The following is a 144,179-nucleotide window of genomic DNA, read 5'->3' as shown; positions in this document are numbered from 1 at the left end:
GACACATGATTTTCCTCATTTGATGAAAAAATGAAAACCAGTGTCTCCAGGAACGTTTCCTGTAACAATGACACCTCCTTCCCTTTAACCGCAGTGGCAGCTACTCACAAAGTACCTTCCCCCAAAATCAAAGTTCAAGAGAGATTGGGCATGTTACAGAGTGTACTGGATTTATCCAAGCAAGAATTGTCCCTATTTAGTACGTTGCGAATCCTTTCAAGACGCGCGATGACTGTCATCTAGTTGATACGACATCAAGACAGTCAATGGCGACGCATTACTTTATAAGAAAAGACCTGGGGTAAACGATGGGTATCAGTGTTTTTGTGCTCCTGAACGCCAAAACAATGACCCCCATAAGAACTGCACACCATCACCGTCATCGTTCTTCTGTCCAATAAGGTAAAGGAAAAAGAAAGGGACAGTCTTGTTGTTGGACCCTGAATCCGAAAAAACGCTTAGCCAAGTATCGACGACTACCCCTGAAAACACCCCATCGTTCAAAGAGAAAGAGGAGTCACCAAATAGGAGGATTGTTTGGCGATATAGGTGGCGCTCTACAGTTACGTATTTTGCATAGTGTTAGGATTTTATAGAAAAATAATTTCTCCGGCTTTCCTCACTGGTTATACTGGCTATTTAAAAAAAAAACTTTCATATCTTAGATATAATTCAAAGAACCTTTAATTCCCTTTATTTTGGTGTATGATTGATGGGTGTACAATGGGTTATAGAGTATACAGCTTGGCCTTACTTCAGATGTGCACCTTTCAAAAAAGTGCTAGCTCTACTTGGTCATTTTCAGTTCCTGAACTACAGAGGTCAATTGTATAAAAAGAGCCGATAACTCTTTTTTTACATTTTATATATTTGGTAATTAATTCATTGCACTTTCAGAAGCTGGTATTGTCTAGTCTGGCAAAATTCATTTTCCCTATTTTAATAGCTGCTATGTATAGTGTACGTTATACTAATTCAGGCTGATTTTTTAACACAAGAGAGCAGTCATTTTAGTTAGCAGTGTGCTTAAATCATGTAAAATTTCCAAAAGTACATTATCCAAAGAAATATCATCCACATTACATTCATGTAGCATAGAGGTATGCCAACATTCTCTCCATTGTGCATGTTTTAAATGCGAATTACTTCACCTTACATACGTCACTCTCTCAAAAGTAAATATTAAATGGTGAGCGCCCCCAAAGCACAAAATGTAGTCACATTTTTGACGAAGCGATAGTTCAAGAGTTTGTAATAAAAGACTGGTTACACTCCCTTCGACCTACTCCAAAAATAAGATAAAAGGACGTGTACAAAGTCTTCGACGTTAGTGTATTTTTTTGTGTGTGCCCCGAACCAAACAAAGGTGTCACCAACAAGAAGCCATCCATCTTCTACCCCTAAAGGAAAGAAAAGAAAAGGCCTGTCTCCACATCTAGCCAAATATTGGGACGTGTTGTCCGTCCTGTCCAAAGCCCATCCACCCATGGGAAAACAAATTATTCATACCGCCTCCAAGGACGTCATCGATAGGTCAAAGATAAAAGGATGAAGAAACTAAAAGGGGCAACTGGGGTCAGAAAGCTCAGACGTGGCCATGGGAAAATGCTGGAATGAAGAAACATTACTTTAGTACCTTACAAAAGATGGCTGGAATTCTATCGTTGACAAGAACAACGGACGCCGCATTTACCTCCCAATTCTCATTTGACCGAGATGTCCCAGTTAAAACACGAATTGAAATCGTTGATAGATCTCAGCGATTTGTCAGAAACGGACAAGTCTTGCAAATACATAAACTCTTTCACCAGAAATTTTAAACGAAACAGCTCCACCGACTCTGAAAGATTTTAAGAGCCTGACAAAAAGTCCACCACCTTCCCCAGACAGACGCAGCGCCATAGATGTCTGAGGAAGAAGAGGCACGAGAAGCCTTTCAAACACCGTCAACAGCTCCCATTCCTAGTGAGATTACAGAGTCCTTGACCCCTTTCTCCACACCCAAAGGAGAAGAACTCGACGCTTGGGTTAAAAAGATGACGTCCACTCCTCCTTCTACAGAAGTGAAAAAAAGAAGGAAAAGCTGAAGTGTAAAAAGAAAACAAGACAAAAGCCATCACATTACCGCCACCACCACTACACACTACCCTCGACTTCTTCTCCAGTGGCATATTGGACACGAAAAGCTGTTTCCAAACCGCCACCTCTCTCCATCCAAAGTAGCATCTGTGAAAAGTGGGTGACTTATTTTATAAAAAGTCCTGATGGAGAAGGTGTTAGCCAGCATTTAATACAACCCAGCCACCCTGCGGGATGCGGAGGAGCTCAGAAATTGTGGCATGCTGCCAAAATGCGACTCAAAAGTGTCCGTTTACCTCAAGTGCATCTAATGCTATAAGAGCAAGCCATGTATATCTTATACAAACCCATTCGAAAATGTTCCAGAAGTCGCACGAGAATGGAGGGCATCGATCATAAATGGCAAGCCGATTTCGCCTATGTCTCTGTTTGGCCATCTACAATCGTGGCGACAAATATTTGTTTTGTGTCATCTATGTCTTTTCCAAATTTGCTTGGGTCGTGCCATTGACTTCCAAATCGAGCAGTGAGTTAGTGCGAGCCATCAAATAGGTGTTGAAACAAAATGGTAGTCATCCTCTTTGAAGACAAACCGACAAAGGCACCAAATTTCTGAACCAAGCTTTCCAGCACGAATTAAAGAAACGAGACATTCATTTCCTCACTAGCGAGAATCCCGAAACGAAAGCCATCATCGTGGAGCGTTTTCGACGCACCTTGAAAGAACACATCTGGAAATATTTTGCGCATCAACACACTCTCAAGTATATCGACGTATTAACGCACTTGGTCCAAGCGTACAACCAGTCTTACCATCGGATGTGTCCCCCCCCCCCCCCCAAAGAAATGACTCCTGACAAGGAAATGACCGTCTTTGAGGGCATGTTTGGTGTTGAAGACGGGAGATTGGGTGAGCATTGGCAAAACTAAACGCACTTTCGAAATGGGTACTTACCCAACTGGACCACAAAATTGTTTCGTGTCACTGGTCGGGAGCGTGGCCGTCATCCTGCCGTCTATTAATTGGAAGACATGAACGGAGAAGTGTTTAAAGGTACGTTTTAGTTGCCCGAGACCAAAAGCGTGACCAAACAAGAAGACGAAAGTGTACGATATCGAAAGTTTTCTCGATCGGAGTACGCGTAAAGTGAGAAAAAGACGTGTCAAAGAAGTCAAAGTACGTTGGAAAGGATATCCTCCCAGTTTTGACTCTTGGATCCACGGTTCGCAAGTCATCGACTATAAAAAGAAGTAACCATCATGTCCTTCAACACAGTCTTAGCCATTACAGCAGTGACCACTCCTTCGCCCACTTCTTCTGTGCAAGATCTACAAAGCATGCCTGCGTATTACGGAAACCTGACGAAAAAGCCGAATTCGGCAAGCTATATGCCATCCATTGTTGACTCGTCAACCTATGAAGATGCATTCTAATTTAGTTAAACTGAACGAAGATAATGTGAATTTACATCGTGTCAGGCAAAACCTGATACCCATGCCTGATGAGATAGAGAATGTCAAGATGTTAAACGTGGCCGAAGACCTAATAGAATAGGTCTTTGGAGATGGAATCAAGAAGGAGCAACACGAATGGACAGAGAAGTATAGACTTCAGAAGCAGAAGGAGCATCAGCAACAGCAGGAACAGCATGATCCAGACATAGGCTTTGTGGACTGTCGTGTGAACACAAGAGTTATTCTTCTGTTTCCGGAGAATCAGAAAATATCCTGTCTGAAAGCCTGCAGCCAGACCGGAACGCAATCTTCGACGATAAGCGGTTGCCATAATCCCTGAACAAAACAGCCCTTTTAAGGGCTACCTCCGAACAATCTAGAAAAGAGATACTAGTCAAATTGCAAAATAACTGTCTTCGTATGTTTATGAAAAGTTTAACAACAACCATGGATAAATCAACTAAAGACAAACTAACCATCTGGCAATGGAATAGTAGATGATTATTCAAAACCCTCCCCGAATTACAACAAAAAAATGAACCAGGCAACCAATAATCTAGATATAGTATGTATCCAGGAAACACACCTTACCAACAAACAAAACAAATTACCCAAAATAATAGGATAGTCACCTGGAATTTTTAAACACCGACACAATGGACAAAAAGGAGGGGGTCTTGCAATCTTTACTATCGACACAATAACATTATGTCGAAACATTACCAACTCCAATTACCACAAACAATATAAACAGCATTGAACATCAAACAATAATTGTTAGCACAGGTAACACCGATATCCAAATTATTAATCTATATGATCCAGGGGGCAATAATCCTACAATTAGCCCAAACATCTACCATCAAATTACCAAATCCAAAACCAACAACTTGATCATCTGTGGGGAATTTAATGTGCATAATGAACTATGGGGAGATAATAAAAATGATATAAGGGGAAAAACCATCGAAGAGTGGATAACCAATCACAATCTAGTCATCCTCAACGACGGATCCAAAACTATACTAAATCCTAAGAATGGTTCCCTCTCGGCCATATATCTTACCATAAGCACCCCCAGATTAGCACAACTCACTGACTGGGGTGTAGATCAAGAAGATTCAATAGGAAGCGATCACTTCCCGATCATTATCACTATTCAAACCAAAACCCAACACATACCCATTGAAACCCCACCCAGATGGAAGTATAGTCAAGCTAACTGGAACCAATTCCAAATCCTGCTAGAGCAAATAGATATTGACAACCTAGAACATCCAAATATTGACAGCCATCATGACAATATAATGACTACCATTTTAAAAGCAGTTAATCAGAGTATCCCAAAAGTAACAAACAACAACCAACAAAAGACAAAAGTACCATGGTGGAATGAACTATGAACAACAGCGCATAAGGCCAAAAAGAAAGCTCTAAATAAGTTCCAAAAAACTAAAACCACATTAGACTATCTTAACTATAAAGAAAAAGAAAAGTTACTAAAGAATACAATCAAAACAGCAAAAAATAACACATGGCAAGCCTTCTGCTATAACTCAACCTAAATACTAACTCAAAGCAAGTCTGGGACAAAAATAAAGCAATCAGAGGGAAAACAACATATACAAACCCCAAACTTAAAGGCTCTAATAGCAATAAAGACAAGGCAAACATGCTAGCAAAACATTTCTCAGATATGAGTAGCAATATCAAGTGTTCCCAAAAATTCCAAGACCATAGGCAAAAGATAGAGCTAACAAATACTCGTATTTTCCAAGACCTAGGAAATCCAGATTCGGACTTAAGCTGTGAGATTACACTGAGTGAATGAAACAATGCACTTGCTTCCAAAAAAGAAACATCCCCAGGCAAGGATCAAATAGGTTATATAATATGCACAAATTTACCCAATAATATTACGAAAGCAATCCTCAAATTGCTAAATAGAATCTGGGACATACGACAACTACCACAAAGTTTGAAGCAAGCCATAGTAATATCTATCTCCAAACCAGGCAAATAGCCCAATGATAAAAACTCACAGACCAATTTCCCTCACAAACAATGTATGCAAACTAATGGAAACCATAATATCAAACAGAATGAAACACCACCTCGATAGCACCTACAAACGCTCCACCATTGACCAATTATTCCGACAAGAAGCGGATATAAAGATAACATTCAACTCAACAAGGAAAACAGATAGAAACCTTATAGCAGTTTTTCTCGACTTTGAAAAAGCTTTTGACATGATCTGGACCAAAGGTCTGATTGCTAAACTTAACAGATTCGAAATAACGTGGCGTCTTTTTAACTGGATAAATAACTACCTAACAGGTCGCAAAATTATAGCAAGAGTAGGAAACACCCTCTCAGACGAATTTGCCCTAGAAAATGGCACCCCTCAAGGGAGTGTACTCAGCCCAATACTCTTCAACTTAATGATAAACGACCTAAACCATAACCTGGCCTCCAACAAAGTCAATCTATCTCAATTTGCCGACGATAGCGGCATCTGGAGAGCCGGAAATCCCGCTAGTAAACAAGTTATAAAAGAATTACAACTTAGCCTAGACAACATAGGAAAATGGGCTGACAATTGGGGGTTCAAAATCTCGCATGTAAAAACAGTAGCAATAATATTCTCCCCAAAACGCTACTATAAACTAGTATACCCAAACTTATATATCCAGGGAAAATTAATTAAATATGTTAAAGTGGCCAAATTCCTAGGCATGTATTTTGATAATCACCTAACATGGAAACAACAAATAGAATACATAATCAAAAACTGTAATAATGATCTAAACTTATTACGAAACCTAAGACGAACGTCGTGGGGAACAAACCATGACACTCTACGCAAGATATTTAAGTCATTAATTAGATCAAAACTGGACTATGGCTGCCAAGTCTATAACTCTGCTAAACTAACATGGTTAAAAAAGCTAGACGCAATATAACGTAAAGCACTACTAGTGTGTACTGGAGCACTCCCGGCAACTTCCCTTGACGAGCTCCAGATCTTAACCGGTCACTTACCATTATACCTGACAAAGCAAGAAATGATACCCAGGTACACCATTATGCTAAATAACCACCCCAACACTCATCCTACCAAAATAGCAATTAATAAATGTAACATCGCATTTAAAAACAAACTAGTACCAAATATCCCAGGCGGAAAACTCGCCCTGGAGCTCAGGGAGAAAATACCTATCCTTGAGAAACAAGAAGAATACGTAAAACCACCCAACCTAACCACCTGGATGCAAACTACCACGAGGGTTAACACCAAGACCACCGAATACGAGAACAAACACGAACAAGAAAACAAACTTAAAACAATAATAGCAAATGACATCCGACAGTCATTCGAAGGATTCACTAAAGTCTATACAGACGGATCCAAAACAGCTGAACCACCAAGAACGGCGGCTGCAATAGTTATCCCAGAATACAACATTCAAATGGGATCCCGACTGCCAGATAATTGCTCAATCTTCACCACTAAATTCTGGGCAATCACTGAAGCTCTCAAATGGATAAAAGATAATAACATACCATAATAAGCAATTCTCTTAATGTAATCACATCAATCAAAACTCGCCACACAAGGACCAGGGAGCATTTCCTTGACAGGGCCTTCTGTATGCCCAAAGAACTATCCACAATAAACCAGATAGTTGACTTCATGTGGACTAAATCTAAGGCTGCCCAGGAGAAGGCAGACCACGCTCCAGCCCCTCAAAAAAAATAAGAAAAAAAAATGTAAAGAGACATTTGCCAAAATTGTCTCTAAGCCTCAACCACCACCACCATAATCATCTCCGCCAGTGAAGAGCAGGACCCGTCCTAGAGCAAGCACTCCAACTGCAGTTTCCAGAATTCAACAGGTGCTACCAGAACAAATTCTAGCTGATATCAGAGAAATCCTGCTATCACCACAGGTCCCATTAGACCCACCACCGGACAAAACCGTCAAAGTCATCGTACAGGAAGCAGAGGTAGCAACAACACAGGATGAAAGCGACCCAAACATAAAGCGACTAAATCCACTGGGACTTCAAATGGCTCCAGCTGACATCAGGCTAGCGCACGATTTTATGAAATCAGCTATATTTATAGCCTGGAGAGTAGTTAATGGGGATCTTATAGGGTCTATGGGATTTATCATTACAGACCCCCTTGGGAACATATAGGGTCTATGTAAATTTAACATGGAGAAAAATCGTGGGAACATATAGGGTCTATGGGAATTAACATGGCCAAAAACCCTGGGACAATATAGGGTCTATGTAAATTTAACATGGAGAAAAATCGTGGGAACATATAGGGTCTATGGGAATTAACATGGCCAAAAACCCTGGGACAATATAGGGTCTATGTAAATTTAACATGGACATAAACCCTTGGGACTGTATAGGGTCTATGTGAAATTGAAACAGGGAGGGTCTCTATTTTTTTTTAAAAAATAAAAAAATAAAATAAAAAAATAAAATAAAAAATAAAATAAAAAAAGGGGTAGGCAATTCAAAGACTATCTCTTTTCGAGAAATATGGCTGGCCCTGAAAAGGGCCTTTGGTTTATGTTAATATGCCCTTAACATAAAGGGCATTTGCGACATCTTCTTGTCCTCAAACTTCGTCTTACAGCAGGGCCATACATCAGAGTCCTCTTGAGGCAACCTTGTCTCTCTATATAGACTCTTCTTATCCACAGGCTGCTGCTGGTCCTGTGGACAACGGTCCACTTGGATCGGACATACATGAGCATGTCCGTCCTGAACATCATTGTTGACACAAGGGTTGAAGATTCAACGTCGGTCCACATGTTGAGGCTCCGAGAATAGGTGAATCAATGCACTGAACTGCGCTTATTTATAGGGACAGGTAGGATTGAAACGGATTGAGTTCATTCACCAATCCGAACACGCGTTACAAAATTCAGCCAGCTGCATCCAATCCGAAGAGAGCAGTCTGTGACGTCACGTAGTCAATATAGATCTGCTAGCGCTTGTGTGCAGTCAATCTATGCGACAGTGATTCAACATGACGGAAACTCAGAAAACGATCCAATGGGGTGCACCAGCAGCGGAGACCGCCCAAGGGAACCCGGACTTACTTTCAGAAGAGGTGAATTGGGATTTTGTGGATTTTCTCTCCTCGCAAGAATTTGTTCCGGAACCTTCGTTACCTTCTTCATTACCGCAAGTGGAGAATTTTAGACAGAGACAGAAAGAAGAATTGGAGAAATTTATGCAACGACAAAAAGAAGCGGAACAGGCTTTTCTCCTGCAGCAACAGCAACAAGAAGAAGAGGTAAGAAAAAAACAACAGCAAGAAGAAGTAGCAGCAAAGAAACAAGAGGGTGAGAATCAAACGGTCACGGTACTGTTGGATATTTTAGCGGAGTTAAGAAGTCTGAAACAAATGTATCAGACTTCTTTATCACGACCGAAGAGAATACGACCTTCCCGAGCTAAACACGTCAACCATGTGACTAAGCCTACCGTACCACCCTTAGTGATTTCAACCCAATCATTATCATCATCATCAACATTACGCAGTCCAGAAGTAGGCCTTGGCCGTGGCAAAGGCATAAGGCAGTTAAAGTTGATTGCTTAAACTCACCCCTACATCGTAAAGAAAAAAGGCCCTTTTCAGGGCCACCCACATATCTCGAAAAGAAATACAATTTCAATTTGCCAATAACTCAAAAAAAAAAAAAAAATAAACCCCACCCATTTTTACCCTTATAGTACGTGCCTGTGTATGAGTGCGTGAGTGTAGCTTCTTATTTTAAAATCAAAACTCAAAGACTCTTACCTTATATCATTCATTTATTCTTTTCTCCATTTTTTACAATCCAATTCACAATTCACAAAACAACACTTTAATAAAAAGTTCATTGATTTCTTCTTTTCTCCTTGTTTAGTCTCTCTGTTTTTTGAATTTCTTCACCGTCACACTCTTTTACTCTTCTTCCTCCTCGCTTTCTTCCCTTCTTTTTTTCGTCTCCTGTTTCTTTTTCTTCACCTGTCTGCTTTCTTCCTCTGAAGAATCCCTCTCTTCTTCTGAAGAATCCTTCTTTTCTTCTGACTCCTCTTGTTTCTTTTTTGGGCAATCTGGAGACCAATGTCCTTTTTCTTTACAATAATAACAGGTATCTTTACTTTTGTCTTTTTTAGCTCCTGTTTTTTGACGGTCTGGACACTCTGAAGACCAATGCCCTTTCTTCTGACAGATATAGCAAGTATCTTGACTTTTATCTCGAAAGGAAGGAGAGTAGTCCGTAGGCTGGTCTGAAGAGAGTTTTCTAATGACCCCTCGCAAAGCTCTGACGAAACGTTCCATCTGGTTAGTCTCTTCCATCGTTGTGCTCGGCTTGAGAGTGAAATGAATAGTGAAAGGACAAGACACACACCCTTTTATATACGCTGGTCTGCTATGACTATAAAGTAGTTCACGGTGTTTGAACTTGAGTCATTTGACTTTTTGCTTTCAAGATGAAACGATCCCATTCATTCGAAAAGAAAGAAGAAGAAAGTAAGAGGCAGAAACGTGATCTATCGCCTCGTACCAGGGCTGAAATATTGACACAAATTCATGCCAGTGATTTTGAAGAGGACATGAGTGAACCAGAATCCGAACCCTCTAAACCAAGTCCACCACCCTTTGTCAACCCTGAAAAGTACTATTCCATTCGAGAGACGGAAAAGCGCTCCTCTAGAAAATTTAGAACCACGGCTTACAAATACACGGTGAAGTTTAAAGATTTCAAGTCCGAAGTACCGTTAGAGAAAGCAGAAGGGTTCATCACCGGAGTGTGGGATTCTCTGCTCACTGCACTCAAGCGACAATGTCAACCCAAAGAAGACGATCGCTTGAGACTTTCCATACAACACGACGGTTTGAAATCCCCTGTTTGGATCGAGTTTAGCACCCCTGCAGAATTGACCGCTTCCAAAGTCATGGACAAGATTCAACACGTGCAACAATCTAATGACCAGTTTGACATCACCGATGGAAAAGCCACATTGGACATGACCCACGTCTCTCCTCCTCAAGGGACCGGACGCAAAAAGATGTTATTGGTGAACGACCTTCGCAGCATTAAGCGTAGCCTTGTCCAAATTCACAATCCTCATGACCAGATGTGTTTAGCCCGTGCCATCGTGGTGGGACGAACCTATGCCAACAAGAACGACACGGTAGAATGGAAAAGAGACTGGGAGAACATTCGACAATCGGACCGAGCCAAACAACGAAGTGAAGCAGAACTCCTGTTACGACAAGCTGGCATGTCCAAAGACACACCCTGTGGCATTCCTGAGATGCAAAAATTGCAAGATGCCCTAGCTCCACGATACACTTTGAAAGTGCACCCTCAAGAAGTGCGCGGGTCTCTGTTGTTTCGAGGGCAAGATTTTAAGGACGGAAAATACATTCATGTTTATCATCACGATGACCATTTCGATACCATTACCAGTATCACCGGATTCCTGGGATACGGTTATTACTGTGAGAAATGTGACCATGGTTATAATAATCGAGAGCAACACAAGCATTGTGGATCGAAATGCTCAGGATGTTTGGCCTCTTCACCCTGTCTGAGCGAAGAACCAGTGCCTTGTTCCACTTGTCTGCGCACGTTTGTCAGCCCTACCTGTTACCAACAACATCTGAAAACGCAAGGTTCACAGCAGAAATGTGCTTGTCAACTCCTGAGATTGTGCCCTACGTGTGGACAAGGCATACGTACCAATAGTACCAAGGCACACGTATGTTCAGGAAAAAAGAAATGTCACATTTGTCACCACATCGTGGACTTGGAACACCAATGTTACGTGCAAAAATACCAGCCCCCACCAGAGAAAGAGGACGGTCACAAGAAGAAAGGCAATTTCATCTTTTTCGATTTCGAATGCATGCAAGAGACTGGCATTCACATTCCTAATTTCTGCGTGGCTCATCGAGCGTGCGAGAAGTGCATTCAAGAACCTATCTTCAGTCATTGCCCTCACTGCAGCAAGATTCCTGGAGGGCGTGAAAAAATCTTTCGGGGGCCAAACACGTTAGCCGATTTTGCCCAATGGGTCTTAGACCCCATCGACAAGACGTGGAGCCAAGAGGACATCGGACTTTACGGAGATTGTCATCGTCATGCCACGGTGATGGCTCACAATTTCTCCGGATACGATGGACAGTTTCTTCTCAGATACTATACGGAACATGGCACCGAACGTCCTAAAGTGACTTTGAACGGAGCCAAAATCATTTTCATGCAAGTGGGACAAGTACAGTTTAAAGATTCGATGAGCTATTTGGCCATGCCTTTGAGTCGAATGCCTAAAACGTTTGGAATGACAGAAATGGCTAAAGGGTACTTTCCACACTTTTTCAATACGGAAGCCAATCAACACGCCGTTCTACCCCATTTACCTGAGGCTCACTATTACGACCCCGACAACATGCGTACCGAACAACGAGAAGCTTTCTACGCTTGGTACCAGGCTCATGCCTCTGACCCCTTCGACTTTCAGGAAGAAATGCTAAAGTATTGTCGTTCCGACGTGGACATTTTACGGCGTTGCTGTGGAAAATTTCGAGAACTGTTCATGGAACACGGAGGGGTCGATCCTTTGAAAGAAGCTTGCACCATTGCCAAAGCGTGTTCCTTAGTGTATCGACAACGATTCATGCCTGAAAACACCGTGGCTGTCATCAGCCCTCAAACGACCCACTATGTCAAGCGTCAATACTCGGTCAAAGCCCTACGTTGGTTACATTACTTGTGCGACAAGGAAGACAAGTGGATTCAGCATGCCCGCAACGGAGGGGGCGAAAAGACCATCGGAACGTATTCGGTCGATGGCTGGGACTTAGAAAACCCCAAGATCGTGTACGAGTTTAACGGTTGCTTATTTCACGGATGTCCCGTTTGTTATCCTGACCGTGGCACTAAAAATCAGTTTTTACAACGAACCATGGAAGACTTGTACCAGGACACTTGTCAGCGGCGCCTAAAGTTGGAACAGGAAGGATACCAAGTGGTGGAAATGTGGGAACACGAGTACGATCACCGTATGAAAACCGATCCCGAGTTTAAACGCCTCGTGGAAAGTTACCAGTTCATGGACCCGCTGACCCCGAGGGATAGTTTGTACGGAGGAAGGACCAATGCCACCTGTTTGCTGTACCAAGCCGACGAAGAGAACGGAGAAGAAATCAAATACTTGGACGTGTGTTCGCTGTATCCCTACGTGTGCAAATATTGTCGCTTTCCCGTAGGGCACCCGCAATTGTTCACGGAACACATCGACCTGGTCAACATTCGACAATACGAAGGCTTGATCAAGTGTAAAGTTTTGCCTCCCACGAACCTATACCATCCCGTCTTACCTCACCATTGTCAAGGCAAACTGATGTTTCCTTTGTGCCGTACTTGTGCCGAAACGTGCAACCAAGACCAGCCTTGTCATCACAGCCAGGAAGAACGGGCCTTGACGGGAACCTGGGTCAGCGTAGAATTGTTCAAAGCTCTGGACATGGGATACCAACTGTTAGAAGTGTACGAAATTTGCCACTTTCCCAAGACACAACAATACCACAAGGGTGACCCTACTCAGAAAAGCATTTTCGCAGACTACGTGGATGCCTTTTTGAAACTGAAGCAAGAAGCCAGCGGCTATCCTTCCTGGTGTCACACTCCCGAAGACCAAATACAATTCAAAGAGAAATACTACGAACAAGAAGGCATCACTTTAGACCACATCGAGAAAAACGAAGGCAGGCGATCGTTTGCCAAAGTGATGTTAAATTGCTTGTGGGGTAAAATGGCACAACGCCCGTGTTTACCCAAGACGGAATATTTGACAGAACCTTCCCGCTACTTTCAGATGATTCACGACAAAACCAAATTCATGAAACACGTGGACGTCGTTCGCGAGGATTTGATCTTAGTCAATTACGAAGAAGATCTGGACTTTGTACAAGACGACCCCTTTGGAAATGTCATCATTGCGGCTTACGTGACAGCCCATGCTCGCTTAAAATTGTACGAAGCTTTAGAACTGTTAGAAGAACGCGTCCTGTACTTTGACACGGACAGTTGCATTTACATCCATCACCCGATTCAACATCACCCTGACATCGAAGGAGACCGTTTAGGAGCCTGGACAGACGAGCATCCCGACGACAAGATTCTAAGTTTCGTCAGTGGCGGTCCCAAAAATTACGGCTACGAATACCGGGACAAACAAGGAGAAGTGCACACGACGTGCAAAGTGAAAGGACTGACTCTGAATCATCGTACCAGTCGTGTGGTCAACTTTGGGGTATTGAAAGAAGCCTTGCAATCGAAAGAGGATGGAAACTTTAAAGTGACCACTTACCAACCGAACAAGATTGTACGTTTACCCACTCACCACATCGTCAGTCGACCTTTGGAAAAAGTTTATCAAATCGTGTACCAGAAGCGAGTTCGACTTCCCAATCATTTCACCTTACCGTACGGTCACGTCGGTATTGGTCTGTATATAAAAAGGAACCCTAGGCAAGATCGATAGTTCATTGTGACTACCAAGACCGAGCAAACAAGATGAATACTTTGAAAGAGACATCGTTCCAGTTTGGGGATTGTAAAAAAGTTGTATCTTCCTCTAGTGTGACTAATATTGGATGGATAAGACCCATGCATTGCGACGGAAAATGTCCGGAAGGAAACTGCGATTGTCCATGTGGTTACCATTGTAATTGCGTCACGGAGTTTGCAGACGAGTGCGATTGTGAGCCTTGCGATGGATACGATGCTGTACGTTGTGACCTGAGCGATGCCGTAAAGCATCATGGGAACTTTAGTGCCCCTACCCCTATCATGGAAAGTGATGCTGTGCGTGTCAAACCTGTCGGATGCGAAAGTGATGCCGCTCGTCCTCTTGGACATTTTACTGGGTTTCGTTTTAAAGGGGAATGTTCACCTTCACGTCTACCCCCCTACGGATGTCATCCAGCCTTGAGCAAACTCCTACCCATGTCACTCAACCCTCATCGAAACGAACCTGTGAAAAACGAATATTCGTTTCCTGTGCGTTTGTCGGAATACTACGACTTTGAAAATCGTCTTCAATCGTTCAAAGGAAAATGGCCAAAGTATCTGGGAGGACCGACCCCCGAAGAATTAGCCAGAGCCGGATTTTTCTACTTGGGCGAAGGAGATAAAGTCAGGTGCTTCAGTTGCGATGTGACACTTCACCACTGGGAACCGCAAGATTCGGCCTACGTAGAACATGCTCGATGGTCACCGAATTGTCATTACTTACCCTTAGTGGGACCGAGACATTGAAGTAACTTCTTACCATAATAATCTGTTCATGGATACTTTACAAGAGAACATTCGTGCTTTGCCTGTGGAGTTGAGAGAACGCATTTACCGAGAGCTGGTCAAAATACAAGTGAAACGTAAAGAACAATTGCATCCGTTACGTCACCGGTGTTTGAACCACTGGTACCTGAAGGCTATACAAGGATTGATTCAATTGAAAGTGTTCCATCGGACAGACATTGATCAACGATCCTCTAGTTTTAAAAAGGATTGGTTTGGTATGGACGATTCTACCTACATCATTGTAAACGTACTGCATCGAATTCCAGAGGAAGAGTTAACGAATTACCAACATCTTGAACACAATGTCAACTTAGTGAAAGAGGAAACTTCTGAACGAATTGTCATGTGTAGATTAGTGACTCAACGATTTAAATTTGACACTGAAGTGAAACCATGTTTGTGCAAAGAGTACATTTCTTGTGTCAGACCAAAGAGGATTTAGTATGACCTATTCATGGATACTTTGCTAGAGAACATTCGTGATTTGCCTGTGGAGTTGAGAGAACGCATTTACCGAGAGCTGGTGAAAATACAAGTCAAACGTAAAGAACAATTGCATCCGTTACGTCACCAGATCTTTAACCACTGGTACATGAATGGTATAAGAGAACTGATTCGTCAGAAATTGTTTCAGTGGTCAGACCTTGTTCAACACTTTGAGTTAGTGAATGATCGAAATGTTCATTATTTTGGTTACTTCGAGATTCACCTACAGCAATACATTGAGGACGACAAGTTAAAGGATTATCAACATATTTTACGTGGAATCTACTTAGAGGAAGAGGAAACTTCTAAACGAACTCTGAAGTTTCGGTTACAGTATGCAAGATTTAGATTCCCTACTGGAGAACGAAGATCTCTGGCTAGAAAGTACGTGTATTGTTTCCGAAACAAAGAGACTATAAAAACAGGCTGCCATGCCACGACTTATGTCACATGTCATCCAACAGATTCCGTGGAAGGAACTCAATGACCATATTCAAACCGTGGATCATTACCATCGATTATTACAAGAACTGTATCCATTCAATTCGGGACGACAAGTGGTGTGTGTCTTAGTGACTTGTTTTCTGGGATTTCGTTTACCAGCCGATTCTTTGTGGACTCTTTACGATCAGTACTTACCACCTCCATGGCCTTAAATGGTCACGAAAAACTCCTTTTGCTCAAAGCCTTGCGGTTTCATCTGGATACTTCTCGACCTCTACGGGAAAAAAAGATTCGTCAACTTTTAGCTACCCAAGACGTGTATGACGATGTGTGTGTAGCTTGTGACTTACATCCCCATTGGACAGATGTCCGTGCCTGGAAAGAATGGGATTTTGAGGCTTGGACCCAAGAAGTGGCCCAGTATGCACGAGAGTTGTTCAAGGAAAAAAGTTACTTTTCAACCCGTGTTAGTGACGGTGCCAGAAGAACCCGTCACCCAGGACAGGACTGTCGTGGACAGACCTGAAAGACCCTTTCGGGAGGACACTTGTGTGACCTTACCCTCTGTTGAACTGGTTAGAACATTACCCAAAAGATGTGATTGTTGTACAGACACTTGTGTTTATTCCACGTTCATCGTTATCATGTGCCTTTTATCCTTGTACTTAAGCCTTTGGCTTTTATGTATTTTTGTCTTTCGTATTCATGTTTGATAAAAAAACATTCAATAAACGTGTTCTGAAAAAGTATATAAACTCTTGTCTTGTTCGTTTTCGTGTCACAAGTGACATTTCTCACACCATGGCTACCTCTGCTGTCTCTGCTCCCTCTTCCTCTACTGTCAAAGTCATCGACGAACACTTAGATCGTGCCAGTTGGGAGGCTTTGTATCTTCGCCATCCCTTTAACATGCTCATTGCTGGACCTAGCGGTTCAGGCAAAACCGAATTCGTCAAACGTTTGATCGAACATAAACATCATTTGATCGATCGGCCACCTCAACGGATCGTGTGGTGTTACAAAGAGTGGCAATCGGCGTACAGCCTCTTGCGAGAAAGTCAAGGCGATTCCATCGTGTTTGTGGAAGGCATTCCTAAAGAAGACGACGGCATCGTCTCTGACTCCCGTCAAACCCATTTGGTCATTTTCGACGACATGTTAGGAGAAGACGAAGAAGAAATTAAATTGTGGTTCACGCGCAAAGGGCATCACCGTAATGCCAGTGTCATTTACATCACCCAAAATTTGTTTCAACAAAGTAAAGCCCATCGCACCATCAGTCTCAATGCGCATTACGTGGTCTTGTTTAAAAGCCCTCGAGATAAATCGCAAGTGCAAGTCTTAGCTAAACAGTTAGGAACGCCTTGGCTGACTCAGGCGTACGACGATGCCACTCAAACGCCACACGCCTATTTACTCGTCGATTTGAAACCTACGACCCCCGAGGATTTGCGATTTCGTACCCACTTGTTTCACCACTGGTGCCAAGACGGAGGGCCTGTCCTGTACACGTCTCCGTCCTCGACTTCATTTCACTCCCCATCAAAAAATCTATAAAAACCTCAGACCCTTTTTCGTCTGTCTCACACAGTGTGAACATGACGTCCCTTCAGTCGCATCTTCCCGTCAAATTGATTCGTGCCTTGTATGGCATCAGTCGAGAAAAAGATCCACAAACACGAGCCCGTGTCTTAGAAGCTAGTCTCAAAGAAGTCTTACGATGGTTCACGGTGACGGCACGTCAATTACTCCAAGGAATCATTCAGATTCCTCATCAAACCAAACGCTTTTTCGATCGAAACAAAGTCGCTTTGGTCCAACTGGCCGATCCCCGCATCGACACTCAAACCAAAAAACAAATCATTTTGAAACCTGGAGGGAGCGGTACTCTAGGAGGGGTCATCATTCGCTCACTCTTAAGATGGGATCCTAATGCCCCCAAAGTTATCCCCAAGACAAAAGTCCAACGAAGCCCCAAGAAGAAAAAGAAAAAGACCAGGTCCCCAAGTAGAATAACTTCTCCAGTGGCAGGAACCTCCTCTTACCAGACACCACCACCCCGGAAAAAGAAAAGAAGCCCCCAGAAAAAGAAACAGAGAAAAAGTCCCCAGAAAAAGAAAAGTCCACAGAAGAAAACTAGTCGCAAGAGAGGCACTTCGGCCAGGACGCAACCTTACACTCGCAAACCACGACCTGCCACGGCAGTGACTGCGTCTCCGGCATCCTCACGTTCATCCACTTCTCCGTTGATGACACCCAGAACTGAAGAGTACTTGGAGACGTTGATCACACCAAGAACATCTCCGTTGATGACCCCCAAAAGAACTTCCCCAGTGGCAGGACCCTCCAATTTAGTGGCAGTGGCTGCTGCTCACAAAGTACCTTCTCCCAAAATCAAAGTCCAAGAAAGATCGGGCATGTTACAAAGTTTACTGGATTTGTCCAAGCAAGAACTGGCTCGATTTAGTCCGTTGCGTACCCCTGCACGACGTGTCATGCCTGTCCTCAAACTGATAAAACGTAAAGACAATCAGTGGCGACGCGTTCCAGTATAAAAAGAGCCTGTGACCAAGTCGGGGTATCAGTGAACTTGTAAAAAAGATGTCACCTCCAAGAAGCCACAAAAGAAAGAGACAAAGGCAGACGCGTCATCTGACAAAGCGCTTAGCCAAGCATCGACATTACCCTAAGAAAAGACACAGTCGTTCCAAGAAAAAGAGGCGTCAACAAATGGGAGGATTCCTTGGTGATTTTGGGAAAAACATTGTCACCTTTATGACAAAGCGATAGTCCCAAAAAAAAGATAAAAGGGCGTGCGTTAAGTCATCGACGTTAGTGTCTGTTCGGTGAATGTCCCGGAACCCACAAGTAAAAAATGTCACCCTCCAGAAAACCCCAAGGAAAGAAAAGGAAAGGACTGCCACCACGTTTAGCTAAACATGGGGACCTGTTATCTGTCCTGTCCAAAGCTTCTTCACCCCTACGAAAAAAACTCATTCAAACGGCCTCCAAAGAGGTCATCGATACCGTGTGCGAATGTTGTTTGAACGTTTTGAAAGGCACGATCCCTTTGTCCAAACACCAGAAACAATGCTTAGGCAAACATCGTCACGTTCTTCGCCAAATGGTTCAAAAGAAAATTCCCATTCGTCAAAAAAAGAAGATGTTGGTCCAACGTGGAGGTATTTTACCTCTCTTGTTAGGCCCCATACTGAAAGGAGTCTTGGGAACCATGTTGGGAGGACTGGTGGGAGCAAGATAAAAAGGCCTCGGAAGTTCCAAGATCTCAGAATCGACCCCTGACAACCCCATGGAAGGACGAAAACTAGCTTTAGTGCCTTACAAACGATGGATGGAATACCATCGGTGGCAAGAACAACGCACCCCGCATTTACCTCCCAATCCCCATTTGAGCGAGATGTCCCAGTTACAACACGAATTGCAATCCTTGATGGATCGCCAAGATTTGTCCGAAACAGAAAAATCGCAAAAGTACGGTCAACTCTTGCAACGACTGCAACTCTTTCACCAGAAAGCTTTAGACGAAACAGCTCTACCCACTTTGAAAGATTTTAAGACCTTGATGAAAAGTCCAGCACCATCACCAGTACCAGTACCAGTACCGGTACCAGTGGTCAAGACAGAAAAAGGAAAAGAAGAAGAAGAAGAAGGGTTTCAAACTCCACCAGAAAAAGTACGCAAGTTAACAACACCACCTACCTCCAGAATTGGATGGATTAAAAAGATGATGGCCACCCCTTCTTCCTCACAAGAGAAAAAGAAAGTGAAGACAGAAGTGAAACAAGAACCGATATCCCCTGCTCAGACATCCTCCTCTTCGACACCTATTGCCGGTCGCACACGCAAAGCCTTGCAATCCAAGAAAATACCCCAAGAGAAAAAGAGTAGCCTCTTCCAAGAGTGGGTGCCTTATTAAGAGACCAATCAACACAAAAAAAATGGAAAAAGTCTTAGCTAGCATTTACTACGATCCCTCGCATCCTGCAGGTTACGCAGGAGTTCAAAAATTGTATCGTGCTGCCAAAACGCGAATGAAAAGTCTCCGTTTACCTCAAGTGCAACGATGGTTACAAGAACAAGCTACCTACACTTTGCACAAACCCATTCGACGCAAGTTTGCCAGAAGTCGCACCCGAGTGGAAGGCATCGATCATCAATGGCAAGCCGATTTAGCCGATGTCTCTCATTTGGCCAGCTACAATCGTGGCTACAAATATCTGTTTTGTGTCATCGACGTCTTTTCCAAATTTGCCTGGGTCGTGCCCTTGACTTCCAAATCCAGCAGCGAGTTAGTGCGAGCCCTGCAACGAGTGTTGAAACAAAGTGGCCGTCACCCTCTTCGATGGCAAACGGACAAAGGCACCGAATTTCTGAACCAAGCTTTCCAAAAAGAATTAAAGAAACGTGACATTCATTTTTTTACCACCGAGAATCCCGAAACCAAAGCCAGCATCGTGGAGCGTTTTCAACGCACTTTGAAAGAACGCATGTGGAAATATTTTACGCATCACCACACTCTGAAGTACATCGACATCTTACCGCACCTGGTGCAAGCGTACAACCAATCTTACCATCGAAGCATCGGACGTGCCCCGCAAGACGTGACTCCCGACAATGAAGTGTTGGTGTTTGAGCGTCTGTTCGGTACGTCCCCGACGAGGGCTGTCCCCAAGAAAAGTGGAGAGTTGACCGTAGGAGATTGGGTGCGCATTGGCAAAACCAAACGCACTTTCGACAAAGGTTACTTACCTAACTGGACAACCGAATTGTTTCGCGTCACTGGACGAGTACATGGCCGTCATCCTGCCGTCTATAAATTGGAAGACATGAACGGAGAAGTACTCAAAGGAACGTTTTATTTGCCCGAGTTACAACGTGTCACCAAAAAAGAAGACGACGTGTACGACATCGAAAGCATTCTCGAACGCAGAACCCGTAAAGTGGGCAAACGACGTGTCAAAGAAGTCAAAGTACGTTGGAAAGGATATCCACCCAGTTTCGATTCTTGGATCGACGCTTCGCAAGTCATCGACTATAAAAAGAAGAAGTGACCATCATGCCCTTTCACACAGCAGCAGACGCAGCTACGTCAACCACTCCTCCTTCCCCTAGTTCTTCTGTGCAAGATTTACAAAAACAACCCTTGTGGGTGTGGTGTGGAGAACGTGTGCCTAAAACGCAAATCGTCTTTTTCTGCCAAATCTTCGTGGTGTATTGTGTCATCGGGGCAGCCATCGCCAATTTGAGTTTGCAACAAGGAGACAAACAATTGTGGACCATTTTATTGAGCAGTTGCATCGGTTACCTGCTTCCTAATCCCTCCCTGAAATTCACCTCGAACGGGAACCCCGGGAACCTTGTGTCCAGTGCCAGTGCCAGTCACCACTTCAATCACAACCAGAACCCCATTTTAGACGGAGACACGCCTCTGACGTCCAGTAACCCCTCGGACAGCCACAGAACTCTGGAATTATGAGTCACCAAAACCAATTTTACTTAACCTTACCCAGTGACAGTTCCATGGAGGTGTTTCCCAAGAACACGTTGTGCTGTTACACGGCCAAATTACCTCAAGCCATCCCCTTAGATCACGAAGCCCATTGGGAAGTGGCTTTAGTAGAAACGATTCACCCGACCCAAGTCCTCAATGTCATTGCCCAGCAAAATTGGTTTAAGGTGGAAGTTCATGACGAGCAATTGCAACAGGAGTTGGATAAGAGAACCATATCTGACATTAAAGACTATGATGACAAAACTAAAACGACCACCTACCACTTGTCCATTCTCCCAGGCTATTATTTCAGTGGTCATCATTTGGTCAGCGCCATAACCTCCAGGTTTAATGGCGTGTTTGGGAAAGCTTTTGAGATTGTCAAGAACAAAAGTGTCACCATAGAGTACCACAAAGTAGCTCGTCGCTTCTTGATGAAATTTGAGCGGCCTAAAATCGTGTCCATTGTATTTTGTCCTGAATTGTTTGACATGTTGGGCGGGGACATGGAGATGAGGAAGAAAGTAGAAAAAGAGAAAGGCGAATTACCCATCATTTCTGACAACGTGACGTTTGGCCAGTATTTTCGTACCCCGGTAAAACTGAACCAAGGACTGAATTTGATCTTTGTGTATTCCGATGTGGTGGAGTACAACGTGGTGGGCCACACCTCCGTGCCGTTACTGCGTGTCATTCCTTTCAAAGTGGATTCTGCCACGAACGCTGACGAGGAAGGTGGAAACACTTACCACGTCCACCGCGAATTTGTCCATCCTCACTATTTGCCGGTCAGCAAGTCGTATTTGGACACGGTCAACATTACTATAAAAGGAGATCTGGGACAAAATATTCCATTCACCAAAGGAAAAGTCACGGTGAAACTCCATTTTCGAAAACGGTTCTCTCACGACTCGTAAGTAAGTCATGTATCCAGTGTACCAAGGGGTGGCTCGACAGCGAGGACACGGTTTAGGAGACATGTTAAAATCGGCCTTTCGTTCGGTGGCCCCAGTGTTGAAACCGATGGTGACACGCGGATTGCACGCCTTGAAAGATGCGGCACTGACGCAAGGCAAAGAATTTCTCCAAAATGTCATCATCGACAAACAAAACCCTAAAGAAGCCTTCATGAGGGCAGGCAAAAATGTCTTGCTGCAAACGGGCAAAGACATTTTAGGCCGACGAGACACACCTATAAATGCCCTGCACGCTACCGAGTCAGGCATTCAGCAAGGACAAGGTAGAAAGAGACGACGAAGAAGAAAACACCCTTTCACCAGACTTCAAGCGAGAAAAGCCAAGAAAAGAAGAACCGTTCGAGACTTAGACGTTTTTCGATTATTGAGAAAGAACAGAACAAAATGATGCACCGAGAGTCTTGCGCTTGTTCCAAGACGGAACTGGATCTGTTTGCCATGCCCCCCACCATGATGACCATGCAAGAATCCCAGTGGGTGGAATTTCACCCCGTCTCCTCACTGACCGATTCCGCTCCCATCGAGTTTGAAATCAAGGGACAGCCCGAAGATTACATCGATCTGAATAGCAGTTACTTGTACTTGAAAGTCAAAGTTCTAGATAAGGATAATGGTGAAGTAACAGACACTGAGAATATAGCTCCCGTCAACAATTTCATGCATTCCTTGTTCAGCTCAGTGGACTTGTACTTGAACAACAAACTGGTCAGCAGCAGCATGGATACTTACCCTTACCGTGCCTACCTGGAAAATCTCTTGACGTACGGAACAGATGCCAAGACAAGTCATCTCAATGCCTGTGTGCTGTGGGTAGATGACGAAGCGGGCAAGTTTGACGCAACTGACAATGACGGCTTTGAGGCAAGACGAAGCAAAATCCTAAAAGAAAAGAGTTTAGAACTGATGGATCGTTTGCATTTGGACATGTGGTTGCAAGAGAAATATTTGCTAAACGGGGTCAATCTTCGCTTGAGACTGAATCGTAGCAGTACCGCTTTCCATTTGTTGGCTGATGCTGATGCTACTAAGACTGGCAATCCTAAAAGCACAATTTTAGAGGCCAAACTCTACGTACGACGCGTGGAAGTGTTACCCAAAGTGGGTAATGACATCAGTCAAACGTTGAGCAGAACGACCGCCAAGTATCCCATACGACGCGTAGAAGTGAAAACCTTCACCATTCCTGCTGGACAGCATTCCATGACCGAAGATCATCTGTTCCAAGGACAGTTACCCAAACGTTTAATCCTTGGTATGGTCTCGAATTCAGCCTTCAACGGAGCCTTCGCTCAAAATCCTTTCAACTTTCATCACTTCAACGTAAAGAAAATCGAAGTCAGTCGTGATGGCAAGACCTTGTGTACCCGACCTTTCGAACCTGACTTTGCCAACAACAATTACTTGAGATCGTACTTGTCCCTGTACGAAGCTACCGGTCAGTTAGGAACCAACACCAGTCACGGCATTGAGTACAACGAATATGCAGGAGGCTATGCTTTGTGGGCTTTCGATTTCACTCCAGACCAAGGCAGCGACGAGGGACATTTCCACCCTATAAAATCTGGCCAGATTCGTGTGGAACTACAGTTTGCAGATAAACTACCAGCAACAGTGAACGTCATCCTGTATGCAGAATTCGATAATACCATAGAAATCAACAGTTTGAGAGAAGTCATTCTAGATTATTAGAAGTCATGGAAGACTGTTATCCCTCTTTACCTAGTGAAGAAACTTGGGACATAAAATGTGAGGAGACTGTGGAAGAAGAAGTGATCATGATGAAATCGAGATGGCCAGAACAAGAAGCCCATTTAGTCTCCTGTTTTGCCAAACACTTGGTCGACAAAATGACGGAATTGATCAAGAAAAATTGCTATGGATGTCAAAACGATCATCCCAGTCAAATTCAACACGATAAATGCCTGATGTTGAGTCAAGAAGAAAAATTGGACGAGTATCTGGACGAAGCTTGGAGTCTCATCTCGAACAAAGACGTGTTGCACCAGTGGTATAAAGACTTGCGTGAACATTCTTGTCCACCATTAACCACTCAAGAGATCCATCGTATCGAAGCTCTCCTGAATCAGAGTGAGGAAACAGAACGAATAACCGTTTATTCGTCAGACATTTTCAAGCAAAAAGTCAGGATCGAATTGACGACTTATTATTACCTGTGAAGAAGAAAACAAACACAAATCAATGGATACCTGGGAACTTTATTACCTTTTGAACCACAGTTCGTATACGTCTTCTTGGAATCCTGTCGTCTGTGCTAAAGATGAACTCCCTCATCGCAAACCTAAAGACCATCAAGCTTACGTGATCAACACGGACGACAGTCATCTCCCAGGAACCCACTGGGTAGCCGTCTACTTTCCTCAAGAAGGATGTGTGGAATATTTCGATTCGTACGGATTGCCCCCTTTGGAAGACGATATCATCGACTTTATGAGAAGAAATGCTCAAACCACCCGATTCAATAACGTGAAATTACAAGGCACAGATTCCTTGGTGTGTGGACAATATTGTGTGTATTTTCTGCATCATCGCAGCCTGGGCTATTCCTTAGAACATTTAGTGACTCATTTTGATCCTCGTTCTTCTTCTAGAAATGATGTGAAAGTAGATCGATGGTTTTGTGACCATTATGCTTATCTTTTGTCTCAAGCTAGGAAACGTAGTGTCCATCAATGGCCTAATGATTTCCAACAGTGGAAATCACAATTTCATTCACAACGTTGTCAGCCTTGTTTAAAGTAGATTGTCCATTGAGAAAAAATGTTAGTGATTTGAAAAAAATGGTCTGATGTTATAGTGTTGGATTATTGTTAAAAAATGTTAGAGTTGTTGTTTAGTGTTAAGTGATTTTTGAATAAAAAATGTTGTGTTTTGAAAAAATGCTTTTGTCTTTTGTTTAGCTATAAGAATGCTGAATTGATGCTCTTTCATTTCTTACTATCCCTCTCATGACAATCACTGAACGTTGCGAATCGAAAACCGTGTGGGGGATGTTTTCCTTCACGTCCGCGCTTTCACTATAATAACCGGGGTTGTTTCCAGTCTAGCCATCCATTGTCGACTCATCCTCCTAAGAAGATGTGCTCCAAACTAGCTAAGCTCAACGAAGCCTACGTGAATTTGCATAGGGTCAGACACAGTCTGATACCGAAGCCAGAAGAAATAGAGAATGTGAGAATGTTAAAAATCACTGAAGACCTGATAGAAGAGCTCTTCAGAGAAGAAGTGAACAGGGAGAAAGAAGAATGGACGGAGAAGTACAGACTTCAGAGACAGCAGCAACAGCAGCAACAACAGCAACATCAGCAACAACCTGAACCTGACAGAGGCTTTGTCGATTGTCGTATCGACACCAAAGAGTTCTTCTTCTCTTTCCGAAGAAGCAGACCTATCGCCAGAAAGTCTATCCTCAGAGGACATCGCATTCTTAGAAACTAAAAATGAATGCCATAGCAAACAAAAAAAAACAGCCCTTTTCAGGGCTACCCCAATACTCTAGAAAAGAAGTAACGATCGATTTGCCAATGTGTGTAGGTAGAGTAGTGTGAAAATAAACACTAACTCTTTTTAAAAATGTGAGGGTATGTGTTGGTGTGTTTGTGTTTGTAAGAGCTCAAGTAAGTTTCTTAGTGTTTGAGATGTATATTTGGAGTTAAATTGAATTGCTTTGTGTATGTGGATAGTCTATTGAAGTGATTTATAAAAAAAAATTAAAATAGTGATGGGTAGCATAAAAGAGTAAGTGAGTGTTTCTTTTAGGTCCGCGTTGTTGTTTTTTTTGGTCATGATCTAGGTAAGATGAATTTTATGTTATTAGGGGGATGTTTTCCTTCACGTCCGCGCTTTCAGTATAAATTGAAACTCGTTCGGCAGTCCAGCTACCCTTGTTGATTGATCAACACCAAAAAATGAACACGAGACTTGAGAAACTGTTGGAGCTTCATGTGCATCTGGAATATGCCAGGCGCATATTAAATGAACTGGCCGCGGAAGCCATTGTCGAGGAGGGAAGGATAAGAGAGGAGGAAAGAAGAAACAAAGAAGAGGAGGAGAGAAGATATAAAGAAGAAGAAGAAAGAAGATATAAAGAGGAAAGAAGAAACAAAGAAGAGGAGGAGGAAAAGGAGAGAAGAAAAAATTTCAAAATCCCAGAGAGCGAAAATTGGGATTCTGAAGCGACATATCCTACCTCTGCTCTCTCCCCCCAAAAGGTAAAAAGTAACTGGGAGATAAGATGCGTATGTGGCGCCAGGCCTGGAAGGTGCCACCATTAACCAGGTGCCCATGAAGTTCCAAACAAAACAGCCCTTTTCAGGGCTACCCAATACTCTAGAAAAGAAATAACTATCGATTTGCCAATGTGTGTAGGTAGAGTAGTGTGAATATAAACACTAACTCTTTCTTTAAAAAATGTGAGGGTCAGTGTTTGTGTGATTGTGAGTTTGTGTTTGTAAGTGATAAAGTAGATTATGGGTTTCTTTATTGTTTCTTAGCAAATGGGGAGAGTATAGTTTGGGTTATATTATATGAAATGAAATGAAAAAGTAGGGGATGTTTTCCTTCACGTCCGCGCGTTGTTGGGTCATGATCTAGGTAAGATCAATTTTATGTTTTTTAGGGGGATGTTTTCCATCACGTCCGCACTTTCAGTATAAAACTAACAGTGTTGGCCATTGGAGCTCATTCTACGGAATAAGCAAACAAGAAGATGCCAGCAGCTTCAGCTTTATACAACGATCTTATGGGAAGTTGGTATTGGATGGTAGATGGATTGAGTGTAGCAGAAAGGGTTGAACAGGAATGGAGGTATGAAGTGACAAAAGACTTCGTCACATGACAAGTAAAGAGCCTGCACTTAGCCGTAAACATCGTGAAAGAAATGATAGAGGATGAGGAGAAGAGAATCAGAGGTTTAATTAACCCACCGTATGTCAAAGTGGGTAAGTTAAAAGAAGCAATAGATCATGTGACAAGTGCAAGGTGCTTTTTAGAAGACGTTGTAGAATGGACAGATTGGTGTTTCGCAAAGTGGGGGTTAGAAAAACTTAAGAAAGCTGAAGAACTAATGAGGAATGTGCTGACCAAAGAGGTCAAGAAGATCAAAGAAAAGTGGTCCAATGAAAGAAAAGACGAAGAAAATAGAAGAAAAAAGGATGAATTCGAAAAACTGAACACAAACTGGATGAAAATCCAAGAGAAGTTCCGGGCCATGGGTCACCCGGACTGGCTGCCGGAAACAGAAAAGAAGAAGAAGAAAGGAATGATGGACAAATTAAGAAGATGTTGGAAAAAGTTAAGAAGATAAAAGAAGAAGAAGAAAAACCCAAAGGTCCTTTTCAGGGCCAGCCATATATCTCGAAAAGAGATAGCCTTTCCATTGCCTACCCCTTTTTTTATTTTATTTTTTTTATAAAAAAATAGAGACCCTCCCTGTTTCAATTTTACATAGACCCTATACAGTCCCAAGGGTTTATGTCCATGTTAAATTTACATAGACCCTATATTGTCCCAGGGTTTTTGGCCATGTTAATTCCCATAGACCCTATATGTTCCCACGATTTTTCTCCATGTTAAATTTACATAGACCCTATATTGTCCCAGGGTTTTTGGCCATGTTAATTCCCATAGACCCTATATGTTCCCACGATTTTTCTCCATGTTAAATTTACATAGACCCTATATGTTCCCAAGGGGGTCTGTAATGATAAATCCCATAGACCCTATAAGATCCCCATTAACTACTCTGGAGGTCAATTAAGGACAGAAAACCAACGTCGCAGTAGTGGCACACAGGACGTCACATCCTCAAGAAAAGGTTCAACGTTACCTACACTCAACATCCCGTGAATACACTGATAAAAGGCAGCCGAAGCTTTAAGCGGGTTCAATGGATTCGATGGTTTTCCAGCCAGAAAGCGAAGGGAAACACGGACAGAGGTAGCAATATGCGAGGAAGAAGTTAGCCGAGGCACCTTCCTGCCTTGGGAGAAATAACAGCTCTTCTTAGGGCTACAAATTGCCATTTATCTAAGGGGACCAGTTTGGCTTGTTTCCCAATTCGATAAAACCACACAAAACTGACTTGATCGTTTCGGTTACCTGCATCAAAATTTAAACCCAGTTACATAATGGGGGCCCCGAGTGGCCGAGTGGTCTAAAGCGCTCACCGTTACAGATCACTGCCATATCACCTCTGTCTGCGTGGGTTCGAGTCTCGGATTCGGCCAATGTGGTTATGTGAGAAAGCTTGCCAGTAGCTTCTCGATGGTCGGTGGTTCTTTCCGGGGATTTCCCGGGTTCTTCCTCCACCATTAATACTGGCCGCCATGTATAGCCTATCGTGTGCTGAAAAATGGCATTAAACCCTACAACAACAACAACCAATTACATAACAGTCACTAAACTTTTATTTGTCGCTTAGACAATTAGAAAAGCAAAATTGTTAAGGCATCTCACTATGTACACTATGTACTAGCACTATTTCAATTGTTAGGAGTTAGGAAAATTATCAGACTCATTTGAATTTGACTCAATTGCACAGGTGGCTCACACAATATTGGTTGTTAGGGTCCATCTACAAACAACTGGACATATTTTGGCTAAGTACGGGCGGGTTGTCTGATGCCGGAACTCCCCTCCACATCCCACGTCCGGACATTCGTACAAAGGGCGGAGATGTGGAACGATTTCCACCCGCATAAAATTGTTGTCCTAATGTGACGTCATTGTCACCAACCAGTCGCGACTGGCGTTACAACTGCATTGGTCGCCACCACAGTGATTGGTAACCAGAACATTTATTTTAGTATCTTGAGTGAGTGGGTCCATTCCCGCTCATGAAACAGCCCCCCAATCAGACCGCAATGGGAATCAAAAGGACCCACGGCTGAAGGATATAATTACCAATGTACCGTCCACACACAAATGCCTGGGGGATAAGGCTCTTTTTCCTTCCCCCAGGATCAATTATCAGGTCGCTGTGCGACCATTAACAGTGGTACATGCACAACGTGCGCACACCACTATAATCCAACTAATCGATCAATCCATTAAAAAATAGAAGTGTGTCTATAAACACTTTGTTTCCCTGACTTGTACGATAGTATGTGTGTGTTTGTATGCGTGTGTTTTGTATGTATGTATCAGTGATTATACAGTGTGCTTGTAAGTATAAAAAGAGTGGATGTGAGTGTTTATTTTAGGTCCGCGCGTTCGACTTTTTGGGTTATGATATGGGTATTACGAGTTTTTGTGTAAGGGGATATTTTCCTTCACGTCCGTGCTTCAGAAATATAAATCGGAGCGTTCGTCAGTCTTGCTACACGTCTCCGATTCGTCATCATCAAAGAAAAATGAGTAGAATAAGCAAACTTCTTGAACTTCAGATGAACCTGGAGTATGTCAGACGCCTTCTAGATGAGCTGTTTATGGAGGCCATAACAGAAGCAGCTAGGACTGAAGAAGAGGAGGAAAAAAAAGAGAAGGAAAGGATCCTGCCTCACCTCATACTTATACCTCTGTGTGAGGTCAAGCCTGAGGTGACGACGCCTACACAGCCACTACCAGCACTACCAGCACCACGTCAGCTGCAGCTACAACCACAACCACTAACACCAGTACTAATACATGTGGTTCCCCAGACAGACAATGGGAGTTTGAGTTGCGTCCGCAGGAGATAAGGAGGCCACATCATCCATGGGTGTGGCATAAAAGACAGAGGGAACAATTCTTCAGAATACCAGAAACTGAAGATTGGCGTTCTGAAGCCACTCAAGAGGGCTCTGCGCTCCCAGGAGCAAGACTGAATTGCGAGCAGGACTGGAGCCACCGTTGTGTCTGTGGTGCCCGGCCTGGAAGATGACATCATTGAAAAGTGCAACTGAAGTTTAACAAAAAAAACCCAAAAAAACAGCCCTTTTCAGGGCTAACCAGATCTCTAGAAAAGAGACTGATCAAGTTTGCGATTTGTGTGAATGTGGAGTAGTGTGACTATAAACACCGACTCTTTTACTGATATGTGTTTGTGTCTGCGCGTACGTTTGTGTGTTTGTGTGCGAACGTTTGTGTTTTTTACCTTAACGAAACACTTGTCTCTAACACAAAACGTTTGGTATTATTATCTTGGTTTGTATAAAAAAATATATTTTAGGTTAGCACTCGTATCACTGTGAATTGTTTGGTAGGTGATAATGTATAGTAGTTTGTGAGGTAGGATGTTTTCTTTCACATCCGTGATTGAGACATATAACGTGCACCTTTCGTCATTCGCGCCGTTCAACTCTGGATATAAAAAATGGCGAGTAATATTGTTGACAAAATCAGGACATTGCAAGAGGCAGTAGATGATCTGGGGATTTGGGGATGGTGGATGAATTTTTAATGAGAATGGAGTAAGGTACCTATAGCCTTCACAGGCTCAAGATGGAAATCAACAATGCGCTGAAGGCAAAGAAAAGACTGAAAGACCTGACCAAACAGGAAAAAGAAGATACAGAGAACAAAGAACAAATGAGAAAATGGAACGAAAATATTGAAAAAGAAGAGGAAAACGTAATGAGGAATAAAGAGGAGATAGAGCTAAATGTAGAAGAAGAGAAGAAAGATGAGAAGAAAAAGAATATAGTGAAGGAAAAAACAGATTGGTGGAGAAGATGAGAAAACAAAAATTAGAAGAAAAAGAAAAAGAAACCCAAAGGCCCATTTCATTGCCTCGAAAATATTTACTCTCTTGCCATATTTGTGTATTTGTTTTGTGTTATGTTTGTGTCTTTATTTTTTTGTATATATCTATAAAGTTATGTGTCCCGCCCTGCGAGGCATGTTTGTGATTTTCTTGTATGAACAGTCAGTACCGCATGGAAGTTCGTTCGTGCCCCACCAAGCGTTATAGCTTTTTTTCCCCGCTGTCACTGTTTGGCCCGATTGAGATCAGCCACTTGCAACATTGTTGCCAATGTCCAGTACCGAGACGTCGCCCAACCTGTTCCATTCCTATTGTCCCTATACAAACCCAACCTATGTTAAAGTCACATTGTCCCTATAGTGGATAGAAAACTCCCATGTTAAATTCCCATTGTCCCTATAGGGAATTACCCATTTTTAACATTAAGTCCCCATTGAACCTATAGGGATATACCCCTTTTTAACATTAAGTCCCCATTGTCCCTATAGGGATATACCCCTTTTAACATTAAGTCCCCATTGTCCATATAAGGATATACCCCTTTTTAACATTAAGTCCCCATTGTCCCTATAGGGATATACCCCTTTTTAACATTAAGTCCCCATTGTCCATATAGTGTCCCACATAAATACTTTCAGATTACTTTCATCTATTTGGAATTCATATTACTTCCTTTCGTATTTTAGGAATTGATTAACCACTGAAAGTTATTTTTTAATTCTTTCAATTTCTTTTCAGAGAAATAAATTTATATTTTAAACTATATAAAACTTGTTGGTTGTCCCTCTTTCTTGTTATGTAATTAAATTCCCTGCGTTGTAGCACAAATCCATCATAGGAAAAGTAGATGGTATATAACTGGAAGAATGGATGGATAAGATAACATGTTCTGCTTTATGGCAAGCCATTGTCATGGAAACGAGGACCAAACAAGTTGTCAACATCTCTCTTAGAGCAATCCCAATCTTCTTTTGTTCTATGTATGAGTGAAAGGTAGGGGTAGGTGTATTAGACAGTCAGATGTACATGGATTTAGAGATATACAGAATGTAAATAACAAGGTAGGTGTATTTTTAACTGATACAAGCAGTGTGAAAGAAAATATACAGAGTGTTAAAAATTGTCAATTTTTTATTGCAATCTGGATTACACTGAAACCAAATTTATATTTGGCTGCAATCAAGGATAATAGCCAAAACATTAGTTGTATCAATGTCGTTACAGCAAGAAACTATCACACACTTATCAGCATTTTAATGACAATACGTATCACTTCCCTCGGTTTTTTCCAGTATGCTCAACTTAATTTATTTTAAAAAATCATCGCTCAAAAATCAAAGAAATATATCTATGGCAACAACATTAAAGTATAAAGTTAATTTAAACTGCTGCAGTCATACATTCAACCCGTACCGTACATCAATCAGCAATGTAAACATTCATAAATTTACAATAAATTTTTTTTATTAAGAAAATCATTTTAATTATTCCTGCACAAAGCATTTTCAAATCTTTCCACAAAACACCTGCAGCAGTAAAATATAAACTTACAATATATATATTAAGAAAATGGAGCATAAGTAAAAACAAAAACTCGAACAGGGTTCTAAAATGTAACCAATTCTTAGGTACTGTAATTCCCTGTGTATGGGTTTAGTGCAAACTCTCTGCAAATACATGGATTTTTACATTGATGCTTTGTTCGTTACACCTTTGTGTTTCAAGGCATCATGACATGTTATTATATTACATTTATACAAATTATGTTACAGATTTAGTAACCCACCCATCTGACAAGTAGTCTGTGATAAAATCAGGCAATAATTGATGTAGATTATTACCTGTTGGCACTTCATGAGATAGCAAATCAATCTCAGTAACAAAAAATGTTAATACAGTACTCCATCAATATAATGTTAATTAAGTACTCCCTCAATATAATGCATTGAATGGGGGCCATAAAGTAGATCACCTTATAATGAAGCATATGATGCATACAATTATACACCTACATAAAGGATTGGGATCTATGACCATATTAACCTTATAACAAGGCCAGTGTTATAATGATGGGGCTTATAACAGGAACTGTGTTATAGTGAAAAGCTTTATAACAGTAACTGTGCTATAGTGAAAGGCCTTTTAACAGGAATTGTGTTATTGTGAAAGGCCTTATAACAAGAACAGTGTTATAATTAAAAGGCCTTATAACAAGAACAGTGTTATAATGAAGGGCTTTATGGTGAAGGAGTACTACAGCAGAAAATGATTATCATGCAAATTAGAGCAAGTGTGAACTCATTTTACCTTACATAGTAACAATCAGCCTCAATGTGAAATGATTTTGCAAACAATAAAGCTTTGCAAGCATAAAATGAATTATATTACATCCTGATATTAAACAATTCCATAATAGCTCATATAAAACAAATATAACTAATTAGCAACAGTTAACAGCAGATTAACCTAACAAACAACAAATATAAGATGAATGATCGACAAAATTGGAAAAAGAACAACCACTTTGAAGGTAGTAACAACCATTTAGAGGAGTAATTAAAAACAAAACAAAACATGCATTTTTCCTAGTGGATATATCCTATTTTTTTTGTACATAATGGCTGCATCAGATTTCTGTGCCAGTGCTGACAGATCAGGGTCTATGTTGTTCTACTGACTACTTGTCAGAATCTGTATAGACTCGGACCTGCTGGCACATAATGCACTGGCTGATCTTGGTCTATGCAGCTGCAGTTGGACTGGACTGACAGGCAAGTATATGTGGTACAAGCGACTCCCATTTTTCGGAGTCATTCTTTTGTTTAGCCAGAGTGACTCTTAGTATATGGAATTGACGGATAGATGGCTGTTTTGCACTCAACTGAGAGTGACTGCTATGGATAGCATGAACACAGACACCAAAGCAATGTCTGTGGATCAAGGATGAACACAGACACCAATGTGATCACTATGGAAAAACATGCACATGGACAACAAAGTTATCACAATGGATAAAAAAGCACATGGACACCGAAGCAATGGCTATGGATAAACATACACATGGACACCAAAGAGATCATTATGGATAAACATGCGCATGGACACCAAAGTGATCAGTATGGATAAATACCCACACTGACACCAAAGTGATCACTATGGTCAAACATCCACATTGACACCAAAGTGATCATTATGGATAACATCCACATGGACACCAAAGTGATCAGTATGGCTAAATACCCACATTGACACCAAAGTGATCACTATGGCTAAACATCCACATTGACATCAAAGTGATCATTATGGATAAAGATCCACATGGACACCAAAGTGATCATTATGGATAACATCCACATTGACACCAAAGTGATCAGTATGGATAACATCACTATGATGAGCTTCTGCCAAAGCTAGTTCAACAAAAGTAAACAAAATAGACAGATTTAGGTATAAAATACTTGCAGCTGGGAACATATCTAACAAGACTTTTTCCTGCAGTGTACATACTGGACATGATTACATTTCACATATAGTGTACATATCCTATGATCACATGTCAACAGTTTCCATAAATAAATTTAAATGCTATAAAGCTATAAACACATTTTATGCCAATTTCCACACATATATAACAAAAAATTATAATATTCCAAATAAGCTGAAATAATTTTTCTAACCAAACTTTATACCTCTTGAATACTGCAAACAAGTACTCTAACATTATTATTATTACTTATGGAATCGACAGCACAAACCGCAACATTGGTACATCTTACACATTACTGTTTAGTAATCCAAGAAAAATAAGTTGCCAATATGTAAAACTGACTCATTACTTTACATGCCTGGGTCTATTCTTGGACATAATTCTGTGACTTCACATTTGGGTCTATTCTTGGGACATAATTGCGTGATTCACCCTATTTTTCACAAGAACTGTGTTGAAATCTCAACTAAATGTGCAAAACTTCACAACACATTTTTATGCCAAGCTATTATTTATTTGTTAAATTCATCCAATATTAAGACAATTCACCTCTTAGTTTCAGATGGAAGGGATGATTTTCCTATTAAATTTTCAGTTCTAGATACAAGTCAGATCCAACTGATAAATTAACCAGATCCAGATATGGTACCACATAACATGCTGGTAGATCTTTCTCTATGCAATTTGTTTCAAAATTAATAAGTATAAACAAAGAAAATAAACCCTTATCATGATTTATGTGATGGCAGATCAGGGTCCAAGCTGTTTGCAGTTAGTCAAGATATGTACACAACTATAAACTGTAGTCAAAACTTGAATGACAACATTTTCCAAAGAATTAGCATCTACACTGTTTTTGTTGACAAGGAACTCTATTTCTTCAATCAAATTACAGAATAATTTAATCAGATGTGTATTATGGATTTTACTGAATAGCTGTATCAATTGTGTTGTGTATTAAAAGCTTTTAGCAAATAGTATCATTAGCAATACCAGTTGTCTTGTGTATTAAAGCTTATATTACATGACATCATTAGCAATATCAGTTGTCTTGAGTACTAATTTGCTTATCACATGCATTAGCAACATCAGTTGTCTTGAGTACTAATGTGCTTATCACATGCGTTAGCAACATCAGTTGTCTTGAGTACTAATGCATTTATCACATGCATTAGCAATATCAGTTGTCTTGAGTACTAATGCATTTATCAAATGACATCATTAGCAATATCAGTTGTCTCAAGTAATAATGCTTTTATCAAACAGCATTAGCAATGTCAGTTGTCTTGTGTACTAAAGCTTTTATCAAATGGCATCATTAGCAATATCAGTTATCTTGTGTATGAGGTTATCATTAGCAATATCAGTTGTCTTGTGTATGAAGGCATCATTAGCAGTATCAGTTATCTTGTGTATGAGGTTATCATTAGCAATATCAGTTGTCTTGTGTATGAAGGCATCATTAGCAATATCAGTTGTCTTGTGTATGAAGGCATCATTAGCAATATCAGTTGTCTTGTGTATGAAGGCATCATTAGCAATATCAGTTATCTTGTGTATGAGGTTATCATTAGCAATATCAGTTGTCTTGTGTATGAAGGCATCATTAGCAATATCAGTTGTCTTGTGTATGAAGGCATCATTAGCAATATCAGTTGTCTTGTGTATGAAGGCATCATTAGCAATATCAGTTGTCTTGTGTATGAAGGCATCATTAGCAATATCAGTTGTCTTGTGTATGAAGGCATCATCAGCAATATCACTTGTCTTGTGTATGAAGGCATCATCAGCAATATCAGTTGTCTTGTGTATGAAGGCATCATTAGCAATATCAGTTGTCTTGTGTATGAAGGCATCATTAGCAATATCAGTTGTCTTGTGTATGAAGGCATCATTAGCAATATCAGTTGTCTTGTGTATGAAGGCATCATTAGCAATATCAGTTGTCTTGTGTATGAAGGCATCATTAGCAATATCAGTTGTCTTGTGTATGAAGGCATCATTAGCAATATCAGTTATCTTGTGTATGAAGGCATCATTAGCAATATCAGTTGTCTTGTGTATGAAGGCATCATTAGCAATATCAGTTGTCTTGTGTTTTAATCAAATTGCATCATTGTCAATATCAATTGTCTTGTGTACTAAAGCTTTTATCACATATCATCGTTAGCAACATCAAATGTCATGTGTACTAACGTTTTTATCGCATGACATAATTAGCAGTATAAGCTGAGGCATGAAAAACATATTCGTTCAAACAAACTGAAAAAGGACACATTAGTGGGTACCTTTTTTATAGGCATCAATGATTTCTCATACCTTTCTATGTTTGCAAGAACAATAAGCCTTCAATTAACCTCTAAAAGGTCAAGGCATTTGTATGCAAATTTTTGGGCAATGGGTAACCATGCTACCAATGTCTGCATTGCTATTTTAAAAAACCATAATGTTATAAATAACAAATAAAACTGACTAAAAGAGAACCATTAATAAATTTTAAAAAATGTTTTACATGAATTACTGAAACGTTACGTGGGAAGTTGGCCATAATGTTGGATCCTACACACCCTGCTGGAAGAAAACATTTAATAATTTGGTGGCAGACTGAGCAGACCACATTCTTTGAACTCTTCAAGGTGAACAGAATTAATACTTTTCAAGCTAACAACAGAAAAAAATGGTGTGAAGTCATTAAAACTCAAACATTTCCTGGCTGTCTGCAATATTTGATCTTGAAATGCCAACATCAACTATTATGTGATGCCAGTTAAAAACAATGTTATCATCAAAAACATATCCAGAATGTAAAACACACAATATGCAAAAAGCACATTAAAAGCATTTTGCAACATTTTAAAAAAGCAGAAACGACCAAATTTTTAAACAAAACTGAATGAAGTATGAATAAACTTGGTTTAAGAGATGGTCAGTTTCTTGCCATCAGTGAACAAACCTAGTAATAATGCCCACCCTCGTTGCACAGGTCCAACATGCACCTAGCTGTGACCAGTGCACGCCAAGATCTTTATTGTACCAAACTGTCAGCAGATCTGAGCTTATAGTGTTCAACTTGTAGTCTCTCCCTATTTGATCCCTCAACACAGCACAATTGCTCATATAACACAATTAGATTCTTGGATGGACTTTTGGATAAATATAATTTTTAACCCACCTGTTGTACATTGTGTCCGCAGTTCCATATCAAAAGTATACAATGTATATAATATGCTTCAGTACATGGTTTCTCACAGAAGACGATTTTGTTTATGGATCCCATCTTTTGGATAAATAAAGTTTTCATAGTGAATCCACCTTAGTTATTCAGTTTCGGCTACCAACAAAAGTGTTAAAGTGAGGGACAACTGTAGATCCTCATTTGTCATTACATATTATGCTGCTAAACCCACCTCAGATTAAATTACCTCCTTTATAAGGCCATACAATTTCATGGCTACTGTCAAAAGTGTTAAAGTGAGGGACAACTGTAGATCCTCATTTGTCATTGCATATTATGCTGCTAAACCCACCTCAGATTAAATCACCTCCTTTATAAGGCCATGCAATTTCATGGCTACTGTCAAAAGTGTTACAGTGAGGGACCACTGTACACCCTCATTAGTCATTGCATACTATGCAACTAAACCCACCTCATATATACGATGACCTAATTTATGATGCTGTAGAATTTCACTGCTACCAAAAACAGTGTTATAGTGGGATACCACTGTAGACACTCATCCTATATTGCACACTATCCCAGAGGACCAGTCAACACTGTTTGTTACATGTGATTATTAAACTGACATCCTAGAGTCTGATCTGCAGGCACATTTATGTGTTGGCAGATCTAGGTCAATGCTACCTGCATTTTGCACCATCTGCTATGTTCCCCATTTTTAAAAATGGAGCAAGACATGTGAATGAGATGAATTTAGTTTTATATTTTATAAAATAAAATTAATTTAGGTACTTAATTCTGTTATAAGATCAATTTACTGTGAACAAGCAAAAACTGATATGACAACCATGGCAAGTGGCTGAGAGTCATTCCCATAGCTAATAAATACTATGCCATGAATTAAATACCATTTCTATGACTTACTGTTACCATAACCACATCTTACAAATAGCATTTCCATGAATTATAAATACCATTTCCATACCTAACAAATACTATAGTATATGCATACCTGTAATTGACTCATGATATATACAAGACTTTAATTGACATTCTACATACTCCGAACTGTTTAAATAAAAGTACCTCTGTACAAATCAAATCTTGTTTTATTAAAACACATTTATAATGACTGTTTGCAATAAATCACTATTTTTAGTAAAACAGCATGAAATCAGAATGAGTTACAGATTTGATATAAAATGTGCAAAGATGAATAATAAAACACAATAACAGGAATAAAAACACTACAAAATGAGGAACATGCTAAGCCTGTTTAAAAATCTTAAGAAATGATGAGAACATTGATTCTTAAGTCTCTGACAGTATTCAAATTAAAATTTCAAAATGGGTCTGAAAGTTTAAAAAGAAACATTTCCTCAAAAACGGAGGAACTGTACATAATAATAGCTAATATCTATTTCTACAGGAATAAATTTAGCCATAAAGAACTTATTCCAATAAATGACATATCAGTACAAGATGAAATGCTGCTTCTCCTACTCATAGACCCTTTTATTACACCCTTTTATTACACCCTTCAAAAAGATGACAAAATTGAAAAAACAGAGAATCCGTGAACCTGACAAATTTAAAGAATGCAATAACAGTCTAAAAGCAGATTATGAATATGCATTCTCAGATAAATACAGCAAAATTTCTATATGAAGTATTCAAAATAGATTTAAAGTACTACACATTCCCAGATAAATACAATAAAGACTTATTATAACAATGAATTTTCAATGTCCTTGAGTGAAAAAATTAAACTCCTGCACAGAAACAAATGAATTTATACACATTCTTGCCATCTTACGAAGCAAGACACACATTTACTTCAACATGATAAAAAAAACGTTACGCATTCTTCAAATCCTAATATAAGGGAAATCATACATTTGTTTCAACACGATACAATTTTTTAAAAACATTCATGGCATCCTAGTAAGTAAGCCACTCATCTGTTTAAATGGTTAAACTGACACACACAAGATATTTCATATATATAATGTACTTCCCTTTGAACTGTTATATATTTTAAGTCACCTTTTAATCTACACCATACAGCCAGTGTTGTGTTGAAGTAGCATTCAGCCCTATTCATATATATCCTCTTTGTATCGTGCTCAGAGCTAGGGGTGATTAGCATACAATGTACATTAAATATTTTACCCTCATTAGATAAAGTCAATATTATTATAATTATTATTATTATTATTTTAATGTAAGCTCCCCAGTTTTTAATAGAGTAATCTGATGACCCTGTAAATGTACAAACATCTACTATTAAATCAGGACTTTCCAACGTACTAATATAGTGTACATGTATTTACATTGGCATTAGAATCAATCATCTGTAAACAATTTGACAATTTCTTTCTTTCACATGATAGATAATTTTATCCAAGTCCATTCTGTTTACAGGTATAATGCATGCCATGCATTGAAATATACAGCATAATAAAACAAGTACTTTTTTTAAAAAACTCATCTTGCCAACCACATGCATCAAGACATGCATTAACTGAGGTATTCTGAACAAGGTTACAGTGATCAACAATGTGGTATACATATTACAACCTTTGAAAAGCTCAGATAATGATTCGTAAATGGGACAAGATTTAGATGATTAACAAAAAGAAAACATCAAAAGATACACAAGTCATACAAATACAAAACAAGTCAAAGCGATCTACTTTCAAAACAGATGAATTAACGTTTTATGAAATGCTTCCACATGCTAGCTGAAACAAGCGTAGAGATGGCATGATCAAAGAAATGAACACATAACAAATAAATAAACCAACAATCCACTCAAAAAAACAACAACAAATGAACAAAATGCTATATCCCCTCATACACCTTTGCTGGCAATGGGAAAACCAATCACCCTGAACTCCCAAGGTCCCATGCCAGAAGAAAATTTAATGAAAAGTGTCATCGTACCAAATTTCATTTCCTAACTCATGCTTTATGCTTAGAAGTGCTAACCAGATTTATGTGAAAAATTTCAGGTACTGAAAGTTCCAAAATGTATTAAATGTTTAAAATGGCCTGAAAATTTTGAAGTTGATAAACAAATGAATACAAATATGCCTACTAAATTCCATTACAACAATAACTGGTTCTTGTACAGTTCATTCCATACAGAAGCGCAACTGATATCCGCATCTGTTTATCAATCAATTTTCACGTTAGTACCTTGAAATGTAGCTAAAATTACTAAAACCATTTCATACATGAATGATTTAAATATAAATCATACAGATATACAGTGCAACAACATTTATTTATACATGTTGAAAAAGACTGGTCACTACACTTGTAATCCGCCATGTTCATACAGAGTTCTGGAAGTGTCCATATCCGATGCTACAATGAAATCAAAGGGAGGTAACTATATTAAGGCCGAACATAATCAGATAAGAAAGATATCACGCCATAACAAACAAGTCAACTCTTCCACATGTCATGGCACACAGAAATATTTTAATGTCAACAGACCACACTGTTTTGTATTTAATGAAATGTGTTAAGCTCCATGTTAATTCAAACGGTGCTGAAATACTTCATGCACCAAATGAATTAGTTACCTTTAGCTACATTTGATGACACTAACCTGAAAATTCATTTAGCTAGAGGCACTGATATCATTCATATTGCTGTGCGGAACAAACTAAAGCAAGCCTCTCAGGATGACATACATACAGACATATCGATGAAAGTAACAATGGTCGGACATGACCAGATCCTGATGCCAACTCTCTCACACACTCCCCTCCACACTAGCAAGTGTGGGCATAATAAAAATCTTAAACCAGCATGTACCATATTTTCCTGCATGTACCATGAACCCAATGGTAAACCAGATCAAAATGCAACCCTCACACAATATGAACTGTTAATGAAACATTCAACATGTACAATATTTTCCTGTGTGTACCGTGAACTCAATGGCAGTCCAGATCTATGTGCCACCCCCACTCCAACCCGTAGCAGCGTGGACACAATAATACCCGTTAACAAAATGTCCAAGAGGTGCCATATTTGCCAATGTGTAATGTGAACTCGATCATAAACTAAATAACACATAATCTCACAGGCTCCATCCCATTACGATCTTAAGCAGCATAGACCCTTATATGTCCACAAATAATTCTTTGATAGATCAGACTGTTCCAGATCACGGTTCATTGTTAGATACAAATATGCAGAAAAATATAGTAAATCTGTCCTAACAGACTATTATAAAAGACTACTGTTTGATGTTTTGTTTTTTAAAAACACCAAATTGTTAAAAATATTAGCAATGTATTAAAATAATAATATACAAAAATTAAATTATCACACAATACATAAAATCAGCTGGACGGAAAAGGTCACAACTCTGATAAACGTCTTCCCAGCCAATTAGAGTGTAGAGGTGTACACGACACAATGTTCAATTTGTAATGAAAACTATTCATGTGGAACAATGGTTTTGGCGAATAAGCAAGTTGGCCTGCCAAAGCAATAAGCTAACACGAATATTTGTCAGTAAAGATTCATTATAAACTTTGAACTAAATAAAGACCAAACTTTCTTTTGTACAGTATTCAATGAAATCTAAACTGAAACTTATGACATAAAAAACTCAGGCAAATGAATTAAAAGGGTCCCATTCTAGTTCATTTCAAATGAATGACTCCCAGTCACGCTTACTTCTTTATGACATCACATAACAGCAGTGATGTAATTGTAAAGTTTATGTTGCATTTTTGGTGACATTTCCATGGCAGTGAAAACACCAAAGTTCTCCTTTTAATTGTGCTGATGAAGTGTCTACATTTTTACAAATAATTGTGCATTAGCATTATTTTAAACATATTCTTTCATTTTCAAGTAGTGGATCTCTGGTCTTGAATAAAAAATAAAAATATCTGAGATAAAAATATGCACCAGTATCGTCTATATGAAACTTTTAGTCAATTTTGCAATTTTCTTTTTATGTGAAATTAAAATGGATGTAGAAACTTTCTATTAAGCATGGACCTATCTACTGTTCACATTGGCCTTGATACTGCATACAATAATGACGTTATGGTGAACATTTCTTCTTAAATCTAAAGTATCAACATTCTTGTTATCAGTAAACATAATTTCCATGTAAACCTGCTTACTAGTTAAGTCAAACTGCAAACAACACAGACTCTGATCTTTCATTGCCTAATGCACAAGTAGATCAGGGTCAATGTTGCTTGCAATACTATTACTCCTAACTCAATGCACCCAGATCTGCTGGCACATTATGCAATTGCACAATTAGGTCTGTGTAGTTCTCATCTGGACTCATGTAAGCAAATCTACATGGTACTTAATAAACACTCTTTGAATTTCAAGGGCTGTCAGTGCAAGAATGGTCTGAGTTATTTGCTCATTCTAAAGCAGTGATTATACAATGAAAGAATTATGACACACTCTCACATGGGTACAATTTTAACTGCAGACATTATATGAACAATATAAAAAACCTGTTTAAAAATGATATAGCTTGCTGGTATTATATGCAAGTGTTTTGTTCTGTAAAATCCAAGTCAAAATGCAAATGTCATAGACCTATATCAAGGCATATATCACCATCTGACACCACCATAAAGTAACATGCTGCCAGATCAAGACAAGCCGCATAAAGTCTGATGCCACCATACAGTAACATGCTGCCAGATCAAGGCAAGTATCATACACCCAGTCTGCCAAAACCATACATTAATGTGCTGCCAGATCAAGGTAAGAATCATAGACCCAGTCTGACAAAGCCATACATTAATATGCTGCCAGATCAAGGTAAGAATCATAGACCTAGTCTGACACCACCATACATGTGATGCCAGATCAAGACAATTATCATTGACCCAGCCTGACAAAACCATACATTAATGTGCTGCCAGATCAATGCAAGTATCATAGACCCAGTCTGAAAATCCCATATGTTAATGTGCTGCTAGATCAAGGTAAGAATCATAGACCCAGTCTGAAAAACCCATCCATTAATGTGCTGCCAGATCAAGGCAAGTATCATAGACCCAGTCTGAAAAAACTATACATTAATGTGCTGCCAGATCAAGGTATACATAATATAGTGCTGCCATCATCATCCTAAAGTTGCATCAGGATATTTTTACAATTTTTACAATACTACTGCAACAATAGCACGCTAATCCATTAGCAATTAGTGTTTCTTTGTATAGCATACTGATAGACATGTGGCTTGCCAAGAGCCAAGGTCAAGGTTACAGCCCACTCAAACATCATTTGTCTTTTCCACTGACTATTGCCTATCTCATTGTTTGTATTTCTGCCAAATATGAATTGATCAATATGCAATAATGGTGAGGAAAAAAAGTGTATTGACTAAAATGCATCAATTCTGAGGACAAATGTGTATGGGTTGAACTGTCCAGGTCACATATATTGACTGAATTTGCTAATGCTGAGGACAAATGTGTAATGACTGAAATTGCTAATGCTGAGGACAAATGTGTAATGACTGAAATTGCTAATGCTGAGGACAAATGTGTAATGACTGAAATTGCTAATTCTGAGGACAAATGTGTACTGACTGAAATTGCTAATGCTGAGGACAAATGTGTAATGACTGAATTTGCTAATGCTGAGGACAAATGTGTAATGACTGAAATTGCTAATGCTGAGGACAAATGTATGACTGAAATTGCTAATTCTGAGGACAAATGTGTACTGACTGAAATTGCTAATGCTGAGGACAAATGTGTAATGACTGAAACTGCTAATGCTGACGACAAATGTGTAATGACTGAAATTGCTAATGCTGAGGACAAATGTGTAATGACTGAAATTGCTAATGCTGAGGACAAATGTGTATTGAGTGAAATTGCTAATGCAGAGGATACAGCTATGTTGAAGCCACTTCAGCTGTAACTGAATTAATTCATCCAGTCCTGGAATTTCTTTATTCAGCAAAGTTTAACATTTGTATGTACACAGTTAGAAGAATGAAAATTTCTTATCCAGTTTTGAGCATAGTCTGATGTCATGTCTCCTGCTCCACAAATATGATACTAGATACAACAGTGTATGCCATTATTCAAGTCAGTAACTTCTCTGTCATCACTTTCTGAGCAAACAGTGCTACCAGGTGTGTCACCCCCAAAACCATTGTAAAATATAAGAAAAAGGATCATTCTCACAATTGAAATTACCCAAAATACCACTCAAGTCATGATCTTTACCCTGAAACATAATGTTCTAATAATACACTCCCTGAATGAATGTCTGGAGGCATTTCTAAATGGTAAGCAATCTAAAGTTTTTTTTATGAATTCTGAAGAAAATAGCATTTTGATAATTTAATAAATAATTAACTTTGGGGAAAAATATACCTTATACATCTAAGAATGAGATTTTAAATAGCTATAATAACAAGAAAATGAACATATTCCCCAAATTAAAAAATAATAAATTATTTTTATTATTAGTAATATTAATGATAAGTAGTTCTTTCTATCTCAAGGAAATTTTGTTTTTTCATGATTGTAATTAATATCATAAATGCTACTTAAAATTAGGTTAATTATTCAATAAATCTGATGCAAGGTTAGCTTTCATTTTCAATGACATCTCAAAACAGTCTCAAGCTGTATTCAACACAACCAAGATGGCTAGTTACAACTTTATGACCCGCTTCAAGATTTATAAAGTCATCTAACACAGTGGCATGTTTGACTCAACAATCCTGACTACAGGTGTCTGAATGGCTATCAAATATATGTCCATGTACACAAGATTAATCACAGAGTGTGTGTGTGATTTGGATTTATAACATAGATAAAACAATTTTTCAGTCATATTACTATGATGTCTGCAGTGTGACAGTTTATAGTCATGTCTGGCACTGGGGCATCATGCAGCAGAACATGTAGCATCATGCCTCACCCAGTCACATTATCCTGACACCAGGCAAACCAGTCCTAACAATAATAACCTCTTAATACTGAGCACCTAGCGAGGCAGCAGTTAGTACCATTTTTATAAATCTTCGGTATGACTCAATTGGGGTTCAAACCCATGATCTCCCACATCCGAGTCAGACGCACTAACCACTAGGGCACCAGAGTGGTTTGATCACTGATAAACATGACACTCTGTATTAGTGTTCTGTACTGCAATGAACTGCAAATAGTTTTACATCAGATAGAGGAGGGGAGGTAAATCATACGACAGCGAAACTATATATCAATGTTTTTGTCAATATAATTGATCACTAAATTTAAAAACCCATACTATATTGAAATGGTGATAAAGGACAAAATCACAAAAAATGCTTGCTTCACTTATGAAGTGAAAATTACTGGCCTTGATGTGCCACCATATTACACAATTGCAGATCTAGGTCTATGTCATTTGCATATTAATGCCATATAGCAAAATATATTTTCTTGATCACAAGACATAAAATCATAGCACAAACAAAAAGAGTAACAAAACGAGCCCTTCTGCACTGTGTGACAACATATTAATCATTTGTTTTGTATTTAATCTTCAGAACAGGGTCAAGATGCCATGGTAAGGTTTAAACAAACAAATGATAACCTACAATATATTTTTCCGCAAGATACAACAGTTCTCTTAGATACCTATTAACAGCACTTCTTCACTTGCATCAAAACTAGAAAGTATACTCAAGATAAATTAAACAGAATTAATTGGTATACACACTTTCATGCAAGTCCAGTCTGGCTGCAAACAATATAGACCCTGACCTGCTCTTGCATAATGTATTAGAAGATCAGGGTCTATCTTCTTTGTACAACTGTAATTACTCCTAACAAATGTAATTACTCCTAAGAAATGCAATTATAATAACTCCTAACTGCATACATCAAGATTTGGGTCAATGCAATTTGCAACTGGATCTGACTTTGAAGCAACTACAGATGGAAAGATCACCTCTATGATACTTATTTTTATCACAAGGTAAATTTAGCACTTTTATTGGTGGAATTTTTTAAGTTCTCAGACTTTTGAAAATCTATTTCAGCGTAGGACACCTTCTCCTTTGGCTCAGAATCCTCAAGACAAGATGAGTGCCGATTCTTTCGCTGTCCATTTTCATCCACATTTTCTGAGGACCCCAAGTCCAAAGAGGCATAGTTCAATGTAACTTGTTTTGGTTCCGATCCCTGCAGCTGCTGCTGTGAGCCAAATGGTTTCCTTTCTGCTGAAAAATTCATCTCCTCGTAGCTACTTAGGTCAGACAAACTGTGACGACTGCGTGCCGAATCAATAGCTTGTAATTCAGATGCAACCTGAAATTCTGATTCAGCCTGTATTGTCATGCAGGGCATGCTATTCTGTTTGCCTATAGAAGCCCCCAGTTGATGTGATTCTGACACATTCTGTGATGGATTGGAGAATAGTGGTCCACCAACTATTTTATTCTGCTCTCCATTTGAAGCATTTCCTATAGATCGATAACTTGCTGGACCACTTGTATTTCTCAGCCGCGGTGATTCTGGGTTACTTTTCTGTAGTGCGGACAATTTTGTAGGCATAGGTGTCTGCTTTGTCACTGATGTAGAGGTTAATCCCACCACTGGAGAATCTTGAGGCTGTGCCTGTCTTACCATCATAACCTTCTGAACTGATTCTTTTGAAGAATTTCCTTGTAGTCTATCCACACCACCTGAATTCAAAGTAAGTAATCGTTTAGTGGGGGAGGATTTGTCAGTTGGGGATCTTTCAGTGCGACCTGTGGCATCATTTTCATCGAGTATGTAACATTTTGGATTCTGTATCAGGTCCACACATTCACCTGCCTCGTCTCCTATACTAGATGGTGCAACATGTTCTGTCAATCTGTTATCATTAGAAGACCCCACTCGAATACTGAAGTCAAGATCTATATAACCATCATCTTGTATATCTAGCTTCAAACTCTGTCCCTGATTTTTCACTTCGTCTTCCGGCGATTTGTTTACATGTTTATCACTCTCTCCACCTTTGTTAACTTGTCCTGGCACAGGCTTCTTTGCATTTCTTACATCCTGGACTGGTGAACAATTTCCACTTCCTTTCTTACAGTCTGTCTGACTCGCTGACTTACCTATTTTTGTACTCGCTGACTTGCCTACATTCATACTACTTTCATTTGTTCCAGAAATTCCTTGGGATGTATTTGTTGACAAATCTGTGTTACTTCTGTCCTCTGAAAGTTCTGAAATGAACGATGACACTCTGGATGGTGTTTTAATTTCCCAAGTTTTGGAATCACTAGTTGCCTCCTCCTTGGGGCAATAATCAACATATGAAAATATTTCAGCATCCGCACCAGCATGCTTTTTCTTACTTGAATGTGAATTTTTGGACTCTTTCAATTGTGTCACTTCTGAAGAGCCTGTTTTATCAATTGAAGCTGATGGTACTTTCTGTTCTGGCTTTGAACTTCTGGCCATAGTCCCTTGCTGTTCAGGGGTCCTGTATTTTGATTCGCTAGCAAAGATGTGAAACCCTAAAGGGTCATAAATTTCATACTCACTTGGAGGAGCTGCTGAATGCTGAACAACTGGAGATATGGTTGACATGGATTTAGATTTTTTGTTCTCTTCTCTTGTCTCGCGTGAAAGAGCATTCTTACCATCAGACAAAACACTCTTGCTATCAGCATATGTTTTTGCTGGCATTTCATGCCACGCTGATGGATGGCTCTCAACTTCCCAATGTTGAGTTTTGCCAGATTTTCCACTGGAATATTCGAGCCTACTTACTGGAGAAGGAAACTGGAATAAATTCTGTTGCATCAGGGCTTTACTAATGTCAGGCTCATATCCTATATATACACTGTCATCCTTGGACTTTGGCAAGGGTGGAGTCTTTTTCCCTGACGACACATCAGTTTTTGAATTTTGCTTCTCTCTAGAATGTTTTTCACTGGAACCATATTTACTTTCTTCAGAATGCTGCATTTTGCTAAACTTAGAACTATGGCTTTCCTGGCTTGACCTTTGCTGAGGATGACCATCTACACCCTTTGGCTTGACACTGGATTCATTATCAAATTTTGAAGATTTATCTAAACTATGTGAACGACTTTGTTCAACTGACTGCACAAGTCCCCTCGAAATATCTACTTTTCTAGAGGAGGGACTGCGATCACCATGAGAGAAAGAACGGTCATGACTTCCAACACCAGAATCTGATCTGTCGGATCTTTTACCAGATGAAGAACTCCTATCTCGATGCGACTGAGACTCCAGATATTCTCCCTGTGGCGTGGGCAAGGATCCACATTTAATACCAGGCTGATATGGCACGTAACTCTCATCCTCAGATTCACGTCCTGAGCTGGAGGGACTCTTTTTGGATTGTGCTCCGATCACCTGGAGTTGATTTTTCTGCACATATCCTGAGTCAGTTGGAGGTGTACCAATAAATCCTGGACATTGCTTCACCTGCCCTGATGCTTTAATTATCACAGCTTCAGATAAAACAGTTTCCCTCTTTGTGCGCCCCAACGATGCTGGAGAGGATCCTAAACTTTGTGAGGATGAACTTCGGGAAACACTTGGTGGTCCAGATCTAGAGCCAACAGTCATATCAACATATCCATCTTTTGCTGTCATTTGGGTGACCAGGGAAGATGTTTTCCCCTTATTGCATGCCATATCTACATAGTCCGATTGAACAGAACTGCCTTGTGATTCTTCTGACAGTTTTCTCATTGATTCGTTTGATGATGCTAATGACGACACTGACAACTGTCCAAGTGAATCATGGGAAATTTTCTTCAGTATGAGCTCTTGAGATGTGGTTCTCACTGACTCATAAGATCCAAGCTTTCCTCTTGATGCCTGGCCATAACTTGATGACCGTGGTCTATGACCTTGCACAAAAGCCTTCCCAAAACTTGGCGACCTGCCTCTACAACCATAACTATCACTTGCCGTTCGAGGTCGGTAAAAGTCCATTTCCATAAAGCCTTCAACATCATCTGACTTGACTGACTGACTTAGTGGACTGGAACTGCCAACTGAAGAGGTTACATATGGGCTGCGTGAATCACCATGGACAGTCCGTGGTCGCTGACCAATTAAATGTGGGGCACTTGAGGATCTATTATTATCCGACACTGCCTGCTTGCGCATCATTTCGTAATTCTGATACTGTCGATGTACACCATGGTTTTGGGGTGGGCGGCTTCCAACCGAGTATGCTCGCTTTGGAAACTCTCCCGACATTGAGTCATCGCTAAGGTAACTCATGACCTTGGCTGGTTTTGGAAAATCATTTAACACTGGACTCTGACTGGTAGGTGTCATTGGCAGGTATGCTTCTCCACCTGAAACAGCAATCAGAAAGAAATCTGTGAGGGAAAATCATGCTTATACCATTTGTAATGGATTGAATACTATGAACCAATGAGACAAGAATTTTATAAACTTTTCACACACAGGAATAGTTTAAAGAGATACAGAAAAAGTTCAGAAAACCTTAATGTATACCTCTGAAATTTAGTGTAATTTAGCCAAGTTCACTTTACTTGTGTTTGTGGTATGCCTATTTGTTATGGTTGTTCAGCAGAGCTTGTGCATGATGAATCAGCACCCTAGACACTGATCATTTTAAAACAAATGTACTGAATTAACAAGGGATAAAATGTCTACTCACTTCCTCCCTCTTTTACTGTAGGCAGGTGCTGACAAGGGGGACCCATGTCAAGGTAACCTTGCTCCTTAGAGGGCCACATGGGAATAGTGGATATTGTGCGTCCTGAGTTCGATCCTGACGGTGTAACTGATCCCATCAACAGATACCCACTATCACTATTTGGGACTGAAAGACAAGTTATTGATTTTTATAAAATTTAAATTCCTGAAAAAATAAAACATGCTGATATATGACTGGCAGATCATGGCAAGAAAAACAGACTTTTTTTGGCTCCCAAAGCCAGTAATGTTAAAAACCAAAGCCAGTAATGTTAAAACCCAAAGCCAGTAATGTTAAAACACAAAGCCTGTAATGTTGTTAAAAACCAAAGCCAGTAATGGTTTTTAATCCAGTAATGTTAAAAACCAAAGCCAGTAATGGTTTTTAATCCAGTAATGTTAAAAGCAAAGCCAGTAATGTTAAAAACCAAAGCCAGTAATGTTAAAAGCTAAAGCCAGTAATGGTTTTTAATCCAGTAATGTTAAAAACCAAAGCCAGTAATGTTAAAAACCAAAGCAAGAGAGAAAGAAAGACATTTTTTTATATCAGAATATCTATCCATAACATTGTAGTCTGTGTAAACAGCCATGGTTCACATACATTTCTGAGAATACTATCACCCATCAACAGTTAAATGTAATCACTATAATGACAAGTTATGGACCCTTCGTATTTATGTACCCAGGTCCTTAGGTCAAAAGTAAGGCTAATCTAGGCACATACAATAGCAATGCATTATCGATGGTTACCCCATGCTAATCTGTCAATATCTCAAAATTTCCTACACTCAAAAAGATGTCTTCATTTGGTGTTTGTTCCTATGAGTATGTACATGTCCCATTAAACAAAAAATCAGTTGGGCCCTGGTTTTCTTCACAAGTATTTGTAAAACTTCTGTTCCAAATATAGATTATATCCTTTACAATGCTTGCTACTGGGCAAACTGTAACAATTGGATATAGTTCTACTAAGGGGGCAGGGTACAGTTTTTATGCACAAATTTAATGTTGCATACACTTGCCTTATATAAAATTCAAAATAAAATACATGAGATTGAAAAGTCCATATTTTTGGATAGGTATAATAAAGCAGCACATAGGAATATCATTCACTTGATCTGACAAGACAATGGAAATTCATAGAATAAAAAGATAATGCAGCCCCCTCCCAAATTATACAATGCATTTTTAATGTTCAAAGGCAATTTTTGAGATTTGAATCCTGGCAGAGTCATACCAAAGACTTATAAAAAAAACAGTACTAATAGCTGCCTTGCTTGGACTATGCATTATGAGGTTATTGTTAGGACTGGTTAGCCTGGTATCAGGATAATGTGACTGGGCGGGACATCATGCTACATGTCTGGGCATGATGCCCCAGTGCTAGACATTGCTATAAAAGCCACACCATACCCTTAAGAAATTTGCTAGGGGCCAATATACAAAACTGTCCCCTGTGACTAACAATAATACGGGTATGAGTGACCATTGCTGATATTTTGACTACCACTTAGCAGTATACACTTTATTTTATCCATGATTCAAGCTGATCGAGAAATCAGAAATTTGATTTTTTTCATGTGGCATGAATCCATAAATCGCTATTGAGAGTCATTAAATTCACGCCACATTTGTGAGGGATGGCAGGTCTGCTAGTGCTAAGAGCATCTGCCTCAGATGTGAGAGGTTGCGGTTTTGAACCCCAGCCGAGTCATACCAAGAATGTTACAAAATGTTACTTAACAGATGCCTCACTAGGCACTCAGCATTAAGGGGTTAGTGTTAGGACTGGTTGGCCTGGTGTCAGGATAATGTGACTGGGCGAGACATCATGTTACATGTCTGGGCATGATGCCCCATTGCTAGACATCGCTTCAAACTGCCACCCTGCATACATCATAGTGATACGACAGAAAAATTGTTAAAGCTATGCTAAAAATCCAGAACACATATAAACTCATTGAATCTTTGGCTTTGAGGTGGGAAACTAGGATTTTCTTTCCACAAAGACTTTTCTTTCTATTATGTCAGGATAATATGTTACCCAGTTAATATGACGGACAGAATTCTAGTTATATTTTATATAAATCAGAATATCAATAAAAAAAATTTCAAGTTATTTGAAAGCCAGAAATTTGTTTGAAAAAAATCTCTTGCAAGTCCTTTGCAGAAAACTAAACAGTTAATGCTGAAGATAGTTTACTGTTCCTTGTTGTGGGAGTGTAAATTAGGAACAATACATCAACTGTTTCTGCAAAACAACATTAGTTCTACTAAACAGACCTGGACAAAACTTTGAGACTGATCTGCACATGGGCCAAGGAAAATAACCAAGGATCTAGATCACAGACCTGGAAAGTCTGGTCAAGAAAATTACTCTAGAAAATGTTATTCAGCAAAAGCCATTTGTTTTATCCACAAATATGTTGAACTTTGACCTCAGTGTCAATAGGCCTTTTGCATACAATAAGAACAAGGTCTCCGCACATTTTGATTAAGGTACATGGTCTTGAACTAAAGTCATTATACCGAAAAAAAGAAACAATGACCTTAACCTTTAACCTTTTGATCCCAAAATCAACAACAGCAATTTCAACACTGGAATGAATGTTTTTCTAGTTTCATGATAGTCCTCCCAGTAGTTTCTGAGGAGAAATTGTAACAAACTTGTGAAAATGGCTGCCAGATGTCAGAGAAAGGAATATCATTAAAAGTTTCAGGCCCATGACCAACAGAGCTAATAAACGAAGATGCTGTAAAGTTCGTACCGATTACAAGCACAGCAATTAAACAAAAGAACAGTGGGGAAGAACTGTGTCAAATACCACTAAATTTATCAAAAACAGCCACTAACCAAATATTTTTCATGCTTTTGCATAGATAATTATGTTTACAAGAATATGGCCACCTTCCTCACCATGTCATATTAAACTGCATTCAGTAAGTGTCTCTTCCAATTAGAGTATGCTTACTTTTACTTCACTTGGCCGCCTTGCTATCTTTGACTACATTTGTGAAAGAGTTGACTAATTTAAGGTAGTTTAATTATATTACATTTTAATTATATTACATAATAATAATTAAAACAGTATTCAACTGAAATGAGTTGACACACAACGACTGCTAGCTCTCACACCAATGAGGCAGGATTTGCATTGCCTTTAACTTTCCTTAATTCCACCCCTTAACTGACTTGATACAAAAGACATAATGAAAATAATAAAACAAAGTAGGTCTGCTTTTAAATGAATGTAACAATATAACAAAATATTTCCATCAGTCAGAGTTCGAAACAAAGTTGACACTTTGGGTTCTCACAAAAACGCTCATGGACGTAGCTATGAGGGTAGGATGATATTTTTCACTCTTAAATAATAAAGGGTACATTGCCTTTATGACGATTACATATTCAAGGAGCTGACACATAATAAAATCCATATTTTACATAGTTTTAACTTTTAATGATAAAGTCATGTATTCAAATTTGAAGAAAAAAATTCCATGGAATGCTATGTTTTGCATGCTCCACTGAAGCACATTAAAAAATTCCTGCAAAACTGGCAGTGCATGAAAAGTTGACTACTTTAGCCCTACAAAATAAGCAGAAAGCTATCATGATTGTACAATGCAAAGAAACATCAATGGATCATTAAACAAGGTTCCTGTGACCTACTTTTGCCTGTGGTAAGCAGTACACACAACAATGAATACACCCATCAAGTTTCCCCGAGTATACTTACAACAAAACCAGACAAAGTTGATGTCTATGACAATAAAAATGACAGCAAGTAAAAAGTGATACCAATGGTTCACATGTAAGACAAAAAATGAACCCAATACACCAAAATTTTCAAATATACTTATGATTCTAATAAAAACTACCAAATTTCACAAATACGTAAAGAACTCAGTTAAAGATGCCAACAGGTATCTGGGTACCTGTCCATTAATAATAACCCAGGTAACAAAATGAACAACCGGGTACACATAAAAAATAGTATTCCAAGTTCAGGCTCACGTGAGAATTTATTCATCATCACAGGGGCTTGTATGGCTGCTTACAATTTACTTGTCACCCATGTACTATTTACTAATACAAGGCAGGACATGTCTCTCCTTTTATCTGCGACCTATTTAAGAGTCAATGCTGATGTTTAACGCTAGACAGTCCTAACTTCAAGCCTGTCTATGCACCATTTTTCTTGCGACTTAAACGCACTTGTCTTGAGATCCTCATAACATTAACTGGGTCAATACCTTTCCTCAATACCGACAGTAAGTAACGATCAAGAAATATTCAACAAAATAAAATGTAAATAAGTACTACAATTCAAATAAAAGAAACTACAATATAAATGTCCAGTTCAACTAATGCCATTTTTGCCTCAAGTTTACAGCCCTTGAGCGAGTATAATCTGTTCAAGCCTGGGCACTGTTCTCACGTTTGTTCACTGGACTCTTTTTGGTGGGAAACCCAAGACAGATATTTTTGTCACAGCATTATTTATATTAAAATGTTTTCAATTTGTGTTTCAAATTCCTATTATTTATATTAAATGTTTCAAATTCCTATTACCTATAGTAAAATGTTTCAAATTTGTGCTTGAAAATCCTATTATTTATATTGTTGAAGCTATGTTGAAAATCCAAATCACACACACACACACACCTATTATTTATGTTAAAATATTTCAAGTTTGTGTTTGAAATTCCTATTATTTATATTAAAATGTTTCAAATTTGAGTTCCATTACTACTGAGACCCTTTGTGATTATGAGACCAGTGATCTAAATAATCCAGGTGCTCTTAAAAATTATTGTCTCGACAAGCAAGTTGTCAAGTCTTTTCCTTTATGTAACACTGGTACCTTTTGGTAACATCTTTACCTTTAAGTTTTAAAGACATGTTGGCAAAGCCTGTACCTTTAAGTGACCCTGATGACATTTACCTTTAAGTGACTCCAATGGCATGTTGGTAAAGTTTTTACCAATAAGCGATAATGAGGACATGTTGGCAAAGCCTGTACCTTTAAGTGACCCTGATGACATTTACCTTTAAGTGACTTCGATGGCATGTTGGTAAAGTTTTTACCAATAAGTGACACTGAGGACATGTTGGCAAAGTCTGTACCTTTAAGTGACCCTGATGACATTTACCTTTAAGTGACTCCAATGGCATGTTGGTAAAGTTTTTACCAATAAGCGATACTGAGGACATGTTGGCAAAGCCTGTACCTTTAAGTGACCCTGATGACATTTACCTTTAAGTAACTCCAACGACATGTTGGTAAAGTTTTTACCAGTAAGCGATACTGAGGACATGTTGGCAAAGCCTGTACCTTTAAGTGACCCTCATGACATTTACCTTTAAGTGACCCCAATGACATGTTGGCAAAGTCTTTACCTTTAAGTGACCCTGGTGACATGTTGGTGTAGCTGCTGTCATTACTACAGCTACTTAATGGGTTGACTGGCTTCATGTCCACATATCCCTCATTCAACCTTGTCCCGATCTCTCCTTGACTCTCCCCTGAACCTGAGGACCCTAAAGGGGTACAATGATGATTAACATACACCATGCTTTAAATTTTGTTAAACAACAAGGCACATATTGTTAAACCACTGCGCAACATACGATTTGTCTGTATGACACAGGTCAGTATTCTAGTCTGGCGCCATATACAGGTAAAACCCATTATAACGTGATTCTGCTTATAACACAATAGCAGCATGGCTCCCATTTAAGGTGACCTATTTTTTAACATCCTAAATATATGCTCTCGGAAAAGCTGATTATTCTTATCCCTAGCAGATTTTTAATCCCAGTGCTGTATTTAATGTTGCCTTAACTTCACTGTGCACCATTTACCACCATACTGGCATGTAAACAATTCAAAACTGAAGTATATTTGATGTCTGATGAAACCCGGTGAACAAAACAAATGATACATGATCAAGAGGTTAGTTAAAACTTATAACATTGAAATTTCAATCCACATTTTCTATAGGAAAGATTTTCCAAAAGTGCGTTAACACGATCCCGCTTGTATCATGATGTTATTCTTTGGACACAGAGCATCGCATTATAACAGGTTGAACATTTACCTGGGGTCCAGGGATGAGGCCCTATTAGAATATGTGGGGACTGAAGCCTGGCCAAAAATTAATTTAAACAATTATATAGCTAAAACTCCAGCTTTTCCAGGCTTTCATTAAAATATAATGTTAGTCACTATACTTGAACTGAGCATCCCTACTGCTTATTAGTCAAGTCCAACTGCAAACAACATATCCTGATCTTCAATCACATTTATCAACAGATCAGGATCTATGTGGTTTGTTCCACAGATTAATCCTTACAAACTGCACAGACCCGGATATGTCCTTGCATATGCAAAGGCAGCTATGGATCTGTGCAGTTTGCAGTTGGTCTCAACTTGCAAGCAAGTAAATACAGTACCATACTGGACTTACAAGACAGCATATATAGCACCAGACTGGATTTAAAAGTAAGCATACAGAATACCAAAGATTAATGTGTCTTTGTTTTCCTTCATGTATTCAATGGCAAGAAATTATGGAAATAAAACTGGAAGGATTGAAATTTATACCGCCTTCCCCCTCCCTCCCCCTCCATAATATCCAGTGATACTGCAACAAATTGCACAAACATTCCACAAATTATCCACTTTTGAATGTGTTCACTTAGATGGCACAATAACATCATAAAGTTTTTCCTGGTAATATCAACTCTTCACTCTAACCAGATCATTCCATATTTTATATCCTTCCTTTCTTCCTCTACAGCTCAAGTTTTTGTGTGGAAATTAGATGTGGAACAGAATGCAGGGACACGTAACAGACTGGCAGATTAACAGACAGACAGATCAACAAAGAGATGGCAGGCAGATTAATGGACAGATGGATAGATGAAGAGATAGATTAATAGACAAATGGACGAACACTTAGATTAATGGACAAAGTGATGGACACTGAAACAGGCAAATTAGAGGACAGAAAGACAGATGGACATAGGGACAGATTAATTTACAAATGGATGGACATTGACAGGCAGATTAATGGATATACAGGCAGATTAATACACAAATGGATGGACACTGAGACTGGCAAATTAACAGACAGACAGAACATGGATGGACATGGCAACAGACACCCACATTAATACACAAATGGATGGACATTAAGATAGACAGATTAATGTACAGACAGACAAATAGACATGAAGACAGACTTGCATATTAATGGACAATCAGACAGATGGACATGTAGACAGGACATAAAGAGACAAATGGATGGACATTGAGACAGGTATGCAGACTAATGGACAAATGGACAGTCACTGAGACAAATACAATTATGGACAGGCAAAACATGGATGGACATGGAAACAGAAAGGCACATTAACAGGCAAATGGATAGACATTAAGACAGGCAGATTAATGGACCGAGATGGACATTAAAACATTAAATAATAAAACATAATCTTGCCCAATTCAAATGAAAGCACAAATGATGGAAATGTTGACAGGACTATATAGAGTAAAAAATATTCCTCAAGATTTCTAAAGTGGTATCCAATAAAATTATTGACAATGAACTATCAATGACAATTCTTGTCAACAAAGTTTCCTACGCTGCCTTCAAAGTATTTTTTTATGCATCTGACTCCTGGCAAGGTGTATATGGAGCCCTCCCTAACAGCTGTGTATATCTGTACACACTCTGATATGTGTAAATAGGTGTATATGGAGCCCTCCCTAACAGCTGTGTATATCTGTACACACTCTGATATGTGTGAATAGGTGTATATGGAGCCCTCCCTAACAGCTGTGTATATCTGTACACAATCTGATATGTGTAAATAGGTGTATATGGAGCCCTCCCTAACAGCTGTGTATATCTGTACACACTCTGATATGTGTAAATAGGTGTATATGGAGCCCTCCCTAACAGCTGTGTATATCTGTACACACTCTGATATGTGTAAATAGGTGTATATGGAGCCCTCCCTAACAGCTGTGTATATCTGTACACACTCTGATATGTGTAAATAGGTGTATATGGAGCCCTCCCTAACAGCTGTGTATATCTGTATACACTCTGATATGTGTAAATAGGTGTATATGGAGCCCTCCCTAACAGCTGTGTATATCTGTACACAATCTGATATGTGTAAATAGGTGTAGACACATGCACTTGAGCACAGTACATGTACTGTAAATATTCAGGTCCAATCAAAATACCTATTTACATTAAGGACTGCTTTTCATCAGTAAGGTTTATTTTTCTCTATGTATGCAACATAAGTATTCTGTGGCACCTGAGGACTCACCTGCATAATTGTATTTATGCATCCCACCACCCCCTATCTGACTTGCACACACAAGAATACAGAACTTTAATATTATTGTTGACGCTACTGCTGCTATCAATGCCTGAAACAAGATACCCATGCTAACACAGGCAAGACAAAAATGAAATCTCAAGATATCTAAAAAAAAAACCTATATTACCATTAAAATTCCATTATATATATTTTAGAAGCCTGGTATTGATGTTTTTTAAAATCTGCAGAAATATAACCAGTTTCTGTATATGTTAAACAACAGCTGATGAAAACAGTCTCACCTGGTAATGTTCTGTGATATGACCTCCCATCTAAGACTTTTCACAACCTTAACATAAAATTTGTATCTGTGCATGATTTGGATTTTTAACATAGCTTTAACAATTTTTCAAACAATTTTTCAGTCATATCATACAATGTCTGCAGTGTGTCATTTTATAGTGATGTTTAGCACTAGGGCATCATGCCACAAAAATGAAGCATGATGTCCCACCCAGTCACATTATCCTGACACCAGGCCAACCAGTCCTAACACTAACCTCTTAATGCTGAGTGCCTAACGAGGCAGCTGTAAGTACCATTTATTTTAATAAGTTTTTGGTATGACTTGGCCCGGTGTTGGAACCTGCGACCTCCCGCATCCGAGGCAGATGCTCTAACCACTAGGCCACTGGAGCAGTTTAAAAATTGGTCACTATGACCTAATCCAGTCTGTGATGATGGTACCATCCACGATGAATATAACCTCAAAATTTCATATCAAAGCATCCAAAGACACTATGCTAAATATGCAATAAGATCAACTCAAAAATAATTTATACCTGTCCATCCAGTACAGCACTATTTGGGCATGACTGTATATGGGGATCACTGACCAATTAGTCACACTGATCTTGACTTGTTTCAACTAAACTTAAACTCAACTTATTGTTCAAAAACCATTTTTTTAAATATCAGATTGCCATAGCCTTGATCTTCAACCTTTTGACTTATATTTTATAGGTTTCCTATGACCCAAATTCTATAGGTTTCCTTAGACCCAAATTCTATAGGTTTCCTTAGACCCAAATTCTATAGGTTTCCTAAGATCAAAATTCTATAGGTTTCTTTTGACGCAAATTATTTAGGTTTCCTACAACCCAAATTATGTAGGTTTCCTAAAGCCAAATTCTATAGGTCTGATAAGATGCAAATTATATAGGTTTCCTAAGCCCAAAATTCTACAGGTTTCCTAAAAACCAAATTCTGTAGGTTTCCTAAGACCCAAATTCTATAGGCCTCCTTAGACACAAATTCTATAGGTCTCCTAAGATGCAAATTCTATAGGTTTCCTAAAACCCAAATTCTATAGGTTTTCTAAGACCCAAATTCTATAGGTTTCCTTAGACCCAAATTCTATAGGTTTCCTAAACCCAAATTATATAGGTTTCCTTAGACCCAAACTATATAGGTTTCCTTATCTATGAGCAATTCATTCACAAAGTTAACTCTGTGTATAGATATGCAAAACCTTTTTATTTTCTATCAGTCACAGTGACCCTTATCTTTATCCTTTTGAACCCAACATTAATAGACCCTTGATCACACCAAAAGTGTAAGACATGCATAACAATTTTTGAAGGTAAAAGGTTAAGAACTAAATGTTTTATGCAGATTTTTTTTCATTCATCTGCTACAATGACAGCTTCTCCTTTTATTAATGCAGCTATAAATATATCCATCCCACCCATCATCACAATGGAAGCATCCTTTAAGGCATTGCTCAAAATATAAATTGGATCAAACATGTAGAATGGTAGTCACATAGCTGGCAGATAGAGTTGTTTCCCTTTGCCTATATATATATAATATAGAGACAAAAAGGCATTTTCACATCTTTCAGGGAAGGCTGGATTCAGAGTTAGTAGAGAATGTGTGTGATTTGGATTTTTATTGCTATGGTGTCTGCAGTGTGGCAGTTTATAGTAATGTCTAGCACTGGGGCTTCATGCTGCAGACAAGTAACATCATGTCCCACCCAGTCTCATTGTCATTACGCCAGGCCAACCAGTCCTAACACTAACCTCTTAATGCTGAGTGGCTACCGAGGCAGCTGTAAGTACCATTTTGTAAAGTTTTGGTATGACTCAGCTGGGGTTCAAACCTGCAGCCTCCCACATCCAAGGCGAACACACTAAGCTCTAGGCCATAGGAGTGGTCATGGTAGTAGATAAAGTTATCCTAATAAACCAGGCAAGTATTACTGGAGATAAATAATGTATCTAAAAATTTGCTTTCTCTGTAAACGCACTACCTGTTCACAATACACATTAAAACAACAGGTAAGAGTAGAACCATCCTGACTCTACCCAGCAGAAGTACGATTATCTCTACCAAAACGATAAACTTCTCATGATGTTAGTTTCACAAAAGAATAGACTATTTGTTTATACAAGTACCAGGGAGTTCCCTGTGGAATGAATGGAAAGTGGCAGATTCATGTCTGGGTCTAAGGTTGTGCTTTCATGAATGGAAAGCGTCAGATTAATGTCTGGGTTTAAGGCTGTGCTTGCATGAATGGAAACTGCTAAACCAACAAAATTTAGTTTTCTCCCAAGTGAGGTTGTGTCACATAAATGGAAGCTAGAGAAGGCAGACTGGGCATTACTCAGCTATGTCCCAAAATGAGACATTATGTTAAATGACAGGCTGATGCAGAGCTGAAATCTTCATTAGTGTGCCTAATCCCAAACAAGTCTGACTAAATAACACCCTCAAGCCAAGCAGGGTCCTGAAACTTTGTTTCTCTCATCAGATCAATCAGAGGGGACAAATAGTTATTGCTGCTGACTAGTGATAGCAGCCTGTTGACCAATGACATCTGACTAGTGACAGCAGCCTGTTGACTAATGACATTCGACTAGTGGCAGCAGCCTGTTCTTAGGAAGAAACCAGGCTGCATCATTAGACTGAACTGGCAGATTGAAATGCATGTACTTCAGATATACAGATATCATATGTGAGATAGTTTTATCATAATATGTGAGTCATGTATGATATTTGCTTCTGTGGTGGGGGGGGGAGATTCTCACTCAAATTTGTACGAGTTTGGCTATGTCAAAACCCAGAAAAGATTCCATTTAGGAATAATGTGACTGTGCTCTACATATGACAGAATTGGACTACAAGCTGAAAATTACCTTGTTGCAGCCCAAATCATTTCCTCCATGTAGTCTATATATGTCTCAGATCATGGAATAGTATCTCTTGATTGTGATAGAGATTCTCGTCTTTAGAGTGAAAGAGAAAGAAGATTGCCATCGGGGAATGGGTGCTCAGAGTGGAGCAACTTCACTCATGTGACATCACTCGGTGACTACATGCATTTCCCCTTGTATGTCCTCAAAGTGGAGGATCTTCAGCTGATCTCCACAACTGAAGCTCCAGACTCCTTTTCAATCAGGACATCCCTTAAAGTAATTTCTTTTTATTACTGGCAATCTTAACTGCTAGTAAAAGTCCAAATTACTGATCTGGGTACATCTGTCACTCAATCGAGCAGATTGTTGATCTAACATGTTTCATCTTCATGGGATAATCAGAGCAAGTGCAATCTGTGCCCCTCAATTTTTAACTGTTTTCTTAATCAAGGCTGATTCAGTGATGGTGCATGCCCACAGTACCTACCAGCTAATAAAAAAAGCATGCACAGCCCATGCTTGTGGAGTCATGGAAAAAACAGAAAATGAAATGCCAAAAGGGCACTGATTACTGAAGGGACAACTCTGTATGCAACAGCCATCCTCCCTTTATAATGCACTGGACAGAACATTGTGCCAGTCAGTGACGTGTTAGGCTTCAATATTACCTGATTTTGGGTGTACACATAAAGGTATTACCTTACACTGAGGCAAATTTCTGGTCATGATTCCATCCTTGCAGATGTACGTCCTAACAAGCAAACTGTCTGACATTGTCAAGACCCTGTTTCCATGGATATGGCTCATATGAACCAGTATATGGAAGCATGCAAGACTGATACCATACTCATTTCATCTCTATCGATGGTCTCAAATACCACTGGACTTCGCAACCATAAATGTTCAGTGTAGAAACTCTTTGCAGTTTCCATTACTACACTGCCCTTTACAAGCTGAAAAACTAGATATTCTTGTGTAAAAACATCCCATTTCATGGGATTGCTTGCGATTTCCTTCAAGAAGGTAGGATGATGAATGAGGAAGTATTAAGATGTGTGCATTTTTTCCATTGTGGCAGTTTATAGTGATATCTAGCATTCGGGCATCATGCCAGAGATATGCAGCATCTTGTCCCACCCAGTCACATTATCCTGACACCAGACTGACCAGTCCTAACAGTAACTTCTTAATTTTGAGTGCCAATCAAGGCAGCTTGTAGTACCATTTTTTGAAGTGTTTAGCATGACTTGGCCGAGGATCAAACCCACGACCTCCTGCAACTGAAGCAGATGCTCTAACCACTAACTCTAACAGCTAAGATAATAACAATATCTGACGACCCTCTGACATGGTTTGGATCACCCATCATTTTGTGAGAACGGTTGGTCCTAACCTGATAAAAATGGAATAGTCTGGCACATTACACAAGAATGCCAGTGGGCATGGGTGACAGTGTATCACCAATGGTAGGCCTTCAGATGAAGGAATTGAATTGCTCTCTACCCTCCCACCTGTATGTGAAAATAGGGGATAGAATTTGCTTGGCCAGGACAAAAGAAAAACAAACTTGTTAATGCAAGGAACTGCAAATGCAAAGTGCGACAATCGCCCCTTTTCTTTTATGTTCACTAGCAAGCTCATGACAAGATAGTAGACTGTGCTGACAGTTAAAAAGCAACTTGTCTTTTGCTCTTTCAGCACCTCAATTTGGATGCCCTAAAAGAAGTAGAGATCCAGAAGGGATGAAGCGCATAGGAAAATAGCAGTAATCATTAGTGGCTTTTCAGTTAGAAAAAAATCATCAGATGCAAAAAGTAGGGAGGAAGTCAACACAACATTCCTGACTAACTCTGACATAGTGTTAAAGATCTGTTTGTACTTTATTAACTTCTAGACTAGGTAAATGCAAAATATATATCTCTGTATGTAACCTTTCACCAGTGGGGTGAAAATGTTACAACTAACTCACCACAAAACGATGCTGCATTACCGAGTTTAGTCATTTTTGGAATCTTTAATAATTGTGGCAATGATTTTGAATGTAAAACTGTCATCATCACCATTACATCTACCAAGGCCTCGAGTCAGTAGGCAGAATTGACTTAAGGTCAACAAGGGCATTGCTAATGAGACAAAATCCCATTTAATTCCTCTATCACTGCTGTAAACTAAATTCTGTCAACTCCATTGTCAGACCAGCATTGTTCTAGTTTGGCTCTGTCTGATGGCCTTATAAGTTATGACAGTTCATGATAAATTTATCGGAGTGATTGTTCCAGTCAATCGGTTGGCCAGCTCACTAGTCATAGTTATCCTAAAATGTATAAAGCTTTTTCATACAACTAGACCTGTTGGTTGGCAGTCACAGAGGCATATCAATGTGTACCAGCAGCTGGTTCAGAATGGTTGGTATTGCTGATGTCTGTCTTGCCCAACAGTCTAAGATGGTAGACTCCTGACTGCTGTAAGTGTGTATAACTCATTTGTACAGTTAAATCAGTTTGTCAGCAGTCAGAATGGTGTACCAAAGAGAATATATGCTTTGTGGTATGATGCAGTAAGGTTGGTATGGACTATCCATTTAAACTATATCAGGAGAGGATCCCCCATGACAGCAGTCAACGATTTTGATGTGATGTTTACATACATGCCAAGTCTCCCTAACTGTCTGGGAGTCTTTTGATTTTCAACTCCATTTTTTGATATACCGATTTGCCGACAAGATCTCCCAGAAAAAAAAAAATTCAAGCATTGGTACTTCTAGCTAAAACAACATTCAATACACTGTTCACAACTACCATAATCCATCAATCAAGTTATTACATTCGGAATGTTCTCTGCCTTTTCCGTCAATTCGAGAAATAAACCTCGGATGTAATTTGTCCCCATTGAGAATTATATTTTAACTACATTTATTCACATGGAGCAATATGGCAGTGGAAGGAGACATATCCAAAATGGAATATCACTGGCCTTTGCTGTTGTACAGTATGCAGTGGAAGGAGACATATCCAAAATGGAATATCACTGGCCTTTGCTGTTGTACAGTATGCAGTGGAAGGAGACACATCCAAAATGGAATATCACTGGCCTTTGCTGTTGTACAGTATGTAGTGGAAGGAGACACATCCAAAATGGAATATCACTGGCCTTTGCTGTTGTACAGTATGTAGTGGAAGGAGACATATCCAAAATGGAATATCACTGGCCTTTGCTGTTGTACAGTATGCAGTGGAAGGAGACATATCCAAAATGGAATATCACTGGCCTTTGCTGTTGTACAGTATGTAGTGCGCTCCACCGGAAGTGAATCACCAAACACATAAAAATTTATGTATATTCCTACAACTACTTCCAGGGTTATTTAAAAAATTCTGGTGCCATGTCAAAATGTCCGCTAACGGATTGGATGGATAATATGCCTTCGAAAAAAAAGAAATATGTTTGCAAGTTCAACAGTGCTTGGATAGGCGAATTTAAATGTGTGAAGCCTAGCGAAAGGGGAGAAAGCTTTGCATACTGCACAGCTTGAAACACATTTGAACATTTCTAGTTGGGAAAAAAATGATCTTACGAGGCACTTGAAAAGTATGTAGCACATTGCAAACCGTCAAATGATTTGTGTATCGCAGCAAAAGAAGTTTCTCTACAAGACTGAAAGGCAACCAACACATGTTGAAAAAAAACTAAGTTTGTTTGAGTGTCTGAGGTTCCAGTGTCATCATTTTTTTAATCACAGTTATTCTTGTGAAGATTCTTAAATTATATTTTGTGAGATTAAGAAAATAACATATAACAAAAATAATAAAGTTCAGTAACTATGATCCATTATAGTTATTTTACTTAGATGTGGTACGATCTGCACTTTTGCACTTAAACTTATGAGAAAAATAGTCATTACGCTAATCTCCTTGATTTGGACACAAATCTCCCTGATTTGGTTCCAGAAAACTTGGCATGTATGGGTTTATGTCGAAAGTCTTCCTATGATTTTTCAGAGCATGCTCATTTTTGCAGCCCAAGAGCTGTTTCCCAAAATGTAGGACCAATTATTTTGTACCAAAGTGCAAACACAATAAATGTGTGTGCTAAAAAGCAATTATTTGTGTAAACATGTCTTGTGTTCACACACATACACACAAACATATATATATATATATACACACACACCACATTAATGAAGCATTAATAGTTGATGAATAAAGTGACCAAAAATAAATGAAACAACTGAAATCACATAACAATAATGAACAGTAAAATAATTCCAAAACTATGAATACATTCACCATAATTCACAATGCTGTATGCACCATTTAAAGTAACATCCTAACTTTCTGAAAATAAAGGATGGACATTTGAAATTTAAGTACAAGATTAAATCATAAATTGATTCTACAAAAAATGTCTTTATAGCATCACCAGCAAAAGTAAAAACACTTAAATGGAGTTGAATGTTAGCCACCTTGCAGGTACAAGGAGGATTGAATCTGTAAGAGTAGCTTCCCTTTTTCTATACAAAATATATATATATATATATATATATATATATATATATATAGACAATAACGCATTTTTCATTGTTTTTGGAGGACTGGACTAGTACAGAGCAGAGTGTGTTTTCTTAATATAATGTGTGATATGGTAAATGGTAGAATCCATTTCTTTTCATCACTATGACAACAATCATCTGCATAGTCAACAAGGACAGGTATGAAATTCCAATGTTAAACATGAAAGCATATATAATATTTATATAGTTATTACATTTTTATTTAGCCAGGTGTAGAGAATTTTATGACTATCCTTCACTTTCAGATTTGTTTGAGGTTGAAGATTAATCAATCAAAACATTCTACATTCTATATTCCCAGTAAATTAAAATGCAAAAATCAACATGCAACAAATGTGTCTGAGTGTGTGTGTGTGTGTGAGAGAGAGAGATTTTGATTTTTAACGTAGTTTTAACAATTCTGTGGTCATACTGCTACAATGTCTGCAGTGTGGCAGTTTATAGTGATGTCCAGCACTGAGGTATCATGCCACAGACATGTAGCATGATGTCCCACCCAGTCATTTTATCCTGATACCAGCCCAACCAGTCCTGACACTAACCTCTTAATGCTGAGTGCCTATCGAGGCAGCTGTTAGTACCATTTTTATAAGTCTTTGGTACAACTTTGCCGGGGTTCAAACCCACGACCTCCTGCATCAGAGGCAGATGCTCTAACCACTTGGACATAAGAGTGGTTGTAACTAATAGCTACAATGCAAAAATACAGCTGTAACATATTTCTCAGCAAAGTGTACTTATTTCATTGAACTCAAATAAAGATTGTACACATACAACCACTGATGATGATATCATCACATTAATGGCAGTTATATTTTTTGTCTACCTTGATGTAAGTGATGCAATGGCTTGCATGCAGTGAAAACTCCATGAAGAACCTGGTCTTGGATTACAATGCAAAAGAAATTTTAACTGTCGAAATTTAGCAACAACTTCAATTAATCAATTTTAAAATCCATTCAAGAAATGCATTCAGCTTTTCTTCCATTTCTGATAATCAATCATCACTGTGTATTTTTAAATTTTTCTATTTTCTTCAAAATGCATTCATCGCTTCAGTGGCACTCTATCTGCATTTTGTTTCTGTTTGTGTTCATTCTGTATTTCATTTTGGCTTCATTGATAAAATCAGCAATTTCTGGGTCTGTGCTACCCATAAAGATACATCAAAAATCAACATTTCGTCAATGTTGCTTTCAAAAAAGTCTGACTAATCTGGAAGTAATAGAGTTAAAGATGAAGGATGAAAATACAAACCACACACATGCATGAAACAGAGGTTACAGTGACCTTATTTAAGCATAGTTGAGTAGCTGAGTTCAATATAGTCTGACTGCATAACAAATATATATATATATATCTATATATATATATATATATATATATACACACACACAAACAAAAGACAAAATTAGCAAATGTGATAATACAGTCTATACCCAAATATGTAACAAACAAACAAGATTGACCCTGATTGATTTTACATCAAATCTGGGTCTACACGGACCACTGTTGGCTATGCATTACACTAAGTAAATACAGTACCTGGCCGCTCCAGTCGATCAGGTGTGGGAGACGGTGTTGTGGAATGGTGATTAGGTGTCATATTCAAATAGTCAGAATTTTCTGGATTTTCCTCGCTGATAGCAATGGATGTGTCCGGCGTTGTAGACCTGTTTGACCTACAGCAAATATAAACAGACGGTACATTACACAAGTAAAAGTAAAACAAAAATGTTATATCTTGCAGGCTCTGGTGACACAAGTCCTATTTCTGGTACAATCACCAGAGCAAAATAATTCATTCAGTGTGACCAGAACAGGTCATTGAGGTATTTAGTATTCCTTTTATAAATAAACCAATAAATATTGTTCAAACTCAATGCAGAATATCATGTTAACTGCTACGGGGAAGGTAAGTCACTGCAACTTCCTTTAATCCATTATGTGTAGTGCACTCCAAGATGCATACATCCATTTAACTTTCATGACTGTATACACTTATAGTGCGGTCAATGTTTCTGGACCCCGATGCGTGCGAGTTATCGAGGGAGTGGTGTACAATGGTGTCAGATGACTGTAACTACAATGGTTTCAGAAAGTGTGTGTGATTAGGATTTTTAACATAGCTTTAACCATTTTTCAGTCATATTGCTACAATGTCTGCAGTGTGGCAGTTTATAGTGATGTCTAGCACTGGGGCATCAAGCCACAGACATGTAGCATGATTTCCCACCCAGTCACGTTATCGTGACACCAGGCCAACCAGTCCTAACACTAACCACTTAATGCTGAGCGCTTAGCGAGGCAGCTGTTAGTACCATTTCTGTAAGTCTTTGGTATGACTCGGACATGGTTCGAACCCACAACCTCCTGCTTCCGAGGGGTTGCAGAAAGTTAACCTGATGCAAAACTTAAATAAATGAAGCATGAAAAGAAGGTCACTGTGAGCTACTTTTAGCCAAGGTGAATGTAACCTCCAAAACTGTATCCATGGTTCAAGGCAAACAGCAAAGACAAATTCAGTAATCATAGCCCCATAGCAGCATAATATCAGTCCAACTGTCTACTGCTTTTACACCAAACAGCAATAAACATACAAATGCATTGAAATGCATCCTATTTTCTTCATTATGTTGCATATTTCTTAGGTCCAAAAACTATAAAATAAACACATCAGTACATCACACTGACATGATTTGCTGTATCATGTCACCACACTGACATGAACTGCTGTTACAGCATCACGTCTCATTTACAACATCACAGTCTGGATCAAAGCCAACTCTTCAGGTCTCCTTGGAGTCCTTGACCTCTGTCAATATTGCAATCCATATAATATAATATAATCCAAGCAATATTGACAATATAAATGCATAACAGTCAAAAGTCAATAGACTGCCAACATTTGTCAGCAAACAAAACTGGCATTGTAAGATAGGCAATAGAAGGGAGTACACACCTTGTTATGTCTTAACTTGCTAGTTGAATACCCAGCATTATTTAAGCTATTCAGATGATACAAGTTAAATTTATTCTTGTTTAATTTTTTTACATCCATTTCCTGAATGTAGAATATTCAAGTATCTGCCCTTAACATTAGTAGCTTAGCAGTCCGAAATCCTTTAAAATCATGATGCATTTTACAGAATGAAAACCGTCATGAGTGGCATATTTGATTGTGACATTTGTTGGTCCAAATTATCAGTACTGATTAATCAAACACTGGGTTAAGTTTATTGTTTGCCACTAATCCAATAACTGACTCATAAAATGTAAAATTAACTGAAAAGTACTTCTTTAATTTCTGTAGAATATACATATATATGAAGTACCGGTTTCATCTTCTGAGGTTAAAATTTTCACCACGCAAAGCCAAGAAGAGCTAAAATCAAAGCAGTATGTAGGATTGTCATTGTTGCTGCTTTAGGGTTTAATGCCATTTTTCGGCACAAGATAGGTTAAACATGGTGGCCAGTACAAATGGTGGAGGAAGAACCCCGAAAAACCCTGGAAAGAACCACCAACCCACAAGAAGCTATTAGCAAACTTTCTCACGTACCCACATTGGCCGAGCCCGAGACTTGAACCCACACAAACAGATATGGCATTACATAGGAAAAACAATGTATTCAACTTGATGCTCGTTTTGATCTCCATGACCTTTGAAACCCGGTATTATCTTAAGTTCTCTTCTGGTCCACCAGAATAAAGACAATTCATTCACTAGTTTTAATCACTGATAAAGAGATGTCAAGGTAAATGCGCATAAAATCTCATCTTGTTTCAACTTTAGTTATAAAATATCATTTTTTGTGATTGTATCGCTCATTATAAAGGGAACAAATCACAGTTCTAATGCAGTGAATCATCGTATATATAAACACCAACATTTATCTTTCTCTCTGTCTTTCTATGTGTCCCGGATGCAAAACAAGAGGTCACAAATTTGAAACTCGCAGTGGAATCCCCTAATTTTTTTTTAAAAAGCCTTTTTTCCTCTTTCCATGTTCAAAATTACCTTTAAGATCACTCATCCAAATTTTTAACTTTTTTTCCCCATCCAAGGATGGGCAAACAACCTAGTTTTCATATACAAAAGAAAAAAAAACAAAAAATATTTTGATGTGGATCCTCTAACAATGGAATACAAAGGTTTGCAAGGTATTTGCAATATAAAGGTTTGCAAGGTATTTGCAATATAAAGGTTTGCAAGGTATTTGCAATATTAAGTTTTGCAAGGTATTTGCAATGATATTTATTTTTCAAACATCTTTCAGCTTTCTAGATAGTTAAGTTTACAATTGAGACAACTACTGTTTGAGTTGTTGTTGTAGGGTTTAACGCCATTTTTCAGCACAAGATAGGCTATACATGGCAGCCAGTATAATTAGTGGAGGAAGAACCCTGGAAAACCCCGGGAAGAACCACCGACCCACGACAACTACTGTTTGAAAGAATTATCAAACAACTGGATGAAGCTATTAATGCCTGACAGGAACAAAACATATTATTTTGAAGAAACCTGTGCAAACAATGGAATTTTTGTTTAAATTTTATGTTGGCAGATAAATGACGATGGCAGTACAACAAAGGAATCAAACAGCCTGGCAATTCTCTCTCTCTCTCTCTCTCAAATACAAACTGGCAATTTACTTCTACTCCCTCTTTCTCTGTCTCTCTCCCTCTCTCTCTCTACACCTCCCGCCCCCGAAATAGTACCCCTACCAAATCTGCATTTTGTTTGCAATCATTCTGCATTTCATTTGCATTCTTTTCATGCTATATTTACTAGCCATGGTGTGCAGGTTTGAATTCTACCATCCCACTGGTCTGAATTGGCTTCCAACGTGTCTCCATAGGCAAAATACCTTAATCCATTAGCCTAAATAACATGAAACAGCAAATCAACCATCATCTTCATTTATGGTCCCTGAAATGTATTCTGACTTTGCGTTTATCTTTTCCAATTACTGTTTTCATTATTGGTCATCTGGACCTCACTTAGCAAAGAGATTTTCATTTTAAACGGAAAGAACACGGCGTGAAATGATTAATCAATATATATAGGTATCAGTAATTTTTCCATATCTAGAGGTGAAGAATTGATAGAAAACAATACTCACTAATACAATTTAATGTTTTTATTATGAATTATTATTCGTTTAACATTCTTGAAACTGAGACTTCATCTGAGACAGCTGCAGTAGGTACATGCATTTATTTATGTCAGCAACAAAAACACTATTTTTGACAATATCGCTTGCTACAAATTAGTCGACACAAGGGTACATAACTCGTGTGGCTTGAAAGCTGCCACGCTCCTCACGAACTCCATGTTGATTACTTTAACATGTCTTGCTATAAAACCAATTCCTCGTCTTTCAAAAATATACCGAGCAGAAATATATTAGTGATGATCGGGGAATACAGACGGATAGGCTGAGTGATACAATATGCCCCCTTCTTGATCATTACTGGACCATAACAAATCTTCTATAATGAAGGGAATATTTTGTTTTAAAATTTACTTACATTACACCATGGTTTGTGAGATCAGATTGTTCTACTGCACTATGACTGCCTCCAGAGCTGTGAGACCCTGCACTGTCAGATCTCCTACGATGGTCTGCATAAACCACATCAGGTGGAAAAAGACTGAGGAAGAAAATTCATAACATAAATTGCACATCATAATAATAATAATAATAAAAATAATTTACATTATTCTCAATGAACAATTCAAGTGAAAACATGGTCGACAGATATTAAAGCACAGTGTTTCCATTATGTACAACAATATATATGAACTAATATACATGAATTAGTAAATTTGACAAGTTCATAAAAAGGAATAAATCACTTTTTTGGGTGAAAAGATTATTTTGAATATGTGTTTAAAAATAGCAAGGGTTGTGGGTAATTTTCTTTTCTTTTCCATGTAATATTTCCTACAGTTAATTGAATGCCGGTAGTCAATTTTATTATATAATATAAAGCATTTCAATGATTCTGACAAACATTCACTGAGTGCTAATAATTGCTCTATCAATGCATAAAATGTTTCAGTGATTAGCAAAGTCCATGCCACTGAAAAAGTGGCCTCTCCAAAATAGTAGCATTATTCCAATTTGCACAAGGGAATCAAAAGTTAGTTGAAGTGTTCAAACTGAAATGAATGAAAAACAGTTGGTGCTTTTGTGTTGGGGGTTTAATTACGTTTTTTTCAGCACGTTAGGCTATACATGGCAGCCAGTATAAATAGTGGAGGAAGAACCTGAGAACTGGTAAAAACCACTGACCCATGGGAAGTTACTGGCAAGCTTTCTCATATATGCAAACAGGTCAAGCCCGAGATTCGAACTCACATGGACAGGGGTGAGATGGCAGTGATCAGTAAAATTGAGTGCTTTAGAGTACTCTGCCACCCAGGGCCCTGAATGAAAAACAGAATATATCAATTTGACACAGACTATACATTGATTTACAATGTACATGAATTGCTTGAAGAGAGACAAGACAAACATCTCAGCATGACCAACACTGTACAACCTGATAATTCAAGTAAACACTTTGATACAGACATTTTTCACCCAACTGATTAGAAACAACAAGTGATGTGCATGTGTTTAATAAATTTTTATTAAGCTTCCATGTGCAAAATGTACTTTGACACTTTCATTTTAAATTTGTATTACATTTCTATATTAATGGACACCGAACACTTTTAATCACTGCTGAAACATTTAGTCATACTCGTTCGATTTCCAGTCATTAAGTTGTCTTAGACGAATCAGTATTCAGTTAAATAGACGTATATTTGCTAACAAACTGCTAATAATTGGTTAAAGCACTTGTGTAGTCAGCTCATTTTAACAACAGTGAAATCAAAGTATTTAATAATGCACATGGAACCGTATTTGCTCAACTCATTTTAACAACAACAAATTCCAAGTATTTAATAATGCAAATAGAAATATCATACATACTCGAGTACAATTCAAAGCCAGCTGAAAATGACAAGAACCAGAAAACCCATCACATATTGTGCCGGCAGATCTGGATTGATGTAGATTGCTACTAGTAATCAAAAGATAATATAAACACACTGACCTTTGGCACATTATTCAATGGCACATCAGAGTCTACATTATCTGCAGTTGGACAACAACTTATATACGAGTACACAGGGTAGATTCAACCTTGTAATCTATTTTGATATATTTCATAACTCATCATGATTATTGCTAAAGTATTTATGTATTGAGCTATGCTACTTGTTATCTGCACGTAATTTGTAATGTCAGACACTGAAAAAGATATAGTGCTGATGCTGAAATGCAAAAGTACCGTTGTATTTTCTCAAAATATCACAGTGCACCTGGAATACAACAAGTGTTCATTTGTATTTAGTCACATCCTTTAATGACATTAAAATCAAGTCAATCATTGACAATTCAGGTTAATCAAGGTCGAAGTTTTTTTTCAGCAATTGATGCTGTAAAAAAGACTGCAGCCTAGATGAACACAAACACAACAGAAAAAAAATATACCTCACCTTAACACTGACAAGTAAAACAACCTACCTAACACCCAGCCCACCCAAGTGTAAACCAGTCCAAACCGCATGTCTATATATCACCTCTGTAGCTTTAAGACGATTCTCATAGTTACCATGACAACCATACTGGATGTCTGAGCAAAACCATTGTCCATTTAGGGCAAACTAAACACCTTAAAAAGTCTTCTAGTGAAAAGCCCACATCAATATAACGATCAATTCAGATTTTAAGTGAAAACCCCACATCGATATAACTATCAATTCAGATTTTAAGTGAAAATCCCACATCAATGTGACTATCAATTCACATTTTAAGTGAAAACCTCACATCAATATGACTATCAATTCAGATTTTAAGTGAAAACCTCACATCATATGACTACCAATTCAGATTTTATGTGAAAACCCCACATCAATATAACTATCAACTCAGATTTTATGTGAAAATGCCACATCAATATGACTATCAATTCAGATTTTATGTGAAAACCCCACATCAATATAACGATCAACTCCGATTTTATGTGAAAATGCCACATCAATATGACTATCAATTCAGATTTTATGTGAAAACCCCACATCAATATAACTATCAACTCAGATTTTATGTGAAAACCCCACATCAATATAACTATCAACTCAGATTTTAAGCGAAAACCCCACATCAATATAACTTTCAATTCAGATTTTATGTGAAAACCCCACATCAATATAACTATCAACTCAGATTTTAAGTGAAAACCCCACATCGATATAACTATCAATTCAGATTTGAAGTGAAAATCCCACATCAATATAACTACCAATTCAGATTTTAAGTGAAAACCCCACATCAATATAACTATCAATTCAGATTTTAAGTGAAAACCCCACATCAATATAACTATCAACTCAGATTTTAAGTGAAAATCCCACATCAATATAACTATCAATTCAGATTTGAAGTGAAAATCCCACATCAATATAACTATCAATTCAGATTTTGAAGTGAAAATCCCACATCAATATAACTATCAACTCAGATTTTAAGTGAAAACCCCACATCGATATAACTATCAATTCAGATTTGAAGTGAAAATCCCACATCAATATAACTATCAATTCAGATTTTAAGTGAAAACCCCACATCAATATAACTATCAATTCAGATTTGAAGTGAAAATCCCACATCAATATAACTATCAATTCAGATTTTGAAGTGAAAATCCCACATCAATATAACTATCAACTCAGATTTTATGTGAAAACCCCACATCGATATAATTATCAAATCAGATTTTAAGTGAAAACCCCACATCAATATAACTATCAACTCAGATTTTAAGTGAAAATCCCACATCAATATAACTATCAATTCAGATTTTAAGTGAAAACCCCACATCAATATAACTATCAATTCAGATTTTAAGTGAAAACCCAACATCAATATAACTATCAACTCAGATTTTAAGTGAAAATCCCACATCAATATAACTATCAATTCAGATTTGAAGTGAAAATCCCACATCAATATAACTATCAATTCAGATTTTGAAGTGAAAATCCCACATCAATATAACTATCAACTCAGATTTTAAGTGAAAACCCCACATCGATATAACTATCAACTCAGATTTTAAGTGAAAACCCCACATCAATATAACTATCAATTCAGATTTGAAGTGAAAACCCCACATCAATATAACTATCAATTCAGATTTGAAGTGAAAATCCCACATCAATATAACTATCAATTCAGATTTTGAAGTGAAAATCCCACATCAATATAACTATCAACTCAGATTTTAAGTGAAAACCCCACATCGATATAATTATCAAATCAGATTTTCAGTGAAAACCCCACATCAATATAACTATCAACTCAGATTTGAAGTGAAAATCCCACATCAATATAACTATCAATTCAGATTTTAAGTGAAAACCCCACATCAATATAACTATCAATTCAGATTTTAAGTGAAAATCCCACATCAATATAACTATCAATTCAGATTTTAAGTGAAAATCCCACATCAATATAACTATCAATTCAGATTTTAAGTGAAAACCCCACATCAATATAACTATCAACTCAGATTTTAAGTGAAAATCCCACATCAATATAACTATCAACTCAGATTTTAAGTGAAAACCCCACATCGATATAATTATCAAATCAGATTTTAAGTGAAAACCCCACATCAATATAACTATCAACTCAGATTTTAAGTGAAAATCCCACATCAATATAACTATCAATTCAGATTTTAAGTGAAAACCCCACATCAATATAACTATCAATTCAGATTTTAAGTGAAAATCCCACATCAATATAACTATCAATTCAGATTTTAAGTGAAAACCCCACATCAATATAACTATCAATTCAGATTTTAAGTGAAAACCCCACATCAATATAACTATCAACTCAGATTTTAAGTGAAAATCCCACATCAATATAACTATCAATTCAGATTTTAAGTGAAAACCCCACATCAATATAACTATCAATTCAGATTTTAAGTGAAAACCCCACATCAATATAACTGTCAACTCAGATTTTAAGTGCACATCAATATAACTATCAACTCAGATTTTAAGTGCACATCAATATAACTATCAATTCAGATTTTAAGTGAAAACCTCACATCAGTATAACTATCAACTCAGATTTTAAGTGCACATCAATATAACTATCAATTCAGATTTGAAGTGAAAATCCCACATCAATATAACTATCAATTCAGATTTGAAGTGAAAACCCCACATCGATATAACTATCAATTCAGATTTGAAGTGAAAATCCCACATCAATATAACTATCAATTCAGATTTTAAGTGAAAACCCCACATCAATATAACTATCCATTCAGATTTTAAGTGAAAACCCCTCATCAACATAACTATCAATTCAGATTTTATGTGAAAATGCCACATCAATATGATTATCAATTCAGATTTTAAGTGAAAACCCCACATCAATATAACTATCAATTCAGGTTTTAAGTGAAAACCCCACATCAATATAACTATCAATTCAGATTTTAAGTGAAAACCCCACATCAATATAACTATCAATTCAGATTTTAAGTGAAAACCCCACATCAATATAACTATCAATTCAGATTTTAAGTGAAAACCCCACATCAATATAACTATCAACTCAGATTTTAAGTGAAAATCACATTTTTAAAAAAGTAGCAGCAATACCATGATTGTCAAGATTTTAGTGACAATATTTTGATTTTAGGTACCATTTTCATTTAGGACAATCAAAGCATCATTCAAAACCTTTCCATGAAAATCCCTTGCTGATATGTAAAAGAGAAAGATTGGTAACAAGTTTTTCAATATGTTCACCATGGTAGCCATACCAAAGGGCACTATTTTTCAATATGTTCACCATGGTAGCCATACCAAAGGGCACTATTTTTCAAGGAAGAATAACAAGACATAGGGACAAATGTGTGTGCAAGGTTCATAGCAAAATATTGACAGTATAATAGAATGTATATACACAGCATTTCTGGCACATCAATTTGAAAAGTCAGTCAGAATTTAGCTAAGCACATTCTGTCATTAATTCCACTTACAAATCTTGATATTCAGTGTTCATTGTCATTCAGAAGTTATGACAGTCAGACAGAAATTTTCAATTTAATAGGACAGAGAAATTTGCTAATGCATGCTTGCCTGGTGCAAATGCACCAGATGTATAGTCAGGTAAAATACATACTTTTGACTGCCACTCAATAAATGGACAGTTTCTGCACAAAGCATCAAGTTTTCTTGATTCCTTTCCAAACTGTCAAGCCATGTCCTTCCTTTGGAAGGAAAAGCATAATACACGAACAACAAAGGAAATGTTTTTTGTGCTGTGTTTACCTTTGTGGACTGCCTATAGGAAAAGCAGGTTCTGTGGGACTTAGACTGGTTTTACTCTGTGTAAATATTTGTGATTGTGGACGCTGGTCCGATGGTACCTGGGAAGGGACTTGCCACCAACTAAAATGTGAATAAAATCATCTATTTGAGACAAATCTAACAGAAGAATGTATATAATTAAACATACTGTAAAAAGGGGCAAATTAACCTACCTTTACTATATAAGTATTAATACAAACAATTCATTTCCTCTTAATCTTAAATTATGCTTTTCTGAGAATATGTTAACTTCCACTGCTTATCCTGAATCTTTCCCATCTATATATAACATAGGATATACACAATATATATATATATATATATATATATATATATATATATATATATATATATATATATATATATCTGAGATACCATTGCAATTACCTCCCTTGTCATAACCTGGTGGGGTGGCTCCAAGTGTCAGGTTCGGCCAATGTGGGTATGTGAGATAGCTTGCCAGTAGCTTCTCGTGGGTCAGTGGTTCTTTCCGGGTTTTCCTGGGTTCATCCTCCACCATGTATAGCCTATCTTGTGCTGAAAAATGGCATTAAACCCTACAAAAACAACAACAGTGCCATGTACCTGACTGTATACTGATTGTTTAGCAGTTCAAGCTTGAGTAAGAAAGAAATTAGGATGCTTACTTTGCATGGAGGTGTGGAAGGACTTATGAAATTAAGACGGGTTAAAAAGGATTCTTGCTTTTGTATAGAGATGTGAGAGGGCTTATGCAAAACAAGACTGGGGTAATGAGGATCCTTGCCTTTGCCTGGAGGTGTGGAGGGCTTATGCAAGATGAGACAGGATAGTAATGATGCATGCTTCTGTATAGAGTGGGGAAGGGCTTATGTAAAACAAGATGGGTAGTGAGGATTTTTGTCTATGCATGAAGTGAGTGGGTTTATGGCAAATGAGACTGGAGTAAGTATTCTCTGAGAAATACAATTTTCTAACATAATTTATCTTTTTTGGTTGAATACAGTACTTGATAACCCATACATCAGAAAAGCAGGTAAGAAGAGGAAATGCATACACATCCAAGCCCTACCTTCATAACCAATCACATGACATAATGATAGCGGTCCTCAAGCGATGGCTACAGCCATTTTCTTAGAGACAGCGTAAAAAAAAAGAAAATTAATTGTAACCCACATTAAGCTTTACCAGAAAATAAGGAGAAACTTGACTTCTTTTCGTGCTAAAAAAAAATAAATTCAGGTGAATTCAGTAAAAATACTTGAGGAAAGAAAGAACCAAAGTTCGAAGCTGCTCCTGCTGTAGGAAGATCCATTTTAACACATTGTACTTTGAATTGCTTCTCCGAGGACTGCAATTAACTGGATAAAATCTGACTCCTATGACCTTTACAGAATAATCCTTTTTAACTTGAACCTATAACATTAACAGGATTTCAGAGAGGGGAGGGAGGACAGTGTGTGTGTGTAATTTGGATTTTTAACATGGCTTTAACCATTTTCAGTCAAATCACTAGGAGGTCTGCATGTGGCAGTTTATAGTGATGTCTAGCACTGAGGCATCATGCCACAGACATGTAGCATGATGTCCCACGTAGTCACAATATCCTGACACCAGGTCGACCAGTGATAACAATAACCTCTTAATGCTGAGCGCCCAGCAAGGCAGCGAACGCCAAATGAGATCAGAAAGATGAGGATCCAACCCAATGGTGGGTCCACTACAAAATTTCAGCATGTTAAACATGGTTGCCATATAGTCCATAATGACAGACACTGAACATCTCTCTCCTTGAAAAAAGGAAGAGAAGAAAATGTAATACTGCACTCAAAGGGGGACAGTTAAGATCAATGTATTTTCTACAGTACCAACCACATAAAATTCTTCTCTTTAAATCACAGACAATGGAAGTTGACCCCCTCCCAGATTGGATGATGCAGTTGCCCAACTTGTTCAAAAACTGGCCCTGGCAGATTGATCACTTGAGAAAAGCCAGGAGTGAAGATGAAGAATTGAGGCTGCTTTGGAGAAGAGGCCCTCTGTGCTGCAACAGCAGGTGCCACCTCTGTGGTTAACCTTCTGGGTGCCTGAAAATAGGCTGAGGACCTGAAAATGGGCTAAGGACCTGAAAATGATGCATGTAAAGCTTCATTCCTGTTAATTTAATACCCAGAGGTCTCGCTAGGATTTTAAAACTAGGGGTCCAGTACTCCCATTTTGGTAAAAATAGGAGTCCCACCATCAAAAGTTGCAGTCCCTTCCTTCCTACAGAATCAACACAGATGTGAGTGCATCTATTTTTAGATAGAGAGGTTTTCGTAATGTAATCTCTCAATTTAATATGGCTTCATTACAACAGTCCATTGACAGGATTGCAAATTTATGGTTTATTTATTTGTCTATGTCCTTGTAGTAATTTTAGGCAATGGTTAAATTATATCTGATTTGCTCCTTTTTATCCCATATTTTTGCAAATACGGGTTAAGTCTGAAAACAGCTTAGACCTTAAAGTATAGTTACGATGTCATAGCCTCAACCTGTTCACGTGGTAGAGTAGTAATATTAGTACTTCTTAAAGCACATCTCGCGAATTCCACAACATAGCATTGTATCATATGTTTCTGACCTACATAATTTGCTTTTTTTCAAAAGTTAATTCTTTAATAAAATAATACCTTGTATATTTTTCTGAAAATATTTACAAAAACAGACAATTTAATAAACTGATACATCCCAGGCGTAGCGAAGTCCACCATTATTTCCCATTAGGCCTACTGGTTCACTTACAGTTTCAAACTAATTTTATGACAAAATGGTGTACAAGAGGCAGTTAATATATATCCAGTTCACCAATTCTGATCTTAAAACACGTTTGTATGTTTTATCATCAAAGGATATCATGCAAGAAATTGATAGTTGCTACCTTACTCGGAAAAGGGTTAATGGTCAAACAGCTATCATAACATGCTTGTGAATGGGCAAGAGTTTCTTTGTCAACATAATTGATATCAAAAATAGGCCAAGCTACTGATGTCTTGATGAATACATTTTGCTACTACACTAGAACTAACCGGGCTAAGGCAAGGGGCATTTTAAAAAAGTATGGTCAGTCATTGTACCTCTTAAATAGCTATTGTTCGTCCATCAGAGTGATGCTGAATTTTGTCAATCCAAGTAAGGACTTATTCCAAACACTCAGCTAGGCATCATACACTTTCTTACACGTAGCTACTGTCCTATTTGAACTATCAATTCTAGCAGCTTTAGCACTCTTCTGATTCTCGTTACAATCTTCGCAAGTTTGCCATTTAACCCAAAATACTTTTCCAAACTTATGAATGGCATTTTGTCTAAGTCTCAACATGTTTTGATTCTGAGGTCATGTGCACTACTTATTCCGATACATTCAGAAATGAACACAATAACGAAAGCTAAAGTAATTTATTTGATATACCTTTATATATGACCACACGTACATCTCTGGGTCTTTCTGACTCTGAATTCAATCACTGTAAATAAAAGTGAATTTTCCATCTGGCTGCCAGCCAAAGCCTTTGAACTTGCCGCCCAGCTATTGCATCATGTTCTTTCTTAGGTACTCTTATAATGGAAACATGTATGTACATCAAGGGGTCTTTCAGTCACTGAATTCTGTCATTGTAAATATCAGCATAGCTAACTGATCAACACCTTTTCCCACAAAGCAGGTGGCTGAAGCAGGACTGGCAAGTCTTTGAATTTTGCCACACACCTACTACATGCATACGGAGGACTCCCACCTCGGTGATTTTCTGCGTCCCAGATAAAAAATGGCGTTTAAATACACATAATTAAGCGCTTCCAAGATCTCTAAGCCAAACATTTGCTTTACCTTGATGAATGACTCTCGCTGACTGCTCGTGCCCGAACTGCTGATGCAGAGGTGTCCACAGGTGGTCTTGCCGTTGTTGTCTGACTACGTGCTCGCATCCGAGAATTAGAATTTTCCTGTGAGCGAGCGGTTGTCATAGCTCTGCAAGATAATTTGTAATATGAATGACTCTGTTTACATGTGTAATATGAATGACTGTATTTACATGTGTAATATGAATGACTGTATTTACATGTGTAATATTGACTGACTGTATTTACATGTGTAATACGAATGACTGTATTTACATGTGTAATACTGAATGACTGTATTTACATGTGTAATATGAATGACTGTATTTACATGTGTAATACTGAATAACTGTGTTTACATGTGTAATATGAATGACTGTATTTACATGTGTAATACTGAATGACTGTATTTACATGTGTAATATGAATGACTGTATTTACATGTGTAATACTGAATGACTGTATTTACATGTGTAATATTGAATGACTGTATTTACATGTGTAATATGAATGACTGTATTTACATGTGTAATATGAATGACTGTATTTACATGTGTAATATGAAAGACTGTATTTACATGTGTAATATGAATGACATAATTTATATGTGTAGTATGACTGACTGTATTTACATGTATAATATGAATGACTATAAAAATTTACATGTGTAACTGTTTAAAACGGTTTGAATAAAAGTGTGTGTGTGCATAATTTTGATTTTTAAGATAACTTTAACAATATTTAAGTCGCTATGATGTCCACAGTATGGCAGTTGATAGTGTTGTCTACCAGGGATGAAACGATTCACCGATATATCAATGCTTCATTACTTCTGCTGTAAGAATACACACAGATAAAAGATGAATCGATACAAAATGATACTTACCATTAGGTAACTTATTTTTAGTCTTCTGCAGTCATGAATATTATTTGTTGGCCTTGTTATTCTTTAAATTTAGAACTAATCAGAAACAGCATTTACAGTCACAGTCGATTTGAAAGCTACACTACCAGTGTGTCACACAGTGAAATATGTTACAATGAACTCTCACTGGTGGTTACTGCTTCTTCCAATCGAGGATAAACAATATCCGTCAATCAGAAATTAATCTAGCTTATCTGAGGCATCAAAAACAGAAGTATTGACAAAACAACAGAGAGTCTTCATGCAAAATTCATTGACTTATAAGTAAAGTACTTTATACAGAGATGCTGTAAGGGTGAATCATGCAAACATTTAGGAATTTGCGTCCTTGGAGAACTGTGATCCATGAGAACCCCTGCAATACATTCCACCATAATTTCCTGTGTGCTTGGCAATATTTACAAGTTTTATTTAACCATTCTTGTCATGACATCTGTTTTTCAGGTAGGCACCTGTTTCCACATCCGAGTTCTTTAAGTATGAAATGAATGGTTGTTAACTAAATATGATCAGCACACTGTGCCCTGGAACAAGCATTATGGCACAGTCTGATCCTTCCATCAGGGAAGTTTTACAAATGCATGTTTAAAATATGGGATACTTTTTTAAAATTAAAAATCTTGGATTTCAGGCATTCATAAAGATATGTTTCCCAACATATTTAAGCTGACAACACTAGCTATGTATACGACCCTTGAGAAGGAAACACAAAATAATATTCATACACAGATAAAAAAACAGAGTAAGCAAAGAAATAATTAACAGATTAACGCTTATAACACTAGAGGTGACGCAGTTCATAGAAAGTGAAATACATTATACTGAAAGAGTACTGTAATACAACAAAGTTTCATCTGAATACTGCAACTGATAAAAGAAATTATGCCAATAACAAAGTTTAACACAGTACCGTAACCAGCGGACCTTCACAGCAGTACAATCTACGAGCTAACTGGTTATATTTGCAAAATAAAATGGACTCTCAGTGAGTGAAAATTGTCAACTGGTAAGCAACCAGAGACCTCAAGTATCATATTAGAATAACTAGAAAATGGCATCAGCACTTGATAATTACATGTACAAGCATATACACATTTTGCATTCAAACAGCACAAAGCAATTTAATTCCCAGCATAATCCCTCTTCAATTCTGATTTGGCTGGTTCAAGCATTCAACCTCCACCTTTTTGACAAGTCTGGCTGCTTCATACATTCAACCTCCACTATTCTGACAAGTCTGGCTTGTTCATACATTCAACCTCCATCTTTTTTGACAAGACCAGCTGGCTTTTAAATTCAAGTGCCATCTTTATTTTCAAGTCTAGCTGGCTTTGACAATCAATTGCCTTCTTTTTGACAAGTCTAACTGGCTTTTACATTTAATTGCCATCTTTTATGTCAAGTCTGGCTGGCTTTGACATTCAACTGCCATAGTTTTTGACAAGTCTGGCTCAAAGCCTAAGAGTGACTAGTCTAATACCTGGAAAATCAACCTTCAATGATAACATGCATCCAGAAAACGTAGGCATGTAAACAAATACTCAGAATTAGTTGATAGTAAATTTATTGTCAGTTAAACAACCATGAATACAGATATAACTAAAGTTATGTTAACAAAATGGGTTACTTTTTCTTAAACTCAACAGTTTGTATTCACTTTGGCAACAAATTTTTCCAGTCTTCTGTACAATAAAACACAATTTTTATAGTAGGTACATTCTAGGTCTTGCTTCTTTGTAAAACTCTTTTCAGCTTAAGGCTATCACAATAAATGCACAAATTCCCCAAAAATTCACCATAAATTTATCTGGAAATATTACACTGCGCTATTAACTTGGACACTGCACTGTTTAGCATCAATAAAACATACTGACGATTATAAAAATTCTGGATTTCATCAGTGGGTTTAAGAAGATTTTTATTTTCGTCCTTGTATTGATTCATTTCTATCTTTTTACAATTCGAGACCAGAGACAACACCTTAAGTTGTTAATCAATACTGCAGCTTAGTTTCACTTATATGTGAAATACCAGTTACATTAAAGCTAACACAAGTTTTCATTTCACCATGGATATCGCATGGAGAAGATTAGGGAAAATCCCCTCCACATTGACAACTGAAAAGACCAGTACACTTACAATGCACTGCCACCTTGCAAATCATTACACATGATCTAAAAAAGGTTACTGTCTACCGCAGAGTCAGCAGACTGAGCCATCAATGAAAACTACAACAAAGGACACTAAATTACAGAGTTCACTACTATAAATTAATCATGATGGGAGATTAAATGTAAACTTAAACTGTGAGAAAAGAAACAAAAAATTAAGAACAAAACTGCAACCTGAGAATAATCAATGATTACATAGCTCACCTATATGTAGCTGTAAGTAATGCACAATAAACGTCTTTTATAATTCAAGGTTCTCCGTGCAATATTTTTCTCTTTACATTTCAATTTATAATATTTTTCAAATCTGAACTTTTAATCACCACTATAAGTCAGTATTTACAAACCTAATAAGCATAAAGACAAAACAAGAGGCCCATGTGGGCCCAAGTCCTCTCACCTAAGAAATGTGGGTCAGTAGTGTGCTTTTGGTTTAAGTTTCTTACTAGCTGATAACTTTCCATGTTAGCTGACAACAAATAATTTCTGAATATGACTAGAGTTCATGTCTGTCTGCTTTCTATCAAGGTTGGTCAAATGTTATGCAGTGATTCTGAAGAAGTCGTTGTTTATAAATTTTAATCTTTGCTTTAGTGATGGCAGCCATACTTGATGGTAGCATGACATCTTTTGTGCAGACTTGAAAAGTCTTCATGCATAGATGTTTCTGTCAAGTTTGGTCAAATTTTATTCCAAAGTATTGGACATCAAGTGATTTCAATGTTTTTCTATTTTTAGTAACACCAGCCATGCTTGATGACATATCATTTGTAAAGGTCTGAAAGCCCCATTTGGCAGGATGCTGTCTTTTTTAAAATCTGTCATTCTGTACAATACAACAAGAGATATTTCTGTTTATGTTGTTATTGATGTTGTTGTGAGGTTTAACGCCATTTTTCAGCACACGATAGGCTATGCATGGCAGCCAGTATTAATGGTGCAGGAAGAATCCAGGAAGAACCACCGACCCATGAGAAGCTACTGGCAAGCTTTCTCACATACCAACATTAGCCGAATCCGAGACTCGAACCCACACAGACAGAGGTGAGATGGCAGTGATCCATAACGGCGAGTGCTTTAGACCACTTGGCCACTCGGGGCCCCTATTTCTATTTATAATAAATGCATTAATATCTGACAGAAAATTGGAATCTTTGATGTAAATCTGAAAGCCCATTGTTCCAGGACTCATAACATGTTTGGTCAAATTATATTTAATAGCTTTGGTGAAGATATTGCTTCAGACATTCTTTATTTTTAGTAATGGCAACCATATTGGGTGGCAAAATTGGACTAATTTATAAACATGTAAGGAGTTTTGACTGACTATGCTTACTATCAAAACTGATCAAACTCTATTCAGTGATTTTTAAGACCATGTTTACAGTTTATTCTATTCATTGCAATAATTGCTATATTTGATTGCAGATCAACATCAGTTGTACAAATTGTTAAGTTTTCTATCCCACAAATGCTTTGTCAAATTTTGGCAAACTGGCTTTGGAGAAGTCCTTTAAATCTTTTTCGTTTCCATTTTCAGTTATGTCAGCCATATTCAATGGCAGATTGGTAACATCTGTACTTCTCACTGGCTGCTCTATGCTCCCTCCACCTCCTATTGCGGTATCTCAAGTGGCAGAGTGGTCTCAAGTGTTCACTGTTATGGATCATTGCCATCTCACCTCTAACTGTGTCGGTTCGAGTCTTGGATTCGGCCAATGTGGGTATGTGAGAAAGCTTGCCAGTAGCTTCTCGTGGGTCAGTGGTTCTTTCCGGGGTTTTCCCAGGTCCTTCTTCCATCATTTAAACTGGCTGCCATGTAAAGCCCTGAAAAATGGCGTTAAACCCTACAATAACAACAACAACAACCATCTGTTGCCTTCAATACAAAGAAATGCTGACTTCTGTGACAATTTTCCATTTAAAGAAGAACTGGAAAGTTAGAAAAATGTAAATGCTCTGTTGTCAATTTTGATTCTACATGTAATTAGATATATAATCATAAATGCAGGATATTACATTGTTATCAATGTCATTCCTTCCGAACATTTGCCCATTATTCTTGGAAAGAAAATAAAAGATTACATTTGTGCGGTAAATTACATACAACTCAATGAATTTGTTTAGGTACAGTACTAGTAAATTTAACATTTTGTCCAATATTTCATCCTACAAACTTACAAAATGAAAACGTCTATTCTGGAAACTTGCAAATTTGCAAGTGAAACCTTTTTTTCAACTGCCAATTTACTATACAACAAGAGTGAAGTAAATTAAAAAAGTGATTATTTTTATAGAATTGTAACAGTGTATTTTTATGGAATTGTAACAGTGTATTTTTTATAGAATATTAACAGTGTATTTTTATTGAATTGTAACTGTATTTTTATAGAATTGCAACTGTATTTTTTTTAGAATTGTAACTGTATTTTTTATAGAATTGTAACTGTATTTTGATAGAATTTTAACAGTGTATTTTTATAGAATTGTAACTGTATTTTTATAGAATTGAAACTATTTTTATAGAATTTTAGGTGTATTTTTATAGAATTTTAACAGTGTATTTTTAAAGTGTATTTTTAAAGAATTTTAAGTATTTTTACAGAATTTTAAGTATTTTTATAGAATTTTAAGTGTATTTTTTATAGAATTTTAACTATTTTTATAGAATTGTAACTATTTTTATAGAATTTTAAGTATTTTTATAGAACTGTAACTGTATTTTCATAGAATTTTAACAGTGTATTTTTAAAGTGTATTTTTAAAGAATTTTAAGTATTTTTTCAGAATTTTAAGTATTTTTATAGAATTTTAAGTGTATTTTTTATAGAATTTTAACTATTTTTATAGAATTGTAACTATTTTTATAGAATTTTAAGTATTTTTATAGAACTGTAACTGTATTTTCATAGAATTTTAACAGTGTATTTTTATAGAATTTAAGTGTATTTTTTTATAGAATTTTAAGTGTATTTTCATAGAATTTTAACTGTGTATTTTTATAGAATTTTAAGTGCATATTTTTATAGAATTTTAACAGTGTTTCAATAGGATCTGAATCATCAGACATGAAAATCCACAGAAACAGCAGTTTAATGTGACATATTGAACCCATAAATTTTGAACTCTCAAAACTCACATCTCCCAACTTTTACCAATTCAGCCATAGTCGGCCAGATGGAGAAGTCACATGACCTAAATAATAAGGTCCAGCATAGACCCTCATTAATCAGTGACCCTAATTTTGCTTACGTTGATACTTACCAAACAAATTTTTTAAACAAAATTCATTTGCTTACCTTGGTATTATTCAATGGAATAAACTCCCCAAAAACAATTAGATCACAAACTTTAATGTGTTCAAAACATAATCATATTAATCCTATCTCAAAAAGGCACTATGCACTGTAATTTATTCTGCTAATGCATTTCATATCCCCTCTGCACTTTTATACCTAATGTATTTTTGAGTGGTTTGCTATTATTTGTTTTTAAATATTTTTTTTCTTCTTCTGTTTACAACAGTTTCTTCACCCTGAAGTCCACAGGGAAGATTAGATTATAACCAAGTGGGTGACCCTCGTACAATACAGTATATACCATTATCATTACAAGTAAAACCATGTCCGACACCAGTCTGGAATTGATAAAAAATACTTCTACCAGGGATAATTGTTTAATTTCATTAAAAATATGAGGTAAAGACAGCAATATTGCAATTAGAGATACAGTTTACAGTCTCAGCAAACACGTGGCTTAACAATGTCGGACCATGGATAATGAATTATCGATAAATATGAACTGTTCAGCTTATGCAGAAAACTTTACACATGTAAAAACATTAAGAAGAAATTCTGCTCAAATGAAGCTAAAAAAAAACTGATTATTTGTAGAGTAAATATAATCGTATCTACTGCATATACAGTACAACTCACGAGATATTTCAAAACCATAAGCATCACGGCGGGGGACTTTCACTCAGTGTTAATGACCTACAGTATAGGGATAAATACTTATAAATCACCACCATGCTTCTGCGAGCATGAAGATGGCAACTCAACCATAGTGGTGCTTGTCAACATTACTGATATATTTTTTTGACGACCAATGAATGAAGACAGCTCAAGAAAAGACCAAGACATCAAGAGTGATTTGCAACCACATAAAATTTGAAGAAACAGTCATCTTTATTTCAATTATACATTTGGATGATGAGAAATTGTTTTTCAAAAGTCTTGTATATTCAATACATGCCTATTTAGAAAAGGTTGATTGACTTATTTTGCAATAATTTTATGATTTTACTTTATTCAAAGAAATCTGAAAAAACTCGCACACTGACTGACAAGAGGCGCACCTTATGCTTTTCTTGAACACCATAAATTTTAACCTGCTGTTACAATGGAAAAGTAATATTCATTTGGCCCCAATTCCACCTGTAGGCATGATGAGGCTGTACCCTATTTCCGAGCTCTGCAGCATCAAGGTCATTTAAGATACACCAAAGTGGATGGTATTACAAAAAAAGCAGACAGATATAGCTCTACAATGATACAAAATAATCTGAAAGTTCTAGTATCTGTACTACAAAATACAGAGGGAAAAACCTCATTTTTTGGACTTATGTTTCACCCAAAATTCACTTGTGGTCGGATTATGATTTTGTGTCCAGATTTTAGGCCTTTTGGCCTCAGACTTAAGGCAGACCAGTCTCAACTGCACACAGACAGGTGTACCTTTGTAAAAACTAGGATAAGGTGGGCATTTGGAATAAAGAGTGGTCCCAATACATAAATGATGGAACCATTAAGCAAAAAAAAAAAAAAACAAACAAAAAAAATAACTTTTACCATTCTGCTTATGTGCAAGCAAAATAACCAGTGGAAAACAATGTTTCTAATACAGCTAGGCATTAGTCTCATGAAAAATCTGCTGAAAGCCAATGTATTCAGAAACAGTCCCCAAAATGTCTTTCCTACTTGCATTTCAGGCAAAAACGACAAAAATGACCAGGGACGAATGAGTTAATGTGAGAATTTTGGTGACATCACCAAATCTGAATATTACTTATTTATTTCATCATTTGTGCATCAGTATTGCACATAAGTTACAAAAATAGCCATTCTCTGAAAATTTCTAAGAAATTTCCATAAACTTGATTAAGCAGTTATGGCAGTCACTAGGCTAAATAATACAGAATTTTGAACTAGTTCAATTCTGACTGGATGTGTACTGTAATGGACTGACCATTTAATGTCTGAGACTAGAATGTTCTTTCTAACAGTCTAACAGGGTCTTTTGTTTCCTTTCATCACAAAATAAATTTGTGAAAGTAAAGAATGGAACATGATCGTTTATGCTACAAATGAAAACGAGGCAACTGTTTTAAAGCATTAAAGATCTCTCTCGAACAAAGACTTTATTTCAGTTGATGTTTACAAAAATCAAGGCAATGACCACTGTCAGCACCGTTATAAAATACTGACAAGGATTAGCATAAAAAGATGATAGCAATTTCCCCTCAGGAATGGTATGTTTTTATTGTACGAACTTGCCATCTGACTTGGTGTGCTTTAACAACCCCAATTATGGTCCTGCCATTAACAACGGATGTTTGATAATTGTTCGATATTAATCTAAAGTGTAATTATTTCTGAAATAAATAACAACATGGAAAATTATAATGTATATGACTTGGAAATATCACACACCCCATATGACATTGGAGCATCATGTTTTGAGTTCATACCCACTGGCAGGAAATTTCTTCCTTTATTTTACTCCATGACACTAGTGAGTCTAATGCAATATACTTTTTTTACCACTTACAAACTTTTCAAGATTAAAATTTCTGTGCATGTAGTTTTAGGTATTCTTCAATAATTTTTTTATATCTGAAATCATAAAATTGCCTAAAAATGCAGACGTGTCAAGCACAACAGAAGATGAATTTGGTCAATGTTAATAGGCATAGTCGTGTTATTTTTTTTAAAAAATCGCATTCGGGAAAATTTTGAAACATAAACAGAATAAGTGCAACTGATGACAATAACATTCACAGAAATTAGCTATTCTTACTGGTAAATGGAATGGAAGACAATAAACAAGTTATTCTCACTGGTAAATGGAATGGAAGACAATAAACAAGCTATTCTGACTGGTAAATGGAATGGAAGACAATAATCAAGTTATTCTGACTGGTAAATGGAATGGAAGACAATAAACAAGCTATTCTGACTGGTAAATGGAATGGAAGGCAATAAACAAAGCTATTCTGACTGGTAAATGGAATGGAAGACAGGTAAATGGAATGGAAGACATTAAACAAGCTATTCTGACTGGTGAATGGAATGAAAGACAATAAACAAGCTATTCTGACTGGTAAATGGAATGGAAGACAATAAATAAGCTATTCTGACTGGTGAATGGAATGGAAGACAATAAACAAGCTAATCTGACTGGTGAATGGAATCGAAGACAATAAACAAGCTATTCTGACTGGTGAATGGAATGGAAGACAATAAACAAGCTAATCTGACTGGTGAATGGAATGGAAGACAATAAACAAGCTATTCTGACTGGTGAATGGAATGGAAGACAATAAACAAGCTATTCTGACTGGTGAAGGGAATGGAAGAAGCTATTCTGACTGGTGAAGAGAATGGAAGAAGCTATTCTGACTGGTGAAGGGAATGGAAGACAATGAACAAGCTATTCTGACTGGTGAATGGAATGGAAGACAATAAACAAGCTATTCTGACTGGTGAATGGAATGGAAGACAATAAACAAGCTATTCTGACTGGTGAATGGAATGGAAGACAATAAACAAGCTATTCTGACTGGTAAATAGAATGGAAGACATTAAACAAGCTATTCTGACTGGTGAATGGAATGGAAGACAATAAACAAGCTATTCTGACTGGTGAATGGAATGAAAGACAATAAACAAGCTATTCTGACTGGTAAATGGAATGAAGACAATAAACAAGCTATTCTGACTGGTGAATGGAATGGAAGACAATAAACAAGCTATTCTGACTGGTAAATGGAATGAAGACAATAAACAAGCTATTCTGACTGGTAAATGGAATGGAAGACAATAAACAAGCTATTCTGACTGGTAAATGGAATGAAGACAATAAACAAGCTATTCTGACTGGTGAATGGAATGGAAGACAATAAACAAGCTATTCTAACTGGTAAATGGAATGGAAGACAATAAACAAGCTATTCTGACTGGTAAATGGAATGGAAGACAATAAACAAGCTATTCTGACTGGTGAATGGAATGAAGACAATAAACAAGCTATTCTGACTGGTAAATGGAATGGAAGACAATAAACAAGCTAATCTGACTGGTGAATGGAATGGAAGACAATAAACAAGCTATTCTGACTGGTGAACGGAATGGAAGACAATAAACAAGCTAATCTGACTGGTGAATGGAATGGAAGACAATAAACAAGCTATTCTGACTGGTGAAGGGAATGGAAGACAATAAACAAGCTATTCTGACTGGTGAACAGAATGGAAGACAATAAACAAGCTATTCTGACTGGTAAATGGAATGGAAGACAATAAACAAGCTATTCTGACTGGTAAATGGAATGAAGACAATAAACAAGTTATTCTGACTGGTGAACGGAATGGAAGACAATAAACAAGCTATTCTGACTGGTGAATGAGATGGAAGACAATAAACAAGTTATTCTGACTGGTGAATGGAATGGAAGACAATAAACAGTAAATAATAAGTTTTTCTTTCTATCCTTGACTTTTAATATATATATATATATATATATATATATATATATATATATATATATATATATATATATATATATATATAAATATATATGAAAATCAGACATGGCTATAAAGTATGATTCACTTATCCCCAAGTACATTATTTATTGCCAACATAATGGCAAACAAACCTGTGCAAGAGCTTCTATTAAGCTTTAGGATAGGTTATCAATTTGCACTTGAAATTAATGTCATGAGCAATAAAAGCAAACCCTGCTGATGGCTACTGTTGCTAGGTTACTAGTTTGCACCTAAACATTTATCTTCAAAAAGAGTGCATATCAACCTGTGTGTAGTTAGGGTGATATTTTGCAACCATTCATGATGTAACAAAAAAGGCAAGTTTGATAACTGATAAAAATAGTAAAATCAGATTAAAATAAAAATAATATTAAATGCTTTTTAAGCAATTAATATTACTTTTGCATGTTTCTGTCGCAACTGCCAGAAATATGCCTTCTAAAGATTTAATTTCCCCTGTATAGTGCTATGATTGGATGTCAGACAAAATCCTACATTATGCCATATCTGTGAACCCCTTGAGATGAAAACCTGTATGCCAGATCAAAAAAAGACTCACAAAGACAAAAAAAACTGACACGAAAATATGTATTCACATATTATATAAGATCCACAGATTTAAAACAACAAATGCCACACACAAACTAATTTTACATTCATTTACATTATTATTCAAATCTTTGAAACTGTACTTTATTTTATTCTTTTGATTTTGATAGTGTTGTAACACACACACACACACATTATATAAGCGCTTCATGACCTAGGTGTGGAGCAACTCAAAAACAAAAGTGTAGTGACTAGTAAAAAGAAACAAAGCTATGTGCAAGGTATTTTGAAAGGTGTAACATTAAAAGGTTTAACATTAACTTCTTTGGATATTTATCATGGTCTCATTACTACATATTTATATTTTTCCCCCAGCATAAACAATAATTATATTACGCAAGGAGCTGTCAAGAAATTGAAATCTAAAAATAAAAAAATTGCCGAAGTAGCAGTCAATAAGTTTACACGTTGCAGGTTATGAATTTGCAATATGGTGTGCTGATTTTGGTCAAAAAGCTGAATATAAATTTTAAGCTATGAGAATTACGTCAGTATCTGTACTACTCCTGTAATGCTGGCAATGCATCATCCTGCTTGGATTACACATCTGACCCACTTAATTAGAAACTTAATTTCAGGCAACGTGCATCAGCTAAAATTTTCCAAACTATTTTAAAAAATGGTTAAATCATTGCTCTTTCTAAAAATGTAGAAGTAGAGTGCATATTCTGCAGAATAAAAGGATAAAATTCAATTTAAACTTGACATAAAAACCAATAATTCGGTGCAAGCCATTATCACTTTTACACATGGTATGGTGAAAATAAACCACCTGTTTTGATCTACGGGCCTAATGACAATTTTCCAAAGCATATTAAAGTTATCCCCACCTTGAATGCGTATAGCAAAAAAAGATTCTAGATCGTGCTTGATTGAAAACGAAAATTACATCCAGACTCCTGGTATTTACAAATTTTTTAAAATTGTATACCATATAAAATGGTTGAATGGCCATACACTGATGAAAATGGAATAAAACATACAAATTACAGGTAACCTGTAGAAGTTGATGGGTATGTTGTGGTAATGATAACTCATGCATGGAGTAACAATCTGAGCTTGTATGATTTTTTTTTCTCACTTCCGCCAAGTATGAATGCGATTTATTTACAAAATCTGTTCAATGTTCATTGTTCTTTTCATGGCGTTGGTCAACACGGACTTACATATCTTTTATATGATGATTACAAAAGTATATTGCATGAACTTAGCAGGAATAAAAACATTAATGTGTAGATTCTAATAAATCAGTATTGAAAAATAATTAATTTTATAATAATGAAGTATTGAAAAATAATTAATCTTATTCACTGTGCAATGCAGTTTTAGAGGCACTATTATCTAAAATTTGATTTGGCATTATGGATCATACATAATGTTTAATAAAACTAGGAAGATGCTTTTAATTAACTGAATGATAAAAAAATTCTGCATAAAAAAGAAACCAAACTGCTCTAAAATGAGACAATAATGTAGATAAATCAGTTTCCCTCTCTCTCTCTCTCTCAACCTCTTTATAACATGCATCCAGGGTTAATAAACAGTAAGCCAAACCCACATTATCAAAACCATGTATACTTCGCCGTGGTCATCAGATATGACTTTGTAATAAAGGATATGTGCGGAGCTATTCTTCATGTGACACGGTCGCAACTCTATTATGACACATGGACAGAGGATGGACATGTTTTTCATAGTCCTCTTCACTCTTCACCCCAAGCGCAAAGGTGGAGTTAATAAAAATCATGTGAGCTGTACGGTACTCATTTTGCAACTATATTTGCATAATGGGTATTTTCAATTAATTTCATAAAATGGCGATATGATGATGTATAGGAGAAATTAACTGCTACTACAACATGGAAAAACTTCATTTTCCCATGAACACTTACAAACTGCCCCATCTTTTTTTTTGTCCTGTGTACATAATAATAATAATAATAATGACCTTATTTAAAGAGGGTAACAAGCTAAAAAGTGATCTACCATGAGGCCCTCATACAAAGGAATTTATTTATTTTAGCTGCATCTCTGAACCCATTGGATATATTGAGTTTGGAAGAAGGAAACAGAGGGGGCATTTCTAATCTCAACTGGAATACTACTCCAGAGCAGAGTTCCAGAGTATTGGAAACTTTTTTTAAATAACTCCTTATTTGGTTTGGGAATTTTATACTGTTTGGTAGACATGGATCACAGGTGGGGAGTATTACCAGACAGCCTATACTGGAATAGTGATTGTAAATATTCAGGAGCACTATTATGAGATATCCTGTATATTAATTTGGCTTTTCTCAAACAGATTCGGTCTTTAATAGGTAATATTTTTAACCTACCTGCTAAATTTTCCTTGCTTTCTTTCTGGATTGATATTAGCCCAAATGCTCTTTTTTGAAGATGTGCCAGCTTTGCTATGTTTTTATCATTTGAGTTACCCCATACTGTACTACAGTAGTCCAAATAGGGTTGTATGTAACTGTTATAAAATAGTTTTCTGTGCCTTTCAGGGAGAAAATGTCTTATCCTACTGAGAAGCCATAAACCTGAATTGACTTTTTTACTGATATGTTCAGTCCATGATAGGTTATTCCCTACCAGAACACCAAGTAGTCTATCATGACAGACCATTTGCAATTTTGTATCCTTCCATGTCATAGTTCATCACTATCTAGATTTGTCCTTCTTTGCCATGTTGAGAAAAGCAATATTTTAGTTTTACCAGTATTTACCACCATGCCACTGCATGTGCACCAGTTTTCCAGTTTGTTTAGGGCATTCTGTAAAGAAATTTCAAGTTCATGCTTTGTGTTTTGGATATCTGACAATGTTGTGTCATCTGCATAGAGATCTGTAGATGATATTGAGTCTCTTAGTAAAAGTGGTTGGTCATTAATAAATAAAATGAATAGTAATGGACCTAGAACTGAGCCTTTGTGTACTCCATATCTAATTGTTTCAGGTTCAGACAGAACATTATTTATGTAAACATGTTGTGTTCTCTCACTTAAGAAAGAAGTAAACCATCTAATTGTTCTTTCATCACACTGGTAGATTTTCAATTTCTTCAAAAAGATTTCATGATCCACCATGTCAAAAGCTTTCCTGAAATCTACAAATACAGATCCTATTATTCTACCTTGGTCAAGTGCTTGAAGCCATTTTTCAGTTAGGGAGATCAAGGCAGTCTCACAGGAATGTTTCTAAAGCCTGATTGATTAGGGTGTAACAGCAAGTGTTTGGTTAAATATGATACGAATGAGTCATGGACATGTTTTTCAATCAATTTTGACAAGTTTGGTAGTATTGAGATTGGTCGGTAGTTATCAGCAATGTATATCTTAAGGCAATGAACTGTGGATTATTACGGATTTTAGTTCATCTTCAGACCCCATGGCTTGTTAATATGACTTCAATTTAATTTGGGTACCCAAAGATTCAATTCTTCTTTCGAGGTTATGTACATAGTTGCAGTAAATTCTATTAGCTCAGTTGCTAAACCCTGTCTGAATACACATTTTGTAAGTGTTAATTACTGAGAGAATGTCAAAATCTAACAAGTTAGTAACTAAAATGATTAGAAAAATATATTCACTAGTATTTGTTATCTAGACATGATAAGGAAATACAACATTTTTCATGTTCTTTTAATAACTGAATAAATAGTCCATGTTACATGTTACATGTTTCAATTTCTTCTCATATGAACCCACTACTACTTACAATGTCTCTTGTTTGTCTAAAAGCAGAATCTCTCATGATTATTAAAATCACAGCATCATTAAACTTTGATATTTTGTTAAGCATCTAAATATTCTCACAAGTTTCGTTGCTCGGAAATTAATCGCAATACACATATATAAATATGTTCAAGTAGGCAAGTCATTGAATATTAAACTGAGGACAATTTAATATGTACTGTCTAAAATAGCATAGTAATTGTCCACTATTACATAATTGGGGCAATAAAATTTAATCAATTAGGGCAATCAAATTTAGTCAATTGGGGCAATCAAATTTAATCAATTGGGGCTATCTTATTACATAACTGGGGCAATCAAATTTAATCCGTCCAATAAGAGCCATAACATGGACATCCATGAAGACCATTATATCTACCGTATTTCATGTATTTTTTCATACCCATTAATTTTTCATACATAATCCAGTTATCTAATAAATAATTATTTAAATGCATATTTTTTCATACATATCACTTTGTATTTTTCGAAAAATCCATTAATTTATCGAACACAACATTTCTACTAAGAAGATTTACGTCTGCAAAAAAGATCAAAGATACTGTATAATATAGACATGATTTTTGTCTTCCATAAAAAAGCTAACAAATTTTAAGGGGTGTTGGGGGGTCTGCTCCCAATGGGGTCTCAAGGTAGAGCGCCCCTGATCCGGGGAGCCAAAAAACACATTTTACACTCATAAAAAGCTGCTTCTGGTGCAACTTATGATCATAAAATAAACCAAAATAATAATTTAAAAAACTAATAAACTTAACAAAAATGTTCAACTTGACTTCAATAATTTCACAATATTTATAGTCACATGGTTTTGTTCTCCAATACTACTGATGCTGAAGTTATTTCATGTGCATGTCAGTGTTCACATCATAATTAAGTCACAATAATTTCTTAATTTTTTGCAGCAAATATATTACACTTCTCTCTCCAAGTACATCAACTATATAAAAATAATCCCATACATTCACCTCTCTTTTTCTCCAATGGACACAGCCTGTTGATATGCCAGTTTAGCTCTTTTTGCGACTTTGACAAAGATTTCTTTAGCCTTCCTTTTTGTCACCACTGACTTTTTTGGCTCAATGTGCAATCATTTCTTTCTTTCTCAATGAGCCTTTTCCTTTTAAGCTGGTGCTTGTATTGGTGACATGCAGTATGCATTTTCTGATAGAGGGCTACATCTGTTCTCTCATTCAAGAAATCTTTCTTATAATAATTAATTACACGTTTTCCATATGCCTTCTGAACTAAAATTTTTCTGTATGCAGCTTCTTTTGTCGGTGCTGTTCCAAACTCTTCCAACCACGATTACCATAATTCAGATCTTTCTTGCAGAGGTCACAAAATGCCTTTCCTCTAGCAATCAGTTCTCTTATAAACTGACCAACCACATTTCCGTCAACTTTTCACTCTAACCATTCTAATACATTTTTTAAGCCTTTATCTAAACTTTTTGTGTCATGGTCTCTATCGACAACTCAGGATGCCATCAGTTTCCATTACACAAAGATTCAATGGATGAATTTAAACCTTTGACCAATCAGAATACTCTTTATGAGAGTCATGTGCTAACTAAGAACATAATTCTTAATTAGCACTAATTTGTTCTTAACAAGTCTGTCACTATAGCAAAACACCATGTGCATTTTAAAATGAGTTCGGAAGCCCTGTGATGTTTTCTTATCCAGCAAAATTATATCTGAGTACATGCTAAAGTGAACACCACAGACCAATGATGAACTATTCTGATTGTTTCATTAGAGTCATACACAAATATATTAAAACCTCATCAGTTTCTATTGTCATTTTGAAAGTCACGGACTCCGTTAAATCGATTTGTACATATACACTGTACAATCTTTTAAGTGCTTGTACTGTTTTGACATGGATATAACTAACATATAATAATAAGATATACCCCTCTATTGCCATCTTTGGCGAGTTCGAATAACAAGTAATATGTATGATCGCTGGTCTTTACAACATCTGCTGTATGAACAATGGCCTCGATAGCACATTGACAGATTTTCATTTCCCTAAAGAGAGCCTCATTTCCTACTTGCAGCCTCTCTGATTTGACCAAAACATGTATGGGGATTTCAAATTTTGGTTTCAACTGGAATAACCATAACACAGCATAGGCGCAGGGTTATTGTAACAATGTATATCGTAATTAATCATAATTAAAATAAAATGAATTGTTGATTTAGAGGTTTTTATTGATATTGGAATAGAGTTGTGTCCTAATACATGAGGATTAGCACAGTTGTCAGGTAACCGGAAATCGTCTTTTTTTGTCTTTGCAGAGCTACAATTAAAAACTGCCCTGAATAAATACAGTCTTGTACATTGACACAATTTCTCTCTCTCTCTCACACACACACAGCATGCATTAACACACAGCATGCACACACACACAGCATGCATTAACACACAGCATGCACTCACACACAGCATGCATTAACACAGCATGCACTCACACACAGCATGCATTAACACACAGCATGCATTAACACACAACATGCACTCACACACAGCATGCATTAACACACAGCATGCATTAACACACAGCATGCACTCACACACAGCATGCATTAACACATAGCATGCACTCACACACAGCATGCATTAACTAAAATGTGTTTCTGAGTTCTTTATGTTTTTTTATTGTGATTTGAAAATCAGGTTGTTGCTGTAAGAATACGAGTTGCACTTAGTTTCTTGACAACGTGGACTCAGATCATTGCGTAGACCTACAAGTGAGTCTACGTTTTTATTTTCTGACAGCGGACAGTACAATTTACCAATAAATACCCATATATGTTCAGGCCATCTAACATAATCATTTTGCCAACATTACACAACATAACACTACAAAGAAGTAAGCTCTAAATGCAGATGAACTTGCACATTGAGACATTACCCCCTCTCTCTCTCTCTCTCTCTAAAAACAAAACAAAAATCTTTGTGAGTACTTTCATTTTTATAGTAATTGGACTCTTGAGTTGAGAGAAGAATGAGACAGAAAATATATGCTTATTTTGAATGTTTGTACTGTTGGGTTGTTATGTAGCGTGTGTTCTATACAACTTGTTCTGCTATGATCCTACTATTTTTCACACATGGTCAGCACCACAAAATGATATTTATTTTACAGATAATTTTTCGTACACTGATCCTCCATTTTTCGATGATGCATGTACAGTGTATACTTTTATCTACACAGATGCCCAAACAGATGCTGGCATTAGTACAATACATGCAGCCCTCCCCCGCTTCATACAGGTGCACTAAAAGTTAAGGATATATTTAGGGTTAACATAAAGCCACAATATAAGACTGTGATAATAACTATTAAAGACAAACAAATCCATCTTCATACTTTTACAATACAGTCAGACCTGTCCAAAAAGTCACTGTTAATCAACGGTCACCAATTCACAATGGCCGTTCTAATTTCTCCCCTAGAAAATTTCCTAAGTATGTGTCCTTTATGTAATGGTCACCTGCCTTTGACAGCCAGGTGTTTCCTAACCAAAGTATTTGTTCCTGCCTTCAGCTATCACTGGCACATATCTACAGGACCGCTCGGTTTTTTGTTTCACGAGGAATGCATTGCTTAGATAAAGAAGCATCATGTGTATCTCACATGTACTGCAGCCACTGCATATCTCACATGTACTCAACATACTGTCGTCATGACGACTGTTTATCTCAATGGTGTCAACATGTCAAGTTTGAGAGCAAGGCAGTTTTTGTCATTAGGGTAGTGGATCAAAGCAATTCGTTTACTGGATATTAGAAGAAGTAGTATCACAGCAGAAATGGTGGTTGACATCTGTGTCACTGTGACATACATAGTTCAATACATTAATCTGTCTATAAATTAAAACAATCTATAAAGAGAAGAGATACTACCTGCATTTCTTTTCATTAGTTTCAATATTTAAAACATGTCTGTAAAGACAGGTAAGTTTCACTACATGGGTCACAAAAAATAGCTCTGTACTGTATCGTTTAATTCCCTTTTCATGACAGACCTCATATATGACAAGTCAGTAAACTGAGTAATGCTATATTGTTTAAAGTGTGAACAAAATAACATCTATGATTATTTTAAGTTCATTTTGATTCCATTTCTTGGATGGTAGACAGTAAGCAGGATATGTAAGTTACATAAATCTTTTAGACGACAAGACATATACATAATTTACAATTTTGTTGTATATTGCACATAAAACAATTGTAATAATAATACCAACACCATTATCATAGCTGCCAACCATCCAGGCTCGCAATTAGTGAAAATAGGGATAAAAATTAGTTAATTTTGACATGAATTCGTGAAGCGATCTTCGAGTCCGAGAATATTTGTTGAAACGAATGTTTAGCATGGTCTCCAGCTGATAAAGGTAGATTGTGTGGTAGCTTCAGGTCTTCCGTTGATGGCTTAAAATATTCCAGAGCTGAAATCTGCTGCAAGTTCTTAATTTTCTCAACCTCTATGCTTTTTGCAACCAATGTGCTTCCTCAGATCATCTCTGCTACCATGACCGTTGCTAAAATTTGTGGCACACTGTATGCAAAAAGCATGATGTATATCGGGGTTTGATGGCTGAATGTAAGGCCAATTTTTGGTATATTCCAAACTAAACTTCACTTTCGTGCAATACATTCCTTTTTCCTTGTTGGTGAAGACATTTTCAAGATGCGGTGCCAAATGGTGATTCAAATCAGTGTTTGCAGCGCATGTGCAGAGCAAAATTCCGGTTAGGCCCCAGTCTCTCTCAAAAGCATTTGTAAAACAACTCTTATACATATAGACTAAAATATGCTAAAATGCTTGCTACCGGACCAACTGTACCAATCAGCTATAGTTCTACTAATATCGCGACCAGCAGTACCAGACCGTTTCAGCAACTGCCGGTATCACCATTAGCGCTTAACAGGAAATAGGTTCTTTTATTAAAGATTTAAAATAATTGAGAACTGGGGAATTCATGATTTTTTGCAGGCGGCGTGAATCCGTGAATCGCTAAAAAAGTTGTGAAATTCACGCTAAAATCGTGAGGGTTGGCAGCTATGCATTATTAATAATAAAAGTAATAATAATCAGTGCATAGTATTTGTTCAAGAACCATTCTGAAAAGTTTGACAAGTTGATAATTGATTTCCATACCGCCATCCCTGGCACTGCTGTTGTGTATAAGGGAAAGTGAGAGATATCTACTACTGCAGGTGAGAAAATATCCTTACGTTAAAATAGCCTCGTGTATTTTCTGTGCAACATTAGAGTCCTCCACCTGTATCCAAATTTCCCCCTCTCCTGTACTTGCTTGCCGTCCAACCTCCATGAAGAAATAGTTTTCTGAATTACCACACTTCCGAATACTGGCAAACTGAAAGGCACCAAAACACATTCAAACGAATGAAGTGTATATCACTACTAGTAAAAAAAAAGACATGCATTTTCAGTTGGCCAACCACCCGTTTCACAATGCAAACCCCAATGGTTAAAACAAACAAAAAAATTCCTGAAATTAATTGGTGTATCTATCTGAGCCAGTTTTGCCCCATACTTTGAATATTATATATACTAATATAAAAAAACATACCTACCTTAATTTTAAAACCAGTACAACAGGAAATACACATTTTTGTTGTTGGCCTTACATAAACACGGCCAGTCAGATAAGTGAATGAACTGCTTCCAATAGCAACTACAGATCTAAATGCTACCACTTCAATACATGTTGTACTATTTACAACACAGCAGCAAGTTTGTGCTATCACAAGGGGGGGCAACTCCGTCACACATAGGTATCCACAGACCTAAAGACAGCGCACATCCACCTACCCAAGTGGCAGCTGAAGCAGTGCTGGCTAAAGCTGTCACACTAATAAAATTATCATTACAAGAGGCATAAAGTGGGTCCATTATTACTATTTAGAAAACAATTAAGTTAAATGGGAGCAAGATCCGAAATGGAAAATTCCAGAGTGTAGATCTTTTCAGGAGGATGAGATATTCTAACAAGTTTATTACAATTAAAAAAAAGAAGTGTCCAAAGAAAAGATGAAAGTATCGTGGAAATGACAAAGTTAAATTAGCAAAATTGTCAAAGTAAATATGATTATCTTTAACACTGCCAGGTGCTGTATAACTTTTACTCCCATTGCCTAGGCAATGTTTAGACTTTATTCCCATTGTCTGGGTACCATATAGCCTTGACTTCCATTGCCCAGCCAATGTACAGCCTTAACTACCATTTTCCTGAAGCACTGTATAGTGTTTGCTTCCAATGCCTGTGCACTGTATAACCTTAAGTCCCATTGCATGTGCACTGTATAACCTTTAGTCCCATTGCATGTGCACTGTATAACCTTTAGTCCCATTGCCTGTGCACTGTATAACCTTTAGTCCCATTGCCTGGGTACTGTATAACCTTTAGTCCCACTGCCTGGACACTGTCTAACTTTTAGTCCCATTGCCTGGACACTGTCTAACCTTTAGTCCCATTGCCTGGACACTATAACCTTTAGTCCTACTGCATGGGTGCTGAATAGCCTTTTTGTGTTTAAAGCAAGTGTGTATTAGGGTTAACAGAATACCAGCAAAATAATGGCCATATGATAGTGATAAATCATGTTCCGAAGTACAGGTAAACACTCAAACAAAACTATTATTAAATGACACTTACCTGGAAAGTGTACTCAATCTTGTCCCAATTTACCCTTGCCAGAGAGACTTCTTTACTGGACAAGCAGAGTCGATAATGTCCACTAAGGCTGAGGCATTTGTTAGATTTCTGCTTAATTATACCCTGCCAAACATTCTCTGAAACACAAGAGAGGATGAGAAAAAAATATTGTTATACAAAGCAGAAAAAGCGTGAATGTAAACTTCAATAAAAGTCCCTTGATTGTTGTTGTTGTTGTATGGTTTAACGCCATCTTTCAGCACATGATAGGCTATACATGGTGGCCAGTATTAATGGTGGAGGAAGAACCTGGGAAAACCCTGGAAAGAAACATACCCACATTAGCCGAATCAAAAGTGCCTTGAAGTAACTGTGAAAAATAAATTCCAGGAATTCAAGATAAAATTTCTTTTTTTTATATATGGAGTGTTGAAACCATAAGTGATAGTAAACAATACAATTTTCAAATTAGCCACGTGGTGGCCATTTTGGATGCATGATCAACGCCATATTACATTTAGGAGCAACTAAGACTATCAGAAGACTTTTGGTGAAAAATGTAATATTTCCACTGAACGAGAATTTGTGACAAGATTTTCAAAATGTTCATTGTGGCAGACATATATGAAAATAGGAAAATTTTCATTCAGGACCAACTTGACATCATAATTAGTCTTCTGGTGAAAACTATTTCAATTTAACCATCCATTCAGGAGAAGTTTAAAATGGTTACATGTGGTGGCCAAACAGAATGTTCCAACTGCACCATTTTTATTTAAGACCAACCAGACCATGGGTTCATGGTGATTCATTGTTTAAAATTGGCAAATTGACAGATGGATGACTTATAAAAAAAAACTATCCCATTTACTTACGATATGGCACAGTTTCAGTACACACACACACACACAGTTTTCATTTGTTTCCACCAATAACAAGATATCAAAGCTATGGGCTCATGACTGTCCAAAAGAACTGACTCTCGAGATTTCAGTTTTAACTCTCGAGATGTTCATTTTGACTCCTGAGATTTTGCGGTCAAAGGTCAAATGACTCTTCAGTTTTGAAATCTATTGAGAGCCCTGGCACACATATATATAAAGTGGGCACAGAGTAACAAATAGGGCAATAACTATAATCAAAATAAATCACATGAGAAAAGAGATTTGTCAACATGCAAATCTTCAGATGATACCAATATCTGGAATGTTTCACAGCATACCATCAATCTAGGAGAATGAGATGTAGAAATGTGAGTGTATGCATTGTTGGGCATGTGCATAAAACAATTGATCTGACCTATTACATTTCTAATTTTAAAAATACAACCCTCACCATCAGCCCCTTTGATATAGCACATTCCTTGTTAAAAGGGAGGTAACAACTCCTACTGGTAATAATCATTTCCTCTGAGGATATGAATTTTGGAGTTTCAAGGACAAAAAGTCAAAGAGCTAAATATAGAAAGTGCATTATTATTTGACACATAAACTATTCTTAGTAACAAAGAGGACATGTCGTGCCATAGGTTATAAGGGATGAAATTCCTCAAGAAGCCAACAAATGGAGTAGTCCCAAACATATTTTTACAAATTTTGAAGGGTCTGAGATATCTGTGGAAATCAAATTGATATCAATGATTTTCAGGGAGATAATTTTGAAAAATATCTAGTAAGTTATACCAAAATGAGGTCGAGGTTGTTCCTTTGTCATAAGGAGGTATTCATTCTGGTACTCAAGCAGAAGGTTGAGCCAGGTCTCCTGCTCAACCTCATTTTCAGTGATAAACGAAAATGATTCCTCCTTGGTGAAGAGCACAATGGCATATTTATGTCTCGTATCAGTCTTCTTGTTGATATTAAAGCACTGGTGCAGTGGGATTGACCGCTTTGGCAGCAGATTGGCGGTGAATTTTTTCTCTGAGTCAAAATACTCAAATCTTGCTGGGCCACTGCTGCTTGTTGATCGTAGGACAAAGAATTTCTTCTTCATTGTCTGAAATAAATTAAGAGATATTCAATCAAACATACCACAGCAATCAACAACTCAGCGTCCAAGCTGGATTCAAATTTGTCAATCAAGGTTACAACACAAGAAAAATGCAACATGATGGGAAAATAGGGAGAAGTGAAGAGAGGACAACATTTAGAATGTTCCAAACGGTCACTTAAAACAGTTACTCTTCCATGCACAGGAGAAAGAAAATAATTTAACAATAATAAAAACTTTTTATACTTAAATATTTACAAATTTCGAAAGATTCATCATGAAAAAATGTTTAACTTTATTTTTGCCAAAAAAAGGTAACCTTAAACATAACTACCTAAAACATGTGACAAATATCAAGGTGTTAAGTCCTCTTTGTTTTTACAGCATGGAATATGAAAAGAACTTGTTTCGCTTCTGCATACAGCAAAAAAAATACAAATAAATTTTCAAATGACCATGCAACAAATGCTTGGAGTTTCAACCACATCAAGCGTGTGATAATTTTCTGCAGGAATTTTATCAATTAAAATGTACAGTATCTGCATACAGAATCATTATTTTGATGCAAACATGATCATAAAGCAGGACAACACACAGTTTATAAGGTTTTTAAATTGCTCTTTGAAATGACAAATGATGTGCTGATACTTTTATCACAACACATGAGAGGTGTGTGTGTGTGTGTGTGTGTGTGTCCATCTTGTATGAGTGTCTAAATAATCCCATCCCAGCTTATTTACGACACCTTAAAATCCTGTCACAGCATATTTTTTAAAGGTTGGGACTTGAACGCAGCAATAAGACTAATTCTGCTTCAAGATGGTTTGGCAAGAATGAGTACCATAATCACTCAAGTAAACAAAATTACATAAAATGCTAAAACGAAAATGGAACCAGTCAAAAATTAATTTCTAGACCATTCAAAGCTGTTAACAAGATAAAGTATATTACTAAAATTATAACAAAAAACATGTCAAACATCAGGGAATACTAATGTTCAATACTGAGATTGAGATAAACCTATTCACCTCCTAATATATAAGCTATACTCCTTTACCTCCTAATATATAAGCTATACTCATTTACCTCCTAATATATAAGCTATACTCCTTTACCTCCTAATATATAAGCTATACTCCTTTACCTCCTAATATATAAGCTATACTCCTTTACCTCCTAATATATAAGCTATACTCATTTACCTCCTAATATATAAGCTATACTCCTTTACCTCCTAATATATATGCTATACTCATTTACCTCCTAATATATAAGCTATACTCCTTTACCTCCTAATATATAAGCTATACTCCTTTACCTCCTAATATATAAGCTATACTCCTTTACCTCCTAATATATAAGCTATACTCCTTTACCTCCTAATATATAAGCTATACTCATTTACCTCCTAATATATGTTACACTCAAAAAGAAATATTAGCTATGTATTGTGTTGTTTACAAAATTAATGTACCTAGTGAATTTGAGTCTTGATTAAGGTCAGGTACAAAACAGAATTATACATAACATATAATCATGGAGAAAAATAGCCACCAAACAATACAAACTAATAACAGTATTGATTTATGTTTATTCTCTGTATCATTCACATAGTTATGATTGTGTTCTCTTGTCATCCTGCAGTCCTTAAAATTGCACTGTTTCCAACTGTCCATACAAAGAACATTCAACATTTATCAACAGTAATAAATATTACAGTACTGTAAATGTCAAGCATGTCCTAATGCATAAGTGCAAACCCAAGAGTACAAAATTACTGACTGCTTATGATAAAAATAATGATTTTCAGGAACAAATACTGATTTTTCAAATCTGTATGCATACGCAACTATTTACATCAACACACATCAGTAAAGCCAGAAATTAATTTGATTAATTGTTGTTGTTGTTGTAGGATTTAACGCCATTTTTTAGCACACGATAGGCTATACATGGTGGCCAGCATTAATGGTGGAGGAAGAACACGGGAGATCCACGGAACGAACCACTGACCCACGAGAAGCTACTGGCAAGCTTTCTCACATACCCACATTGGCCGAATCGGAGACTCAAACCCACGCAGACAGAGGTGAGATGGCAATGATCAGTAACGGAGAATGCTTTAGATCACTCAGCCACTCGGGGTCCCCCAACTTGATTAATAACTTAATGTCAAAGATGTATATGCTGCACTCTTGCACCTTCCGAGGAAATCTGATACAGGCTGTTTTATAGCAGCCTTTTCCAGACATTGTCAAATCACCTATCACTGATTCCAATGTACCATCTTTAACTGAGCATCTGGATTATGTGCGATAGTTTTTTTACTGAATTAAAAATCCTCTCACAATCAGCAATGGAATGTGGTAAAGAAACGAGTCATAGCATAAAACAACTCAGATTATAATTTCTCCCGACTTTTTCCTGATTTCCCGATAGCGTGGGAACCCTGTTACTAGCAAGTGAAAAAGAAAGGTTCCTTTCTAAAACAAATTTTGTAACACAAACTTCTGATTGAATTACATCAAGGTTCTCTCTGGTATTTATAAAGATTGCAAATTCGGGCTGAGTTGTTGATGAAGAAGCAGCAAACTCATCTCTATTAGCTGTTTCATGTCACTGGCGCCTCCATACCCAATAGCGAAATCACAATTACACAGATTGCAAAACACAAGGTTTTCTTCTTTACAAGATGGTTCCACAAATCTTCAAAGGATAGCAAAGTTGTCCTTCCAGTTCTGTTTTCTTGTCTTTGCTAGAGTAAATTCTGAATCATCTGCTTTCTTTTTAGACTTAATTAGACATTGACTACTATGAAGATGAGATACAGCAATATCAGCAACTGTTTGCGCATCCAAAATGGTCGTTAACACATTAACATTAACCCCTAGCAACGACTTTATGGGGCAGGAGGTAGTAGCCTACTGCCAAGCTCTGTAGCGTCATGGTCATGCAAGATACACTAAAGTGGGTGGTACTATAGAAACGTAGACAGATGTAGCTCTACAATGATACCAAATAATCTGGAATATCTAGTTGCACTACAAAATACTGATAGAAAAACCTCATTTTTTGGACCCGATTTTTTTTAAACCCAAAATTCGCCCGTGGTCAGAATCTGATTTTGTGTCTGGATTTTAGACTTTTTTGTCTCAGATCTAAGGCAAACCGGTATGAATTGCAAACAGACAGATAAGCCTTTGCAAAAAGTAGGATAGGATGGGCATTTGGAATAAAGAATGGTCTCCATTCAAAAATAATGGCTCCGTTTAGCAAAAAGAAAAAATCCAACTTTTACCCTTCTGCTCATGCGCGAGTCAAATAGTCAATGAAAAACGATGTTTCTAACACAACTAGGCAGTATGTTATTTAAAGATCACCGGGGATTTGGTCTTTTCGGATCTATTTAGAAATAGTTTTCAAAATATGTTTCCTACTCTATTTTCAGGCAAAAATGACAAAAAGCTCCAGGGGTTAATGTGTTAAAGATTAAAGACTGGCATGGTAGCCTCGATTTTGAATGATTCAATCATATTTTAAAACTCAATATCTATAAATACATGCAATACATTTACTCTAAGAATGGAACCTGGTTCCCATTCTAAACATAATTGCAAGGATTTATTTTTCAAAAGTGGATTTCTAACATGACAAATGTACACCTGCATTGAGGTCCAAATACTAAACAAATGCAGGAATAATGGGACACTTGGCAGCTATGATTATGGTCACCTGTGTTCAGCAGTCACCTGATCACAATGGCCATTCTTAACCCTGCAAACACATGATCGCTGACAATGCAAGCCAGGTGACTGCTGATTACATTACATTTATATAGGAAATTTGCCCTTGGGAATTAGAATGGTCATTGTGACCAAGTGACAACTGAGCTGAGGTGACCATTAGGTCAGATTTAACTGTAGTCCAGAGCTGGTTTTCACTTATTTCTGCATTTTGGAACACTCTTTATGAAACCAAGAAAATGCACTAAGGAAATTAATCACAGGTTGCATTAGGGTTATTCTGGCACTTGTCCACCAAAGATCTTTCAAGAAACGCAAATAAGTCCACCTCGTATAGTAATAACTTCTGACTTAAGTGATACCGTATGTGCTTGACTTAGGGGACTTATAGGTCACTTACAAGTTACTGTGTGTGTAATTTGGATTTTTAATGTAGCTTTAACAATTTTTCAGTCATATAAACACGATGTCTGTAATGTGGCAGTTTATAGTGATGTCTAGCACTGGGGCATCATGCCGCAGAAACGTGTGTGTGTGTGTGATTTGGATTTTTAACATAGCTTTTACAATTTTTCAGTCATATCTCTATGATGTCTAGCATTGGGGCATCATACCGCAGACATGTAGCATGGTGTCCCACCCAGTCACATTATCCTGACACCAGGTCGACCAGTCCTATTACTAACCTCTTAATGTTGAGCGCCTAGCAAAACAGCTGTTATTACCATTTTTATCAATCTTAGGCATGACTTGACAGGGGTTCGAACCCATGACCTCCTGCATCCAAGGCGAATGCTGTAACAACTAGGCCACTGTAACGGTCTTACAAGTTACTTATACTTTGGATGCAAATGTTATTCTAAATACAGTACAAGTGAAAACAATATTGGTCTTTCTTTGCTTCAACTACTCTTCACTTATAAGTACAGTAAAACCTTTCTTGAAAGACCACTGTTATATGAGATCACCTGTCTTGAGAAACTGTATTTTCAATGTACAGATTTATTGATTATATAGTCCTATGACCTGTAATGAGGGACCACCTCTCCTGAGAGACCACTGTTTTTTGTCAGAAGAGATGGCCTTTCAAGACAGGTTCTACTGTAACATTTAACTCATTTATTATAAAATCTCTAAGCCTTTATCAGTTCAGAATGAGTCAACTATGCATGGACATTATCATTTTCTGACCAAAAGTGTACTGCAAATACAGCCCCAAGTATAATGTTTGCCTCAAAATATAATACATGACCAACAAAAGGTGTTATTAATTATGTATCAATAACATTCTGGCTGACCACACAATGCAGAAAATACTCAGGCAAAACAATAAAAAAAAGCACAGGGCTTTTTAATTTATGGGAGACATGTTCTATGGTTTAACGCCATTTTTCAGTACACGATAGGCTATACATGGTGGCCAGTATTAATGGTGGAGGAAAACCCCCAGAAAGAACCACGGACCCACGAGAAGCTACTGGCAACCTTTCTCACATACCCACATTAGCCAAATCCAAGACTCGAACCCATGCAGACAGAGGTGAGATGGCAGTTATCCGTAACGGAGAGTGCTTTAGACCACAAGGCCACTAAGAGCCCTTTATGGGAGACTAAAATTCTTAGAACTTTCTAAGTGTGCAGGCAGATATTTCAAACACACTGGATTCCTGTTAATTGGGACACATCCGGACTTGAACACTTTAGCCCAATTAAGCGACTGCCCATATTATGCTGTGGAGTTAAAAAGGTATACATGCATTTTGTTCTTTAAGATTTGACTCAAATAAACGACTGCCCCAATCAACCGGAATCTAATGCAGATGGAAACAGATTGTATATTTTATGCTGTTAATCATTGCAATGCATAACACTCACGATTATTTTCACTGGATATTTAATGTTCACCCTCTTCTAAATCCATTTGCAAAATTTAAGAAGTGTTTGAAAGAACTGTGTGCATTCAACAAGGAAACATTTAAACAAATTTCAATGCTGATTACAAGTACATGCACGAAAGTCCACATCAGAAAACCAGAAATGTATGTTCAATGGCATCCTTTTTACCACACACTGTTTCAATTTTCAACATTATTATTTTTTCCACCGCTAAATCCCAACTACGAAATAATCATAATAAAGATCGCCCTCTAATACTGATATTTTTTATGAAGCTAAAGACTGATAATGGGATCATGTAAACTCTATAACTTTCATTTCTCAGATGTAGACTTTTAAATCAATGTTGAAAATATTCCAACTGTTAACCAGATCAGATGCGCATAATTTTCCCTAACAACTTAGTATGAAAGCTCAAAGGTGTTCTTACAATAGCAACCAAAAAAAAATTGAGAAAAAGTAAACTCTGGGAAGAAATCCATAGAGAGAATGCTTTTAGGTATGGAAGTCTTGTTGTATCCTTCTGGATACTGTCAAGAAAAAAAATGATTTTAGCATGGTTCACATCATTTACTTTGTTTCATTCTGTATCAAGTTTGTGTTGTGATATCTGATCGGCAGTTAAAATGCCAACAGGTACAATAACCGGGGTAATAACATGGACAACCGGGTCCAGATAATATAAAACAGGTAACATGGACAACTGGGTCCAGTAAGTATAAAAACAGGTAACATGGACAACTGGGTCCAGTAAGTATATAAAATAAATATAAGTTTTTCCTACAGTTTTCTGTAGTTATAGCATGTAACATACAGACTGCACTCTTTATGTTTTTTTGCAACTTATATTAGTAAAAATTATTCTTATACCACACTTTGGGTTGGCATGTGTGAAGCTACAACAAAGCAGTATAGGTTCACATTTATTACAATTTCCCTTTAATCGGGTACCCAGGTAACCGATGGTTAGGATTAACGGGTACCCAGTTGAAGTTTCCTATCACCAGAGTTAATGTGTAATACCGTGATAAATCAATGCGTCGTTAATATCAAACCAGCCTAAATACATTATTAGATTACAATAAACCATGATTTCAGTTTTTGTTTGGCCGCTAATGACTGCTTCTCAACAGGAGCTTTTGATTGCAGTAATTCTCCAACTGCACATTGTTCAAAACATTGCTTCATTTTTAACATTGGTGTATGTGTGTGGATTTTTAACGTAGCGTTAACAATTTTTCAGTCATATCGCTATGATGTCTGCAATGTAGCAGTTTAGAGAGATGTCTAGCACTGGGCATCATGCCACAGATATATAGCACAATGTCCCACCCAGTCACATTATTCTGACACCAGGCCGACCAGTCCTAACTCTAGCCTCTTAATGGTGAGCGCCAAGCGAGGGAGCTGTTAGTACTTTTTTTTTTTAATCTTTGGTATGACTAGCCGGAGTTCTAACCCTCGACTTCCAGCTACCAAGGCGGATGCTCTAACCACTAGGCCACCAGAGTGGTCCTTTCAACATTGGAGTACAGGACTTGATGCAATGAATTCTTTGTTAGTTTATATTCTGATCATTGTATTTCTTTGCTGCCTCATTCCCCTGACTACAAAAAAATATCAATCAGCTCTGGTCAGCTATATAATACCACTATTAATCCTTTATTAGTTTATATGTGATCATTGCATTTCTTTGATGTCTGTTTCCTCAACTCTAAAATGTTGAAAGGTTTGAAAATAGGTTCTCATCTATACATGGAAACCTCAATGAGGCTATGATAAAATTTCCATCAAATCCTTCTTATAAAAGCTGTACCCCATATTATTCTCCAACAAATCATTCGGTGACAGATTTAACAAAAGTAACGCAGTAAATAATAAAAACCATAAAAGAGTTCTATTATTCAGAATATGAAATGCCTAATAGCACAGGTGCTGTGTACAAACTTTCTGAAAGACAATCTGCATGGTTGCGGTGTGTTCATGATGGAGAAGACCATCCGCATAATGACCGGTCAGTACATTAATCCAAAATATTTCAAATGATGAAACTTCAGCTAAAACATGTTCTAACAATAACATTACCGGTTTGGGAGCAGATTTATCGGAGTACAAAGCACCTTAAAATGGAAATTGTGTTGTAATGACTACTTCATATTACAGCCGTGTTCTAAATTTTACAAAGAATATTCATGCTGCTGACATTCACTAACGATATTTATACTGCAGACAATAGTAATGATTGGTGTGCAAAACATAAAGCAAGTAGGTGAATCTGCGGTTTTTTCAGGAGACAAAGTTTTGTTTTTGATAGCCAAATCATAAGCAAACAAAAACCTTCCAATGCATGCATCACTGCAGTCAAATGGAAATATGTTATCATGCAAAAAGATCCATGCTCCCACTCTACACCTAAACAAAATATCTTTTTAGTGTATCCATTTGTCGATGTATCACTTATAGCTGAAAAGACTGAGAATCAAATATTCACTTGTGTCAGACGTGGGGGTCAGAGTAAAATTAAAAATGGTGTAAAAACAGGATCCAATAAAAATGTGGGGGATTCTAGGTGTAAAAGGAAACACTTTTTTATCTATCTTGAATTACACAGATAAAGATGCAAATGTGCATAAAACACCGCATAGCAAAGAGCATGACATGATATAAAACTGACATTGCCTAAGAAATCAGCTACTTTCAAACTCTAAATATAACTTAGCTAACCCATTCGTATCAGCAGAAAATAAGAAAACATTTTCCTTGTTCTAAGTGAATAACAGAAAAGTTCACTGATTGGGTTACAAAACAATTTTGTTTTTCACCCAAAAGATTCATTCAATATTTACTCTAAAAGTTTATATTTGTACCAGAAGTGAAGGAGTACGAAAGCTTTCACAAGAATGATTTACAAACATGGAATTAAAGGTAATCATTTCGCAGATCAGGTATGCAACAGCGCCAAGAGTAGCTTAATGTAAATTTAAACAGAGCAGCCATACCAACAGTTTTTCCAGACGAGGTAAACAGATGAGTGAATAACGTCAGCCTTTGGCTGTTACTAGAAACACAGAAATATGTACAAAAAAGTAAATACACCGAGATACACAAGTATTTACATGTTTTTTGTGAATATATTGGTGTATACTCCATTATTATGATTTATCATTTTAATAATAATAAAAAACAAAATAAAATTAAGCAATTTTTATACAAATTAATTACATTTTACCAATTTGTGTGTGTGTGTGTGTGTGTGTGTGATTTGGATTTTTAATGTAGCTTTAAAACGAAATCAGTCATGTCTCTACAATGTCTGCAGTTTGGCAGTTTACAGTGATGTCTAGCACTGGTACATCATGTTGCAGACATGTAGTAGCATGAACCAATCATTTTTTTATTTGAAAGATAACTCAATCAAAATTTGCACACATGTAATGCTATTTGAAAGAAGCATATAAAAGTTTATTTTATGAAAATATGTCAGAAATTTTATTTTTTATGCATTTTTTCAAACAATGTTGACTTAACTCTGTTTAACAATGAATTATTTTTGTGCCAAAAAGTGGTACCATACCAGCGTTTTTTTATTTGTAGAGATATCAAAACCAAATTTGGCCCATTCATAAAGATTATTTAGCTGTTTATAAAATGCTGTTTTGTTTTTTAAGTTTGGACCACAAATAGAACTTCTAGCTTTTTTAATATATTATAATTATAGCAATTTTTAATGGCATCTTTGGTTAGTTTGGGGCAAAGGAGCTAGAGATACAAAGTTTTAATATGAAGAGATAACCACATAAATGTTGCTTCACACATCGGATTTTTGTGAAGGAACGTTTTAATTCACAGGGCCTTATTATGACAAAAATATCTGAACTTCCATTTTTCAAAATTCACAATTTTAGTACTTAAAAATACATGGGGAAAAGCAAGCAAATTGTGTTTGAGACCTGCTTTCTTCTTTTTTTTCTTGACCCAATTTGTTCAGTGAGATTTTTAATTCATCATAAAAGAATATTTACAATTTTACGTTGTAATCTACACTCGACACTAAACCACAACAGAAATAAAAATCAGCAAATAAGTGAGTAATTATCAACAGAACCTACTGAAAAGAATTTAGATTGTTTAACCTTTCCTTCTCCCTGGAATATTCAAGCAGTCAAATGTTAATCGATGCTGAAACATCAAGTCAGTGTCCAAAACACCAAATGTCTCAGGCGGCCGCCATCTCTGAAGTATCAGCTTCCAGCTTGCACACACACGACCCTCAATTGAAACCAAAGTAAGTTCAAACACTTTACGGTAAATGCACATAAAATCCTTGAAGGTATTGTTCCTTGATTGCGCTTCAAAGCTATGATAAAATTAAAGCAGTACAGACACGAGTACTATGGAAATCAAGTTTCTGAAATGTTCAAAACACTTGGAATCCATGATTCCAACAAGTTTTTGGAATGTACTGTGACTACACTACAAGTTTAATGTATCAAGAGCTTATACTAGATGTTAATTTTAAACAGCCAACTGAAATAAACGTAAGAAACTGCGTAATAGAACACCCGAGAGGACAGTCAATGTGGACATGAAAGTGAGGCTGATTTTTTGTGCAGTAGTAGTTGCATCCCTTGTTGGTTCATGCTATATGTAGCATCATGTCCCAACCAGTCACATTATCCTCACACCTAGGCTGACCAGTCCTAACACTAAGCCCTTAATTATGAATACAAAGCGAGGCAGCTGTTAGTACTATTGTTATACGTCGTTGGTATGACTCAACCAGGGTTTGAACCTGCAACCTCCTGCATCCAAGACTGGTGCTCAAACCACAAGGCCACCAGTGCAGTCCTACCAATTTCTATCACAATTCATGTAATGATGTCACTCAGTCTTAGTTGATTTTACTATATTGGACAGGTTTGATACAATGGCAAATTAGTCAAAACTGAAATAATAGAAATCAGAATATGAATGTGAGAAGCACGATTGTCTACTTAAAAAGATCATATACATGTACTTATGTGTTTTAATGTAAAAAAATATGAAGCTGACACAAAACAGAAATGCCACTTAAAAACATCCGGCAGAAGGCAAATTTTATCAGCATAATTTTCTTGACAAAAAAGTCAAGTAAATGTTAAATTCAGTGTAGTACAGAATGCATTCCATGTGGCAAATCAAATTTCTTCTTGATCTTGACAAATGTCTCCTTCAATTCTCAATAATGAAAAAACCCTTGAAAAGAGGTCATATTAAAGGTTTTAAATTTTTTTTTAAAAAACTGTGGTGCATGGAACACATCTATTTTTATATTCTCTTTATCATTCTTTTATTTTGTTGGGGATACGAGCATCACTTATTTTAATACAAAAAATGGGATGTTTTTAATTTCCTGATCCATGCATAGTAATTTGTATACTAAGCTAAAAAATGTCCACATACCAAGGAGGTGGGTCACATGGAGAGGGTCTGCTAGTATTTGTTCGTTTGTCAAATCGATATTATTGTAACTAAATATATAATGTCGGAGTTTGGTACTTTCATAGTTTACACTTTCAATGGCTGTGACCGCTCCGGTGGCCTAGTGGTTAGAGCATCCGCCTCAGAAGCAGGCAGTCATGGGTTTTCGAACCTGGGCCGAAACATTATCAGAGACTTACAAAAATGGTACTAACAGCTGCCTCACTAGGTGCTCAGCATTAAAAGGTTAGTGTTAGGATAGCTGGTCTGGTGTCAGGATAATGTGACTGGGTGGGACATGATACATGTCTGCAGCATGATGCCCCAGTGCTAGACATAACTATAAACTGCCACATTGCACACACTGTAGCGATATGACTGAAAAATTGTTAAGGCTACGTTAAAAATCATAATCACAGACACATTCACCGTATGTAAATTATACTATTCAGCTTGTAGCCATCCTTGCTATCCAATGAAGTACAAGAATAAGTCGTTACATGATGCAACAATTGAAGAAAGAAAAGAAAAAAATTCGTATATAGATCACTTCAATCTAATCTACTCCGCTTTTTAATCATTATTCAATCACATTTAAATTATAAATACATTCGTCTTCACGAGTATTACGGTATGAATAAGAGCATTTTGGTTCTTCGGTGTATTTTGTTTTTTGTAACCTGGCCTTTTGCAACATTTTATGCTTTACCTTCAGTTTCTTCAAAAATCCCGTCTTCTGTATGTCAGATCCCGGTAATTCAAATCTCAACGGGTAACCGTACGTGGAAAATCTGTTACGGTCAGCCGCCATATTATTACACCACGTGTGAACTGTCAAATCTCAAGAGGCAAGGGGTCAATTCACCCTGGCACAGGCACAAACATCCAAACGCGTTAGTAAATTAGCCAAACACATTTTATCTATGGTATTACCAAGGCCATTTCAGAATAATTTCACTAGATGTATAAACAATCGTAGATCTGAATTTGTTTACAACAGTAAGAAAGAAACGGTTAAAATCTGACCAAGGTTTTAATCTGACCCGGTCTACTGACATGCATCACAGACTAGATAGTGTCTGCTTGTTGAGAGCGGTGACGTCGAGAGATCCAAATTCATTCACTCGTTGGGCATGATCCATGTATTTGATAAAAAATTCTAAACTAATCACAAGTTTCAAGTTATAGGCCCAAACGCACTGATTAAATCCGACAGAATAAACATATTTTTTCTGATTTACACATGTCCTCTGGCCATGGATCATTCATTCAGTGGCCATATTAAAGGTTCAATTTGGTTGTAAACAACCTTCACGCATGCGCATACGTGGAATTTTGAGGCACCCAAATGGGTTTGTAGATCAAGATTTCATCATGAGAGTAATGTCATAATATTACTTCCAGTGGGATCATAAAATTAAAATACGTTAATGTTTTGCGATTGATCCTTAATATATGTATATTTAATTTTAAAAGATTGCAAAAGTCACAAAGACGAATAAAAACAAGAGTTTTCTAAACGGGCACCTGCAAACCCTTTATAGCAAAGTGCAGTCATTCTCAAAACTATTGACCACAAAAACGCTTACAGCTTGTCATCGTGATAAACTGAATGGTCATGAGCTGTCTATTAGTAAGTTTAATTTCGACATCTGCTGGTGGTGGAATTCTTGTTAAGGATGAGAGATAGTTTCCTGGTGGAATTGTTTCATAAACGAGCACAAATAAAGACTACTCATTTCCATTTTGTCGCCGATATAATGAGTTACTCGCAAAACTGTTGTCTTCGCATGCACAGTCCAATTTTAATCATGCCTCAAGAAGTCCGTCTCGCCACAGTATCTAAAATAAAATGTGTGTGTGTGTGTGTGTGTGTGTGTGTGTGTGTGTGTGTGAGAGAGAGAGAGAGAGAGAGAGAGAGAGGGTCAGAAAATGGGATGTGTGGTCTCCACTTCTTATGATGCTTTTGTTATCGTTATCTATGAAATAGTTGATTGGCCACAGTGTTACTGCCCGGATCGAGTAAACAATACAATAAAATGTGAAATTAATGGATGGAATAGCAGAAATATGAGAGTATATATATATATATATATATATATATATATATATATATATATATATATAATATAATATAATATAACAATTTAATCAATTAGGTAAACAAAATGAAATGGAACGTGATATTTGAATGATTCCCTTTCTCTTAGAAACAGAGTTACAAAATGTATGCGAAATTTAATTAGCAGTTCTGTTACACCGATGAAAGCGTCCACCTCGGATGCGGGAGTTCGTGTGTTCGATCCCCGGCCGAGTCATACCAAAAACAATTATAAAAATGGTACTACCAGCTGGTCGGATTGGTATCAGGATCATATGACTGGGTGGGACATCATGCTCCATGTCTGCGGCATGATGTTAGACATCACTATAAACTGGTTGTTGTTGTTGTTGTTGTAGGGTTTAACGCCATTTTTCAGCACAAGATAGGCTATACATGGCGACCAGTATAATTGGTGGAAGAAGAACTCTGGCAAACCCCGGGAAGAACCACCGATCCACGAAAAGCTACTGGCAGGCTTTCTCACGTACTAACGTGAGCCGAGCCTGAGACTCGAACTCACGCAGACAGAGGTGAGATGGCAGTGATCCGTAACGGTGAGCGCTTTAGACCACTCGGCCACTCGGGGCCCCGACTATAAACTGGTGTCAGGATAACGTGACTGGGTGGGAAATCATGCTAGATGTCTGCGGCATGATTCCCCAGTGCTAGACATCACTATAAACTGCCACACTGCAGACATTGTAGTGATATGACTGAAAAATTGTTAAAGCTACGTTAAAAATCCAAATCACACACACACACACACACCGATGAAACAAATTTCATCATTTAATTGACTCTGCATAACCTGGTTGCTTTCTGTCTTATTCCAATCGCCGTTGGTGATAGGTCAGTGTTGCCGTATTTCATCTCTCTCTCTCTCTCTCTCTCTCTCTCTCTCGCCTCATCGAGTGACCGTCTTGGTTGTAGACTGTGCTCTTTTCCACCGTGCAGTACATGTATTGATCTATTGTTTCATTCAAATAATATATAATGCCCAAGCTAAATATGTTAGGTTTTGTTTTCTTCTGGGATCAAATACTATTCCCACTCTTTTCTACGCCAGATGCTGTCTTATCGTAATTCAACAGAACGAAGCTATGGTCAGTTCGCAACCTGCTATGATATACAAACAGCATTTTAACATGAATTCGTGTGTTTTCAAACTGCTACTCGCATTCCTGTTGGAACCATTACATAATTATGCCTCCTAGATAGCCATTACAGCCCGCTGTGGGCTGTTAATTACTAGTTGACTATGTTAGCCAACATATAGCATTCAGAACAAATAAAGTTACTCACACAATGAAAATAAGAATAATGCATGAAATTCCTACACTACAGGATTTATATCACATTCAAGATAGATGAATGTTCGATTATTTTCTGAGCCCAAGGAAAATTGAAGCATGAATTTAAAATGAATAATCCAGCAAATAATTACAAACTTACATCAATGGATCTCTCTCTCTCTCTCTCTCTCTCTCTCTCAAATTCTAACAGACCCACGTTCCATTGACTATTTATTTAAGGAATGAAATCATTCATTTATTTTCCTCGGAACCATCTTCTGGCTTCACAAAGAAACGTCGACTGGCGAATTTCGCGGGGGAGATTACTTAACTCTTGATTTTCGTCTGGGAACACCACCACCACCCCAACCAATCCCGTTTATCTTAGCAAATCGTGATTATTTTCTTTATCAAAGCTTTTAACAATCTCATCAAAGTCAGAATAATTATCTCTTGACCGCCTTTATTAATAACTATTCCGGAAAATATCACTTTATTATAAATGCTTAAAATGGCATAAGATTACCCAAATTTCGGGTTCTAGTTTGTCTAATCTTTCTCATTTCCCTCTAAATGACCTTACGTTACCACATCTGTCCACAGTTATCGAACGGTCTCTAATTAAAACTAATGTGTGCCCCCTCCCCCAAAAAAAACCCAAACAAGATAGCTTAACCATCCCGAGCTGCCAAATTTATTGCGAGACATGCCCATACGACAGTTTTAACGGTTATATGTCACGCTGACCACGACATAATGTACCGCGAGGTTATCTGCAACAGTGTGTGTGTGTGTGTGTATGTGTGTGATCATGTAAAATGCAGTCTAATTCTTATTCTCTTGGAATGTAATATTTCGTTCAATCAAACACAAACTGGGGCATACATAATCAGGTTGCTTTTGTCCCAATGTTGAGAGATTAGCATCCGTTACCCTAGTCCAATATATCAGCCCCGAAGCATGTGCTGATATAGTCAGATAAATCAGTCCCCAAGCATGCATCGGTATAATCCAATAAATCATCCAGCCCCCAATCATGCATTGGTATAATCCAATAAATCATCCAGCCCCCAATCATGCATTGGTATAATCCAATAAATCATCCAGCCACCAAGCATGCACTGGTATAATCCAATAAATCATCCAGCCCCCAACCATGCATTGGTAAAATCCAATAAATCATCCAGCCACCAAGCATGCATTGGTATAATCCAATAAATCATCCAGCCCCCAAACATGCATTGGTATAATCCAATAAATCATCCAGCCCCCAAGCATGCATTGGTATAATCCAATAAATCATCCAGCCACCAAGCATGCACTTGTACTGATGAGCCATCATTTATCGAACAGCCGCTACCCATGATGATATAGTAAATACAAATTTCATGAAAAACAAAATTTTAAGTAAATTTTTTTTTAAATTATTTGGAAACTTTATCAACATGCTGTTGTGTGGTCTGTTTACGACGATGCTTTGATTTGAAAATAACGTCAGGTTTATACAATCTAATCAAAAGAAAAGACATTAGACGGCAATTAAAGTAACTATTTGTCAAAAGAACTTAATTAAATACAATTTTTCAATTTTATGATGGAGATATATACCAAATAAATCAATTAATATATACCCATTAAACCAATTAATATATGCCCATTAAACCAATTAATATATACCCATTAAACCAATTAATATATGCCCATTAAACCAATTAATTATGCCAATTAAACCAATTAATATATACCCATTAAACCAATTAATATATGCCCATTAAACCAATTAATATATGCCCATTAAACCAATTCATATATACCCATTAAACCAATTAATATATACTCATTAAACCAATTAATATATACCCATTAAACCAATTAATATATGCCCACTAAACATATATATATATATATATATATATATATATATATATATATATATATATATATATATATACATACATACCCATTAAACCAATTAACATATGCCCATTAAATCAATTAATATATACCCATTAAACCAATTAAAGCCAGGGGCCACGTCGATACCAACGCTCATAATGTGCGGCCACTGGATCAGACTTGTCTTCTGCAGTATTATTGTAGTTTTTATCTGTTGATATGAATCAAACATTGAAAACACACATATTAACAAGCGATTCGTGCGTTTCAGATGATTTCTTATGTGACTGATGCAGCCGAACAATCGCTTTTTGAATGTGTATGGTGGCGGGCGTTAAAATAATGTCTCTATTATTCCATTCTCATGTAGGATTTTTTTTTCCTAATTAAGGTTATGATGTGAGTAAAAGTTGGGACTAAAGTTACAATATTCCCTTTTAACCGTACCAGCAGTGTGTCCTAAGAAGTTTTAGATGCCTGTGTTAAGTGAATTACATCAGAAGGCATAGGCAATAATCAATGTTATACTCAGGAGTGAAGGTCAATGTTTTGGTGACATTAGTAATGTGGACGTTTTGGGGTAAGAAGCAAATTTACTGAACGACAGTTACATTCATGATCCATTTGTGCCGTTCTGTGTGAATAACAGATGGTTTCATAACCAGGCTGTATTAGATAGAAGTATTGACTGATCTGTACGACCATTTTTCTAGGTGGCGTGTGCAAAAGATAAAAGTTCAAAGTTGCAAGTGGAGTTTGATAACGTTTTGCTAAGGCGAGAACGATACTTTGCAGTCTGGACAGTAAACGTACGCATTTAGATTTTCTGTTCATGACACATTATGTTTCTTTTCTGAAAACTTAAACAATAAAACAATCCAATAGGTTTGGTCTAACAGGTAAATGGATTTGAGAAATAAAGACTTTGAAATCCGATTATATCCAACTCAGTGAAAAGAAACTCCACAGTTGGTACAATTAACAAGAGTGCGTTTTCTTATTGCAGCTGATGTGTGTGTGTGTGTGTGTGTGTGTGTGATTTGGATTTTTAACATAGCTTTAACAATTTTACAGTCATATCGCTACGATGTCAGTAGTGTGGCAGTGATGTCTAGCACTGGGGCATCATGCCGCAGACACGTAGCATGATTTCCCACCCAGTCACATTATCCTGACACCAGGCCGACCAGTCCTAACACTAACCTCTTAATGCTGAGCGCCTAGCGAGGCAGCTGTTATTTTATAAGTCTTTGGTATAACTCGGTCGGGGATCGAACCCACGACCTCCCGCATCATAGGCGGACACTCTAACCACTAATTTGCTGCTGATTTGCAATGTTGCCTAAGGCCTTCGTTTGCAAAATCACCGAGCAGTATAAAGCTACACTAAACAATATGATTGAAAAGCCCGTCCCTTAGTTATAGGTCTTAAATATAATTGATATAACAGGTCCATTCAGTGGCTTCACTAGGGGATGCGGGATAGATAGATAGATAGATAGATAGATAGATAGATAGATAGATAGATAGACAGACAGACAGACAGACAGACAGACAGATAGATAGATAGATAGATAGATAGATAGATAGATAGATAGATAGATAGAATCAAGTGGATATAATTAACTGTCAAGTCAAAGGCATTCTATATTATGAGTACATATATATATAATCATCTGTCGTTGAAGTACATCGGGAATAGGACGGTGAAATAATACGGTTGTACAAACGTCAATTGGACTCTCTTCCCATCAATATGTACTCCATGTATAAAATTATTATAAACACTCTATTTCGCCTCTCTTCCTGTCAATATTTACTCATTGTATAAAACTAGTATACACAAGTGAGTTCGTATCTCTTCCTGTCAGTATTTGCTACATGTATAAAACCTAAATAATTCGTGTTGATCAGTAGACTTACTTATAAAGAAGTGAACGAGGCAATACAATCGCAAGTGTACCACACCAGAAACAACAATAACAATGTCGCCAAATAAGTTATAAATAAAAACAGGATTTCCTGTCAATATTTGTTCTGAACTGATGTTACGTCTGAATTGTGATCTTTTTGTTTTCCACAAACCATCCCGATCGGTCTTCCTGTGCGGTCGCTGTTGTTTAAAAAAAATATAAAAAATAAAGGAATTTGTGTGTGCAAACAACTAGAATGTATTAGTCTAAATTACCTGGTAAATTATCCAAGGGAAGTCAGTCTATTTATGGCAGATGAAAGATTTATGAAGATCACTTGAACATTTTGTTTACGTGTTATTCCCATGTATTATATGTTTGCCTGGAACATCTGTAGGCACGATAGAAAGAAGTGCATTCACATTGGATGGAGATAAAACGCGATTTGCTCAGAGTTTTAGAAATTTTCATGTATTCATAAGTATTGTTAAAAGTCGACTGTCTTGGGAGATTTTTTTGTACAATTTTCTGTCATCTATATTTAGTTCATCTCGTTTGTAAGTCCACTGAGCTCATGTTATGTGTCTACTTCAAGAGTGCGCTGTGGGTCGTCCGTTGTCTATTTTCTTTCATCAGTAGTCCGTTAGCCTCAGGGCGGACACGTTTGCTTATGTCAGCTTCTTTTAACCGCATGACCGATTTGCTCCAGATTTTATCGTAGGCACTTTAGCAGCAAGCTTCTTTAAGAGTTTTCCAAGACGCGGTTTCGCAAAAAAATTAAACATGGTAGTTATTTATTTATTTTAAACCAGAAAAACATGTATGCCACGACTTATTTAAAACCATTTAACAGATTTGGTATAAAGCATTCTAACACTGAGACCTTTATGTTTTATTGAAATATTAATATCCGCCATGAAGTTCGATTGTTATTGCAAACAATAGAGGACAAATATAATACATTTGAACAAGCGGCTTTAAAAACAGTTCGATAGTATTACTTGCGACTGTTCTTTTTATTCTGTATATTTTATTTCTTTGTCCTAAGTCGCTAAAATAGAATATATTTTAAATGATTCCATGTCAAGAGCTGTTCACAAGATTTTGTCAGACGTTGGCTGAAATCATTCAATCACTATAATCGTCCCTATTTTTAGAAATAATTGTATTCTCCCAAAAAACATGGCCGCTTTACTGAAAAAAAGAAAAACAAACAAATAAACATACTTTGAAGGGTCATTCTTAAAATATAAAAGTCGTCCACTGAAATTTATTTTACTGTATTTGACAAGGAATATTCCCATATAAAAATGAATCCGATCCACTATCAAATATGGACTCTGCTCCTAAATATAGAGGATAGTTTTAACGACTTCATCTTTTCACAAAGAAAATGTATCATAATGCTGCAGAAAGCGCGTCGGTGACACCTGCTTGAAGACCCCTCAGCTTTCTTGAAACGGTACCAGTTCACCATAAAATATGGCTGAAGTTACTGAGAATATTTTAAGAAAAAAAACATTTGAATCAAGACTTTCGTAATTCTAATGAACATTATTTGACCAACTTTAGAAATAAAAAGTATTGTAACGTCAAGGCCCTAGCGTCCCGTTTATCTAAACTACACCGTCGTTACTAATACTACAAAAAAGATTTGAAACGAAGGTCTTTAATTAGACAAAAAAATTCTCGTAATAGTTACCGTAACATTTTTCTAAAAGGCATATATTTGGTTGTGTATAAATAAGCACGTTCGCTCTGTACTTCGCTGACGATTTCGCGACATTTATGGTGCTCGTGTGCCTGCAGGTAACTAACATCCTCACCCTTATTGAAAGGACAGAATCGCCGTACTTCTTTCCAATAATGCACCACGCCAATGTAGAGCTAGCAGGCAATTTTCACTGCACTTTAATTACCAAACTATCTGTTATGGGAATAACGTCAATGGTTTTGCGAATGACGTCACCAACTAACTAATCGAGAGATTCAGCTTTTGCTAGATCCCGACGTGTGACGTTTGCCTGCCAGATAAGGCCAGGTACAAGCAAAGCTGTACTAGTGAGATACAGTACCGACAATAGTGAACCTAGCGGTCGTGATTGTAAAGCGCCCTAGCTCTTCAATAACGGTTGTGGTCGATATTACATGACAAATGAGCACCATTTGCACATTCATGGCAATAATAGTTTAGAAATCTACGCCTTCATCACCGAAAAGATAATTATGTCGAAGATGAAACGGAAAACAGATAATCGAATATAGAGGAGTGTACACAAACGTGCAAGATCGCAAGCGAGAATGGGGGGGGGGGGAGCGAACGTGGCGTGCTGTCAAATAATTGGCTAAAATGGTATCATGATTGGTATTCTTAATATGCTTTAGTGTTTCAGATAGATCAATTTCTCCTACTGATAATGGTTCGCATCTGCACATTGAAATCTGCAATGTTATTGTTTTTAACTATGATGGCCTTTGGAAAATTATTATATGTGGTTATTGTTTCGATGAAATAAACAGAATAATGTATAAAATACGATTAATATCACTTCCATCGGAATAAAGTACGTTCATGAAACTCAGCATTCAGTTTTTAGTGTCTGGTTTACAGATTTACTCCTTTCAACAGACTACACTTATAGGTTGTAATATTTGAGTATCCTGTCTAAGTTGATCCCTGGTGCTCAGAAAGTTTGTTATTATTAGGTCAAACACGTCAAAATTAAACGTCTGACCAGGCCCGAACCTAGAGCAGGGCGAACGAGGAGACCGCCTTGTGCCCCGCGCTTTCAGGAAATCAACTCCGCAATGCAATTTTTTTGCTTGAGGACCCGTCCATCGCTTTTGCTGCCTTGGGCCCCGTATGCTGCATTGGGCCCCACACAGCGTACAACTTTACTAATATATTTGAGATCTAACCCATATTTTGAGTTATGTCTAGGTGTTTGAGATCTGGTGACAGGGATTCATTCGCACAGTGATTGGTTAATGCTCAATGCATCCAACTTTAGAGTTCACTGCAATACAAAATTCGACACTTCACAATTTTGTTTGTCATTAATTCCAGGAATTTCAACATTGATATTTTGCCGTCGTGTATCTGCTGGTCGATAACATAATGGTACCGGTAGATTTGAATTTTTTTTTCTTTATGCAACAAAAATAATTGTTCTTGAAGTGTATCACGAACTATCTTCTGACTTGCAACTGTCAAATCATTTGATCTCCACAAATTCCGAAAAAATCGCTCATCACGGTCTCTGTAATTACCTCTGTAATTATTTCACATTGAATTTTGTTTGGCTACAGTCTGATTAATTTTTTAAACTCTTTTAACGAATCACCAAGCGCTCGATAATCATTAGTTATTTCCTCATAATAATCCACAGATCATGCGAAGATGATGCAACAAAAGGTGGCGGTTGACCATGATTGCTACACAAAATAATAGCTGTATTTCTCGTCAACAACCAGTCAAGAAACGTCTTTAATACATCTAAAGACATTTTGAGAAATGTATTTTTCGCCCATTTGTTCAGGAGTCCATGCATCTCCTTTCCATCTAAAGAAGCTGTGATAAGTATAAGATCGCACCCCACGCTCGCTCATCTCACTGGCGAGTCTATGTGTAGGCGTCAAAGCAACCATATCAAAATTCTGAAATAATTCAATCGCACGCGTTGTTTTACCAAAACCACTACACCCGTTAAGATAAACAGTTTTATGTCTAGCTACAGATTCATGCACTGACGGTGCTGATGATAATGATATTTGATTATTCTTTTGGTATACATCCTTAGATTCAACGTCGGCTGATTCAGAATACCTAAGTATCTTTTCTCGCTTTATTCTCCATTCGCCCCATGGTGCATCGGCACCAATCTTTAACAAATCCGCATGTTTTTTATTCACACACAGTGAGTCTGTGACAACTCTAACTGCGGTACCTGGAAATCTGTCTATCACCGATAATAAATTTATCGAAACATACACTAACCTCAAAGATCTTAAATGAGTAAATTGTGGTGAGTCACCATCAATATAGCTAACAATTGTACCTAATTTAGTTCCATCTGATAAGTAAGCATTATTCCGGCTTATAAATGTGCCTTTTTCTGTTGCATCATCAATCATAAAAATCGAGTTCAGCATCGTCGAGGATTAATCTTGTGCAATGTCGTTTATGATCCCTACCCAAGGCAAATTTACTGATCATTGTTCTGCCGAAATCCTTAGCAATTTTATTTTCATATTCAATTTCATCAGAATTACGCTCAAAGATATATCAAGAGTAGTTTTCTCAGCGTCGTCCTTGACATCGTCAGGGGGTTTGAGCGTCAGTGATTTTACAATTTCAGCATCAGGCATATATCGTAACAGCATTATTGAAGCCCAACATTTTTCTGAAAAATGACGACCAAACCAAACATAAACAATCGCATGGAGATTTTCCGTAAACGAAAATGATCCAATTCATGCAAATCTAGTTAAATCAAAATCTGGTAAATGTCCATTTAGCGCAACTCTGCTCATTTCGTCTGTTGGATGTCCAAATCTCATAAAACATCAAAAACACTCTCCCAGTCCAACAAAACGTCCAGAATGACATGCAGCCATATCAACGGAGATAACACCCTATAATCGTATTTAGTATTCCACAATCCCCCATTTTTGGTTGACAGAATCACGAACGGGGAGATATTTTTTAATTGCATCTAGTCACTGTCGAGCTAGGTTAGTTGTGCGAGATTCCATGTTTAGCGTTATTATTTATATAATAATGATTTAATTAAGCTATATAACCACTCGTTTTTTACACACACACACACACACGGTGACAACCCAGCTAAATATATTTGACACACAAAAAAAATTAACCGGCTAGAAATCTCGGTGACGCTTGTTCATCCTCTGTAGGAAGCTTTATTCCGGTCTGAAATGTTACTATGTTCACCCTCTCTGTAAAGATCTCGGTTTGGCGTTATTGACGCTTGTATTTTCATTTTTGTAGGAAGCTTTATTTTTAAAAATGGGCTGCTCTATAAAATGGTCTGTTCATATTCTCTGCTGCTTTGCGGCACTAAATTGTGTGCGTTTCTTTGTTTCTCATTTTATTTTATATCTCTGAGGTTGGAGTAATTATTTTTATTAATTTGCGCATAAAACGATGATATAAAATTGTCATAAAAGGAAAACTGCGTGTACTTTTCTTCTTCTAATCAGTATTGTTGAACAATCGATATGGAAAATGTAACTAATCTGAATCACGGGCCAAAAGAAATTGTTGTGATGTAAATTCCAAAATAAATACGGAAATGATTTGACATGCCATGTTTGCATGTATCTTAATTCAAGAGAGTTACACTTACACTGTACGGTTATTTAAATTGCTGATTTTCACAAAGTTCATACAGCCCTGCATTATTAATAAATCATTACTAATATGTATTTTTTAGTAATAGATTAAGCATTAAACGGATATAAAAAATGTATTAGACACTATTAATAGTAAATGTAATTTTTATTCAAGAATATCGCAAATTTCACAATTTCCAGCTATGGTATATAAGATATTGCCTTCCGGTGTTTTCACTGCGTTCCTGCGTTTCGGTGCGTTCGGGTGTTTCTATGCACCGTACTAACCCAACGTCGTAATGAAACTACTGTATCAATTACTTCTCATACACACATCAATAAATTGCGTCACATCAGCACATATTCGTAATTCTATCATGATAAACAATGTCACAACAATCAGACGCATGTCTTTACGTTACAACTCATACAAAGTACACAAATATTCAAATATCCATGCATCCATATTAACAGATCTTACACACTTCAACCATTTTCCAAATTCACAATTCAAACATGTGTAAATTCTAACATATCACATAAATAAGTGCATTTGATTACTACGAAGCAGCCTATTAGCGAATGACAAATTTATTCTGGCCACAAGCTAACAATCTACATACTTTTCTATATAATACTCAAACTCTCTTCTCAAATACGCATGTAAATTAAACACTACTAAGGTAATTCTACATACTAAACGATCCGAGTGATTTAAGTATATATGCTACACATAATTACAATTACAGTTCAGTAATATTCTGCAAAAATCTAGCAAATGACTTACTGATCTTTACGAAGCTTTGCCTTTCTTTAGAATCTCCAATCTAAGTTTTACGCCAAATTACGAGTGGCTCTCTCTCTGAGTTACCCTATGTTGCTCAGCAATCTTCCTAGGCGAGACTAAATTTTCGCCTGCTAGTTAGAAGTTATAATCCGGATCGAAATTTTTACCACACCCTCTATCTCAATTCCGATTGGATGCCGCTTTGATTCGTTGCAATCAAACTTAGCGGACAATGTCATTCTCGCTGTCTGTCCACGTGGGGACGGATTTATAACACGCCCTGTTCCCTCGCTGTTTCCTTTGATCTTTGAACAAAGCTGTAACACATAGGTGGGAAGTCGCTCGACTTAACGCCTGTGTATAATCAATATACCGGTTCGTCTCTCTGGTCGCAGTAACCTTGCATAAGAGATTAACTCAAGCCTGCGGCAATGTTTTAACATCAAAACATGGCTTGTAATAATACCTTAGTTTATACACGACTTACGAACTGGGGTTGAGCAAACGTGACAATATGATATAAAATAACAACCCACAAAAACCAACAAAAGAAAAAAAGAAAACAAAACAGCTATGCTTCCAATATATTAAATAAACAATGTGCTGCAAGGAATTGTTCTTCCTTGAAATTGTTATCACGATTTTTTTTTTTTTTTTTGGCCATGTAATTGTGCAGGAAGTGCGTTAAGATGTTTTATTTAATAGTCATCGTATTACTCGCATATAAGTCGGGTCCGCAATAACAAAAAGCAAAAGAAAAAAAGAGAAAAAAAGCAACAATAAAAACGAACTCAACAACACGATAGGCCCAGATCTGCCGTAATATAATGCACTGCTAGATTGTCGTATATATTGTTTTGTTCTGCTGATTGCTCCTAACAAACCGCATCTATCCAGATCTGATATATGTGCGGTGTGAGTTAGACTTAAACGCGAGTAGAGTAGGTTCTTTCTTTTTCCGTTGTTTTATTCTTATTTTCGTTTCTTTTCTCGTAAAATATATCATTTCAAATTTTTGGAAATGTATTGATATTTTGAGCGTGGATTTATTTATTTATTTTTATTTAAAAAGTCTCCATACTGTAATCATGTTACAAATGCTATATGGCAATAAGGAGGCCCAGGTGGCCGAGTGATACAAGGCGCTGTTGTTTACAGGTCACTTTTATACATTTCGCCTCTACCAGCGTGAACTCGAGTTTTGGCTCCACCAACGCGGGTATGCGAGAAAGCTTGCAATTAGCTTTCCATGATTCTCTACCAGCGTGAACTCGAGTCTGGTCTCCACCAACGCGGGTATGAGAGAAAGCTTGCCATTAGCTTTCCGTGATTCAGTGGTTCTTCCCGAGTTCTTCCTACAAGAAATATATTGGCAGCCACGTATCGCTTACCACGTGATGATAAATCGGGTTAAACCCCACAAAACCATATAACCACAAAAGCCATAAACGACGGTCTTTGAAACTTCACGCTAATCAGTTAACATAATAAATTGGCCTACATGGACAGTTATAAAACACAATACAGCATACAGACACGTGCATTAAAACCAAAAAGCAAATCAACCACATCCTTAAGAGCAAAACAAAGAAAGATAGCAACTTTTTATATTATAAAAAATCTTAAAAGAGATAAGCTTATCATGTAAACAACATTAATCCACAAATTTGTCATACAACAAGGAAACTGGTTTTCCATGTACACATTCATTTAAATTAAAATTTAATTTCGAAAGTATTCTTCATTTAGTCGACTTTCAGAGACAAATGACAAGATACGGGCTGAAATGTAAAGTAAAACTATCTTGAACTGAGAGAGAGAGAGAGAGAGAGAGAGCATGAAAGAATCAATAACATAATTGTTTGGCTCCATCGCTCTTTGAAGGTCACTTTCTTTAGTGAAAAGTCTATGCAAAATAATTTTGTTTGTGTGTGCAACGATTTTCTGCCAAGTCCTGCATTGGAGACTTTAGAGTGCATATTTCTGGAATTGTATTTCTTGACAGAAAGACAGAAAGACAAAACTGTATGAATGAATCAAAATACACGTCTTGGGTTCATATATTTTTTTTTCATGCTACGTAGTTAGGAGAAATTGGTTCACTCAGATATGCAACGAAATTATGTGAAGATAAAAAAAGACATTTTTTCAAAATCTTTGTAAAACGTAAAAACGCATGCAGTTAATCACTTGAAACTGTTTGTCATCGTGATTCTAAAGTTCAGCATTTTAAAATGATACTTTTATAAGATATAACAGATTGTAAAGAGTCAAATTAATATGCACCATTTTTTATATAAAGTACTATGAATGCATTTAATCGCTATAGATTTTCACTGATACATTTTTGCTGTCATTTATGGGTAGTCTACCCCCACCCCACCCTATTTACAGATTTCATTTGTAGCTATTTATTAGGCAGGCAAATAGGGGTTGTATTAAAAACAAACAAGCCAACACAAAATGCTTTATCTTGTTGCTTAAAAGAGGTAATATGCAGTAAAGTATACCCGAGACAAAATCTAAAGCATGTTTTTCAAATTTATTTACTCTATTTTTTTACGTCGGTGAATCCACTGAAAAGCAAACAATGAAGCATGCAAGGACAAGACACGCTGATGTTCAAACAGGAAGACTTCAACTTAGGGAAATTAATGTATCAGAAATTACACACCAAACAAAAACATATACGATGATCATGTTTTAAAAATCTTTATAACAGTTTTCGAGATAAATACATTGTTATAGAAATACACATAACATTTAACGAGCAAGAGCGGCATATAATAAAGTGTCACGGTAATTTTTGCGAGTACTTTTTCCTTCTCGAAGATGATTGATATATTTCTTCATTTAATTGTCCTTGGCAAACCACAAGAGACAAAAAGAAGCAGCAGTAGAAATAACAGCAGTAATAATACCACTAATAACAACAACGATGACAAAACAAAAACAGAACTAACACAGTTAAACGCATAAGCGGAGACAACATTACACGTTATCTTACAACAGCAACATGAAGACCCTACTTCCTCTCAACGTTACTTCGTATCGTCGCCATTCTACTCACTGTAGTTGTAAGAATAGCCTATGTGGGATCTCTTTCCTTAAACATCATTCATATTTCTCGCTGTCAATATTTTTAAGAAACCCGATTTTTAAATAAGTTTGATGGATGAAATCAAATCAAATCAATCGTCCTCGAAATTATGACACACGGGCAATGAACACGACGGTACGATTTATCGCGGATATAATTTTTCATAATAAGTTATTGTTCATACCCACGTATCACCTCAATCTCTGTTCAAAGTAAAGCCAAACCAAAACCAAAGAGAAATCTTTTTTTGGTTTTTAATTTATCACAAAAAATGAAAGTGAAATAAAAATGCTTTGCGAGTGTTGAAAATTAAATAACATTAATAACGCAAGCCAATTATTAGTTATGGCGAATGTTGTAAGCAGAACTTAGTTGTACACCAGCCTAGCGTCTTTTTTTTTTTTTTTTTTTTTTGAAGTCACAAACATTAGTTCGTCACAATATTGACATTGTAAATACCTTTGCAAGGGATGACATCAAAACGTACCAGCTTGATGTACATTAACCGCAAGGGGGTGTAGATTCGGACATAAATACTTTAATCGATATCAACAAGTTTTCAATGCCGAATACACAACTGACAGACTGAGACTAATTAAATCATGAAAATAGTTTTTAAAACTTTCCAGTTTTCATGCACGCACTCTTGGTCCCTACTTCTACATAACGTTAAATAACACTGCCAATATCATCGATAACAAAGTTATAAAAAAAAAGAAGTAAAAGAAATACAAAGACGTAGTAAAACAATCGATTGAACGAGAAAAAAAAAGGACAATTTAGAACTGGAATGTTTAAATTAGGAAGAAGTGGACAATAAAATATGCGTTAGCGAAAATTTTTATATGGGGCCCCGGGTGGCGGAGTTATTTAAAACGCTCGCCAATAACAATCACTGCCATCTCACCTTTGTCTGCCTGGTTCGAGTCTCATGCTCGGCCAATATGGGTATGTGAAAAAGCTGCCAGTTGCTTCCCGTTGGTCGGTGGTTCTTCCTGGGTTTCTCCCGGGATTTTCTTCTACCAGTTAAACTGGCCGCTATGTTTAGCCTATCTTGCACTAAGAATTGGTGTTGATCCCAAAACAACAACAAACAACACTTCTATATCAATTTAACATGTTAATCATTGACAAAATGTACAAATATACTATTTTAAGTTTACTTACAGGGTACATACACGCATTTTTATCGGTGGATAAATGATAGAGGGCACCTGTCCAAAAATGGTCGCTTTTTGTGGAACATTCAGAGTTCTTTATATAAATGTTTCACTTTATAATGAATTTATAAATCTATTAATTCCTACTTCACTCATTCCACTCATCAGTCCATTCTTTATTTCTTCTCACAAGCCATCAATATTTTCATTCTTATGTCCCTTTTTTGAGCCAGCAAACAACCCATTCATTCTTCCTTTCCATGTTCGATTCACCAGTCCAGTTGCTCTTCCTTCTCAGATTCCATATATCAGTCTATTTATTCCACCTTCTCTCACTCTACCCATCAAAAGCACACCACCCCCTCCGGGTCACCAGATTGTCTGAGGCGTTCGCATATTTTCGTCTCGTAATGTTAAACTTGTGCGAAGTCAATAATGATGTAACTATTTATTTCATTCGTAACATTTCCGTCCTTCCTACAGCCAGTCCAGTCGCAAAAAGGACAAGGTAGACCAAATAATTGTATTATTGTTTTGAATGGGGTTTTTACCTGGGATTCTTCTGATACTAATGACTACTGGGCGACATGTATATCGTGTGATGAAAAATGTCATTAAACGCATAAAACCAAACCAAACCAATCCATTCATCAACCCATTCATTCTTCATTCCTTTATTGCATCTACTAATCCATTCATTCTTCCTTTCCTCATTCCGTACGTGCCTATGTTGCTGGTGTTTTTGTTTGCTTTTTGGAATTTAAACGTTGCAGTAAAATTGAGATATATATTCTCTCTCCCGCCCCCCCCCCGCCCCCCCCCCCCGTGAGAGAGATTAAGAAATATAGTTATATAATCTAGATAGCTAACGGTGAAAACTGAATGTATTAATTTTTATTATATGTACTGTCAATGAAAATATATGCTCCTAAAAGATTAAAAACAAATCCTTCAAGAGACTTATACAACTAAAACAAAATCTTTCAAATATAAGGTCGAAATTTATGACATTAACTGGGGGCCCCGGGCGGCAAAGTGATCTAAACGCGCTCGCCTTAACTTACAACTGCCATCGGTGGTTCTTATTGGGGTTTTCCCGAGAACTTCCACGACCAATTCTACTGGCCGCCATGCATGACTTCTCTTGCGCTGACAAATGGCGTCAAACTCAAAACAACAGAAACGTCTATTTCTGTCCGTGGACACTATTAAGGTCTGCACACTGGTCGAGGTTTTCCCTTCATGACGTATGGATGGATTAAGTAATTCTTTTCTATATATACGAGAGACATGCTAGGATCCCATCCCACGACATTCGGTAACGGGGATGTGATGAAGAGGGGAACAATATAACACTAGGCTGTTAATGTTGAGCCTTTTCGCGTATAAAACAAATGAACAAAAAAAAAAAAAAAAAAAGATACGTGTTTTCGTGAGTGAACAATGTCCAAAGTGCACTGCTAAATGAATGCAATTAATTTCCGCAAGACTATACTACTGTCATTATTGATAACACTGACACCCGCACCGTTAACACATTAGAAATTCTTATACATGTCGCTGTCATTTGAAACAGAATACAGCAAAACGTCGATAATCAGGGTGCCAATTATCCGGATTATTCGGAATAAAACAATGTCTTTATATGAAATTAATCTGACAATCACGTCAGCATAAAAAATAAAAAAATAAATCAGAAACAAAACACACTCGAATATAACCTAACTATCGTAGTATAAAGAATAACTAACTCTATAGTGATTAAGTTTATAATAAATGTGGCTAGGACAGAGTGAAGTACAGTGAGTAATATTCAAGTATATAGCGTTATTATAACACCCAAATATTGTAACCAAATGGGGCCGCAAGGCAAATACGTCCGCTGACGTAGAGAAATCCCAAGCTAATCCAATTCAAGGTAATAGACTCATACCTGCCAATGAAATGCATTCTGAAGTCTAAACCTACGTAATCAACTGTCGATCAATTATCAATTGTGACCTCAAGGGTAGTGACAGTCAATCACCTACTGCTGAAATAAAATCCACGTCGGCCGAGTTTACCTTGATCAAAGCCCCTTTTACACATGTATTCGCATATACATTTTATTTATGAATTAAGTATTTATTTAGAGTATCCTAAAAAATAATTACATAAATATAATAAAAATTTGTAGACATTTGACGTGTTTACGTGTTGAAAAAGGATAATAAAAAAAATATATCAGAGTATCGTAATTAACATTGGTATTGTTTTGACTCATAAATAGGCCCCGAAATGCTGAGTCGTTTAAAGCGTACACCATTACGGATCACTTCCGTCTCACCTATGTTTGAATGGCTTATAATCTCGGGCTCGGCCAAAGTAGTTATGTGAGAAAGCTGTCAGTGAGTCGGTCGCTCTTTCCAAGATTTTCCCGAATTCTTCCTCCACCAGTTATACTGGTTGCCATGTATAGCATATCCCGTACTGAAATGTGTCGTTAAACCCCAAAACAACAACTCGTATACATGTTAAATGTCGACAAAATGTGAATATATGTAATTATTCAATTAATTATACATATACAGTTAATTGTATCATTACTGGACAAATTTAATCCAAACGTTGCCATTGATAGCCATTTTGTATTGACCAAAATTCCATCGTCCGAATTATCGTTTATCCAGAAAAAAAATTAATTTCCCCGCTGGGTCAGGACAATACATGTCTCACTGTATATCTTTTGAACGCCAAGTCAATGAATATTCATTTTCTTCCTGTCTCTCAATATAATGATTGCGTCAGAAATTATTTCTATTTATAACTAAAATGGCTTTATATTACAATCACAAACTTTCAGGTAATAAGAAATCACCATGTTCAGGGCAATTTGTACGTATGGTTTAGAAACGATTATTTCATTCCTTTTACATTCAGGGGGCCCCGATTGGCCGACTGGTCTAAGGCCCCGGTTGGCCAAGTGGTGTAAGGCCCGGAGGCCGAGTGGTCTAAGATTCTCGCCTTACAGTTCATGTGGTTCTGATGCTGGTACTTGGGATAGTTTGCAAGCAGCTTCCCGTAGGATGGTGCTTATTCTCGGACTTTGCTGGGGTTCGTCCTCCACCAAATGTACATACCCCCATGTTAAGCCTCTAATGAAAGGTCCCACATTGTTTGGAGTCGTGGATCAGATGGAAATCATTGTTCATTGTGCAGTCTACCAAGTTTTCCCCGTCTTCATCGTTGTGCAAATGACCCGAGTCTGGGTGACGACTTTTAAATTAGCCACTATAGACGGCTGGCGAGAGATGGAAGCGTATTGTTGTCCCAATGGGAACTGGGCGGTTTGTAGACATTATCACCCTTGTACCCTAAAACCTGGACCACATCGCAGAACACTGTTATTTACTAATTAATTAGGTAATCCTTAATGATTATGCAAACTTCACGGGCTTCTTTAATCGTGAGGAGAACATTCACCTCTATTTGTAACTAGGCGTTTTGAGTAAAGAAAACACAAAATAATATCTATTTAACTCATTTAACATTACGGCCTTACAATGACAGAAACTGTTTAAATTTAGAACACTGGAAAATATTTACTGTTGACACAAAACGTATGGTTGACTGTTTAAAGAAACTTAAACAGATCAAACAAACAAAAGATGAAATGACCGTTAAACAAAGAACATTACAGCCACATTAATATTATACAAATCGTCGACCGATAGGCTGAGTATATAATGGTTAGAGAACTACAGGACAGAGTTCGTTACGTGGACCAAGTATGTCATGGGTCGCATATGTGATGGGACGATTTGGAATGTCCGATTTCGTTATGGGCCGACTCTGCTATCGGCCTAGTAGTCCCGGAACCGTATTTTTCACACTGATATTACACATTTGCTGTATATAGTATGCCAACTTAAATTGTATAATGCACTTGTTAGATATGTCTTGAAGGAAGAAAAATATACGTCCGTAGTATATATCTTAAATTATGTATATAGTCACTTAGGAGTAGTATTTACTCTAGAGAAGACATCGGGTACCTCAAAATGGCTGTATACCGATCTTCCGTATATTTCTATGCGCCCGACTATCGGGTAAATACTTCTATTAAGTGACCATATAGAAAAACGTGGCCATATAATGCAGAATTGATATTTATATTCTATATAGCTGTATGATATAAGTGCACAAAGAAAGATAAATTGCATAACACATACAGTAAATATGTTAAATCAGTGTGAAAAATACGATTTGTGACATTACGTGTTACGCGATGCAAGATTATTGCGCATCCATATATGTCACACAAAGCACATTTGTTTTTGTTTTATATTTTTTATGTGCAGGTTAAGTATTATATAACCTGTCTTTCCATAAACCACTGATCTTGAGTTACATTTTGGAATATGTTATTTTCATTTAGTCTGTAATTGTTTAGTTTACAATTAATCCCAATCCCTTTCATATAGAAATGTAAAATACTGTCCAAAAACTATTTTTACGACTCTACGGTCTTCAACTAAGTAGCAGGATAAAAGGGAATGAGCAAGTTAAGTAAAATTTTACAAATAATTTAATTCCCTAGAATGCAAAGTGAAAATGAAAATGAACTTTCAGTATTGTGAATTAAGTCCCAGATAATCCAAAACGTTCTATCACAAGTCCAAAAATATAGAGTGTTCCAAATGAATGTCAGGACTTATCTCGAATACGCTGACGTATCAATTGCCTTGAAAGTGCCGATGCGCCAGTCTTGATGCATCGCAATGATATAATGCAGAATGTGTTTGAAAAAATTCATAATAATCAGATGATCAGTATATCTATTGGTAGTAAGTATAGTTGCAAGTTTCACGAGAAAGTATTCAGCACATTTTGAGCTTTTGTAAAATTTTTGTTTGTGTTTTAGTTTTAGTACAACAAGACGCCAAACCATTGAGTGTACATATATTTGAAAATATGTATAGATGCTAGATCTCAATACATCGTGAATCTTTGAATGAAATTCTTGATCCACACAACAACGCATTATTACGGCTTTTTGAGTCGTAATGCTGCTTTTATTGCTGTTGGTTTTATTATTATTACCATTATCATTGCAAAATGTCCGGTATCTTTGTTATAATATTGAATGGGAGTCTAAGCAATGCATGTTATCATAATTAGTATTGTCCGCGTCCAAGACTTTATCAAGACAGTGAGAGTCACAGATATCACAATGGATGCTAGCAGCTGTAAGCGATGTGAGAGAAAAAAAGTTACACGAATCTACGTTGCTTTGTCGGATAAACAATAAGATGGGATAGAAGCACCGGAGGCCATGGCCACATGCACGTGCACCTGATCCAATTCTCAGTGCTTGCTTCCTGATTTTTGCTGATTACCACAACCACCACCACCACAACCATCATCATTCATCAAAATGATCATCACCATACAACTTATCTATGATTCACAATAATGCATGTTTGGTTGACACAATTCTGTAATATATATTTATTTCTGAACTGAGCTAAATTGCTCCGTTCTGTGCTTGTTTGGATAACTACAAAAGCCCCCTAAAAAATATCCACCTAAATATATGATAAAAAATGAAATTAGTATCCCATATTCAAATCACGTCGTAAATAATTAGAGCTATACTAAAAACCAATAACAGCTGTGGCGGGAATAAACCACTAGACTGTGCTTCGTATGATAAGAATTTTTTCCTCAAAATTATTGGCTTAAGATAAGAACAATCCGTGTGCACTCGTCTACTGGACTGGCAGCTACAATAATTCGGTCAGAACATCTTGGGAGATATTTCTAGCTGGTCTTGTATGTAAGGATACGTGCACTATATCGCGTAGTCTGGTACCTTGACTGTCTCCGTTCCATTTATGTTTTGGCGATGTAAAGAAGAGTAACGGGGACGGTCAGGGTACTAGACTATACCTGGCGTTGCTATCTTACGCCACGAACGCGACAGGAGCGAAAATTGTTCATATTAACCGTCTGTTCGTGCTTCTGGTTAAGTTTTGTATTCAGGTCCCTATGTTGAGGCATTCGTATTACATGTTTTAATCTGCTTCTCCTTTTCATCGTCAAGCAGAACATTTTATTTTACGTCCCGCAACGAAATGCATTTAGCTGACGATTTTTCATTCTGTTACAAAACGCACCAAGCTGAATATTTAATTTTCATTACGCTAAATAATGCATCAAACTGACCATTGTCCATCCCGCTACAAAAATACATTAAACTGACCACTGTTTATCCGCTACAAAAATGCATCAAATTGTCCATCATTCATCAGGCTACAAAATACACGAAGCTGACCGTTGTCCATTACGCTGTATAATGCATCACAGGTTGCATACAAAATATCATTTGCGTCATCTTTATGTTTCAACACAGAACTAATATCTTAGAAACAAAAATCTACTCGTACTATTTTGTTTATTTATCGGATGGTTTCTATGTATTGTTGGATAGAAGAAAGTTTGTTATACTACGATTAGCTTTTATAAAATTTAGATCTCCCTAGATCACATTGAAAAACAATATATATATATATATATATATATATATATATATATATATATATATATATATATATATATGTGTGTGTGTGTGTGTGTGTGTGTGTGTATATATATATATATATATATATATATATATATATATATATATATATATATATATTAGGGCGCAGTATTACCGGTTTACCGTAGTAATCCTTTCTGATGGTACGTACAGTATTTTTTCGCTGTACTGGGTCATTGTACTTTCCTTAAGAAATAAAAAGACGCAAATGCAAGAGCAAACTTGTTATCTGTTTAATTTCTGCTCCGGTGGTCTAGTGATTAGAGCGTCCGCCTTGTATGGAGGAGGTCGTGAGTTCGATCCCCGACCGAGCCATACCGAAGACAAAAAATGGTATAACAGCTGCCTCGCTTGGCGTTCAACATTAAGAGGTTAGTGTTAGGACTGGTCGGCCTGGTGTCAGGATAATGTGACTGGATGGGACATCATGCTTCATGTCTGCGGCATGATGTCCCAGTGCTAAACATCACTAAAATTGTGAAAGCTACGATAAAAATCAAAATCCACCTGTTTAATTATATAAAAATAATCTTAAGACATTATGATGACTGGGTACCAAAGTAAATCCAAAAAGTATGACTATTATCTTTAAAAGATAGTTGTAATTGTCACAAATTAATTTAGAATATTAGAAATATAAATATATTTATGAATCTTCAATCACATTTGACACGTGTTTAATACTCTAACAAGGGGCCGAAGGGGAACTCGTGAAAGATATTAGGGCCAAATCCACCTTTTGGTAAAATGTAGAATTAAATAAACGAAGTCTAATATAAATTTGATTCGTTATTTACCAGCGTATGTTGACGTATTAAGTACATTCTTTTCTTTGCAATTCCACAAATCATCCTAGGACTTGTTTTCTGTTGTTTACTTTTACTAAACCTTTACAGTGCACTAAATATGTTTTCGTTTGTTGAGTCAGCGTGTTTTATGTTAACTGGCTCCCTCTGATAAACATCGTGCCTCGGGTTGTTTGGTTCCCATTCAGTTTCCCTGCCTATTATATCGATAGTGTGGCTTCAGTGTCAGTACTTCATGCTTTTATCAACAAACATTTTAATGTTAACACAATGACTTTGCAGGATGTCAGCTACATCTTAATCATTCCACGTAGGTACAGGTTTTAGATGACTTCAAAGGTTAGCATGTACACAGCTAATTCAACTAATTTAAATTTATTGTCAATTTAATTTATGGGGGGGGGGTCTGCGATTTCTTTTCTAGATGAGATAGTTTATTTTCTTTTTATCTAAAGATAATAAATCATTTTTTCCCAAATACTATAATGGATGTAATATGGTGTTATTTTGATTTAAATCAAAGCAAGATATCTTTCCATCTTAATGAGACCCGGAAATGTAAAAATAAAAACTAAAAACAAAATAAAACCATTCACGCATTCAAGAGATCTTACTCCGAATCCCCGCTGCTATTGGCAGAGTGCAACCCGGTAGTTTTAAATCATATATTTATTTGGTTCAGGATAACCGACTTTTAAAAGCCACAAATAGGAAATACCCTAGACAGATATTCAGATGTGACACTTATCCTGCCATAGGTACAAAATACGCTGAACTGATCATTAAAAATCCGGTATATTGTCTCTCTGTCTCTGTCTCTCTGTCTGTCTGTCTGCCTCTCTCTCTCTCTCTCTCTCTCTCACACACACACGCGAGCGCGCGCGCACAGCTAACATATATGCCAAATGAGCAAACAAATGACAGTTAAAACTTGATATTAGTTAATTCATAGAGGCGTCATAATTTGGCATTAAAAACAAACGGCCGCCAGAGAGGTCACGGGGAACACAGGCGATAGACTGCCATTAAAACAATACTTGATTTTCTTTGTTATTACATTATCTTTAACAAATCTGGCAGAGAGTGTTAATATACACGAGTACTTTAGCAAAGAGCGGGATAATGTCAATAGGTACAGTATGACTTTGTTTATCATTGGTGTTGTTTATTTCAAACTGTGCAATTTAAAAAGCTATCTTTTATCTCTACAATGGCCTTGAGATTATTTTGGGATTATAACCTGGGCCACTACAGAGCAGATTTACATATAGGCGGACATTCAAAGAAAAACTTGGTAAAAAATGGAAAAAAGGGGGTAGTCCCACATACAACCAGTGCATTATTCATGGAAAATGTGGGAAGTTGGTCGCGATATATATATATATATATATATGCATTGTGTTTAACTTATCATGCTTTCTCATAATCGAAGGCTCCTAGTTTGGGTTCAGAAATCGTACAAGTTGGAATGTCACGTGGTCATTTCCGCTGGATCCGAAAATAACCCGAGGCCGTCATTCAGAACATTGTGTTACTTAACCTTCACTGTTCCACCTCCGAAATACTTTGAGTGATAGAGTGTGAAAAGGGAGAATCGACAGGAGAAAAGAGAAAAGCAGATAATTCAGATTATATTAGCTAGGCGAAATAAAAGCATTATGATGACTGGCATACAAAAGGCAAATTGCGCCCGGGGCGACGATAATGGCTCACAGTGGCTCAAATCGGTTTTGACGCACGAAGACTTTCATATCCCGGGGCAATCGGATTCATATCAGACCTCCAACGTCCTACGTGAAGGACAGTGGAGATCTGATTTCAAACAGATTGAGACCCGGGGTTTTGGCGCCACAAGACTTTTAGCCCCCCCCCCCCGCCTTTAATTTGCCACCGATTTTGATATGTATACGATTGTATTTTCCCCAAGTTATGTAAAAGAATGTGCCCTGTGAGTACATACTTTACAAATTACATTTGGAAATGTTTTTGCCATGAATGACTCATCCCAGTCCGAAAGGAACATTATGATGTTTTGTAAGTGTATATGCAAATATGGATAGTGTAGTATTTCAAGATGTTTTTGCAGTCACTGACGGAAAGGATCAAATATGTTTATATTTATATTAAAGATAACTTTACGATTATTGCTGCTATCGTTACTGATGATGCCACAACTTTTAATTGGAGCAACATCGGCTTTGGCTCAATAGTGAGGATTGATTTCCACATTTGGT

The 144,179-nt window shown here is 37.1% G+C and overlaps 1 protein-coding gene across 1 annotated transcript; it reads right to left on the bottom strand.

The window, feature by feature from the left end:
• Positions 1-38,802: 38,802 nt before the first annotated feature.
• On the bottom strand, positions 38,803-118,228 carry LOC149787175 (uncharacterized). The gene is made up of 11 exons (XM_089977675.1): positions 117,659-118,228; positions 105,544-105,856; positions 103,862-103,998; positions 102,417-102,559; positions 81,862-82,002; positions 77,973-78,092; positions 72,083-72,205; positions 68,093-68,229; positions 55,835-55,975; positions 50,393-50,557; positions 38,803-50,063 (listed from the first exon to the last, which is right to left on the bottom strand). Exons 1-11 carry the CDS (start codon positions 117,758-117,760, stop codon positions 46,696-46,698), a joined length of 4,890 nt encoding a protein of 1,629 aa, XP_089833801.1. The 5' UTR covers positions 117,761-118,228; the 3' UTR covers positions 38,803-46,695.
• Between the last annotated feature and the right edge of the window lie 25,951 nt (positions 118,229-144,179).

This window comes from Sinohyriopsis cumingii, chromosome 12 (assembly GCF_028554795.1).
Source record: "Sinohyriopsis cumingii isolate HCF-2022 chromosome 12, ASM2855479v2, whole genome shotgun sequence".
Lineage (NCBI taxonomy): Eukaryota > Metazoa > Mollusca > Bivalvia > Unionida > Unionidae > Sinohyriopsis > Sinohyriopsis cumingii.
The sequence above is the reverse complement of the archived record's forward strand: the minus strand, read 5'-3'. Positions and strand labels throughout refer to the sequence as shown.

Excerpts from the sequence above, each read along its gene's own strand:
- LOC149787175 (XM_089977675.1), bottom strand. The coding sequence starts at position 117,760 with ATGGCGGCTGACCGTAACAGATTTTCCACGTACGGTTACCCGTTGAGA. Across the intron at positions 103,999-105,543 it reads ACAACCTCGACCTCATTTTG|AGAATGTTTGGCAGGGTATA; the intron begins GTATAACTTACT and ends CTTGTGTTTCAG. Across the intron at positions 78,093-81,861 it reads AGCGAGAGTCATTCATCAAG|TTGGTGGCAAGTCCCTTCCC; the intron begins GTAAAGCAAATG and ends TTCACATTTTAG.